The following is a 119,447-nucleotide window of genomic DNA, read 5'->3' on the forward strand; positions in this document are numbered from 1 at the left end:
ATTGGAATGACCCGTGTTTAACGTGGTGCAGGCCTTGTGATATAAGAGCTATTTGCATGCTTTGAACTGGTAGAATTTATGGGGTAGACAACATGTTCAATGAGTCTCAATCTGTGATGTGCAGATTTTGAAAGTGCATGTTTGTTGACTTTCGTCTTTGAAGACGATAATGTTCGTGCGCAACGTGCATTTACATCGTACCTGATTACATCAGCAGCGAGACGTCGCCATCATGCATTGCCAAGGGCCCTGAGCGTTCCCTCATACAGCATGTGGGAAACATTATCAGAAGACGTGGCGTGACGTGACGTCAAAGGTTGTCCGTTACGTTAACCAAAGGACCAGGCGGTAAAAAAGGTCAAGACTCCATAGAAAGACCATTTGGAGAAAGATTCGGACCATGCCACACCGTATTACGAAATGGTGGTGAGCCATGATTGTCTTTCGTGGTCGCTTGCTCTCTTATGACACACGGCCTTTTTGTTCTGATGATTGTCATGTTACACCTCGGACTCTTTTTCACTGATCGATCCAACACCACTACTCGGTGCCTCTTTATCTGATATTTTTTAAAAATTCATGGTTTTAGAATATAATCCGGACACGTTATATCATTGTTTCCAAATTATGGTCGTTCAACTGAAAACCAGTCATCCTACAAACAAGGTCTTTAAATGAGTGAATTTGGTTTAAACGCCACTTTTAACATTATTCCAGTTACATCGTGTCTGCTTAATGTGGGAGGTGAGATAAAAGTGATGCAGGTCTAGAGGGTTATCTTGGCGGAGCCAAATCACGGATATGGTGCCGACCAACCTAGAAACATAATTCGATTCAATTCCGTGATTCGAACCGACAATCATATATGTCTGATGTGCCCGAAGTACGCACCTGTTCACACGCCCCCGTGCCCCTGACCATAAATAACCTTGAAAACATGAGAGGCAGGGTAGCCTAGTGGTTAAGGCGTTCGGTCGTCACGCTGAAGACCCGGGTTCGATTCCCCACATGAGTACAATGTTTGAAGCCCATTCCTGGTGTTCCTGATGAGATATTGCTGAAATATTGCTAGAGGTGGCGTAAAACTAAACTCACTCACCCACTGAGTAAACTGTTGATAATTGCATTTAGATTTATAGAACCTTTCCTATACAGTCATATGTGTACAATGTATTGAATGTGTGACATGTTACATTCATTCAACAGTGTTGAACACATTGTAACGTGTTGATCCTAACTTGAAACTAATGCAGTAGTTAGCTGGGAACCAGTCTATAAAGGACTCTGTGTTAAACACACAAATAAAAACGTGATGGGATGTAATTAACAATAATAAAAATAAATTTTATTCCAAAATTCATTCAAATAACTATAAAGATATTACAGTGAAAGTACAAAATAGAGTGGAAGTACAGATTCAAAGGCATTAAATGCAAAAATAGTGACTATAGCAATAAAAACAGAGATGGTAACATTCACCTCACTGCAACAATTGTCAATACTCCTAAAACAGGCTTATGCTGAGAATATAGTGGAAAAGCCCGTGATGTTATAGTACCCTGTAGTACCTTCCAGAACTGTGTCTAAATATAGCACAGCACCTTCCCTCTCGGACTATCCACATATACAATGTATTACATTTGGAGCCACGATATGGATGAGATATTGCCGATTTGACTTAAAATCGTAACTCACTCCCGATTACATTATTACACAATGAATTACACAGCAACATAACAACAGTGTGTGTCATAAAGAAACAATAGCTAATGTAATATTTAGAAATTCTGTTCGATTAAACCTGCATGTTCCCATTGTTTCGTAATTAAAAAGATCAATTTATTTCTCCCCAAAAACGTCAACCAATCACATAAAAATACAAGGCAAAAAGACGCCGTCTCTAAGCGCCCCTGTGTAGTTTCTGTCAATCAATTATCATTGTTACACAATTGCGCCAACAAGGGCGTTACATGAACATACAATCTAAATGATTAATCACGATGACAGGAACACCCTTGGTTCCAGTGTTCATAAATTATTCTTTGAAAATTCAGTAAACCGTGAACATTTCTTTACTGATTAAGGGGGTGGTTTTAAATATACTGAGTCAAAAAAGAAACTTCACATTCTTTCTTCAGGGCACTTTAAAAAAACAAGAGATGGTAAGATGGTTAAATTGTTATTATTTCATTGCTGGGATCTGTGTGATGTACTCGATACACTGACAGTGCCATAATCAGTTCCATTAGGCTACACCGCCGTTCCAAAACATGGGTATACAGAATGTCAAGTCACAAAAATAAAAATGCGAAATTTCTCAGTTCAATATCGTGTATGACCGCCCCGCGCATTCACCACTGCCAAACACCGTCTCCTCATCGACTGCCTGATGCTTGTGAACACGTGGTTGGGGATTCTGCGCCATTGCTCTTGCAAGGCAGCGCCTAGTTCCTGCAAATTCTGAGGTTGGTTCCTAAGACCACGAAGCCTTCTCCCAAGTGCATCCCAAACGTGCTCTATTGGATTAAGGTCAGGGGACCTCGATGGCCAGTCCATGACGTTGATTCCAGCGTTTTGAAGGAAATTTCGTGTCAACATAGCGGTATGCGGCCGAGCATTATCATGCTGGAACTGTAGACCTGGGCCATGAGCCGCCATGAAAGGAACGAGTTCAGGGGTGAGCACCTGGTCGGGGTAAGCAGCAGCTGTGAGGTTTCCACGGATGACCAGAAGTCGGGAACGGTTGTTGCCACAGAAAGCACCCCACACCATGCAACTTCCGCCCCCGAATCTGTCGACTTCCTGTACACAACATGGGGCATACCGTTCACGACGTCGTCTCCAGACTCTATGCCTGCCGTCCGCGAATCTGAGGGTAAACCTGGATTCATCGCTAAAGACGACTCGATTCCAGTCTCCCTGGGTCCATCGGAGGTGACGTTGGGCCCACAGCAGACGTTGACGTTGATGAAACGGCGTCAATATTGGCCCACGATATGGACGTCGAGAATGGAGATTGGCAGCCCGCAACCGATTTCGAATGGTCTGTGAGGACAGTCGACCTCTAAACATCTCAGCCCTGGTTCGTGTAGCCGGCAGAAATCTGTCACGTAGGTGACGTAGGACAATTTGACGGTCTTCTGCTCGTGACGTCACACGTGGACGACCCGACCTTGGGCGATCAGAAGTGGTGCCAGTTTGTTGTAGACGACCTCGCAAGTCATACACAGTACAACGGCTGCATCCCATTGCTCTTGCGACGTCAATAACTGATCTTCCCGCTTGCAACATGCCAACGGCACGTTCACGTTGCGCATTTGACAATCGTGGCATTTCAAGTTCCATTTAGAACTGTGGTTTAAAAGTGTTTTTTCAATTCTAGAGGCCAATGCAAACACGTGCATATGACGAAAACTTCGATGCGAAGATCACGTGATCGACTGCACGTGCAAAACCTGATTTGGCACTAACGTCATTTGCACGACGAATGGATGGGTTTGAGTGGGTTTTGCTAACGTTTTTCTAGAGTCGAAAGATAGGGATCCCATTTCGGATACATAGATGTATCAACAGAGAATAATTATTCATTTTTTTTCAAATTACATTTTGTGAAGTTTCTTTTTTGACTCAGTATAGATCAGACATATTTGCCAAGTCTGTTATTCTATGGTATATATGTTAATCTCTATCTCTGATGCCCCACATCCACATGAATAATGGAAACCGTATGCAGGATGGCATGCAACAGCAATTGATCTACATAAATTACTTCTGTTTATTGTCAACACAGCTTCCTGTTGCGGGGACTTCATTGTAAAACAGTCTTACCCGTTATGGCCCGGGAAAGCTAAACCTGAACAAAAACTACCTGCCACAACCAGACGTTGAGCTCTCCTGGGAATAGGGAAAATTGAAATTTAGCTTTACTGGGAAGACAACCGTCTTACCTATGAGAGGAATACACAAAGGCTGGCAGTCCTATCCGCCACCCGATATCCACTGTGGCTAGGCTGAAATGTAATTGCCATTTTGCCGGGAGTGATTCATACTTGGTAGTCATTTCTACATTTATTTCTTTAGAGTGATGTTCTTGGGCGTTGTTCTCGACCATGTGACGTGGGTTTGAGCAATGTGTCTGTGATCGTAGTATATGCCTGCATAAAAAGAGAATGGTCTGTCAGTTCATGATGCACAGGCAGGATAAACCATGATATAGATGTAGAATATATGTAGTCCGAACTTGACCCTTGGACAGCACCTAAGCACCTGGACCAATAGACTAACGCTTAGTCCAAGAATATATATAATTTTGATAGCAACAAATAAACTCATTTACATTAAAAAGGAGCCCCAGTGAGTTCGGAGAATCCTGGGGAAATATTGAAACTGGGAAAAATCTAGACTTGCTTCATTTAGGGCTTTAGCATTGCAGGGAGGGCTTGGGAGTAGGGAAAATAATGTGGTTCAGGGACTGTGAGACAGACTACTGGACCGACTCACGTGTCTGAGATGACATCGGGAACATGTTAACCTGTTGTTACCTGTTATCTCCTAGATGCCGTTCTATGTTCTACTCCATATATTTACGCAATTTAAGTCTTGTGGGCCATGGGATGGGTCATGACAATGAAATCAACATATATCGGAAACCTATTTAACCCTGAGATAAATGCCATGGTAAATAATAATATATTTTATTGTCCAGTGGTCTTATCCGGAGTTGCGTCCCTTAGAGGTACAGGGATAGGCTAGTTCTAAAATATGAATCCCTTATTTGCTCTGATGTTATGTTGAATAATATTTTATTTTCTGGTCCAGTGGTCTATGGCCCTATATTCTGATTGTGAAGTTGCGCCACTTAGCCAGGACAGGATAGTGTTAGAAGTTGAATCCATTATTTGATCTGATCATGATCCATTCCGACAACACCACATAAATACCAGTAACAGTAATTTCAACTGCGAGAAATGCGCTTCTTCAGGTCTCCCTTCCACACAAACCTAACACACTGGGTAACATCTGAAAAATAAGCTTCCAGACTCACTCTCTTGTTGGTTTACACCTCATTATATTTGTGACGAAAATTCGAAATATGTGAAGAAGACGTCATTCGTCATGATACAAAGGCATTTTATATTACTAAAGTATCGTACTTTAAATCTGTTGGTTCCTGAACCATATTAAAGCCATTCGTTACATTCAGAGTTCAATAAACCAGTGAAGACGCCTTTTGTGCATGATATCGCAAGTCTAGACTTTGCAAAGATGATGCACCATTTGTGTTCAAGTTGCTTGTAAGGGAGATAACTCGATTATATACTGGCTTGAAAGGGCAGTAGACCGAGCGTACATGTAGCGCCCTCAACGAAAACGAAAGAAGAACAGAATGGTCATGATGTACCACAGACTTATACAAACAGAGGGTTGATTTTCAATAACTCAAAGGACAAAATCAAATTGTGAGGGTAGCGTCCTGTTTAAAAGAACACTCGAAACAGCTGACAGTTTATTCATACTGGTTGTGTTGAGTTGGGTGCAGTCGAGTGTAGGATACCCTCATCCCTGACTAACATCGCCAATGTCAAATGATAAATGAACAATCCCGCGTTATAACAGACAGGTTTCAGTGAGGGTTCAGTTGTGATCACTGAGGCATGCAGTCAACCTTAGAGGTATTTTCTGTGGAGTTAAGTAGACAATACAACAAGTACAAGTACAGACATTCCGGGTCACGTATCCCTCCGCCATTATGTCAGCTTTACAGGTTATACAACTCCGTGACGAACCACACCGACAGTTGACCTTTCACCTGTCACCCCTGACCTCACATATCAACACCGACGACGGAAGAAGCCTTTCCTTGCATTCTTCACCCACCAAACTGGATCTCACCTGGGCGAGTCTACTTGTGTCATCTTCACAGGAGGACAGTCTCAAATATAAACGTTACTCACATTAAATAAACACTATTTTAGCAGTACTTGTTGTCCTATACAAACATGAAGCATTAGAATAAGCCACAGATTACGTAAATGTGTTCTCAATACATGTGGTTGAACAAATACAAATATCTTTCACAGGTTTTAAACACCTGACACCCCTTTACTCAGAATACCATTGACCTGCTTGTAAAGATAACAACGTTTGTGGAGTATTTGATCTGTGTACGCTGCACGAGATTTGTTAACAGAGGTATGTGTCAACCTAATTTGTATTTTTTTTAAACCTGTGACAGCTTCTGTTTACTTTTTATCGTCTTCATCTACGACTCAAGTGCGGGGCACATGTCGAGCTGACTCGCCTGCAGTGGGCACGGAGTTATCAGTGGCTTGACAATGCACTTGAAATTTGTGTTATAGGTTAACAGTGCTCAACATAAAACTCTCTTTAAAGTGTCGTAATGCATTTTTCTCAGGTGCCCTCTTTATCCCTTCGGTTTTACCCGAGTATGAATTATGAACTATGAATATGAGATATATATGCATATCCTTCGTGTTTGAACGAGGCTGAGTTGCGGGTGCGGTCCAGACAGACATTCATGTATTTGGGTCATATATTTACGTAGCTACAAAGAACTTTTGGCTGTTGTGAGTCTTAACTGCGCACAGAACAGCCGCCCGGGACCATCCTTCACCACCTTGACTAACGCTTAGTCTCTGAATATATTTAATTTTGTAACATATGTAATATTTGGGATTACACTTTCTTAGTGAACCCACACCCTCGACCCCACACCCTCAGAGTCAATCACCTAATCGCCAGCACGCAAAGTCGGCCGGGAGGGGGGCGGGAGGTTCTTAGAAAGTTGTTGAGGGCCAGGCATTATTTCATCTGAACACTAAAGATTATAGAATCTGCACGTTTCAAAACACACCATACAAGCCGATAGAGGAGATATATTTCAAAAGTAATTACAGTAATGAATGCAAAAATGAACAAACATATATACAAAACTACATATGATGATGGGAAATAATCATAGTACAATTTAAAGCTGCTAAAACATCTACTACTGATGATGGTAATTGCAACAACTATATCAGTGATGTTTATGATCGGATCCTGGTAGCCAACATACATGTGCTTAGTAACACATAATATTGTAATATTTATCGAAATGGTGATAACGATGGTGCTGGTGGTGGTGCTGGTGGTGGTATGGTAATGATAATGATGATGATGATGATGATGATGAAGATGGTGATAACGATGACGACGACGATGATGGTGGTGACGATGATGATGATGACGATGGTGGTGGTGGTGATGATGATGATGATGCAGAGCTCCAGATAACGTTTTGGGTCATTGAGTTATGTGTTAATCTCAATTGGGTATCCTAATTTTCCTTTGCTTGAGGATGATGATGGTGGTGGTGATGATGATGATGATGTGATGATGATGATGCAGAGCTCCAGATAACCTTTGGGTCATTAAGTGAATCTCAATGATCCTATGCTTGAGGATGCTGATGATGGTGGTGATAACGTTTTGGGTCATAACGTTTTGGGTCATTGAGTTATGTGTTAATCTCAATTGGGTATCCTAATTTTCCTTTGAGAGATGATGATGATGATGATGATGATGATGCAGAGCTGATAACGTTTTGGTCATGAGTTATGTGTTGATGATGTATCCTAATTTTCCTTTGATGATGATGATGATGATGATGATGATGATGAAGATGATGATGATGATGATGATGATGATGATGATGATGATGAAGAAGAAGTTGTGGAAACAATCTCACGAACATTGTGATCGAATGTGTATGACCTTCAGACCATTGTCATTGCTCCGTTCTCTGTGAAATGTGAAGAAGTTGTCATTGAGCACAACTCCGTAGCTGATGTACACAACATCAACCACAGCTTCCAGGCAGGGTTCCATACCGTTTCCGTGATTGCGGCGGCCCCCTGTAGTGAAAGCAGTGGTTTCCATTGAGTCCCAGTTGGTTAATCCGCGATATGTGACTGGCTCGACACTGATTAACACAAACTACAGCATAAGCCGCAGGCGTACCTGACAATCACGTCGAGCTAACAATACAAGAAATGCTGTAAAGAATTCTAATAATTGTTGAAATCGCGTTTCATAGGTCATTATCGCTGAAAAACATTGTCCGCATAGGGAGTTTACGAGTCCGTTGGTAGTTAACATGGGATCAACGATGCCAGCGGTGAGTTGTTTACACGAAATTACAGTGGATGTCATTTTTATTCCATTGAACATGGATGTACTGTTGAATGAACGTAGTGAACATCCCAAGGGACCTACTCTAACCTCTTAATGGATTCAATAGAATATGTTGCTAGGGAAGTAATACCTGACAGACAGACAGACAGACAGGTTTATTTCATAAAAGTGGCCATGAGGCCAATAGTACAAAATGACAACTTAGATTAAACTTTTTCAGAGCGCATGGACATGATTTATTTCACAAAAATTGCTAGACGGAGTATTATATTATGGTTTTTAGTATTTAGAAGATGTATAAATTTTGTTTATTTGGGCTTATAATATAGGTACTTGGTATGTAGTGAGTTCTTACTGCTGCATATAAAGGACATTTCATTAACACATGATACTCATCTTCTGGTACACATCTACAATAATCGCACATAGCTACACTAATGTCATTGTCTTTAGATCTTCTATACGAAACTATTTTCAAATTGGTGGAGCCGCATCTGAATTTTGTTAAGACTCTGCGCAGATGTAACGAAGAGAGTGCAATCAAATACAATTCCGGAACAATATCGGATTTAAAGGCAGAAAACATATATAATGATTTTGAGTTTCTTATATCTTGTGTCCATTCTTGGTAGTACATGTCTTTACAACGTTGTTTGAAAAGATTTAAAAACAATTGCCAGTTTCCAACATTTTGATATATCCATACATAAGCAAAGCCATGTTGAAATAATATTGATCGTACTGCCGAAGCCCAGTTAATATCTCCATTGTCGTCTAGACGCTTCAACATATCATACGAGCGACGTGAGTAACGTGTGTCTGGTTGCCGAAGCAGACGTATCCAGAACGAAACAACTCGTGTCATATAATTCACATGTAAAGGATACCTCCCACATTCGGCTAAAACTGCCTTGTTCGGTGTGCGATAGCCAACGGTTAGAACGTTTTTACAAATTTTGAATGTACTTTTTCTATTCCATGACGGATAACAGTTCTCCAAATTTCTGCTCCATATAATAACATTGGTTGGACTTTACAGTCAAAAATTTTGAAAAATATATCGGGCGGAATTGTTTTATGAATCTGTACATGAATTGCTTTGCTTACACAAAACACCACAAGCTATTGTGAATACATTTCTACAGGATAACGTTAATCATAGTTTCTAGTTTCTCTGTTTTCCATTTTTCTCTTCTGCTATTCTACCACCTTTTTAAAAACTATGACCTTTGTCTTATTTGTATTATTTGACAATCCCCATTTCGTACAATACTGTTCCAAGATATCAATCTTTTCTTTAACAAAAAAGCGACATCATCCGCAAACAGAAGAATTGATTTTATAGTCCACGTTTTTCCTTATGTACTTGTGGATAATCAAATTTAGAACAAATATTTGGTCAATAGTACTGTAGTCTTCTCTAAACCCTGCTTGCGAGCTCGGAGATGATATCCTGTGTTTTTTCCTTATGAAGCCCAAATAGTTTTATACCTGTATCTTCTCTAAATACTTGTGAATGATATCCTTGTTGAAGCCCAAAGTTTTATACGTGTATCCAAAATACTTGTGAATACTTTGCTAATTATGTCAAGTAGAACAATACCCCTGTAGTTATTGGGATCCTCTCTATCCCCAGCTTTATGTAACGGAACGATAAGACCAAGGTTCCAAGAGTCTGGAAAATTACCAGTGTTGAGAATCTCGTTGAAAAGACGTTTGTAGAAAGGTAATAGTATCAAACAAGTTTCCTTAATGGCCTCCGTCGGAATACCATCAGCCCCATCACCATTTTTCAGATTCTGAACTGCATTCAAGATTTCATCATTTGAGATCTCGTCACCCAAGAAATCGTCACAGTCTCTACACTGTTCACAATTAACAACATCATGGTTTTTAAGAAATGTTCGTACATGTATAATATCAAACTGTGTGCAATCTGTTTGAGGGTCAAAGAGGTTATTAAAGTGTTTGTACCAGTTATCTGGGGTGATGTTTGTATGTATACCAATGGTGTTACAATACATCTTGATTGACTTCCAGAACTCTTTGCATGATTTACCTTTTGCTGCGTTTACAATTTCCTCCGCTATATTGTTTTCAAAAGTAGTGTGTTTCTGTTTACATAGGGCTTTAAATTCTTTTTTAGCATCGAGGTATTGCTTGCAATGTGCGGGGTCGTTTGTAACTCTAAATGTATCAAGGAGTGCATATTTATGTCGTTTCGATCTCTCACAGTCTTCATCAAACCATCTGGGCTGGTTGTTACTTCTGTTTGGTGTTGATTGTAAATGCTGTGTAATAACATTTTTGTCGGCATGTGTAAAACAATATCTAACAAAGTCTGAATGGATTCTACACTATCATGTAAACTATCATCAATTGTTGGGAGAAATAAGTAAGGGATTGCTTTAATATATCGGAGAACTTACCCCTACGTTCTGTTCGCCACGTGTACCTGTGTATCTGATGAGCGGTGTGACGCTGAGTGCATGCTGCACGCGCTAGTGTAGGGTCACGTGGTCTTGTCATGTCAACAGCCAGTGGGAGGTGATCCGAGTCCATTTTGGTTAGTATTTTGAAATTAATAAAATGATGATATATTTCTGTAGGTACAATACAGTAGTCAACCACGCTATTTCCTTGACTGCCTATGAACGTATAATGACCTTGTTTATAGCAAAACCTGATCTCCCATTTAGAACATGTATTTTCATATTTCTACACATATCTAGAAGTTGTTCCCCCTGAGTGTTAACAACATCGTCTCGTGAATTTCGTAATATATCAAAACTGTCAGAGTCATAATCCTGTGCATCAATTGGAAGATAAGAAACATTATCATTTTCGATAAAGCACTTCTCAGTACCAATACGAGAGTTCATATCACCGAAAAGTGTAAATATAGCTGTAGGGTATCTCTAATAAGACAAAGTAACTTGTCCTCTAAATGTTCAATACCCGTACAATCACAAGGGTTAGCTGCTGTATCTTGCACGTACACAAAGCCAAGGATGTTACGCTGGGTGGGTACATCAGTCAGGAAGAAGACGCAGTAATACCGTACTGTTATGTTGTGATGCATTTTAGAGATCTTGGCCTAGATTTTCGAAGCTCTCTTAGCGCTAAGATAGTCGTAAGTGCCATACATTAACACTAACTTACGACTATCTTAGCGCTAAGAGAGCTTCGAAAATCTAGGCCCTGGTAAACTAGAGCAATATATACTCATGCCAATCATGGTTGTCATCCCCTACCCACCCCAACCACCCACACACCTCACACCCCACCCCACACCCTCTCAATTAAAAAATTGAAGGGGGTGACAACCATTATTGGCATGAGTATATTTGAATTTCAATTATCGACTTTGCGGTTCCTCACAAGAAACATCGGTTCCTATGAAACACATACATATGGTTAGGAAAACATCTGCCTTTTCTATGTTGTGAAAAATGCTTATTGTGCTGTACGGGGTCAACACCGTTTTACTTTTAATTGTGATAATTTGGTAGCATTAATGTTAAGAGAGAAAGACTCCCAGGCAAAAGGTAGTATACTCCAATGTTGACGTTTTTATTTTCATTTGTGCAATTGTACATTATGTTTAGCACTATCTATGTGTACTAACCAGCCGTTTCAACACATTACCTGGAGAGGTATTTACATAAGCAAGTTTGAACCAAATTTGATGGTGCCTGAGAATGAGACAAGCGCGATATAGTTGTTTCATGGCGATGTATTTAATACGAGTGACATGGCTGTGTTTGGCTCTTCAGTTTTCTGTCTAGTAACGTTTTTGTAAAATGAGTTGTGCTTATCTTACCCAACAGCCAAGTGCACAGTTTATTTGCCCAGGAATTCACAAGTAAAATATATAATCACCATAAACGTCCTGTCACACATTCTTTTCGCACTGTTATAGCCAACTCCTTCATGGCCGGCTATGGTGTATAATGGAATAGCTATAGCTAATCTATAAATGGTGCCCGCGTGGTGTATGACCTCCGCCCGGAGAGCGGAAGGTCGTGTCGTTACAACCTCGTGTGTCGTTACAGTCAGTGTCCTGGTATCACGTGGATTATCTATGTGCACTAACATTACTGTACATGAACACAGGACAACACAGCAGCTATAACCGCAGGGCCTTTCCACAAATATTTCAAACAGCGTCATACGCCTCCCTTACTGATGCTTCAGACGGTTGTATGGCAATCGCGCCGAGAATTTTCAAAATTTCACACATCAGTGATAAAATGATTCTTAAGATAAATTCAGCATGCATGTACATGCACGTACTAAATATAACATGCATTAATCAGTATTCTATTTACGTATACGCCCATGCATTAAATTAGCGTGTTACACGATTACAATTATTATTATAATTATGTGTGACACGAATTGACATGAACGTACATCGCAGTAGGCAATAAAGTAAATTTGTTTACATGCATTTATCCACCTTTACGTAATATGTGTTTAGGAGCTCAATTTAGGCACCCTTACACTGATGCAAAGGTATATACACTTTACATATAGTACACATTATTGTATACGTAATTCAATGCAAATAAGCCGATTCGGTTCGTATATGTAGCAGAGTATGTATCCATGTGTATGACCTCCGCGCGCATGTTTACACAATGAGAGTACAAATCACACACAGTGAGATATGTCAGGACGGGGATACAAAACATGAGGGACAAGGGGGTAGATAAAGGTTTAGATCACGTGGGGTAGATTTGGGTAGGGTGTTTGAGGTCAGTTGTTGTGGGACGCACACCAGCCTGGGACGAGACAGACACCATGTCGACTTTAGAGTCAGCGAATGAGGTTAGTTCACTGTGGCAATATGCAGAGTCTGTTTCAGACCAGAGGCTGATTGTCATGTAGATGCAGTTTTGACACATATAATGGTAGTTTAACGAATACTTGCACTCTGATTGTCTCATATCTGTCATGATCAATTGGGCTTAACGTCAACGAGTTAGGACAATAGATATTCTGAAGGACAAAACATTCTTACCAAAAATAATTGATCAGTACCATGCTTTTGTAAAGGGCAACCCGTGAAGATCCGGGATAGATATGTACTTCTGTAACCTATGCTTGTCGTAAGATGCGACTAACGGGATCGGGTGGTCAGACTCGCTGACTTGGTTGACACATGTCATCGGTTCCCAGTTGCGTAGAATGATGCTCATGCTGTTGATCACTGGATTATCTGGTCCAAACTCGTTTATTTACAGACCGACGCCATATAGCTTGAATATTGCCAAGTGCAGCGTTAAATAACAAACCAATCTTAAAGGGCAGGACAACACCTTTCAGTGATCCATTCGTGTACCTTTCACGCCGTTGGCCAAATGGTATCTTTTTAGCAGATAATCGAGTCTGGCGTTAAGGTTTGAAATTAACATCCATACTCGACATGGTATAATGTTATAGAGTATCAGAGAGTCCATTCCACAGCATCAATGTACTAATATTTTAGGAATGTTACTATTCACAAATGCACCGGTGGATCGCTGGCAAGCTTTGCACTATACGATACACGATTCATTTGTTTTAGTATCGATTCATATTTGACATATTATCTTGATGTCGCACCGATATTTCATATAAACCATTTTTGTTAAAACAAACAGAGCATTATTAAAAGCGAACTTAACACATTTTTCTCTTGTAATTTTGTTATGCAGAACATCAAATGTGACTAGACTTGGTGACTTGTTGATGGATACTTGACTGACACTCAATTTCCCTTTAATGGCAATCTCTACCAAAATATTTGGTGACTGGTGAGCTATGGTATGAGCTTGCCAAGCAGGCACTGGCTGCTCGTTACGCTCAAAATGTCGGAAATGTAGTGACCTCAGTTTCGAGGTACGTATCGTGACCACAGTTTGGACATACGTATCGTGACCTCAGTTTGGACATACGTATCGTGACCTCAGTTTCGAGATACGTGTCGTGACCACAGTTTCGACATACGTATCGTGACCACAGTTTCGACATACGTATCGTGACCTCAGTTTCGAGATACGTATCGTGACCACAGTTTCGACATACGTATCGTGACCACAGTTTCGACATACGTATCGTGACCTCAGTTTGGACATACGTATCGTGACCTCAGTTTGGACATACATATCGTGACCTCAGTTTCGAGATACGTATCGTGGCCACGGTTTCGACATACGTATCGTGACCTCAGTTTCGAAATACGTATAGTGACCACTGCTTCGACATACCTATCGTGACCACAGTTTCGACATACGTATCGTGACCTCAGTTTCGACATACGTATCGTGACCTCAGTTTCGACATACGTATCGTGACCTCAGTTTCGACATACGTATCATGACCACAGTTTCGACATACGTATCGTGACTTCAGTTTCGACATACGTATCGTGACCTCAGTTTCGACATACGTATCGTATCGTGAGGCACCTGTATCGTCACACCCCTATAATATTTACAAGAGTCCGCTATAGCTGAATCAGCTATAATGCGTGCTACACGTGCAATATAGGCATTTTCTAAAGGAGAATAAGTAGAAGCAATACTGTTAATTGAAACAAAAATACCGTAATGAACGATTAGTACAGGGACTTCACGCGGCGTGGTCGTTCAGGTTGATGCTGTGATCACCATGCTATTTGTCGTCGTTTCGCGGATGTAAGTTTCTTTACCGTGCATGCAGAAATACTTCACAGGTGATGTCATCGAGACAAAGCGATTTAAACGATGTGCTTTAATACTACACCCCAGAAATATGCGACAAAACAAGCACATTAGGTTTGTTTTCTTTACCGACCAACTGTGACTCAATTTGCCGTATATATTGAAGCTCTGGACTAGGCGACCAAACGGAGTAATGAAATTAATCACATGAACAAGTATATGTTAAAGCCAGCTGCAGATGGCTGACTTTGTGTGCTGACGATTAGGTGCCAGACTATGAGAGTGTGGGTTCGAATCCCGCATGGTACTCAATCCATCAAAAGTACTAGAATCTGTACTTTATTGAGAAAGTGTAATCCCAAGCATAACATATATTTCGTTTATTACAAAGTTAAACCATGTAAGTATACACTCTCTAACTTTCACGATTGTATGCCCAATAAAATGACCGCACAAGATCTTGGTCGCTTACATATTAAGTATATGTACGAGCGTATTTAACCCGTGAAGATCCGGGTTAGAATTGGTCTTCAGCAACCCATGCTTGTCGTTAGAGGCGACTGACGGGATCGGCTGGTCAGACTCGCTGACTTGGTTGACACATGTTATTGTATTCCATTTGCGTAGATCGATGCTCATGATGTTGATCACTTTATTGTCTGGTCAAGACTCGTTTATTTACAAACCGCCGCCATATAGCTAGAATGCTGCTGAGTGCGGCGTTAAACAACAATCAAACAAGAACGTATTTTTATGGATGGACAAGTTATTTTTGCAATGGATGCGACGTTTTTTTTTGATTTGCCTACACCGAAACGTAACAACCATTGCAATAAATTAAGAACTTGTCTATCCATAAAAAAAAATCATCTGGGGCGGTGGAGTAGCCTAATGGTTAAAGCGTACGCTCGTCACGCCGAAGATCCGGGTTCGATTCCCCACATGGGTACAATGTGTGAAACCCGTTTCTGGTGTCCCCCGTCGTGATATTGCTGGAATATTGCTAAAAGCGGCGTAAAACTAAACTCACTCACTCACTCATACCACCTTCTAAACAATCACGCCAAATAAACAAAATAGGCGATCAAATGCAGTAATGAAATTAATCAAATGAATACGTATTTAATTTTTTTTAAAAGTCAGTCGCAGCTGCAAAACATCAAACAATTTCAAAGTCAGACCATGTAAATTTACAGTCTCTGATCTTCAGGACTGTATGCCGCACAAGCTCCTGGTCGCTTATAATTACATATTCCAGTGTATGTATAATACAAGCGGAATACAAACCCGTGTCCTAGATACATCTTTTAAAAGCTTGTCAAACACGACCTGCGGTAGACAGTTGTATGTCTTATCAATACGCTCACACTAAGATGTTTTCAGCGTTGCAAGTAACACGCTAAGCTTGTTTGACAAGCCGTGTTGACTTAAGCTGTTATACCTACACAACACAAACAATACATTGAGGCGACTGTGTTTTGAAGACAGGGCGTTGTGATGTTTACCGGGTATATCGACATATATCCAGCTTAAGTCGATATACCGCAGTTCACACCATAACCAGTGTATAGCTGACTGTGAAGATTTCCAGAACGTATTCTACGTTGAGGCCAGTGTTATGTGAAACAGCGTGGTATCGACTAGTGTGTAAATACGTGTTTCTCCGTTGTTGTTTATATGATTCCCACTGGCACTCACACGGAGTGCTTTTGTCACAATGACCATTGTCTTGCCACATAGAACTATAAGATAAAACAATTGAACGAAATGCAATCGACGTATATGAGAAATTATACATAAGCTTTCGGTTCATTCACGCCACGCTGTAAGAAGATCTATATTATCAATATCAATCTGCAATTCCTATATCAACAGGACCTTAACCTTCTTTACGAAATATGTTGCAAACATCTTAACTTTAGGTAACTGGTTAAATAAATTGGGTCACTTTCTTTTTCAAGCAGGGACGGTGGCGTAGCCTAGTTGTTAAAGCGTTCGCTCGTCACGCTGAAGGCCCGGGTTCGATTCCCCACATGCGGGTATAAGCCCATTTCTGGTGTCCCCCGCCATGATAGTGCTGGAATGCTGCTAAAAGCGGCGTAAAACCCAATTCACTTACTCGCTTTTTGTAACAAAACTGATTAATCCTTAGGCCTCAAATGCAAATAAAACTTGTCACTTGTCACTTGATTAATCCTTAATCTGTTTTAATGTGATTCTGCCAGCGACAGGGTAACAAGTTCGCTAAAGATGTACTTTACAGATATGAAACACCAAGCTGTATACGGGTACAATTACTGAAATCTTCTGGAACATGTAAAAGGATAAAACGAAAAAATGTATTCACTCACTCATTCTCTAACCACGATGATATATCATTCCTGTTGCCACTGTACTGACTCGGTTATAGTCCAGGCTCGCTTTGATTACGTTACGGGGCGGTGGGGGTAGCCTAGTGGTTGAAGCGTCCGCTCGTCACGCTGAAGACCCGGGTCCGATTCCTCACAGAGGTACAATGTGTGAAGCCCATTTCTGGTGTCCCCAGCGGTGATATTGCTGGAATATTGCTAAAACCGGCGTAAAACCATACTCACTCGTCACTTTGATTAGGTTACAATATTCCAGGCCTCATCTACATTTAAAAGGTGGTATGTAGGGCACATCATTGTGGTTAAGCTGTTTGTTTATTCTCAGAAAACCCCTCCAACGGTGGTACATGAGATGACAGTTTCAAATTAGACCCATAAGTAAATGGTACCCGGTGCAATTCCGTTGTATGTTTCCATGGATATCAAACAATTGACTTGCCGTTGCGTGTGTTTATGACACGAATGAAACAGTTTTTATCGCTTTGGCTTTGCTTTTATTACATGTCAGCCCGACGCTAAAGCTGACGCAGTTTGCCAACGCTATGCGTCTCATTGGGCTGCCATCACACACACAAGCGTATCTTACGTCAATTTGGACTTTCGTAAGAAATCTTACGAGCGGTAATTAACTGAATCACTATTCAAAGCAGCGTCAAAACTCCCTCACGACTCTGACGGCTAGTATGGATAATAATAATAGTAATAATGAGAATATTTATAACGCGCCTTTTCCAGGCTAGATATCCTGCTCAAAGCGCACAATCTGATCATTATTACTCTGGATAACCCAAGCTGCCTGTTAGGCGCTAGAAGGCTAATAGTCTCACGACTTATTTCACCGGGTACCCATTTTCTGCTGGGTGAACAGAGAATGGTGGATCTCAGGTGTTATCGACAGGGCACTACGTGATTAACCTTTTCGCGAACACCTAGGTCCAATTACACCAAGCAATCTTAGTGCTAAGACTATTCTAAGTTAATGCTAAATTGTTGTAGTCCTTAGTTCTCCTAGTGCTAAGATTCCCTTTGCACGTAATGGGGTATTCGGGACTGGTTATCTCTGTCATTGACGTTTTTGACGATTTGACCTAAAGAATTTCTTTGTGTTTCTCCAGGTAGAGATGGACAAAACAGGGATCTATATCGTCTCCCATAAACCCCTTGAATCCGACACCGGAATCAGGAAGAGGGACGACCCAGTGAGCTACGACAATCCAGGCTTTAATTCAGACAACGGTCTCAAACTTAAGAATGAACACATCTATGACCGACCGACCGGCGTTTCGGACGCCCCCTACCGGGGGATGGGTAAAGAAGATCTTCTACGCCATTCATCCAAGCCTCTATGGCGCCGTCTGAGGTACGTCTGCATGTCAATCATTCTGATTGGGTGGCTGGCCCTCATCATCACCGTTGTCGCCCTCGTCCTCATCTACCCACGGTGTCGCGCACCACGACAGCATGAATGGTGGCAGAAGACCGTGGTATACAGGATCTACGTCCGCAGCTTCCAGGACTCCGACGCCGACGGTATTGGAGACCTCAAGGGTAGGCGTTCATGTTTCAAATGTTTTGTTATGTTTCTTTTTCTGTCTCTCCACTCTTTCAACTCTCGCTTCTCTCTTGAGCTTCACTCTCTCTCTCACGCTTTTGTCCCCCTCTTTTTCGTGTCTCCAATTCACTATCAAAGTATGCGTGTACTTATAACGTATATTATTAACTACATAAATACGCAAAGAAATACTATTACTGCTAACCCGTGAAGATCCGGGTTAGAATTGATCTTCAGTAACCCTTGCTTGTCGTTAGACGCGACTAACGGGATCGGGTGGTCAGGCTCACTGACTTGGTTGACACATGTCATCGGTTCCCAATTGCTTAGATCGATGCTCATGATATTGTCCATAGGATTGTCTGGTCCAGACTCGATTATTCACGCTATATAACTGGAATCCTGCCGAGTGCGGCGATAAACAACATCCAAACAACCATCTATGACTGCTTCAGTATGTTGTCAACTGATCTGCGCGTATTTCATTAAGCGTCATGAGAATAATATTCTTTTTTGAAAAAGATATATTTAGCTATTTCTTAAGTAAGTAAATCTGAAAATTTCGACACTTTCTCTCACTAATGATTTTTTAACATAATAAAATATTTTAAAATAAACCTATAGACTAAAGATACATCTACTGACTGACACGTAACAATCCTTCTGTTGTACCCACAGGGATCACCCAGCGCCTCGACTACCTGTCAGAACTGGGGGTCGGGACCATCTCCTTGTCTCCCGTCTTCAAAACAGTGCCTAACGCAAACACCGATTTTGACGTCACAGACCACAAAGCCATTGCTAGTGAATATGGCACACTAACCGACTTCGAGAGTCTCCTAAACGAGACACACAGCAGGGGTATGCCTACTTGTCCTCACTACTTACTAAACATTCCACACAAATGTTCTAGATCTTTCGCGGATCATCCTCTAAAATTTTGTAAACCCGATGTCCTCTTAAAGTGACGTACAAAAGAAAGTGCACGCCAGTTGTTTTAGTATTATGTTAAAAAAGAAACAATTGTTTTGATTTCGACTTACAGGTCACAAACATTGTGTACATGTTTGAACTTTCTTTAGTACGTCAGGTTAATGCAAACATATTGGACGAATGTTTTATTATGTAAAATACTATCATGTATGTATACTACCCAACAAAAGTTTAGACTCACCTAAAGCACTCACTATATGTTATGTATGTATGTGTGTGTGTATATGTAAGGGTATATATATATATATATATATATATATATTGTACTTTTTCATTGTATAAATACAAACAGAATGTTTATTTGTTGTTTGTGGACTCCAACATGTTTCGTTCTTTACTCTTCAGGGAGATCTCCTGAAGAGTAAAGAACGAAACATGCAGCATTGGAGAAAAACAAAAAAGATCGTCTCTATTAAGGCATTTTGATATTCTGTTTTTATTTATCTATGCAATATTTAAATATTGTTTCTTGTATGACTAACACCTGTACTACTTTGGACATTTTGAGCGTATATATATATATATATATATATATATGTGTGTGTGTGTGTGTGTGTATGTGTATGTATATATGTGTGTATATATATATATGCGTGCGTGTGTGCGTGTGTGTGTGTGTGTGTGTGTGTGTGTGTGTGGTTACATCGGAGATGAATTTCTGCACTAACTTTGGGGAACCAACAGCAAACTTTATGCAGATGAATTGTACGAGGTTCATGCGTCAACTTGCTAAAACGCATGTGCAAATATCGTTCATGTGAACAGCTTTTTTGTTTGTATGTATAAAATGTATTACCATCCTATTATACAGGGAAAGTCCCTCTGCGTTTAAAAGCCAGTTCCCTCCCTCCCTTACTTTACGAGGTTGTGGTAATCAGGCCCACCCGATATCCTTATATACCACAAGTCAGTGTGCATTGGTCTAACCCTTCAACTGTAACCTTTGACCGCAGGGATGCAACTTATCCTGGACTTCATCCCCAACCTGACCAGCGACCAACACCCGTGGTTCCAGGAGAGTACAACGCCTCCAGCGCCAAGCGGAACTTCTATGTGTGGGAGAGTGACAAGCCCAACAACTGGGTAAGGATAATAGGCCTCGGAAATATAAGTAAACTATGGTTACACCGAACTCAAAGGGACGACTAATTTCAGTTCGTATTAACAGTAGTTCGTTATATGCATGTCGAATATACAGCAACTGACCGGAAATATCGTTATATCTGCCAGTGGATTATAATAGTAATTTACTGTACTTCCAAGTGAGTAAGTTTGGTTTTACGCCGCTTTTAGCAATATTCCAGCAATATCACGGCTTGGGACACCAGAAATGTGCACTGTACTTCAATATTGTATCGCTATTTATGAGTATCGTAAATGATGAGAGCTCCTTCTGCTCCATTGACTCATCATATGCATTAAAGATGCGGAAAATCTACCAATGTCAAACACCCGACTTGTTCAACTGATGACAAATGTTCTTAGACTATTTTATCCAGTATCCTCGCTAATGCAAAATGAGTTACCCCAAACATTCGCACAATACACCCAAGTCCTGTTTTCGATCCCTCTTCTTAGTTTCTTTTGAGTAGTATATGGGTTATGGTGTCCCTGGCCGCCGTGGTGTTGCTGTAGTTGTCGAAACGAATGAGTGAGTGAGTTAAGTTTTACGCCGCACTCAACAATATTCCACCTATGTAGCGGCGGTCTGTAAATATTCGAGTCTAGACCAGACAATCCAGTGATCCACACCATGAGCATCGATCTACGCAACTGGAATACAATAACATGTGTCAACCAAGTCAGCGAGCCTGACCACCCGATCCCATTAGTCGCCTTTTAAGACAAGCATGGGTTGCTGAAGACCAATTTTAACCCGGATCTTCACGTGTCAGTTATCGCTACGAACACCCTTGTGTTTTGTGAGACGAGTCTGACGGGATTGGATGGTCAGAGTGAATTTGTGTGTTGGTGCCACTGTATGACAGTACATACATAGATGCTCATGATGTCAATCACTGGAATATGTAGTCCAAAGTTGGTTATTCATAGAGCGCCGCCATAATATGGCAACAAGCGGCATTAAACAAAACAAATAATTTCTTATCAATTTTTAGTAAAAAATGGCTTTGATAATGACATTTTGTATCAATGTTCTGTTTTTGTTGCAGGTATCTGTGTATGGTAATTCGGCTTGGACAAATGATTCAACTCGAGGGGAGTACTACCTGCATCAGCTTCGTCCAGATCAACCTGACCTTAACCTTAGAAGTTCAGAGGTCAAGGACGAACTACAGGTGAGGCAATGTTGCCGTTTCCCGATAACATTGTAAATGTATAAAATACACCTACCACATATAGTGTATCTATGGCATATTTCTCAGTTGTCAGAAAAGATAAACGATTAAGTCGACCCAGACCGATAAGCAAGTGCGAAGCTGAGTAAGCAGATTTGTGAAGATTGCGCAAAACATAATATTATTTTACGGCCGCTTCAGGCAATCTTGCAATTTTGGCTCGAGAAGGGAGTTGATGGTTTCTACATCCGGGACAGTGGATACTTGTTTGAGGATTATGATCTGAGGAATGAAATGCCCTCTTCCGCCAACCTAACACAGAACCCGGTAAGTCTGACATCATTCGATGCTGTGTGGAACGAGTTGTCTCCCTTTGAGAAATACCTCCACAACATCAATATTAAAGGCACTATATCATACCACAGTTCTCTAAAAGTAATGCATTTCTCTCAATAATACCAACTATCAACCCTCAGAGAAGCTACCGTATATTGTATTCCCAAAACAATTACGTATTTAGATTACAGTATTAAATTAAAAAGATTGAATGAATTAATGCAACGTTGCGTTAAGTCGACTATCGCACCCTCTAACGGCCGAACATTATTTCAAGCGAACCCCACACAGTTATGTCCCTTGGAGCGCTCTTTATGAATAACTTGTGATTGAAACCAGTTCGGCAAACACAGACAACACCGCGTGCGACAGTTTTCGATGTACGCAGCAGTTGTTTATATTCCATATATGGCAATTGCAAGTGTTCTCTGTTCGTCTTTTCCTATAAGACTGTTTGTACTATTTGTACGAGCGTTCAGTGGCTCTGAAAACATACAATGTGACATCCATGCAAAGTTGAAACCTATTATTATTCTTCGCCTCTCGCTCAGTGTTCCCGAATGCATTTGTTCTCTGTCCAGGACGACTACAATTACTACAACCACACCTACACATACGGCCTGCGGGAAATCAACGACATGCTCGCCAGGTGGCGCTACTTCCTGGATGACTTTGGGAACAAAACTAACAAATACAGGTACCTTTATACGATTTGCTTCAAGGGGACAGAACATGCGTCCATGGATAAACTCTGTAATTGCCACTTCATCACCCCTGTGGGTAGAGTAGTGTTACATATTCGAGTTCAAAAGAAATCATAAAAACGTCCCAGTTAATAAATTTTCATTGTACTCAACTCCCGACGCGGTGAACGTATTGATCATATATTATAATGAACAACCCATAAGGCAAGGTGAGGTGAGATTGGGTTTAACGTCGTGATTGAGAATATTTCGCTCATATGACGACGTGCATGCGCGTGTATGTGTATGTGCCCAGACTGAAGTTGGTTTTATAGTGCTAGCCCACTGAGATACCATGCCGCAGTGAAGCATGAATACCCAACTCAGACACATTATACTGACTCCGAGCCGACCAGTCCTTGTTGTACCCATTAATGCCGAGCGCCAGGCAGGGACCAACAAGTACCATATTTTAACGTCTTTTGGTATGACGCGGTCGGGGATCGAACCCGCGACCTCCCGCTCTCCGGGCGGACGCTCTAACCACTACACCACAGAGGCGGTCCCCATAAGGCAAACTTACATTAACATCACAAGGGACAACGGTTCTCAGTGACAGCTGTATCCACCACTGTTATTTTTCCCAGAATGCTGTTTGCGGATATTATGGGCGGAACTGAGTTGACGATGAGTTACTATGGTTACTTCAACCGTGACGGTGTCGACTTCCCTCTTAACCGGTTCTGTCTGGATCTGAAACAAGGCGACAATGGAAACGTGGTGTCCGGAGTGGTCAGTCGTTGGATGGACAACCTTCCGGCCGGACGCTGGGCCAACTGGATGGTAGGTTCCGATTGTTGTGACGTTAACATGACGTTACCTGCGACGAAGTGTCATAATGACGCATGTGGCAAGGTAGTTATCATCATTATAGCTTTCCAAAAATGTTAAGGGGCGGTTCGCTCGTCACGCTGAAGACCCGGTTTGCGTTTAACATTAAAACCCATTCATACCCGAAACTCACGCATATGGAATATAGTAACGTCAATACAAATCCCATTTCCCTTTTGAAAATAACTAAAGGCAACTTTGAAGTTAATGTTTTGCCTTGGCGGAGTCAGAGGGTGGGGTGGGATGTACAGGGCTTCGGGCCTTTGACGTGACGAGCGAACGCTTAAGTACAAGGCTACCCCACCGCCCCGATAACCAAGATATTCGCGTTATTCCTACACAGTTATTGTTACCTGCGTTAAAAAGGACGCATATCAGTCACAAATGGTGGTCATCTTGACATTACACAATCATATTTCGTTTCTTTCAGGGTGGAGATGAAAATTCGAATCGTATTGCAGGCCGACTTGGCGGGAACATGACACGAGCTTTCCTCATGCTGTCCATGCTATTGCCAGGGACGCCATTCTATTACTATGGCGACGAGATCGGTATGGTGAATTCAGATGAAGCTCCAGACAATGCTTGGGGCATGAAGCAGCCAATGAGAGCTCCGATGAGGTGGGATAACTCGACCAACGGAGGATTCGCATCTAACTGTACAGGAGGATGCAATCCGTGGATGAAGGTCAACGACTTCACAGGCCAAAATGCAGTCGAGGTGAGTGATAGAGTTGGGATTAACACTGCTATATTCACTACTATAATCTCATTATAATCATATCTTTGACTTCATTCGATACCTCTTTGTGAAATTCTGAACAGATGAATCAGCCACTCTCGAATATGAGTGAGTGAAGCATTCAGGAAAGTTAATCATTTTTGGGTATCTTGAAAACGATTATAGCCGATGACCGAATGCAAAATGGTAACTTGTACTGTTGTGGCCCTACACCTGTCGTTTCTGAACGCCATTGCATTTACGTACTATCAAGGGTATGTTTATGTTCTGTTGACTTGTTTTAAAACTGAGATTAAAATGGTGACGTATGAGTTTAGAAAGCTGGTATCTAATTGGCTCAGCTCATCTTTTACAGGGGCGTAGCTACCATTATAAATAAATCCCGGGTTTACACATGATTGTTGCTAAAAATGTTGAGCAAGCCCTCAATACTATCTAAATATAAAACTTTGTTACCTATCAGGCTTACACGAGATAATATGGCTTGCTACGCACCTGTTTTAGGTTAAATTAGGTTGCGAGGGCTCATTTTGTTCAGATCTTGAACAGGGCTGACTTGCACAAAGCGATCTTAGTGCTATAATGATTGTAACTCCCTTTCTCCAACATAGGCTTAAGATAGGCGTAGCGCTAAAATCGCTTTGTGCAAGTGGGCCCTGGGTTGCCGTATTGTAGATAGATGATTTTAGTGAAATTGGTGTGGTAGAATGAATATGTGATTGTAGGTACAAGGGACGCAACTCTGCAAACACAATATTAAGCTACAGGTGGCTTGAGCAGGTTGGGACGGGTATACATGAGATGTTCAGAATTTGTTTTGGCACCATACATCTGTGATTATATTGCTCTTCATAGATCCAAAAGACGAGCAAGTCGTCGTTGATGCACCTGTTCAAGAATCTCACGAAGCTGCGAGACCAGGCGTCATTCGAATACGGAGACTACTTCCGCTCAGTCGTTGACAGCAGTGTGGTGTCATTCGTCAGAGAATACGACGGAGAGAAAGGGTAATGGCGTATAACCGATGCAGCGTTGATATCTAAATGTCATTAACTGTTCATGAACACGCACTAGAGGCCAATACTGGGTATCAAGTGTTCAACGACACGTAAGATTTATCAACATGTGTTACTTGTTCATTAACCTATAAGGTCCAAGAATAGGCACTATACTGACGGCCAAAAGAAAATATACACAAAAATCGGATTTGATGAAAACATTTGAAACCTTATCAGTGCGACGAAACACTGCGTACGTATAGTAAAAAAGCAGTTTTGTTCGTATTAAATACATCACCGTAACATAACTATATCTTCTTTGTTCCACTTTCTGACACATTGAAATATAGGTAAATGCTTTCTCTTGCCAGGGGTCATTTTGGTCGATGAATTTTCCAGAGTAACAACATCACCCATATGGACTGGCCTGCAAGGTCTCCTGACCTGAATCCTATTGAACATGCTTGGGACATCCTCGGAAGGCGTGTGTACGGCCTCCACGTTCGTCCTCAGACTCTGGATCAGCTTGAACAGGCATTGCGGAGAGATAGAACATCCACAAAGACTAGAAACTGTTGGTCGATGAATGTATATCATAGGTCCATGAGTTATTAAACTTTGATCAGTGCTCAAAACTACAGTAAAAGTGTTTTCAGATATACCCTGATGCAACACATTTTGCACGTTTTTCAGTAAATGATTTGACTTTATATCTGGTACCTTTGAATTGAAATAATAATATAAATGCACCCTTAAATACACCCTTTCGGCAGAATTGCAAATAGTAGTTTCCATTTTAATAAAAGCCATGATCAGTGCAACAACAGAGGGGGTTAGGGATAATTTTCAGCTTCTTGATTATTCAGCTTCTTAACTGTCATTTTACAATACTTTGAATAATTTCAGATTCCTCGTCGCCATTAACTTCGGCAGTGGAACGGAAACACGGAAATACACGGACACCCACGACACAATTCCGGAGGAAGCCGACGTTGAATTGACGACCGAAAACGGTGTTAAACTGCAAGTTGGGGGGACTGCCGAATGTGCCAGTCTCGAACTCGGTCCATATCAGGGCGTTGTCCTGTCTTGGGAGTACGTCGCAAAGGAACTTTAGTTCCGCGAAGTCCCACGAAGATCTACGAAGTTCAATACGACAGAATGCATAATGTGTGTTTACCAGAGGACAACTGTATCCCTCCATATGCATTCATGATTATATCATATTAGCAATATTCAGAGCAATATGCAATATATGTAAACAGATTGACAAACAGTATTTTAAGGTATTTCTTTTCACACTATTTTACGAAGAACTATATACTTTGTTCACATTGCAATAAATCCTGAGATTAAAACGTTTCAACATTTTAACACAAGGCTACACATGAAGCTAAATACTTTAAATAGACGAAGTAATGAGATTATACCTATATTTTTGACTGAATTTAAAAGCCTTCCCGAAAGAAAGATAAAGGTTCCTGTTTCACTTCAGTTGTCTAAGCATTACACTGTTAAAAACGTTGCACTTCGAAATTTATAGGAAATTAGATATTCTTGTCTCGAGCGAAATCCTTTGATATGATGATATTAATGGCTATTTGATAAAACTGTACAATTATATTTTGGTAAATAAAGAATGGCATTTTGACACAGAATACAAACTTTGTTTTATTATAGTCTTAAAAAAAATGTCATCGGCGTTTGGATCCTAAGACTGTTACATGTAACACCTTGGGGTTTTTCGAGAAATGTCCAATTTATCTATTTTTATTCTATCACATTGGGGGCGGTGGGGTAGCCTAATGGTTACAGAGTCCGCTCGTCACGCCGAAGACCGGGGTTCGATTCGCCACATAGGTACAATGTGTGAAGCCGATGTCTGGTGTCCCTCGCGTTGATAATTGCTGGAATATTGCTAAAAGCGGCGTAAAACAACTCACTCACTCAACCCTGTCACATTGTCGTGATTATGATCCTCAGCGATATTAACAACGACAATACCAACTGTCATTTCTGAACTGACAAAAACAAAACGAAACAGATGAAATAAGAAACTTTTATCGCAAAAGATTAACAGATACCTTTCAAGTGTGTAAAAGTCCTGTACAAACAAAATGAAAAACATCATTCACTTCAGCACATAAGCATCAATAGAACACTTAAAACACTCAGGACATGAATGAACACTCTGAGCATGAGGCTACATGAGTACTACTCGTTGTGTTTATCGTCATAGGAAAGCTCATTTTCACGGATGACAGTGCGAATATGGCCATATAGTATAAGGATATATGTACAAGTACGCGAAACATTGATTACTTCAAGGCAAAAACGTTCATATATGTAATGATAGTCGGATTGGAACTGTACATAGCTTTATCGGAAAGTTAACGAATGTTAAATTCAACGCCATAAATATAGTATATGTATAGTATTTGGTTAGTATTTCAAATTCAACGTCTATGTATACGGGAATTAAAGTTACTTTAAATAAATTCAAAATAAGCATTATATGAACACTATATAACGCAATTTGAACAAGATTTTGCAAATGCTGTTGCGGCAAATGCAAATATATGCAAATTAGGACATAGATAAGCGTATGTATGCACCACGAGAATTGTCTTGTATAACATGCATGATTGTACAAATTTATGTATTTTGCAGGTAAACTGACGGGCAAAAGAAAGTATACACCCATGTTTGATTGTTCGATGGTAGCCAAGAATATGAAACAAACAACTGATATTCAATGTTGATTTTTATATACCGGCATCATGGTTGTTTTACTCTCCTCGAGTGCCATTTAGAAGTTGGTATGGTGGACAGGAACGATTTTGTATCACATGCTTGATAACGGTGTTGGCATCTACACCGAACGTCTACACCGCTGCAATAAATGAGTTATCTATCTATAACAAGCCGTTCCTGTTCATCATACTTGTGTGGTACACCTTGCAGTTTAACGGTGACTGAATTTTGTTTGTAACGCTGTGATATCGTTTGTTAAATTTTTAGTTAAATGTAGTTTGAAGTATATACTTTCTTTTGCTGGTAGAAATACTGATTTGTCGGCAACTACAAAGACACGGCTTGTTTCGAAATGACCAACAAAGTGTTCACAGGTCATTGCCTGTTACCCTTTTTTCTAAGATATAAATATCCCCCAGTGGGTTTTCAAACGAGAGCGGAGATTCACACATCACGTATATATATTCGAACTTAAGAAATTAAAAATACAATCAAATCCGAAACCTGTATATACTGAAACCTCATTAACCCGAACGCTGCGTTATATGGAAGCCGCGTTAATTTGATCCCTGTATATATGGAAACCTCGTTAACCTGAACCCTGTTATATGGAACCTTTTTTTTTCTGAATCCTGTATATATGGAAGCCTCATTAATCTGAACCCTGTTCTATGGAACCTTGTTTTTTCTGAATCATGTATATATGGAAACTTCGTTAATCTGAACCCCGCATTATTAGCCGTACGAGGTCTGTTCTGGACAGCAGTATACACAAAAGGATACACCTCAATACCAGCGATTGGTTAATTTTGAAATCAAGTTTACTTCACTCGAAACGAGGTTTTCCAGGTTACTAGATTATAACAAAAACAACTGTAAGAGAATAACAATTTTTAATCCTGCCATTATGGCATTTCTGAAATTAAGTTTATGTTATAAGTTGGAATACATTTTTTCGAAACAAAGAGGAACACCCTCAACTTGTCTACTTTTTAAAATAAATAATACTTCCCAAATCCCCAAACTGGGTATGTCACTTTTTCAGGATTGAAGATATTTAGCAAACTCGTCGCTTTGAACTGAAACACCTAAACTAATGCCAACATACGCTAAATCCGTCTAAAAGTGTCGCTGACAGACCTAAGAGAAATCAAATAAGTACATGCGCAAAAAGGAACCATGCCGGCACACTGGAACGTTTAAACCTTACAGAGTTACATCCCTTGAACTGACAACGGCTCAGCAGTTTTCAGCATGAAGGTAGATGCGTATATGGCGACCATTCGACACAGCCTTGAAAATAAATATATTTTAAAATAGATCACAGTTTAAGTACACAGGTACACAAATACATTGTTGGTTATGTTGAAAGTTTTCATGGTGTAATATAATTTATATGAAAACACGCTCTGACACGCGCGAAGCAAGCCATTGTTTCGTGTAAGCCCGATAGGTTACAAAGCTTCATATTTAGATAGTATTGCGGGCTTGCCCAGCCTTTTTAGAAACAACCATGTGTAAACCCGGGCTTTTGTTTATTATGGTGGCTACGCGACTGTCTGTGATAGAATACAAGAGCTTGCTGATTATCGATATATGAGTATTATGAGAAATGAAATGATGAGAGGGTGTATTTTTAATTTATTTTTCTGTCCCCAAAATAATTCCCTGCACACGAAGGTTATACCACATAATACCGAGTTCGAAATTTATTTCTACTTTACCATAAATTTTTTTGTGATGTAGCCAGAAAAAATGTTTAGCCCTTCAGTTCATTTGATTCAACTGTTACGTCAGATATAAATACTTCGTGTTCCTTTTAATCGAGGACATACCCTGCCACGATGTGTGGCAGATAATCGAAAAAGAAATAACAAGCTTGAGTTCACAAATACGTCTGACACAAGAAATACACGTCATTTTAACTTATACGATTTACCGAAAACTGTTTTCCAGGTTATTATGCGTTAATTTACCACTATCCAATAAAAATATATTACCAATATTTGTAATTAATAATCAGTTCAATGTCTGATGTTACCATAGTACTCATGTTACATATATGTTTGAGAAGTGGTTAAGTCTGTTAGGTTCATTGAGTGAGTGAGTGGGGAGTTTAGTTTTACGCCACACTCTGCAATATTCCAGCTATATGGCGGCGATCTGTAATTAATCGAATCTGGACCAGACAATCCAGTGATCAACACCATGAGCATCGATCTACGCAATTGGGAACCGATGACATATGTCAACCAAGTCAGCGAGCCTGACCACCCAATCCTGTTAGTCGCCTTTTACGACAAGCATGGCTTACTGAAGATCAATTCTAACCCGGATATTCACGGGTCAGGTTCATTGAGGGATGCATTAAAAATAATTAGATGTGCATAGTAAATGCAATTGACAGCTCAACAGCAGTTTCTGCTCCACATCAATTACAGCTTGCCAAAAACAAAATAAAAACTGCAAATAAAAACTGCAAATTAATGGCTGCGTTACAACTGCGTGTTTGGCAAACGTTGTAATGAACAAAATCAATATCTCAAGACAATGTCCATCTGCCTACAAATGATACAGCGCAAAGGCATCCGTTGCCAGGGTAACCAAGGTCTTGCATGTTTGTGGACTCAGCAATATTTACAGCTAAATGGTGGCGGTCGGTAAATGATAGAGTTTGGACCAGACAACCCAGTGATCAGCGTCAGACATGACCAAGGTAACCGCAGTGATAATGAGATGAGGATTGATGCTGACATAATGTCTATCATCTTATGTATGTATCTATTTTACCCTTTTCGTGAACACCCGGTGTCATTATTCATTTTCAGTGGTCCATTCATACCATTTTCACAGTTATTTTGCCCTTTACAGTAAAGTCAATGTAAGTTATGGCTAAGCATTACCTTTGCATTGACGTTTTATACTCAAGACCGATGCCAGTGAAGCTCTCATAAAATCAGTTTCATCACCCATAAACCGTCTGTCCTTTGATCGACATTGTTGGTGATAAAGTTGTATTTCTAAGTCCTAATGTCTGCAAGACTGATCATTCGAGCTGTGAAATCCGCTACGTATCGACATGCCACTCCAGTGAACACGGGGTGTCAATGTGAATATATGATTAAAATGGTTGAGAAAACAGTTAAGCAATATCACCACTCCACCTTTCAAACATATTTGACAGGAGACATATCACATGTCTAGCTACGAATGAAAAAGAAGGCCTGAGATAGCTGTGACGTTGTACAGCTTTTACATATCAATGCTTGTGCAAGGTCAAACACCATCATCGGCTCTCCGAGAGCCTTGTCTGATTAATGACAGGCAGGTAAATCAAACACATGTTTGACAATGAAATAATGACGTAATGATATTGACAATATGTTCTTTCAAGCCATACCGACTATTTGCTATGATTTGGTATATGCTATGTTGAACATTTTAGTATCTACATGTAGAGTTATTTAACAAACACATATATATGTATATGCTTTGATAGAAAGGCATGATAGTATTCACATAACACACATCCATACTTTTGAAAAAGAAATATGTATATTCAATACAGTCGAACTCCCTTGTCTCGAACATCTAGAGTTCGAGACAACCGGTATATTCGACACATCCGGGTTAAATTAGTAACAATTTTTGTAAGTTTGTCGGGACCAGGCTCTTAGTTCGAGACAATCGGTATATTCGACACATCCGGGATAAAATAGTAACAATATTTGTAAGTTTGTCGGGACCAGGCTCTTAGTTCAAGACAGCCGGAGATTCGACACATCCGAGACAACGAGGTTCGACCACGTGTCTATTTGAAACAAACCAATGACCTCACAGTCATCGTCAACAATAATCAGAACAAACTTGTATGGCACATTCTTCAGTATAATGTCTATACACAGCTAGTATTCCACTACTCTAAGCAACACTACTCTACTTTAACAAGCATTAAATAGAAATAGCATAGTATACTAATGTATTCAAAGGTTTGTAATCCTCAACATTGTACCTATAAATGCACATTTCATGCCGGTCGTCAAAGTTTGACTGGGTCACAACGACTCGGCCCAGGGGAGAGAACGTAACACATTTTGGTGACGAAAGTCCGTCTTTTGGAGTGAATATCTCCCATAGCCGTCCATTCTTGGTCAGGATGTACACTGTACTGTTGCATATGACAATAGTATTTCCATCGGTGTCTGTGCATAGGCCTTGAAGTGACACAAACGTTTCTTCCGCCGGTAACCGGAACTCGTTCAGAGAAAACGTGCGCAGCAGTTTCCCTTCGAAATGGAAGATTTTAATTGCGCTGTTACCAGCATCGGAGACGATTATCTGTTTGTTTTTGTTCACAGCAACGAAATAAGGATGGTCGAATTCTCTGACATGGTCGCCATAGCAACCGAACGTATGGCTAACACCCCCACTTGGGTAGAGGACGACGACACAGTGTTTACATATATCCGTCACTATCATGTAGTTGTCGGGGCTGATGGCTATTCCGTAGGGAAACTCGAACACATCGTTCCCCCCGAACTTTTCTTTGAATACCCCAGTCACCGAGAAAACCTTGACACACGCGTTAACACTGTCAGTCAATGCTATGCACTCATCCGTCGTCATGGCAATGCACATTGGGTAACTCATTTGTTCTGGTTTGCTTCCCTTAACTCCGAATTTATACTTGAACACGCCCTCCGGGGAGAAGATCTGTATCCGGTGATTCTCTGTGTCGGCCACCACGATGTCGCCTGAAAAACAAAACGCAGTCAGAATTAATAATGTCGTTTTGCCAAGAACATGAAGCATTCACAATGATTGTAGCCTGGTCGTTTATTAAGTTAAGATGCAGACGCAGAAGAATAATCTGAAAAAGACTGAATGAGTGATTGTAGTTTAACGCCGCCCTCAGCAATATTCCAGCTATATGGCGAAGTAGAAGAAGACGAAGAGTGAGTTTAGTTTTACGCAGCTTTTAGCAACATTCCAGCAATATCACGGCGGGGGACACCAGGAATGGGCTTCACACATTGTACCCATGTGGGGAATTGAAACCGGGCCTTCGGCGTGACGCTTTAATCACCAGGTTACCCCACCGCCCCAGAAGAAGAAGAAGAAGAAGAAGAAGAAGAAGAAGAAGAAGAAGATGATGATGATGATGATGATGATGATGATGATGATGATGATGATGATGATGATGAGGAGGAGGAGGAGGAGGAGGAGGAGGAGGAGGAGGAGGAGGAGGATGCAAGAACATTTAGCAAGAACATTTAATGTAGCCGACTTTGCCATCGGGATGAATTATTTGAGTGAGCTGTTTTAGGTTGGTAAGTAGTGCTGGGTGGGTCGACAGAGACTGGCTTTGTTGGTGTAGGCGGATGATGTTTGTTTAGGGAGGCATGTGTGACTGACCTTATTCACAGTTAGTGAGTGAGTGAGCTGGGGTTTACGCTGCTTTTAGCAATATTCCAGCAATATGACGGCGGGGGACACCAGAAATAGGCTCCATTCCACCCATGAGGGGACTCGAACCCGGGTGTTCGGCGTGACCAGTAAACCAGTAAACCACAAGCCTACCCTCATCGTCCATATACACAATACGTCCTCTGCGGAGAATAACCACCTTAATCATTTTTATTTATATGTGTACACCACTACCTCAAATACCAGTTAAATGAAGAATAAATAAATAATCTAATTATTATTTAAAATTATCCGTAAACAATCGAACCTAAGGTGGGTGAGGTGAGGTGAAAGGGGGTTTAACGTCGTACTTGAGAATAGTTCGCTCATATGCCGACGTGCATGGGTGTGTATATGTGGCTGCTTGTACAAGCCATGATTTTGGTATGACGCGGTCGGGGATCGAACCCGTTCTGCAGTGAAAACGCTACCACTATGGTCCGAATTGCACTTTCGTCTAAACAAAAGCATGTAAATCGACCATAGCCCGATATCCCCTCAGAAACACCTTCGTGTTGTATTTACGAACTCAGCTTCACGGTAATAACATTTGATACTAACTGTTAGCCAAAAACGTACCGAACATTTAAATCTGTAGATTTTATTCAACTTATGAAATTTAAATCTTGTTTTTATTCACAAAAAAAGTTGGTTAACAAACGATCATAGTTTCAAATCGCTTATATTGGTTTGTATTACAAGGGGGTAAGCGCAGGAGTTGGAACAGTGAAACAAATGCACGTGCGGTACGTGATGAGCGTTAACTTAGACCAACCCTACTTGATCTCGGTGTTTCATTTTATGTGCATACCCCTTGTAATACAAACCAATAATACCGATTTGAAACTATGATCGTTTGTTAAACAACTTTCATCCCAAGTTGAATAAAATTCTGAGATTTAAATTTTCAAATGGCAAGGTAAAATTATGAGGATTCGCAATCTTAATTTCACTTTATTTGATTTACTTTTTTGTTTAAAGTGAAATTCATCGGTACGTTTTCACCGCAAACAGACTATAGTTGACTTGGTAGTAGTGTTGTATTGTTTGTTGACGACATGAACCTTGCTGGAGTGTTAAACTGAATGAATGGCGAGTTTGATGGAGGCTTCACTGTAAAACACATACACACGAAACAGCTGAACGCCACTCCTTATCTTAGCTGAGTGAGTGAGTGAGTGAGTGAGGTTTTCGCCGCACTCTGTAAATATTCGAGTCTGGACCAGACAATCCAGTGCATGTGCACTCAACAGCATGTGCATCGATCTACGCAATTGGGATACGAAGTCAGCGAGCCTGACCCCGGCCCCCGATCCCGTTAGTCACCTCTTACGTCAAGCATGGGTTGCTGAAGATCAATTCTAACTCGGTTTGGCTTAAAAACTCAACGTTCCTCCAGAATGTCTCAAGGATTGAGTTAAATCATATTTCAGTTTCCACAGACACAAGTGCTTGGTCTGAACAACATGCAGAATACGATTTAAAGACCTTGTTCTTTAACATGGAAACATATAGTTTGTGCTACTTAATTATTTTCCGGGTGGAAAAACAAACAATTATGACGTGTCATGGTACGCCGAATAATGAGGAATCACCTACTCTGAAAAGGTGGAGTGGGTTTGTCTAATTAAAGATTGATTACGGATCAAACGTATACTCGTTGACTTGACGGTGGATCACGTGACCCCACTCTGCGATGCATGAAGCGCTTTATGGTGATTGCGTGTGTTGTGGACCTTGAGTGTCAACCGGTACGTATATAATCCCCACAGTGACAGTTCACTTATATCACAAACACAGAAGATTTTGGGAATCAGTAAATACTGTTTTACATGGCGAGGACATGGTACCACAAGAGGCCGTGAATCAACATTTCACTAACGGCACGTGCTTGTAATTTCATACAGAGTTACGCCCCTTTGGCAAATTGACGCATACCTGTTGGTCAATGTGGTTGTAATTTGTTTAAATGTTTACAGGGTCTTTCCCCCAGCCTGGATGACCACATGGACACATGTCATAATTACACCGTCTTTTTGCACACTTGATAAAAAGTATCTCGTAAAACAGTAAATGTATGGGGTAAAAATTTCACAACCTATTCCACACTTATCTTCAGTTACCAAAAGGCATATTTACCCATTAGCGAGTGAAAAACAATAAAATTGAAACTGTAATGAAACCATCATATATAAATTGGAAAACGTACAACACCGTAAGACTGTGGGCGAAGTTTTCCGAGCGAACTTCTTAGACAAGCCAGTCAATTAAATACGTTCATGTACCAAGCAATAGGCATTAATTAGATGTTAGATACTGACCATTTCTTTTACGTGTTACGTGTTATGTTACAATGGCAAGGTCATTGTGAAAGGGGCGCATGTAAAGGCACTATTTCACACCACACTTCTCTAAAAATACATAATGCATTTCTCTCAATAATACTAACTATCAGCCCTCAGGGAAGCTACCATATAATTAATTTTTTTTTTAAATGCGTTTTTAGATTACAATATTAAATTAAAAAGTTCGAACGGATTAATGCAACGTTGCACTAAATCGACTCTCTCGTCCGAACCATTCGTAACTACTCGTCTCTTTCCGTGACCTACAAGAAGACTCGTACCCCTATCGTACGCCATTATTGCCAAGAATCGTGGCAAACCAATCAAATCGCGCGTAGTAAAATGCATTTCGAAGCATGAAATTGGCGGCACCGTTGAAGCTAGAAACTTCGCTAAACTATGCATAGCACAATTTAAACATAAACTTTTGAGCTAAGGGACCGTTCATAATTTATGGCTAGGGGGGCGATGATGATTTTTATGGAGAAGCATATACAATGTGCATGACCCCCCAAACTTTATGTACAAAATAAGTGACCCCCCCTGCATGTCATGTACAAAATCAATGACCCCCCTCCCCTTCCCATAATTTTAAAGCTATAATTTTAAACATATTTTTATGTACAAAATTGCTGAACCACCCCACCCCACCCCTAGTACGTGTGTACAAAATTGCTGACTCCGCCTAGTTCACGAGAACAAAATGGGTGACCCCCTTAAAATCATCATCAATCATCATCAACCCCTAGCCATAAATTATGAACGGTCCCTAAAGGATCAGAAACTATAAACACTGAAACATATGTACAAAGGGAATGACTGTATTGCCTTTTTGCCCACGGGATATAGGATATTCTAGGAGCCATATTTGGAAATTCAGAGTTATCTCTCCTTGGCAATAGTACTAGACTATTTTCATCTTCATGCCCGTTTGCGCTTAGACTGGGCCCAGTCGTAAACATGACCACGAGAGGGGTACGAGACGCCATCCGGCTTGCCGGAATGACAAGAGTAATTACGAATGTCGTCCGAACATTATTTCAAGCGAACCCCACAGAGTTATGTCCCTTGGAGCACTCTTACTACTATCCAAGGCACAACTTGTGATTGAAACCAGTTCGGCAAACACGGACAACACCGCGTGCGACAGTTTTCGATGTACGGAGCAATTGTTTAAATTCCCTGTATGGCAAGTGTTATCTGCTTGAAATCTGTTCCCCTCGAAGTTTCAGTTATCGATTTCAGGCAATTCGTAAGGAATAATAAGTCTTTTATTGCATCAATAGGGAGCTAAAGTGAGTGCATATGCCCCAGTGTATATAATATAGCCCAAAATTTTGTCGAAAATATGACATAGCGCCTTTAAGGGTTGTAAGAATATGACGCAGAATTTGAATGAACGAAGTCTGTTGTTTAAAGCCGCACATAGTAATATTCCAGCGGTCCGTAATATTCGTGTCTGGACCAGACAAACCAGTGATTAACATCATGAGGATTGATCTACGAAACTGGGATTCGGTAACCTGTGCCAACCAAGTCAGTTAGCCTTGCATGATGCATGACATCTTTTCCCAAATGCGTAGATCGATGCTCATGATGTCACTCACTAGGTTGTCATATATTTGAGTTCGGCGTTAAGCAACAAACAAAACATATCCAATTGGGTCATCCCGACCAAGAACGGTCCTTGGGCTGGACAAATGACCCAGGACTTACCAGCCTTGGTGACCGCCACTCCGCACGGCATGTTGAAATTCCCCTTTCCTTTCCCTTTCCTGCCGACTTTCCGAACCAGCTTACTCTGGTCCAGTTCGGCTTTTGTGCTCGCCTGCTCCGTCCTGAAGAGACGCTTGAGTACGTACATGGCCCTGACGATGATGAGGCTCACGCAGGACATTGCATTCTGGGCTCCGGAACACCGGGTATCGAGGGGGCTGGATTTCAATATCTGATGTCTGGTAGAATCACTGCAAGATCGCGCCTCACATTGCTGAAATACAAAAAGATGGAATATTTAGATCAAAACACAAACGACTCGAACAGGTCAGAATCGGATTCGAACACACAGTCTGTGTCTTCAGTGAGTGAGTGAGTTTGGTTCTACGAGGCTTTTAGCAATATTCCAAAAATAGCACGGCGGTGGACACCAGCAATGGTTTTCACATATTGTACCCTGCGTCTTCAGAGAAACAGCACATTGGTATCTTTCACGGAAGTGACGCACAAAAGCGTGAGACATGCCAAGTCTCGATGTTAACGAGATGTCTTATGCATGGATTACTTCCGTACGACCTTGGGATGATTGACGTCATGAAGCGCCGAGCCGACGTAACACTGGAGTACAAATGCCTAATTATACTTGGACACATTACGTTATCAGTGTAAGCGTCTACATCTGACAAGTAGAGATAGTACCGGATAGGGGGATAGAAGGTGAAGTGACACTGCCACACGGAACCCACTGACAGACCGGAACCTGCTGCAATGTACAGATGTCCACGAAGTATAGACTCTTGTCTACGTCAGGCTTATCAGTCGTGAAAAGTAATATTTTGCAAAATTCATTTTCTTGATCCCTTCTTGTTGGAGTTGGGTTTGCCGCTTCAGAAAGTATTTCAGTTACATCAGAGCATGTTAGCTTACTGTAAGAAGGAACCCCCAAAGTGACGCAAGTCGTCCGTGTTTACCATTTTGGTGACACTGATAAGCACCGGTATGACACTGATAGTGGTGTTCCGAAAAATTGAAATAATCGAAGATTGGTCGAAGTGACCAAACGACCAAGCAATCGATCACATTTTCTCATAATCGAACACATACGATTTTGGAACTGCTGTTTTATTATTTGAAACACTTGACGATGGAACATACCATAAAAGTTGTCAGGGCCTGAAAACTTGTTTTATTCTTAGAAAACTCACTTCACTAGAAGACTCCAGGAAGTTTATGTTCATGATATATTAGTCATCACTTTAGATTATCAAGCTGCATCATGTTAAACATATATCTGCAATAGCAACCAGGATAGGAAAATCTGAAAAATGACGCTGACCAAATTTTTTCGATGATTGTTCGTTGGTAATCAAGCAATTATCAATTGTGAGATTTCAACCACTTCCTAACACTATGACAGGGACTATTTTGGAGTTTTGTATGCCACTCCTGTATAAAGCAATCTTTGCTTCTTCTTACAAGTAAATTTAAGAAATGATGTTTATTTCCAACTCGCTGCCATATCCACGCAGACCCTGTCATGGTCCCAGTTATGTCATTGGAAGGGAAAGACCAGGGCGATGACGTTCGGAAATGCCGAGAACCTTCGTGACCCGAGAGAGTTAATGGTTATGGAAACAAACGGCCTTAAGCAGGACAAGGGTAAAAGAATTAGCATCAGTTGATGTATTGGAACAGGACAACAGAAGAAATAACCCCACAGTCAGAGAAACAATAAAGGCTATATTGGTTAAAAGTAGGTAGTGACATATTGGTTGGCTTCAGGATATACGAGTCGTTGAGAAAAAAATGAGAAATTGTGAAATCGATTTAACAGAAGCTTAGCAAGGAATGTGGGTCAGGGTGATGTCGGTTGTTCAGGCTGGTAGTCATGTTTGGGTTCAGGAAGATCCTCTTAAAGTGACAGCCAAGTAGGCATTCTACAAACCCATATTAACGTGCCAGATGCCACGCTAATATAATGCAGAGTTGGTAGCTTATGAAGTAGATACAAATACACCACAGTAGGGCAATGTGCACGTGGGTTGGGCAGGACACATGGGTTGGTAGAGCAGAATCCGGTTTCGCATTACTTTTCATAACTACACATCTGACTTCTGTGTGGTGAGATGGGCGGCACCTTTCGATATTATTTCATACATTTCACAATACGTCCAATATTACAAGAATACTAACAAAAGGGACAGCTATATTTAAAATGAACAATTGCCATGAAAACACTATTTCAAAATATAAACACCCATTAACAGAACAAATATGAGATCTACATACAAACGAATACCATGTCTCAACTGTCCTCTGAAATAGATTCCATGTGGTGTAAAAGGTAATCAAAATCACAGCATATGTACTAAGATATAGCATTATTTTATGAAAGGATCAAAATAACATGATATAAAAGAAATCCACAAAAGACAAAACAGATTATTCACAAAATTGTCCACTTATTTGAGATTATTTGCTCTTATGTTCTTTTCCAGACGAAAGGAGCTTTGACAGGCTTAAATGCAATAACTGGGAGCTGCATCCCAGGAAACCGTCTTTGGCATCCATAGCTTGACCATGGCTGCATCTAAATTCCTTTCTGTATTTCATGTATTGATCCACGTGACACATCAAGATGTAGGTTGTCCCAAGTAGATTAGACGTTCCTCAAAGGTTTCATTTACTGAAGCCAAACACTTCAAACACCGTTGCTTGATTAAAGCCAGAGGATGCAATCTAGAAGAACCGCTAAAAGGATGTTGCCAACATCTCCATCCAAATCTTAATTGATGTCAGCCGGTTTAAATGGGAGGAATTGTTGATCTCATGACGAGGTCATTTCTAATTTGTCATCTAATCCAAGGTGTGGCCATGGCTCCTGATTCCCCAATCATCCTGATGATATCTACAGTTCTCATCTCTTCCTGGAAAGGCGCCGGAATTGGGATCGATACCAAAGTCTTGGAACATAGCGTTATCGGTCTGTTCTCATACATAGTTAAGCATCCCGACTCCTACACACAAATCTAGGGGCAACATTTCTGACATCCCTGAATGACCCAGATGGATGTGTGGGGCCTCAGTCCTGATCAAGATGTCACAAAGCCAGCATAACGAGATTTGAACGTGACCGGAACAAATGGTTTGTCACAGAACCATTTGGGCATACAAGGACATATAGACATTGTGGCGATGCGGCTTGGACCTTTGAAGAGTATTTGACATTAACGAGAAGATCACGCGGCCATTTTCTCCCCAGTGGTCTTAATTAAATCTACGTAGATTGTAAGTGGAATTAGCCCTTTTTCTAATGGTGTGAATGGACTAGGTAACCTTTGACCGTCATCACGTCTCTGCCACCTGATGCAACTACCCATAAAATCAATCACCACATATGTCAATCACACTGTTTACATTTATTAGCTCAAATGGATGACTTATTGATTAGCTAATCTGATGGGATTAAACACTACTTTGTCCCGTCTGCTAACCTTTCACTCAGTGCCCCGGGCACATCGACGTTGTGTGTGCCATGGGCACGGCGTCAAGTAGGATGAACGTTGATTTACCTAAGACTTATGTCTAGCTGCCTGTGTCTACACCACGGGAGTAAAACAACGTCTTTTCTTTATAGGAATTTGAATAAAATATTCACTGAGCAAAATTTTAACTGAGCAAAATTTCAACAAAGGGCAACGTAAGGCATGCAGCTATATGAGACACCAGCAAATAAACCAGTGTGAGTGAGTGAGTTGGGTTTTACGCCGCTTTTAGCAATATTCCAGCAAAGTCACGGCGGGGGACACCAGAAATGGGCTTAACACATTGGGGAATCGAACCTGGGCCTTCGGCGTGACGAGCGAAAGCTTTAACCACTACGCTACCCGCCGCCCCCGTAAATAAACGAGAACAGATAAGCCGAATATACTAGCAACGTGTAAATAACGAGCAATATGAACAGAATGGGTGAGTGAGCAAATATTTGACACTATCAAAGTCATATGGCTAGATTATTACTTGACTGTATTCGGCTTGATTATTCTCGCTTATTTACAGCCGGTGACATACAGCTGGGTTATTACTGTCACCGCCTGTAAATAAACGAGAATGTACACGCCGAATAAACAAAAATATGTTAAACGTGAGGAAGCGGGCGAATACTGGACGGAGTCATGTTCCATCTATATCAAAGCGGCCAGTAAATAATTGAGTCTGCACCAGACCCAGTGAAAGCATGATGATCGATCCACTCGATTTGGGCTCGATGACTCGCAATCAGCCGAGTGACCAAACCTCTTAAGTTGCTGTTGCGGCAAGCATGTTGGGAAATTGTTGATCCTCGGAAAATCCACAGGGTACAGTGAGAAGCATGGTTGTTGTACAAAGGCATTAGCACAATCTGGACCTTATTTCAAAGAAATTATATAGGACAGATCACAGTTCCATGCGCAATGAGAGCCAGTAGGCCTATATCACTGCATACGAGACACAACTATGACTTTAATCAGAAGATTTACACCTATAGTCCTTTTCACAATATAAACCATTCAGACGTGGCTAGAGATCAGTCCATCAGCATTATTGTTTCAACTATAAAACTTTCTAAAACGTTTGAATCCGTAAACTTTAAACTGAATTCGTATCTTTTTTCGAGAAGGATACCACTTGTATGAGGCAGTCACTTGGGTGAGGAAACTTTGCAACTACTACTTGTACTATAAATTCATCATCATCAGCAGCATCAGCATCAGCATAAAAAAACATCAACATTATCATCATCGTCATCTTCATCCTTATTGCAAACAAGTATGACATCATGACTGCCCGTAAAATAACTAATACATATTCAAATTAAACGAAATTTTACCAGAATATGCAAAATAACGCAGCAGCAGCAAATGATAGCCCACTGACTTCGTTTCTTCTATTACTCGATCTCTCTGATCCAGAGAGTTTTTTTTCTTACTTTAAAGACTCATATCAACGAAATGGAGCCTGGAAGAAATGTACTGCATTTGATTGGTGCAATTGGCACCTGTTTGTGTATTGTTCGCAGGGAACATCAGGTAAATTTCAAACTGGAACCAGCTTTTATAGCTTAAAAATAAGTTAAATGATGCCATGATGTTTGGGTTCAACGGTCAATACTGAACTCACGCTATGCTGATGTGTGAACCACCTGCCACGCTGACCCAAGCACATAACAGATTCAGTGTAGACACGTGGTAAACATTGGCAAGAGGGTAAACCAATCGACGTTCATAGCCGAAATGTCAAATTTATGAATAAACAATGCCATGTCATATTTTAAAGTTTCTTTTCAACGCATCTTTTCATTACTATTTTGACAACCAGGGTCAATTACACAAAAATAAGTAATGCCAATGAAGAAGGCAAAATCATATACATACCAGCACTGGTATTTAGTGTTTTCAAGAGGCAACATTTACACAAAAGAATAATAATATTTTCCGATTCCTGATTAGTTTTTTTAAGTTTATTAAACGCGTACGAGTTCATCAATGTAACTGAGCTGAGCTGAGTATGGTTTTACGCCGTTTTTAGCAATATTCCAGCAATATCACGGCGGGGGACACCAGAAATGGGCTTCGCAAGTTGTACCCATGTGGGGAATCGAACCCGGGCCTTCGGCGTGACGAGCGAACGCTTTAACCACTTGGCTACCCCACCGCCCCCATCAATGTAACTGCCGGACAGTGTAAATCAATGTGTTCACACTGAATCGAACGCGTGTCTTTGGACTTACCAGGAAACACTTGTACCGTTGTACTATCGAGCTCTCCCATTAGCAAGACAGATACCTTATAACCTTAAGAGTCTCGAAAGTTGATTGTAAAAAGGCAACGTTTCGTAAGACACGATTAACTATGGAAATGGAAAATGTATGCTGCAACCAGCATTGTATTCACATACAATACAAAAATACCGAACTGACAAGTGGAAGTTCCTCAATCTGACATCCTGAAGATTGCGCAAGATCTTATCTGTTTGACTTGAATATAGAATCAGCGAGTATAAAGTTTCCGTATCGTTCAGACCTGCAAATCATGTTCTGCCATGTCTGTTCTGATGCTTACAAACAGTAAAACATATTCGTCTATCTTAATGACATTTATACTATCTCGTTGTTTGACTTGAATATACAATCAGCGAGTATAAAGTTTCCTTATCGTTCAGGCCTGCAAATCATGTTCTGCCATGTATATTATGCTTACAAACAGTAAAACATATTCGTGTATCTTAATGGCATTTACGCTTTTTCGTTGATTTTTTGCGTCCAGAAATAGAAGAAATTGCCAGGAATATTTTATTGACTGCCATTATACCGAAATCAGCATGGAAGTGAGAGATGTTGTGCTCACAACCAATCTGGGCAGCAGCGTTATTGTTTTTTGACTCACTTTAAGACAAAGTAGTCGTAGGAATGACAAGGCAATCAATAGAGCCAAGGACGTCATTCACAGTCTTGAGAAGTATCAGAACAATGGGGGAGGGAGGGGGCCTGTTGGTATGGGAACTCTGAGAATAAGACGAGCAAAGATGGAGATGGTTTTAGTTCAAGCGAACGGAAATGATTAATGTGCATGGAGATCTCTCAGATTTTCCTTCTGGAGAAAATATATTGGTATTTATTCCACAAATGCCCATTTTTTATCAGCAGGAACTGAGTTTTGGTCAATACTGGTACATTTTCTTGCATTCAAATTTTTGTTGCGTTCTCGAAAGGAAACGACTCAGAATATTTCCAGTTTGAGGCGCTTTTCAATAAATATTTAAAAACAAGATTGCAAGTTAAATAAAGTGTGACCTGGATATATAAATAACACATATAAACTGGATCTAGGGTTCGAAGTATGTTTTTCATATGAAAAGATCAAATCGTTGCCCTTACGAAAAACATTCAGGATCGACATAATCAGGTGCAAAGAAATTGTTAGAGGCAGACTAATTTTATCAGATTAGATATATCAAGCATTAGTGACACCAGTACATTTCCCTATACATGTATATAAGATAAACATAGACACATTGGCTATGAATAAGCGGCATCACGCTATCACCTACTATTCAGTAAACTCAAGACTGCTATTTTCGATGCCAACATTGACGGTATCTTCATATCCAATGTTTTTGCAAGAATTCTACAAGATTGATCCTCCCTGGGGATTGCAATCGATTCCGAGCTGAACAAACAAAGGAGCTGTGATCATAGTCATTGAGAAAAGATAACTGTGTTACCATAAGACCATCAGTCCAATATAAGCTGCTCAGACAGACACACACGTCTTAGCGTGAGGACAGAAACTGCGGAAGGAAAGTATTTTAGACAATTCCCGGTGACAAAATAGGACAAAGTCACAATTTCTTATCATACTCTGACATGGGTTCTGGAAATGAGACCTCCGTCTCCACTTGGAACGATATCCTTGGCATGTTCTTGACGAAGTGACGTTAGAGGATACACATCCATAATTCTCCTTGGTGATGCGGAACAAAGCGCTAACATACATCATTGTAAACACATGTGTTTTATGAAAACGTTAAAAGAGCAGGAATTTCAATGCCCTATCACTTGCAAATGGGGCTCTATGGCCCAAAGCTCTCACATTTGCCGTTCAGTAGTACTTACTCCATGAAGACACGAGGATTCTTGCTGTCATAATTTTGTGGAGTTCTTATATTTAATGATTTCAAAGTTTCTACCGACACGACAGGGAAGGCGTACTTATGTATGTTTATGGGCTACGAAAACCATCATCACAATGTATGTCGCAATACGTTTCGGGCAGTTCTCAACATCGAAATCAATACAGAGAATGAATTTCAAGCTTTATGGCCACCAGACCAAGTATGACGTCATATATCTGCATCATGAAAAACATACCGTTTCCGATTAGTTCAAACTTCAAATTAAACGCTGTTAAATCTTCAGGTACGTTAGCTTTTGCTTTGCCTGCAATCTCACGTCAACAACCACAGTTCATAACGCCATCGAGTAGGTGCATCTCATATTCCTCAACGATATACTGTTTGTCTCGACATGGGCGCGACCCTTGAAGATCCGGGTTAGAATTGATCTTCAGTAACCCATGCTTGTCGTAAGAGGCGACTAACGAGATCGGGTGGTCAGGCTCGCTGACTTGGTAGACACATGTCATCGTATCCCGATTGCGTAGATAGATGTTCACTGTTGATCACTATCTGGTCCAGACTCGATTATTTACAGACCGCCGCAATATAGCTGGAATATCGCTGAGTGCGGCGTATAACTAAACTCAATCACTCACTCACTCGACATGGCGCCGGGGGTAGCCTGGAGTTTGAATCGTACGCTGCCGTTCATGCTGAAGACTTGGGTTCGATTCCCCACATGTGTACAGTGTGTGAAGCCCATATTGCCAAAAGCGGAGTGTATACCATACTCACTCAGTGTCTCGACATATGCATGCATATAAGAAGCTATGAAGAATGAATGGACGAAGAAATGGACTATTTTTAACAAGCATACTGAAAAATATATTTTTACCATCCATAACAAGCCCAAATCGTGAAAAGCAAATTGTATTCTCCTGACATTCATTAACCCAAATATGATGATTGATTATGTTGTAAATGAGGCACATTCTCTGACCTTGATCTGACCAGTAATATGACAGAGTGATGTCATGACAGTACAATGCTTCCGTATCGATAAATGACAATCACTAATAACTTCTCTGTCTCACATCGCTTCAGGGTTAAAGAGAGGAATCAATCAACAACTTGGAGTTTTTTCGGACAATGTAAAACACGCCAGCACGACAATTCGAAGGATAAATCACTCGGTCTATTTTCTTTCCAAAGCGTTCTCGATAAATGAAAGGTTGCAGCAGGAGCATGGAAGCCGAAGTGCCAACTCAAAGATATGTGATTGAATTGAGATCTGACAAAAACAGACCTGGGTAAAGTCACTCACTGTTGACCATGCAGATGACATTACTAATCCTTTCCATTATTTTCTTACGACTGCAAAACAATTCATCACATATATTTATCCTTTATTTCAAGAGTTTGTGACAACGGTGTGGCAGGACACCGTCGCCTTCTAGCGAACACCTGGTGTCATCACTATTTGGCACTGATTCATGTGTCCACAAGCACACGCTTCTGCTACTGTAAGAATTGTAAAATGGCTCTGCTGGACGGGATTTTCTTATGACCTAAGTCCTTAATCCTTGTAATATTTGGGGACGTGTATCATTAATATTGATATAATTTGATAACTTTCAAGATACTATCACTATCTGGTGAAATAAGGTCACTGTATATTCTTCTAGACAAACACATTATTGGCACACGTATTGGTATGGTATAGAGAAACAGACAAAAACAGCAATTGAAAGGATACTCAAATACCTCACAATCGCAAAACATTTTAATGGATAATCGATATTAGTATTCCTATGTATGAGTATAAGCATAAGAAATCTCAACGATTCTGTTGTCTTATATGAAAATATATAATAAATTTTGCTTACCCTTTCCTAGGTACAAATACAGTCAACAACGGTTATAACGAACCAAAGGGATCACTAATTTTAGTTCGTTATAACCGTAGGTAATGGACGAGGGGACCTAACACCATGGCCAATAACGTTGCTTGGCGTTTTGAATCAACTCCATCATAAAAAGGGTCTGCCATACCTGAGAAACACAGATAAGACAGGCTTTAGATCCATTAAACAAAACTGTTGATCTAACACAGTGTTTGTAGCCAAAGCCGTCTTCTGAAAATCAATATAGTACAAAACACCAAGCAACAATAGAAATTACGTTTATGGATAATTACGGTACAAGCACAACTCGATAATCAGCCTCGGTAGCACGCCAGAAATGCACAATCGGTTCGTTTGACTGTCTGAGATACAGTTTTGTTTGATATTAATGGGATGCGGGAACCAGCATATAAGTCCGGAAGGGATGTTGCTGACAGACCAAGCTTGGAACCTGAATGGGCAAACCAGTTCTGATTTAATGGAATAACGAATACACCTACGCAGACATTATATTTTTAATGTCATATTGACAGCCATTGATTAGTTTATGACACACTATTACACATCAGGCAGGCTGAGTGCGATGAGAGGCAAGGTAGAGCATGACTAAACACGTTGTTGATCACTATTGAACGGCGGTAACACAGCACAGACAGTTTCAAACATGCTTACTGTATTATGAGACACTTTTGAACGGCAGTAACACAGCACAGACATTTTCAAGTATGCGTACTTTATTGAACGGCGGTAACACAGCACAGACATTTTCAAATATGCTTACTGTATTATGAGACACTTTTGAACGTCAGTAACACAGCACAGACATTTTCAAGTATGCGTACTTTACTGAACGGCAGTAACACAGTACAGGCATTTTCAAATATGCTTACTGTCTTATGACACACATTTGAACGGCAGCAACACAGCACAGACATTTTCAATCCGCTTACTGTATTATGAGACACATTTGAACGGCAGTAACACAGCACAGGCATTTTCAATCCGCTTACTGTATTATGAGACACATTTGAACGGCAGTAACACAGCACAGACATTTTCAAATATGCTTACTGTATTATGAGACACATTTGAACGGCATTAACACAGCACAGACATTTTCAAATATGCATACTGTATTGTGAGACATTTGAACGGCACTGCCAGTAACACAGCACAGACATTTTCAAATATGCTTACTGTATTATGAGACACATTTGAACATAGGAGTAGGCACTGTTAAATATCCTCAGTATAGTATTGGACACCATACGGAATACTTCAACAGTATTCAGCGTAAACATTGCAAAATGACTGAACACAGAATGAGACTATACTGAATAACTCAAACGTATTCCAACTATACACTACTTAATGACTGAACACAGTATGACAGACAGACAGACATATTTATTTGTATATGTGGCCCTGAGGCCAATAGTACATGTGTACAATAATAGCAGTGCATTTATGCGCAACCTGTAAATACGCGAGTTATAGGAACATCAATAAATCCATAAACACCCATTCACAATTTACATTTTTTCTCTCAACATAAGTATGTGGTACAACACAAGGGCTAGCTTAAACAACAAGTCAATGTTTTCTGTGCGAAGTAGCATACAGAATTTATGTCTCGACGGTTGGTTATAGAAAAAATAAGGCAAATATGTTTCTCTTATTTCTAAATATTTCGGGCATACAAGTAATACATGGTACTCATCTTCTTGCGATAAATTGCAGAATCGACATTGGATATCTATTGCATTTGAAGTTTTGGCAAATCGCGCCGCTTGGACTTTGAAGTTGTAAGCGTTACATCTAAATTTAGTAAGCGTACGCTTAAGTTGTGGTGATTTAATCTTTGAAAGGTAAATTTCTGTATTAATACAATATTTATATTCTGAATAAAAGTTGACACAGGTTGATGACGTTATACCAGTCCTGTTGATAAATGTCTTTGCATCTCTGCTTGAATAATTTGATGAAATATTGTGTATTACTTACATTTTGGGCGATCCATACATTTCCAAAGCCATGACTAAAAAGAATAGTTCTAATGACTGAACACAGTATGAGACTATACTGATTACTTTAACAGTATTCAAGGTAAGCACTACTTAATGACTGAACACAGTATGAGACTATACTGATTACTTTAACAGTATTCAAGGTAAGCACTACTTAATGACTGAACACAGTATCAGACTATACTGATTACTTTAACAGTATTCAAGGTAAGCACTACTTAATGACTGAACACAGTATCAGACTATACTGATTACTTTAACAGTATTCAAGGTAAAAACACTACTTAATGACTGAACACAGTATGAGACTATACTGATTACTTTAACAGTATTCAAGGTAAGCACTACTCAAGGTAAGCACTACGTAATGACTGAACACAGTATGAGACTATACTGATTACTTTAACAGTATTCAAGGTAAGCACTACTTAATGACTGAACACAGTATCAGACTATACTGATTACTTTAACAGTATTCAAGGTAAGCACTACTTAATGACTGAACACAGTATCAGACTATACTGATTACTTTAACAGTATTCAAGGTAAAAACACTACTTAATGACTGAACACAGTATAAAACTATACTGATTACTTTAACAGTATTCAGCGTAAACACTACTTAATGACTGAACACAGTATGAAACTATACTGATTACTTTAACAGTATTCAAGGTAAGCACTACTTAATGACTGAACACAGTATGAGACTATACTGATTACCTCAACAGTATTCAAGGTAAGCACTACTTAATGACTGAACACAGTATGAGACTATACTGATTACTTCAACACAGTATTCAGACTATACTGGTAACAGTACTAGGTAAGCACTATGACTGAACACAGTATCAGACTATACTGATTACTTTAACAGTATTCAAGGTTCACTACTAATGACTGAACTACAGTATCAGACTATACTGATTACTTTAACTGTATTCAGCGTAAACACTACTTAATGACTGAACACAGTATGAGACTATACTGATTACTTTAACAGTATTCAAGGTAAACACTACTTAATGACTGAACACAGTATGAGACTATACTGATTACTTTAACAGTATTCAAGGTAAACACTGCTTAATGACTGAACACAGTATCAGACTATACTGATTACTTTAACAGTATTCAAGGTTAGCACTACTTAATGACTGAACACAGTATCAGACTATACTGATTACTTTAACAGTATTCAGCGTAAACACTACTTAATGACTGAACACAGTATGAGACTTTACTGATTACTTTAACAGTATTCAAGGTAAACACTACTTAATGACTGAACACAGTATCAGACTATACTGATTACTTTAACAGTATTCAAGGTAAGAACTACTTAATGACTGAACACAGTATCAGACTTTACTGATTACTTTAACAGTATTCAAGGTAAAAACACTACTTAATGACTGAACACAGTATGAAACTATACTGATTACTTTAACAGTTTTCAAGGTAAGCACTACTTAATGACTGAACACAGTATGAGACTATACTGATTACTTTAACAGTATTAAAGGTAAGCACTACTCAAGGTAAGCACTACTTAATGACTGAACACAGTATGAGACTATGCTGATTACTTTAACAGTATTCAAGGTTAACACTACTTAATGACTGAACACAGCATGAGACTATACTGATTACTTCAACCGTATTCAAGCTAATCATTGCCGAAAGCCCATGGTAGTACGCTCAAATAGTTATGACGTACTGTAGACCATTTCGGAATATAAGCAACTATATGTCATCGGTAAAATAGCCTGCGGTCGTTCTGGGTAGTATAGATCCATAGTACTGTATGACTAGTAATGTTGGGATCGAGATGTCAATGTCTCTGACATCCACGTGTGTAGGCCACTTGATGTAGCTGGCTTACTCTATCACAAACTTCCTCACTCACCCAGCAACCCATCTACAACTATTCAAAGAACGTAGGTCTATACTAGAATATAAAGCATCAACGCCAGCGTGTCTATTGTCCGCCTAAACAGATTCTATCGGACTTCAAAGCCAACTCAGCAGTGACCACAAATTGATCACTGACAGTCAGCCATGACACCAGGTGCTCGCTAAATCATATCCCCAAACCCTAACCAGATGTATGCACGATGTAAACTTATGTCACATTGTGGGAGACTGAAATCCAACTTGGCTCAATCTATTTTAATCACACTGCGTGACTATAATTGCAAAACATATCAGTTATGTATCCTCAAGACTTACCCATTTCTGGTGATATTGCTGGAATATTGCTAAAAGCGGCGTAAAACCACACTCAATCACTCACTCCTCAAGACTTAGACATGAAAGACTGACGATCCCAAATTCACGGAAATTCAACGGAATGTTTGTCAATCAAACTTTAGAGGCATACACATTTTACGATTATTTTCGCCCGCAAATGATTTTGGGGGGGATACAAGCTTTTCCTACAGTTGGAATCGTACAATGGAGCTATCTTACAATTCTACGTATGGTATTCTCGATTCTGTTTGACACTAGGAAGACTGTGACCAAGTCCTTCTAGAATAACTATGAAATATTGATACCATACCTGGCAGTTGTGATACAAATACATGCAAAGCAAAGAAAGACTGAAGCCTTTCTCAAAATCGCACTCGCAGGGGAACGGCCATGTTGAGTATATTCTTTTAACGTATTTGTACCTTCCATATATTGTTTCTATTTGTTTATCAGACCTTGAGACTAACGGAATCAACGTTTACCACACACGCAGTGGGAACGCATCCATTAATTTGCAGTTTTTATTCTGTTTTGGCAAGCTGTGATTGCTGGAGCAGAAACTGCTGTTGAGCTGTCAATTGCATTTACTATGCACATCTATTTATTTTTAATGCATCCCTCAATGAACCTGACCCGTGAATATCCGGGTAAGAATTGATCTTCAGTATCCCATGTTTGTCGTAAAAGGCTACTAGTGTTTTAGTGTCCAACAAACTGCCTTGCATAGTCGAAGTCTTCCTCCCATATATCTTAACATTAGGATTTTAATTGAAAGCAGTCCTAATAGGTAACTTTATTTGCATATTAATTGAATCACAATTCCAAATTTCTTGGATTAGTGTATCACATTCATACTGCTATCTAACTTGTCATTTTTCCTTTATACAGTCTAGCTATGTCATTGGGTGGTCACCAGTGAAGATCTGGGTTAGACTTGATCTTCAGTATCCCATGTTTGTCGTAAAAGGCGACTAACGGGATGTGTAGGTCAGGCTCGCTGACTTGGTAGACACATGTCATCGTATCCCAATTGCGTAGATCGGTGGTCATGCTGCTGATCACTGGATTGTCTGGTCCAGACCGCCATATAGCGGGAATATTGCTGAGTGCAGCGTAAAACTAAACTCACTCACTCACAGGCCTCGAACAGGACCAAAGCTGAGATTGTATCCACATTATAGGCCATAGACATTACCTTATGGCCGAGACTGGCAACAACCTTCCACTGTCAATCAACCATAACCTGCACGGCAACAGGAAATCTGTTGTAGCACATGGCCAAATTTAAGTCGCACATTGATCTAATTTCGTTCAGAACATGTCCCAAACTGATAAAACTGCCACTCGCTACAACTGAGCACATTGGAGATAACAACAAAATAAATGTGATAAACGGTCTAACAAAGACGTAATGCTCGCCGGTTCTACTAGTCTTTGAAACGAGGTGCTATGTTCAAATAATGCGTTTGGGGAACAAGCTGATGGCAAGGTTACCATTATTTGGAGATACCATAAAAAATTGAAAGATATCTTCGTTTCTCGTGTATCAGCTCCTGTCAAAGATAAGCTTATCTATATTCCATTCACAGACCCTGCACAGCTGGGAGGATTTCACTTTTTAGTTACAAAAAAAACACTCAGGGAAAGAAAAATGGGGAGTGTGTTTTTTCTGGTCAGCTCTCTGGAACTGTGATTGGATTTATTTTACAAGATAAGTTGGAAGGTGGAATTAGCTATGTTTAGTCAACACGCCTTTTCCCTCGCTCGGATGTAGTTAGTGCTTGAAATAGATCTGACTACCCCGTGGATGATATGGATTTCGGACATTATTTCCAACGTTAACGTCAATTTGGACACATGAACAGCAATTGAATTTTTAGTCGTGACGTCTTCCTGTTATAAACACCCCAGTGCCGCTAGATGTGACAGCCAGTTGTCGATTAAAAGTATCAGATAACCAGCTGCAACTCAATATCTCGTGGGCGTAGTACAGATCTGACATAAATCACGTCAGTATTGGTACTCGTGATTTGTAATATTTCATTTGCAAGCGTTGGTGAAATAGCCTTTGGAATATGTTGACATTACCAGGAGTCTGTGGTGTAAAGCCTAGGCGTCACAAAGTCCGGGCGTGTTCACATTTCAACATAATCCAGACGAGAAGGATGTGCGTTATTTTCAGCTGTACATGTCATGGTTTGGTCGAGCCTCTCTTCTACCACTTTCTCTTTGAAATAAGGGGCGGTGGGGTAGCCTAGTGGTTAAAGCGTTATCTCGTCACGCCGAAGACCCGGGTTCGATTCCCCACATGGGTACAATGCGTGAAGCCCATTTCTGGTCTCCCCCGTCGTGATATTGCTGGAATATTGCTAAAAGCTGCGTAAAACCAAACTCACTCACTCTCTTTGAAATATACCAAAGTGTATAATAGCAGCTTAGTTTCTACTGATTTGGGTACACTATTGTATTGCGTGTGTAAAACAGTATCCTTTCCATGACGTTTCCGCGAATGAGCGTGTAAAATACCTCCCAAACCATGTGTAGCTCTTCAAACAATTACAATCCGCCGAACGATTAATGGTGAATAGGTTCTTCATGGCACAGTTTTAGCTGGGAAGAAATAAATACCAATTCAATGTAATTATCGAAATCAGTGAATTAAAATTTCAGACGTCCCATATATTCGACTGTGATATGATACATTTACTCTGTGCTCACGAACTGTGAGTCACTGAAGCAATGTTCCCTAGAATAACAGTTTTATCTCGCGTCTTACAGTGAGGTTTGAGGAGCGAAGGGGGGCGCAAGTCCTAAACTTGTACCTCTCCGGTCAAACAAACATGGATATGATACCAACCAACCATGATGAACAAATCTAGGATTCGAACGCAGAACAAGCGGATGCGTCTATGATGCTTGTGGATTCATGACTGACTGACTGAGTTTGGTTTTACGCCGCTTTTAGCAATATTCCAGCAACATCACGGCGGGGAACATCAGAAATGGGCTTCACACATTGTACCCTTGTGGGGATTCGAACCCGGATCTTCGGCGTGACGAGCCAACGCTTTAACCACTAGGCTACCCCACCGCCCCTGTGGATGCATGAACTTTGTAAGTGTCATAAGGTGATCGAGGTATAGAATTGACATATATGAATTATTCCTATGATTTGATCACTTTGAATTTTGTGCTCCGCGAACCTGGATTTACTTTTTACCCGGAACAGAAATCCTAATCATGGAAGTGCCAGAATGTAACCTATTGGGACACTCAGTTTCAGAAGCTGCCAACAGGGTTAACAGCATCCTTTGATCACATTAATGCTTCTCTTAAAACTGTGCAGGATCAACACAGACGCTTAACGTATGACCCAGTAATGAGATGGACAGCACGAGATCGTTTACCAACATTAATTTTTTTCAAAAGAATTCAGTAGCACTCGTTGACGTCATGGTATTAAAAAATGTAAAAGCAGTTCTCCGAGCACGACCTTCCTTCCACATCCCAGACGCGATCTTGATAAGTTTAGATTGAATAAAACAACATCCCCTTTTTTGCTTCTTCCCTTCACTTGTCATACCAATGCAAGCATAAATCTGAATTCACGTTTCACGAGGGAAAAATAAAGTTGAATAATTGAATTGACTTTCAAAATTCGTTGCAATGACTTGAATTCTTCATTGATCAATATTTGAAAACTAAAATATTGATGAACGATTTAAACTGGACTGCTTGTCGGATTGTGCCAATCACAATCTCGAAATTCTAGAAATCGTTTTGACGATAAGTCTAACCATTTCCACTTTAGATGTCCAACTAGCGTCATTAATTGCTCCTATAGTCCAGAGAAGCGGACTTCTTGGGTAACAGAACATGATGTTGACGTAGTGAGTTATTCACCAGCATGGTATCATTTGAGTGACCTCATAAATAAATAAATAAAGAAAGAAAGAAAGAAATGAATAGATAAATAAACCACTTATTCATTCAGTCAACCAACCAACCATTCAACAATCCATCCATCCACCCATCCATCCATCCATCCATCGCATAATGCGCTGCTTGTCATCAGCCATTGTCAATACATGCACAAATATAACGCATTGCAATGGTTGAAGTTTACGACCCGATCCTTCCATGGTCTGTTGGGGGTTTCTTTGTAGGAGAAAGATTCATTAGGTAACAAGAACATTTCTTCGAAATAGCTGCAACGTTTCTACAGCTACACATTATTGATTATGTAAGCAGATAAAAGGGACGACTCATTCTAAACACTATTAATACAGTTTTACTAAACGATGTATAATATATTTATTGTGTTTCCGGCGGATTTGTAACTTGTGTTTAAGAAACAATTAAGCTATCCTTCAAAGACTGAAGATATTTATGCAACGTTTATGTAACACTTTATATTTGATCCATTCCATCTGGATCGTGTAGACACTTTATCAAAATTTGATGCGCAAAACATTAAAAGTAGTAGTTTGGCTGTGAAACGTACCCATACCGGAAAATAAATGTAATTATCCAAAATAAAACGCTTTGTGTGTGTGCGTGCGTGCGTGCGTGCGTGTACACATTTAACTATTGGTCGGGCCGCCTTAAACTTCATTTCACAGAACCAGATTTGCTATCAATATCAAATAACAACAAAATACAATCGAAGCAAATTTGTTGAATTTGAATTTGAAATTATTCGACTACAATGGACACACTTGCTGACTGGACTTTTTAAATCAGTTTCAAAATTAAATCTTATAAAACCGACAACAATAAAATCTAACAATGTCTATATATATAATGTAAGATATACTATGCCACTATGTATGTATGGATCACTACACCAAAATCGAACTTGATCCTCTTTAAAGTGATGACATATTTAGCAAAACTGGAACTTGCATGTGAGTAGTCAAGCTGTACAATATCATTACACAGCTGAGAAGCATGCCTCAAGAGAACCACCAGTAAAAGACAGGGTCTGGAGTAGACTCCTTGTCTCGACATTTCCTCCACATAATGGCGGTAACGACCCCTACAGACCCAGTTTTCAGTATTTCAAGGGTTATTAACGCAGTCTGCGTGTCGAGCAGTGTGACCTTATCAGGCGGATAATCCCTGGTATCTTGTACATCGTAATATCAATATTACAGCACTTTAGAAATAGCGATTCAATTGTCCTGCAACAGAAAGGATGACCACTTAGTATTAGAAGATATGGAGCAAGACTGATATGACTGAACGTTATTACTGTTACAACGTCCCTTCCACTTAGTTTTGGGAATACAATAAGGTCGCCCGTTAACGCGAGCTGTACATCAACCGGTGTTTCAGTGGTCAAAGCCTTTGCAAATTGTTTAAAAGCCCAACATTGTTACATTAATTTGACTATGTCATTGGGATATGTAGGCGAGAAATACAAAGCGATTTCTATGATTAGGACTGAAATATATGTCACGCAATATAACAATAAGAGTTAGATTTTACTGTTTTCTCGTTAAAGCACCGCTTTAGGCCCTGGTCTTTGCGAGAACTAAAGATTTAAAAAAAAATATGAAAAATTTTGAGTGGGTGAGTGAGATTAGTTTTATGCCGCTTTTAGCAATATTACAGCAATATCACGGCGGGGGACACCAGAAATGGGCTTCACGCATTGTACCCATGTGGGGAATCGAACCCGGGTCTTCGCATGAAGAACGAAAGCTTTAACCTCTTGGCTACCTCACCGCCTAGAACCCAATTTAACTTAATGATTTGTGGCACCTTAAGCGACAGAGCCATACGTACACCCAAATAAGTAGTGTGTGTAAACCCGGGTCTTCGGCGTGACGAGCGAACACTTTAACCACAAGGCTACCCCACCGCCCCGAAAAAAATTGAGATGACCCCCGACTCGAAATGCTTCCCAGTATAATAAATCATGATAAAGTTTTGTCCAACGACGAATATATACTTAGTTAATCAACCAGAAAACGTGGGGAACATACATCAGGAATTGCAGATGAGAAAACTCATTAAACAGGGAATAACAGTGAGGAATAGTAACATGCAACATGTACATGTAATAAGGAATACGTAGCAGGGAATACATGACAGAATACGTAGCAGTGAGTGAGAATGGTTGTATGCCACTTTTAGCAATACAATATGGCAGTATCCTGACGGGGAACATGATATAGGCTTCACACATTGTACTCACGTTGGAAATCAAACCCGGCGTGGGGAGCGAACGCTTTAACCAACAGGCTACCCCGTTGCTCTGAAATAATTAGCAAATAATATATAGAACAGGATACGTATTGAGAAATACGTAGCAGGGATTACAGAGGAGATAATAACGCACCAAGACAAAAGTCACATTGTGTATGAAATACTAACGCGTCGGGTCTAGACCTTTCAGAAGGTCCCGTTCTTGTTACGGCAATGTTCATCCTTTGCAGGAAGATCTCCAACCTTTTTCCAAACACCTGTTCCAAAATCCATTCAGTCTCACTGCCCCTTCCTGTGGGTAAAACCAACGAATGGAAACCGACACACGTTTCTCCGTATCTCTAATCTACATTACGTCCTAACAATGATCGTTTTGACTGCGACGAAGGTGCTCTGGTGTCGGTTAAACCTGATCCTTATGTGCACGGTCTCCAAATATGTTTCTCATTAAACTCAGCTCCTCGACATTTACGTAAGGAACGATCTAAGCCCCTTTTCCAGGCGATAGGCCGTATACCACTAAATTAATGTCGGATTTTCCGGATGGGATGACAGTCACTCGCTAAAACGTGTTTTCCTTGAAAATTACCCATGCCGAGTCAATTAAGGTCGAAAGCCTGTGTTGCCTCTGTCTCCCCGTAAAGCAGGGATCGTATGGCAATTTGCAGCTACGGTAACGAGAACAGGGTGTAAAGTAGGATTGAAACAGAGATTGACGGTGTTGAAACGACGGTAGAGACTTGATGAAGAAGGACTATTGTTTTGGTAGAGACCAACACTGATTAGGAATTTGTCATTATCCATGTACAACTATCAACCTTCCTGTAAAACAGTAATCGGTTTTAGGTCACCATGAAGTGGGTTGGCGGAGGGATATTTGATCTGTGTCCAGGGGCTGGAAGATGGAATGGTGAGGATCCTGTCACGGATTTCCCTGAGGAGGTAACCTAAAGCCGGTTCCGATGTGACGCAGAATATAGTTCCATTGAGTGAAGTTTAGTGTTGAAATTGGATGAGGGTATACAAGAAGAAGAGCGACAAGAAACATACATTAATGCTCCATTTGAGATACGAGCTGACATGTTGATAAAGAGTTATGAACAAAATAGAATAAAGAAATAACTCCAAATGCGTTTGGTGTATTGGAAACATAAAGCGTGGACATATTGGTGAAGTCAGGTGAAATGGGGCTAAATATCCAGACCAATATTATTTCATTTATGGATTCTGTCTGTGAATGGATGTCTGTGTGTGAGTGAGTGAGTGAGTGAGTGAGTGAGTGAGAGAGAGAGGGAGCATGTAATTTAAGATATACAAATGACATTATTTACAGCTCCTACATAAGTGTTGGTTTTATTGTGCGAGCCCGCTGAGACACAATACCGCAGGTTAAAATGGATACCCAACTCAGACAATACCAACACCGATTTGCATCGTAAGCCCGAGCATCAGGCAGGGAAACAACAAGTACCATAATTAATATATTTTGGTATAATGTGGTCAGCGGATTGAACCAGCAACCTTCCGCTCAGTGGGAAATTGATCCATCATCTCGGTTAAAAGCATTAGTAATGCAAGTGATGAAGTGATCTCCTGCCAAACGTCATACACCATTTTGTCAGAATCAGAACAAAGAGATGGCACCACTATGATGAACATGAAGACTGTCATAGATGCCAGGTACAAACAGAAACAGTTGAATTATTTACATCGATTCAGTGCTCAACATATCTTGGTAGGCGTGATCAACCCGTCAAGATCCGGGTTAGAGGTGGTCTTCAGCAACACATGCTTGTAGGAGGCGACTAACGGGATCGGTTGGTCAGGTTCGCTGACTTGGTTGACATACGTCATCGTATCCAATTGCGTAGATTGATCCTCGTGATGTCAATCACTAGATTGCTGGTACAGACACAATTATTCACAGACCTCCGTCATATAGCTGGTAGATTACGGCGTAAAACAAACAAACAAACAAACAAACAAACAAACAAAGCTCGGATAAAACCAAGTACCATCTTGACAGTTGGATTCAGATCTCTACAAATGGTTCATGTTTCATCTTGGCAGTTGTGTTCTCATCAAAATACATCCGCTATCAACAAGTGTTATGATGCAAGAAAAAGAGACAATGCCCTCTGTGGTATCATAAATATTCGTAACTGAAAGCAGAGGTATTTGAACTTATTCCGAATTTATCGTGAGCATGGCTCCGTTTAAGAATCCCTATCAATTAAAAATAGAAACGTTTTGTGATACAAGTCAACAACATAGCTAGTGCGTACATACGATCTTGTCATACGAGTCAAACCAGGTTGTTTTTGTCAATTATCACGTATACGTTTCTAGCAACAGCACGCCTCTTCGGCGCCAATAAAATGGTTTCAACGAAAGTAAAACTGGTTTGTACAAGTCGCTTTGAAAATCGATTGCGATAAACAGATCACTCTGGATTGGTTACAGACTGCTCTAATAGTAGTCCTAACAAGCTTGTAACTTACAAAATGACAAGTAATGTGTTTTGGGCCAAAACCGAAATTTGATCGGACACCGAAAGCTGAATCAAGGCCCAATTTCGGCCATTGACCTCTCTAAAAGGACGTACAGTAAATAATGATGTCAAGATTACAATAATCTAGTTAATGAGATAAATTAAACAGTATTGTCCGACTGGAATTAGATTTTCAGTAAATTGTTTTTGACAAGAAAGAACGATCAGACTTGAGACGAATTGATTTGTACATTATTAGATCAACCCGGTGCTGCTTTCCCTACGCAAATAGTAGAATAACCTAATCCTGCTCGGTGTCCGAAGAGTATTTGATTTAAAAGTTCTACAATATAACGCAGGAAGGACATAACGTGTTTTAGTCAGCATCGTTCAATTATAGACGTTCTTTCTATAGTCATTAATGAAACACCATTACGAAATTGCTGATTCTATAAAAAGGTTGTCATGCAAGTATGTTTAGTCTATAACATCACGAGTATGGTGTTTTTCCATTACGGTTTCCTTTGAAGATTACTGAAAGCAGCGGACTGCTTTTCGTCATGTCATTGTGGACATAACAAGCAGTCCTTTCAGTACAGCGAAATTGTTATTGTTAAAACGTAATTGTTTGCTGAAAATAATATATGTACTACCATATGTAGGAAATGTTTTGGAAATGAGTATGTGTAAAATATGAAGATGAAACTATACATAGATCAAGTTAAATATGAAATGGGAGAAAACGACCAATTTCCAAGTCGGCGTAAAAGGCAACGTGGTCATGAAAATTATATAAATGTATCAATGAAACGAGTGAATACACCCGGTGTTCGCTTACAGTGTAAGCATGTTCCGTCCTACTGGTAGAACACTCCCCTCCCACAATTTGCATCAGTGAGTGAGTGAGTTTAGTTTTACGCCGCACTCAGCAATATTCCAGCTATATGGCGGCGGTCTGTAAATAAACGAGTCTGGACCAGACAATCCAGTGATCAACAGCATGAGCATCGATCTGCGCAGTTGGGAACCAAGCCAGCGAGCCTGACAAGCAGTGCTCCATGTAACGATAATCGTAAAAAAAGACAATTAAGTGATGAACCCAAACTCCAGTGACACAATCGTGCATTCACCGATTGAAAACATTTATTTTTAATAAAGCCTACCAGTGCGACGTAAAGTTAATGACACTAATAAAGACTACCGCGTCATGTGCATAGATTCTGCAACTCTAAGTAAAGGAAACTGATTAAGAAATATGTTCGTTTGCAACACAGAGGAGCAGCTTTAATGCCTCAGTCCAAACTACGTCCATGGTGTCTTAGTAGCATGGCCCAAACAACCCACGCTTTGGTGTCCATTTCAAAGTTCTTTCTTGATATATTGCGAACGTCGGTGTACCGTGTCGTTAAAAATGAGATCCCTTGTCCCTTTTATGTCTGTGAAGCACACCATATATCATACAATCCATTATCGTAATGCGTTTGGCGGCAGTGGAACACATCTACTTAGCCTTTGAAACACATAAAACGAAGAACTCATTTGAAACGAGACATATTAAAGACAACCTTGGTGGCCTATATCTTTCCTATAACATATGCATTGGCGACGTCAATGGACTGGATAGCTATTGACTTTAAAGCCGAGATCTATTCTATTTATGTGCACGGTGAGTCATCAGCATCTTCTTTGTGTACATCTAAACAGGTACAGTATTATTCATGAGACGATTATAGGTTAAATTCCTCTGGTAGCATGAGACCCGTGAAGATCCGGGTTAGAATTGATCTTCAGTAACCCATGCTTGTCGTAAGAGTCGACTAACGGGATCGGGTGGTCAGGCTCGCTGACTTGGTTGATACATGTCATCGGTTCCCAATGGCGCAGATCGATGCTCATGATGTTGATTACTGGATTGTCTGGTCCAGACTCGTTTATTTACAGACCGCCACCATATAGCTGGAATATTGCTGAGTGTGGCGTAAAACTAAACTCACTCACTCACTCTGGTAACATGGTTTGGAGTCCTCTATCGATGAGGTACGTCTTTACGGCAGATATGTGCTTACACAACGTCTTGTCTGTTGTCAGCACTGCCATGGTGTTCATAGTGCATTGAATGCGTGCCTGGCGAGGATTAAATTTGAACGAATGTCATGTAATGAACATAACAACAATAGGAAAGACACAATATAGCTTTTTGTCATTGGGTTCTTTGACGTCTTGGCGTAATGGCGTCAGCATAATGCTGCATGACTTGCGACTGACGATCATAACAGAACCTGCACGTAAAAATGATCATCTAATCACCCTCATAACTTTACCGGGCTAAAAGTACGCGAAACCTTTAAGCTTTAATGTCCCTATCTAATTTATCATGTATGAAATATGAACAATGCGTTGTTATTTGGAATGATGGGTGATTAACAGGATGACACTGTAAATATATCAAAATATCGACATTTCGCCTTGCAGTCGGTTTCATTTTAGAAGAAGGATCGGATCGTGACCAGCTGAATGGTGGAGGAAACCCCGAAATTATATATAGCCTAGATGTTTACCACTTTGGTGAAATCATGAACAGGATTAAAATATTAAGAGGCAGAATCGAACGAATTATCATCGGATTCTCGACAAAGGGACCTAACGCCACTTTGAGATACCCTTTGTGGTACCGGAGGCGACTAGGTCACCGTGAATTCTCGTGTTGTAAAGGCTGCAGCAAACCGTGAACAAAGGATTCGATCTGGGAAACACTAAAGAAAGCAATCAATACCAATGCGTATTTGAAATTAATAGAACAAGACATAGCTACCTGGAACTTTGGAGAATGACAAGAAATGAATGGGGACACAACAAGAACTGAACTTGAGACACATGAAATATATGGATGGAGGTTTTGAATATGTCAGAAATTATTTGAAACACCAAGACCACAAGATACGTGAAATGTGTTTAGGACGTTTGGAACATTATCAGGAATGTATGGAAACAACAAAACCTAAAGGCAAATATTTGAAAGAATGTTTGGAAAATTATCTGAAATGAATGAAAAGACCAAAATCTAAAGACACAAGAACTATTTGAATGAATGTTTGGAAGCATATCAGAAATGAATGGATAGCCTAGATCTGAAGACAAAAGGAATATTTGAAAGAATGTTTGGAACCTATTGAATATTTGAAAGAATGTTTGGAACCTTATCAGAAATGAATGGAAAACCAAGATCTGAAGATACAAGAACCATTTAAAATGATATTTAGAACCGTATCAGGATTAATGGAAATCCAAGACCTACAGACGCAAGAAATATTTAAATATTTAAAAGAATGTTTGGAACAATATCAGTAATGAATGAAAAGACCAAGACCTAAACACACACGAAATATGACAGTGGAGATTCAGCTGAACTGAAATACCAAGGCTTAAAGACACAAGAAATATCTGAATGAATGTTTGGAAATCATCAGAAAAAATGAGAAGAGCATAGGCACGGCAGAAAAATCAAACAGTGAGCAAATATCTTGGTCTAGGAAACACGACTATCATGAATTTCTCAGTACATGTGATCTAGTCCCCGCATATATTATTCTATGAATAAAGAACGTTGAGAGACACTTCCCACGATCAATATTCAATTAGAAATATTCCCTGCATCAACTGACAATAGCTTCAAATACTTGTTGTTGGGTAATTTGACATGTATTCGATATTCTATTGTACTTACTAGACTGTATGCTTATGAAGTATTCAAGTGATGTAAGATAGGTGGGTTATAGTTGGATGATGGTATTGAAATATCGATCACGACGAGAGTTCGCGAGATACTGACTTTGTCCCATGGTGGCAATGCAATTATGATACGAAATAATGAGAGTCAGTGTTATTTGAAATATGGTCCATGCTAGTGACTCCAAAGTAATTCACGAGGTCGTGGTGCTAATGCCAGTGCTTCCAGTACATTGATATAACACGGTCGTTGCTTCAAGAGCGCCAAGTGCAATAACATGTCATGACCTTATGTTTAACATTATCCGTTATTCATTCACACGTTTATGTTGATTGTTATTCTAGTATTTGTCTTAAAATGTATCGGGGAGTTGTTCTCCAGAACAAATGTGAATTAGGAGAATCATTTTGGCAAAGATACGGAATCCAATATATGTACGCAACATGGGTATATGGTTCATTGGAGATGTTTCTCAATGATTCGAGATTGTTGTATGAATAGTATTTACAATCACAAAGAGACAAAATGTCGACAAAAATATTTCCTTAATCACAGGGTATTTCATATATTAGTATCACTTTGGTTCTACATTTCATTCCAAATCATGTTAGGCAGAGATAGATGAACGACATTTCATTGGCTAGCTTGCACTTGCAACCATATATGGAAGTACACTGAGAACTGGAATGAAATCATCATAGCGGGAATACGAACGACGTCATGGACATCATGTCGACGTCAAATTTCCGACAGGAACGTCGAAAACACTCTTGTTACTGATGGCTCACAAGGTTTACCGTCAGGGGTAATGAACTAATTTAAAGACAATACATTTAGTGACCCCGGTGACCTTTCTGAAACCACATCACATGTGAAGCCTACTGAGGCACACTGTGTTGCTGAAGTGTTTTTTCCCTTCGAGAAGACCCATGCGCATGACTTTGACCTACAATATGCACCTCTACATGTCTGACACTGAAATTGAAATTGATCGCGTCTCTGTCGAGCTGTCAAACGTCCAGCACCAACCAGTACGTGACATTTCACTACGTCAAGCAAAGTGATAGAGTTCAACCTTGCATCAATGGCTGTCTACAGCTTACCGAGCCTCACCATTCTCCATTCTCACAAAATCCATCACATTCCTGTCACTACCAGTTTCAAACTCTCTGTATCTATGACTAATGACAACAACAAAATTAATAACGGTAAAGAGTATTTCAGTACGAAAGTGGCACGACCGTTCTCAGGATTAGTCATGCAACTACGTCATTGCCAAACAATTCCAGAATCAGCCGTGGACATAAATCAAAGAGAATGTCCAGGAGATACGTCAATTACAAACAGTCTACTGTAACAATACAACAATGGAAATGAAGACTGGTATCGAAGCGTGGAGACATTACCAGAATCGCTTAGCTATGCCTTTGGGCATGATCAAGATATTAGCTCTGCTCTTTTCAGGGGTATCCTATGTCGTCCCACACTGGTCAAATACAACTTGACATTTCTGCACTTCTGATCGAGTAAGACATATTAAACTTGTTCGATAGCTTTCTACATAAAACTGTCATCAGTTTCCATGGAACAGATTCATGGTGGACACTTGGACCTTTGGTGCATCTCAGGCATCAGGATCCATACGTATTATGTAAATAGAAAACGTGAACCTCAGAGAATAATAGCCGGGATTATCCAATGGAACACATTCCATTGGGCCTGTAATGCTCAAAATTGTGTGAAGAATGACTGAAAATCAGCGCAGTCACCGGATATTTGCGAAAAGGGTTAGCATCTCCTGGCTACGTTATTTCCTCGGTATGACTCACTCGTCTTCATTGTAATGTGTCTGTCTTATCAATGGAAGTGGTCATATTCTAAGGCTTTGTACTTTGAAATTGGACTCTTGTATATACATCATACAGATATTAATGTTTGTGCTCATGACGTCATTGAAGCTCTTTAATGACGTACACACATTCATGCTGTTTAAGCTGTACAAACATCAGAATAAAATAAACTATTAGAGATTATTCATTCATCAAGGAGATAATAACTTAACTTATGGGGACGGAGGGGCTTTAACGCCGGTGTGAACAGAAGCTCACATTAACATGGGGTGTCCGAAGTAATGAAGGTCTCATGCCTTTACCACTCACGAGTATGGTGGTGCTGACAATTCTGGACATGGGATTCGAACACGTAATCTTTGCAGTTTGCATGCAAACTGACCCAGACATACGGTAACTTAAATTTACAGGGAGAAACACAATATCCACTCAGATTTAATATCATATTTAAGAAATACATCTTATTCAAAAAGAGCAAATATATTTTCATCACTCAGTCATTATACACGAGATGCTCGATACTATTTATCGCAGTCTGTGTCGTGTGCTTTAAATACCGGGCACAAGACAGGGAAATATCAAGTAACCTTTGAAAATGTTTGTTCCAACACTGATCGAACCACAGACCTTCAATTCTTGGACAGAACTCTATCCAATTGAGCACAGAGGCATGAATGACTCAGTATGATTAAGTAATACGTTTGTTAACTTATGAACATGGAGCACAATCCTTAACTGGTCTTCACACACTGTATTCTCTAATTAAAACTCACAATCAAAATGGTAAGCGGACGCTGTACCAGTTGAGCCTAACATCAACCCCAATAACTATCACAGTTTAAAAACATAACATAAATTAGTATAAATCTTTAGTACACATTGCTTCAGTACAGACTATCACTAAGACAAAATTCTGTCATCTATATGTATGAACCCTTTCTGTGAACACATGTTGATAGGGTACTCACCGCGCAATACACATAGAAACGGAAAGATGTACATTCCATGATAACAGGTAAATGATTTGTGCCTTGTATCGACTGAAACACACTTCAGCCTCCGCTGATAGTTAACACTGACTATAGCTCGTTTGATTCATTGAGAGTTGGGGCCTGTAGGAAATCAATGGCCGATGTCTCACGGGATAGCCTGCGATGCCAACGGCAGCAAGGCCGTCATTTATTAGTCACTGTGTGCAGAAAGTAGTGGCAGGAATTAAGGTTCATGACAGATAACTGATTTAGTCAGTGTGGAGGCATGGGATATGCCACGGTATGTGGTTCGACACACGTAGCTTGTAAAATGCAAGCGCCAAAACCCTTTCTACAATAAGAACACTCTGGTAAATCTCACACTATGACAACATCGGTTGGAAGGGGAACGAGAGACGCGTGCATCATAAATGTCAACATGGTGACAGAGTAGTGGATGACATTAACTTAGTTCATAACTAGATATCATTTAAGTAACAAGAGCTACGCTCCTCTCGGAAATATGACGTCGCCATGATGTCCAAGACGTCGCTCCTATCCTCGCTATGATGCTGGTTCAATTTTCCTATAAGCTTCCATATATAGTTATAACTGTATATGCGCCAGTCGCATGTCGTTCGTTGATCTATGTCTGACATGCCTTGGAGTGGAATAACGTGCATCTACGTGTTGTTGTGTTTCGGTAACGTCAAAGATAATAATATAACGTTATTGCGCAGAATCATTCGATTTTAGTACTCAGTTTCGCCAAGTGGGCGGTGCGTTAGCTGCGAGGTCATTATGTGTCTCGGTTAGAATCCGGCTTGAAATGCTTGCGTGAACACCTGGTGTCCACACTGATTTTCAGTGACGCATGCATACATGTCACCGCTAGTGGACAGACGCTCTGCTGTGATGACTAATATCTCTCTGTAAAAACTGTAACATGGGCAGATGCTTACTCTGTCTGCGAGCACCTGGTGTCAACATGATTCTCAAGTGATTCATGCGATCTTCTCACCGCTAGTGGACAGGTGCACTACTGTAAAAGCATGTAACAAGAATGTAACATGGCCAGGAGATGCTTACTCTTTCCTCGAACACCTGGTGTCAAACATTTTTTCGTGATTCATTCATGCCCTTTCACCGCCAGTAGACAGACGCACTACTGTGAAAGCTAGTATATCCATGTTAAGAATGTAACATGGGCAGTATATGCTTACTCTGTGAACACCTGTTAACACCTCAACATTGATTTCAGGGATTCATACATACTTTTCACAGCTGGTGGATATCCGCACTACAGTGAAGTTTAGTATATCCATGTCAAGAATGTAACATGGGCAGTATATGCTTACTCTGTGAACACCTGTTCTCAACATTGATTTCAGGGATTCATACATACTTTTCACAGCTGGTGGATATCCGCACTACAGTGAAGTTTAGTATATCCATGTCAAGAATGTAACATGGGCAGGAGATGCTTACTCTGTGAACACCTGGTGTCAACATTGATTTCAGTGATTCACACACTTTTCACAGCTAGTGGATATCCGCACTGCTGTGAAGGCTGGTATATCATGTAAAGAATGTAACATGGGCAGGAGATGCTTACTCTGTGAACACCTGGTGTCAACATTGATTTCAGGGATTCACACACTTTTCACAGCTAGTGGATATCCGCACTGCTGTGAAGACTGGTATATCATGTAAAGAATGTAACATGGGCAGGAGATGCTTACTCTGTGAACACCTGGGGTCAACATTGACTTCAGGGATTCACACACTTCCACAGCTGGTGGATATCCGCACTGCTGTGAAGACTGGTATATCATGTAAAGAATGTAACATGGGCAGGAGATGCTTACTCTGTGAACACCTGGTGTCAACATTGATTTCAGGGATTCACACACTTTTCACAGCTAGTGGATATCCGCACTGCTGTGAAGACTGGTATATCATGTCAAGAATGTAACATGGGCAGGAGATGCTTACTCTGTGAACACCTGGTGTCAACATTGATTTCAGGGATTCACACACTTTTCACAGCTAGTGGATATCCGCACTGCTGTGAAGACTGGTATATCATGTAAAGAATGTAACATGGGCAGGAGATGCTTACTCTGTGAACACCTGGTGTCAACATTGATTTTCAGTGATTCACACACTTTTCACAGCTAGTGGATATCCGCACTGCTGTGAAGACTGGTATATCATGTAAAGAATGTAACATGGGCAGGAGATGCTTACTCTGTGAACACCTGGTGTCAACATTGATTTCAGGGATTCACACACTTTTCACAGCTAGTGGATATCCGCACTGCTGTGAAGACTGGTATATCATGTAAAGAATGTAACATGGGCAGGAGATGCTTACTCTGTGAACACCTGGTGTCAACATTGATTTCAGGGATTCACACACTTTTCACAGCTAGTGGATATCCGCACTGCTGTGAAGACTGGTATATCATGTTAAGAATGTAACATGGGCAGGAGATGCTTACTCTGTGAACACCTGGTGTCAACATTGATTTTCAATGATTCATTCACGCAATATTTTTTACCCAGTGAAATCTGTTTCGCCAGATAATCTATAGTTGTTATTTATGTTATATATATATATCTATATTTACCTGCATTCAAAGTCACGTACCTAAAACACTTGCTCCTATTGATATACAGATATTGATTCCAGCACGGAATGAATAATTTTCCACAACAATTTCGCTGTTTTTAAGCACCGTTTGTTATGTAACTGGCTTAAGTTCACAATGACATCAAGATAAGCGGTCTTCTGCTTTAAATCCTTTACGCGTTTCTGAATGGACAGACATTTTCCACCTAATGAACCATCAAACGTTACTTCAGAACGAGGATATCTTCTATCATCAAATAAGAGCAGTGCTGTGGGCGCTAGCTTCACATAAAATGCCCGATAAGTTGCAACAATAATGCATCTTTCAGAGATAAGAGCTGCAATCAATGGGGGTTATTTTGAAAGCTGCATTGAGTGGAGACGTGATTTCCTCCCAACGATGGCATTACAAGTTCTTGCACAAAAAGAAGATTTAAGAGAAACTATCTGAGAAACCTTCTCCATTCGTATTTTGGGGACGCTGAAAGCTGCTAATCGATGAGAAGACGGCGGGAGTTATGATTCGTTATGATAATGGACAAATAAGAGTTTTCATAACGGTTAACGTTGGGTTTATTGAGTGGGTATGTTTGAAGCAGTGTCACTTGCATGTGTGACGTCCAAGTGCACGGGGCTGCTCACGCAGATATTTCTAAGACTGCAGATTGCAAGTGTGATATCCAGGCGCGTTGGGCTTCTTTCACGAAGATATTTCTAGAAATGATTCCTTTCTAACGCTGATTGAGCTTATTCCCGATTAATAATCGATCAGCGTATTTTGAGGATTCCTATCTTCTTATCATGCAAGTTGGGAGGGCGAATTCAGTATATACTTTGGTGCTAGTTGAAGTTTGACAACAAAAAACGTTAGGTTAGCTTAACCCTTTCTCGGGCACCCGGTGTCATTACTGTTTTCAGTAATCCAGTCATAAAATATCTACCGCTACTTCGCTCTTTACGCCTAAGAGACAGGTCATTGACGTTAAGGTGACTTGTAACATACGCGTATTTCTGAGGAACTTATTTGTAGATATGAGAGAGCGATGTCATATACACGAGTTCAATCTATTAGTAAGTATTTTGAGGTGTAGTTCGAGTAGTGTTGCTTCCAGACATTCCATTAATAGGTCCAGGGCGTGCGTGAGTGAGTGAGTGAGTCTGTACTAATTCGTTTGCATAGTGCTAGAGGGGCGGTGGGGTAGCCTGCTGGTTAAATCCTTCGCTCTTCACGCCGAAAACCCGGATTCGATTCTCTAGATGGGTACAATGTGTGAAGCCAATTTCTATATTGCTGGAATATTGCTAAAATATATTGCTCGCATAGTGCTAGCCCACTGTGAGGGCATGTCGCAGATGTCTTTGATTAGGCCGTGGCCGAATATGGAACCAGTACCCTTCTGCTTCCTGAGCAGACTCTCTATCCTCTAAACCACAGGCTACCCAGAGAGGTCACCTAGTGCCGGTAACATCGAGACTCTGAACACTCTTGTCTGGGTGCATGTCGTACTTAGCTATCTCCGGTCAATGTCATGATTTATTCAGTAGAGAACATTCTCCATGCACAACGTTCAGGAAGCCATGTATGCTGGCAGTGTGAGACACGCCTTGGTTGTGGATGGTTCTTCGGTTGACTGGGCGACCACAGTTGGCGTCTTGCCAGACTGTATAAATCCACTAAGGACATGCGGCACCTGACGCAATTTTTCCGAGATAAAATAACCATCATAATCACATAACTCGCAAAGATGATGGTGATAATGATGATGATGATGACGACGACGACGATGATGATAGTGTCGATGATGATGATGATGATGATGATGATGATATATATTTTTAAAATTCCTTTCCATAATCAAAAGGGTTCTCGACCCAAAATGTAAATGCTTTATAATACATTCTACAATGAATACATGATGTAGTGTCAGATTTTCTAATACTTTTAACTGGATCGTAAACTTCCTTTGGCGTCATCAACCGTTTGCATTTAGGATTGAGAACATAAAAAGGTCCTAAAACGAAAATGAAAAACTTCCTGCTTGAAATTGTTGTTATGCCACTGTCGGCCATTGATTCCGCTAATATATACTAATGTATATCGACCAGAACGACAGCTTACATAACTAGAACATGCCACCCTAGGTCGTAACTGCAGCAATAGCCGTTCAGGAGAGTCGGTTTTCTGAGTACACTTGCACTCGGTGGCAAAATGACAGTCAAGAACATCTCGACGGTTCTGATTTATGGATTCTTCTTCATCAACTCAGCTTCCTCATCACGCCATTTGAACCCTGACGCGTTTTTCCAAGTTATTTTAAGCTTTGACTCTTATGTTCTAGAAACACTGGGAATTAGAACACGGACAACTCAGACTTGATCACCTAATGATCATCAAGTCACGAAGTCAAGTCTAATGATTGCGTTACTTATCTGGAAACCTCATTTCAGCACATTACCAGATCTTATTAGGCCTTTATTTGAAATACTAGTAGGTGAGTTTGAGCGGGATAAGGAACGTGTTCACACTGCGATCATTACCTGTGACAAAGCTCTGAAAGCTTAGTGTCTGGCTGTGACGTGTGTCGAAGCTCGGTTGGAGTCAAAGGACGGATTTGGTCTGCCTTCACGCGTGTTGGGATGGGGAAGGTAATTACCTGATGTTTATATCTAAAAGAAGCATTCCCTTTCTGAAATCACATTTACTTTAGTATATATCGAGTATCAGGGGCAATGTCGTTAATTGAGGATAAGTAAGTGAGTATGGTTTTACGCCGTTTTTAGCAATATTCCAGCTATATCACAGTGGGGACACCAGAAATGGGTACACATTGTACCCATCTGGGGAATCGAACACGGGTCTTCAGCGTGACGAGCAAACGCTTTAAGCACTAGGCCACCCCACGCCCATCACAATGAGGATGAAGTATAAGAGTTGTTCTTTCAGATACAAATGAGTGAGTGAGTGAGTGAGTTTAGTTTTACGCCGCACTCAGCAATATTCCAGCTATATGGCGGCGGTCTGTAAATAGATTCTGGACCAGACAATCCTATGATCAACAGCACGGGCATCGATCTACGCAATTGGGATTCGAAGACATGTGTCAACCAAGCCAGCGAGCCTGACCACCCGATCCCGTTAGTCACCTCTCACGACAAGTATGGGTTACTGAAGATCAATTCTAACCCGGATCTTCACGGGTAGTCGGATACAAAGGTTACATTTACTGGATTGTTCAAGTGACTAATGCAGCAGAAAGTCTTATAACACCAGCTTCATCAACCACCACGTCATTGGTTATATAGGAACTAAATTAACATGTCCATGCTTATTGGATCTAGTTGTCAGGCCTGTGCTAAATGAGAATCGATAGTGAAAATTAAACGAATACAAGTCTTGTATCCTCAGGAAAAACATGATGGTAACATACTAAAATGGCATCGTTTCGTAGACATACGTGAAATGTCAGTGCAATAAAACATCCAGTCTTGCCTATCCTCCGACACAGATGCCATATTGGGTTTCGGCTGTAAAATATATGAATGGACCACTCGCAATCGGTGACGGTAATAGGCTCCGTAAGTTCGGATTTTTTTCAAAAGGTACGCTGTTTTCTTGCATTATATTTTCAGGTCGAGAAACACCAAAAGTGCATACCATGTTGATTCATCAAACACGGAATGCAGTGTCCTAATTTCCTAGTTAGAGCCACCATTACATGTAGGTACATGTAGATAAAGCCCCTATCAACGAGAATATTGGACACAATAGGTGACATAAAAATATGCCAGATGTACAACGAACACTTGTCTATTTCACTGCTTTGTAACATATATCTAAAATCTGCTGTAATGTCATTACATTGTTTCCTGTAAACGTGAATATGTGACACATTATGTGACATACAGATATGCAGGTATACTACGAACACTTGTCTATTTCATGACTTAGTAATTTATTTCTAAAATCTGCTGTAATTATATTCCATTGTTTCCCATCAACGTGAATATTCAACACAATATGCGTCATACAGCTATGCCAAATGTACAGCGAACACTTGTCTATTTCATGGCTTTTGCATGACCTCAGCCATGCCCAACAACGAAGCAAATGTGATACATGTGGTCTCACCTCAGGCAAGTGAGTTTGTTCAAAATTGCCTCTCTTCACCCAGCAGAAAATGGGTACCCGGTGGACTCATGTGACTATAACCTTCTAGCGCCTAACAGGCAGCTTGGGTTATCCGGGGTAACACTGTGTTGTGCTATTGATTATTAGGGCCATGAGCATACCTTGTGTGGAATTTGGCGTTATATAAATGGACACATTACACATTTTTATATCTAAAACCTGCTGTAATTTCTGTAATTGTTTCCTAGCAACGTGTATATGGGATACACTATGTGTCATATAGATGTGCCAAATGTACAACGAACACTTGTCTATTTCATGGCTTTGTAATTTATTGCTAAAGTTAGAAACTGCGGTAATTGCATGACAATGTTTCTGTAAAAGTTCAGTTCATAACATTATGCTTTGAAAGTAAATGTTGGACAGGAATGCATTACAATCTAATGTCAGCAGTTGTGAAAGTTTGTATATTTTGAATGATTTTGGAGTCAAGTTTAATCTGAAATCTTCTTGAACAGTTACAGACGGATCTAGTATGGCATATAACTTTCTGGAATGTATGCAGACAATACAAATGGACAAGCTCATGTTTCGTTCATCTCTCTGCACTGCCTGTGACGCTTGTACAATCACTTTATTGTATATGATAGTTGTCCTTCCTTCTGAGTAATTTGTGTTGATTTATAAACCTAGTCGATTTTAAAAACAATATGTAACTTATAAAACGTATGTTATTTGTACGTTTCACACTACATTCTTTGGGTATAGATTTCTCGGTTACCGTATTATTTCAGTTTTGAAATTGACTCGTAAAATGCCATTCTCTGTTCGTTCCATTTGCATAAGATATGTTGAACGATACAGTGCCTTAGAGGACTGCTGTAACTAAATGGCTGTCTTACTTCATTATCGGATAGAGAAACCACATATTACAGACCCGGGGTCGAAGAAATCAATAATGGTGCCCCGTCTGGAAGTCTAGCAGCAGGGGCCTTCCACGTATTTTATATAAGGAACTACGGCATTGAAGACCATTCACTTAAAGAAATGTCGTCATGTTTCAAAAGTACAGTTGCCTTGTGAAATAAATGACAATGTGAAAAAGAATAATATCATGATAATTTTTTTATATTTCAGTCTGTGTTACGCAAATTCCCAATAAAGGAAATGGGTATTTTATGGCGGATGTTGTTTTCGTTTTATGCATTGCGTTGGCACCACGATTCCTTACATCTGCCGCCCTCGCATTGTCCCGTCACTCACACGTGTGGATGGGACATTGATTAGGAATGGTAATAAGGTTTCACGCCATAACTCACTTTTTAATGCATCTGGGGCTTCTTTGCTTCGGTCTTTGGCAACAAGATGGAGCCCTCTGAAAAACAAGAACATTTATCAAATATTGTTTATTAAAGTATTATGTTACGAAGCTGTAGAATGGTCCATTTTCCTGGCAGTTTAATGGGAACGCTAGAATTGATAAACACTCTGAAATAGACAACTGTTAATTTGTAAATTCAAATTGGCCAATCCGGTGAGTGCTGCAATAAATAACCGGCTTAACGATCAGTTAAATCAACAAATAGACCCTATAATAGAATTAAACAAAAATTAACCAGACATTCATGATTATTGATCAGGTTTAAAATGTTAACGTGACCTGGAACTAGTGTGACCTCATGCCTTTTTAATAGTTATTCAATTTCTGTTAATCTCATTTGATATTCCATCGATGCATATACGCATGGTAATATTAATGTAAGTGTGACATATAACCTAAGCATTATAAACCGTTTTGTGGTCTTTGTATCGATGGTGGTTTCCCAAGTTTCTGTGAAAGGAAACTTGTCTCAAACCATTTTTTTCTCACGGTCATGGTTGCAAATCTCACAAAGTCGTTATCATCATTTGAGGTTTCCAAATATTTAAATAACATTTGTGACGTCATTCCATTGTCTGCTCGCTCCATTACTTTTCAGGAATGGAGCGATGTGTACCAGCTTCAAATTAAAGACTTCATTTTGTCATTTTGACATATAACTTTGATAAAGAAATATTCCCAATACTTTGAGTGTAATTTAAGTAGGGTAATATCCTCGTAACTCTCCATTCCTTAAAATCAATGTGCCTCGACCCCTCCGGGGCCTCGGCTCCATTATTTTTAAGGAATGGAGAGTTACTCGGACATTACCCTCTACATAATGTCTGGTCGTCAAACAAATTTTGGTTCCAGTCGAATCTGTCACAGATATCAGGATACCGTTAAGTATCAGGATAGCCTGGTTTTGTAAGTTGCATCGCTAACCTGTCTGATAACAATTTTGGTTTTGGTTCAAAATTGATTCAAACAACAGACAGTGTTCCAGTCCGAGCCAGTTTTAGAGTCACGTGACATGTTCCCTTGATGGTCTGTCGATAACGCAATATTGGTAAAATCCATAAACATTCGGTTTATAGATGTGTGTAGAATATTTGATGTCCTACAGGCTTTGGATTTGGAAACACGTTATACCATGACGTCAGCAACATTTGGAGAACTACGTTTTCCTTCACCGCCTCAGACAGTAACATTAATACAACATATCTCTTTACCACAAACATACCCGTCATTTTCTGTTCCAGACAAGGTGGGATGAAATGGGGTTTAACGTCGTACTTGAGAATATTTCTCTTACACGAGACCCGTGAAGGTCCGGGTTAGAATATTGGCCTTCAGTAACCCATGCTTGTCGTAAGAGGCGACAAACGGGATGGGGTGGTCAGGCTCCCTGACTTGGTTGACACTTGTTATCGGTTCCCAATTGTGTAGATCGATGCTCATGTTGTTGATCAATGGATTGTCTGGTCCAGACGGGATTATATTCAGACCGCTGCCTATATACCTGGAATATTGCCGAGGACCCGAGTTCGATTCTCCACATGGGTACAATTCTGGTGTCCCCTGTCGTGATATTGCTGGAATATTGCTAAAAGCTGACTCGCATGGTGCTAGCCCGCTGTGAGGACAGTTGTATTTTAGTTATGCCGTGGCCGAATATGGAACCAGTACTCTTCTGCTTTCTGAGCAGACTCTCTATCCTCTAAACCACAGGCTGCCCAGAGAGGTCACCTAGTGCCGGTGAACATTGAGACTCTGAACACTCTTGTCTGGGTGCATGTCGTACTTAGCTATCTCCGGTGATTTATTCAGTAGAGAACATTCTCCATGCACAACGTTCAGGAAGCCATGTATGCTGGCAGCGGTGGGGTAGCCTAGTGGTTACAACGTTCGCTCGTCTCGCCGATGACCCGAGTTCGATTCTCCACATGGGTACAATGTGTGAAGCCCATTTCTGGTGTCCACCGCCGGCATATTGCTGGAATATTGCTGAAAGCGGCGTAAAACTAAACTCACTCACTTCAGACAACAATAATGGTCACTCTACATTCAGAATCATTCACTCACCTACATATAGCTGCAGCTAGTGGTATATACCAGGTCACGTCCCAGACAGTGAGGATGCAACCTCTTAGCATCCAACATGTCACGCTACATCCAGACCAACAAAACAATACCCTGCGCACTTCCAGACGACAATAATGGATACTCCGGTACATCCAGAATCAGGTCTGAGGACACTCTCGTTATTACGTTCCTTATATCCAAAGATTATCATATACAGCTACCTTCAGACAACTATAATTCTACACCATAGCAATTCCACACAAAGCTCATGTACCATGCTACCTTGAAGTCAGGACAGCTTATTACCATGCTTGCCTCAGACATCAATGATTATATACCATTCTACCTTCCAGACAGGAACATCCGGTGTTATCGCTGATTTGCAGGAATCTATTTATAGACCTTTCATCACTATTTTGCCTTTCACGCCCTTTGCAATATATCTAGACAGATTTTCGGTACGGATGTTTTTGCCTTTCACGTTCAAATGTTTTGCCCTATATTCAGTTTTATCCACATGTTAACATTTTTCCAGACACTACAATTTTCATGTCATGTTGCTGACAGACATCACGAATTACACACCATGCTACCAACAGCCAGCAAGCTGAATGTTGGTACACCGCCTCCAAGACAGCAAAACATATGTCATGTTGCCAACATAAAAAACACAACTTATTGATCATGCTTCCTCCTAGAAGGTAATAGTATGTGGTACCCTTCCAGCAGAAACTAGAATTGGTCTTCAGCAACCCATGCTTGGCGTAAGCGGCAACTAACGGGATTCGGTGATCAGGCTCGCTGAATTGGTTCACACATTTCACTGATGCTCATGATATTAATCACTGGATTATTTGGTCCAGGGTTCATTATGCACAGGCCGCCAGCATTAGAATATTGCTGAATGCACTGTTAAACAACTAAAATAAAGAGAGTTAATGCCTTGATAGCCACAGGCAACACTAGTTACGTCAGAGTCTTGACAGAAGCACAGATAACGTGTCATACATAATATAAGACCTATCCACTTCCAAAATAGTTCAGGGCGGTGGGGTAGCCTAGTGGTTAAAGCGTTCGCTCGTCACGCCAAAGACCCGGGTACATGGGTACAATGTGTGAAGGCCATTTCTGGTGTCCCCCGCCGTGATATTGCTGGAATAAAAGCGGCGTAAAACTAAACTCACTCACTCCAAAATAGTTATGACAGTAGTATGGGCAAACACAATCTGCGTGTATTAACAAAAACTCGTCACATGTATAAATGTTCTTCACCTCTTCCTTCAAATGTTTTGACACCAGAACCGAAGCCTCGACTATTAAAAATTAAGGCTACAAAATCCTTTTCACATCCATAAAAGCATCACTGCTAAAAGAATCGATTGCACACTTCCAATAATATTATGATCATAAGCATGTTTGTTTAACGCCTTACAAACGAATATGAGTGAGTGAGTTGGGTTTTACGCCGCTTTTAGTAATATTCCAGAAATATCAGGGCGGGGGACACCAGAAATGGGCTTGACACATTGTACCCATGCGAGGATTCGAACCCGGGCCTTCGGCGTGACGAGCGAACGCTTTAACCACTAGGCTACCCCACCGCCTCTCAAACGAATATGATGTATGACGTGTACATTGTGGCTAATACCGACAGGCGGATTCTTGACGAATCACAGACACTTTCAAATAGGCTCCGAAAACTATTCGGAAAAGCATTGATGTCATATTCACAAGACAAAATTTGATACACAGTGTACTTTGTCTCCGCCGTGACCATACTTTAACACGCATAAGTCAGTCCCGACAGTGTGTCTGAACACTGCTAACTGTCAACTCTCGGTCTAATTGTGAAAGTGGTTTCAGAGATGACAAAAATAGGCATACACGAATAATCTTAGGAAATAGGATGACGCCCTGAACTAGATTAATCCAATATTGATACCATTTCACGCAAATGTATCAATATGAGGTCGTTCAAGTGGTTTAAATACCCGTATTTACGTACATTCCACCAAACGACATTAGAGCAATTTCCAGAATTAAAACCATAAAAAGATAACGTGACACACTGACGAGAACATCACACAGGAAGTATTATAGTATAGTTAATTCAATCAATATCGTCATTGTACGTCATCGATATAATATATGTAATATGTTCTGCATATTACATTAGCTGGCCAAGAAAGGAAGAAATCCTTGCAGTGATTTCAGTCATTCCCCTTTGATTATGACGTCAAACTTTGATGTCACAGTGACATTTACCAAATGTCTATGATATGATACGTTGCCAAACAATATCGGAGCACATAGGTGAACAATTATTTTCTAAATGAATCGTCTGTTTACATAACATAACTTGTTTTCAACTTAGCACAAATGATCAGCAAGACTGAGTGAGTATGGTTTTACGCCGCGTTTTTCCAGGAATATCACGGCGGGGGGCACCTGAGATGGGCTTCACACATGTGGGGAATCGAACCCGGGTCTTCTGCATGACGAGCGGACACTTTAACCATTAGGCTACCCACAACAAGAACATACACACAAACTCCTTATCAATAAATATAAGACCGACCTACCTGACGGAGTATACAAACTAGTCGCCCGTGTTCTACAAGACTTGACTAGGCAAAAGTATATACTGCTTATTTTACTGACAACTACGCCCACTATACATTCATTACACACACTCACTCTCCAACTTTATTATATTCTGTCACGATAATGTTACGTGGGGGCGTAATTTAGTCTTTCCAATCATGGTTTATAAATCGTAATATAGTTCTGGCAGTTAGAGCGATTCGGCAGGCCGTAAAAGAGATCAGCAATATCGGGTGACTATCTGAAGCGACGGGCTTGCAAATTTGTCTGGGACAAATCGTGGCATGAAATTAGAGGTTAATCGACATGACCTACATGTACATTGTGAATCGTAGAGCATACTAGTCGATTGTAAATATATGCAGGCAGTTTGACAATGAAACTGTTGAAGTATATCGGAAATACATGGATAATTAACAGGTAACCAGGCACAGCGCCCAGGTAATGAAGAAATATGTCCTTTAACATAATGGTGTGTCTTATCATGTGTTTCTTAATATGTAAATGTCTGACTTCCAGAACAGACACAGAAACATAGAAAAGAGTGCCGTGGTGTATGTTTGGTTTGGTTGTTGTTTAACGCCGTACTCAGCAATATTCCAGCTATATGTAGCTGTCTGTAAATACTCCAGTCCAGACCAGACAATCCTGTGATCAACAGCATGAACATTGTTGGATACGCAATTGGGATACGATGACATGTGTCAACCAAGTCAGCGAACCTGACCACCGAATCCTGTTTTTCGTCTCTTACGACAAGCATGGGTTACTGAAGATCAATTCTAATCCGGATCTTCACGGGTCGTGGTATACGTACAATTCGATTAGACATATTTACTTTAATATGACGTGACTACAGCATAATCAGCACCAGAAACCAACGCTATATTATTTCTATTTTTATTTTCGTATCTCAACATACTAAGACGACATCAGATCCTTTAGCAACAAAGCTACATAGATTTACTGTTGCTAAAATAACACATTTAATTTATGCTCTTATGCTGACAGGAGATAGCTTTTGAATTTTTTTAGGATTTAATAACGCGAGGCGTTTTCATTGTCGAGTGTTGAGTCAGGTGGCGTTATTTATGTGTTATTTAACGTTTGACGTAAATCTCATTTTTTCCAAGTTGGACACGAAGTTCCAGCGTCACGTGACATTGCTGAAGTTTTAACAGCACCGTTAGGCACCATGAACTAAATACACACACAAAAAACAGTGAGTACTCATACCCAAGGAAGCATAAACCTATGTACACGCAGGGCGCCTTGTGGAACTTGGATGATAACATTTTGAACAAAACATCATCGAATTTGAATAACGATTTCGTATTTTATTAAAAATCTTATCAGGCTTTTGCCGGTAGCCATCTGCGCTTGAACGAAAAAAAGGTCCGAACCCAGCGTGAGTTACTTATGATGGATCAGGCAAAAACGTAACATACAAGGGTTGTCAACATGAAACTCGACTTCCATTACAACGCGCTAAATCACACGTTGGAATCCAATGCCGATATTCGGAAGGCTACAAAATACTTAGCGTCGCAGAAGTTCACATTCTGACGTAAATTGGCTCAAAGGAAAATAGCACGTGAATGCATCTCCTGGAACAAACCTGTTCAATGACTTAAGTGATAGTTCGCAGGAACTGCTGCAGTAAATGAATAGTGAATTATTTATCCTGGGGAATGACACAGTGAAAGAAAAGTTTAAAAATCACTTGATCTCTTTGATTAGAATGCGTCTTCTCTAAACTGCGACGTATTTTGTGTTTCTTCAACCAGAATGATGAACACTTTTTGCACTTGGGAACATCAATCTGAGGAAACCGTCTTTGTACGAGGCTTATTCTGGCATATTTATCTTGACACGAGTACTAGAGTGGAAGATTCGTTCCCATTTATTTATCTTGATACAAGAAGTACAGTATGGGACTCGTTCTCACTCTTACATATTCATGTTCATACAAGGCATAGAGCATACTATTCATGCTCATATAATTACCTTGATACAAAGAGCAGAGTGTAACCACATTTTCATATGATGTCACTGTTACAAAAAGCAAAGTATAGAAGTTCAACACATTTTCATATAATTTCCCTAGTACAAAGAGCAGTGTAAGGAACACATTCTGACATGATGTCCTTGTAACAAAGAGAAGAGTATGGAACACATTCTCATATGATGTCCTTGTAACAAAGAGAAGAGTATGGAACACATTCTAACATGATGTCCTTGTAACAAAGAGAAGAGTATGGAACACATTCTAACATGATGTCCTTGTTACAAAGAGAAGAGTATGGAACACATTCTCACATGTCCCTGTTACAAACAGAAAAGTATGGAACTCATTCTCACATGATGTCCTTGTTACAAAAGAGCAGTATGGAACACATTCTCACATGATGTCCCTGATACAAAGAGTAGAGTATAGAACACATTCTCACATGATGTCCTTGTTACAAAGAGTTAAGTATGGAACACTTTCTAACATCATGTCCTTGTTACAAATAGAAGAGTATGGAACACATTCTCATATGTCCCTGTTACAAAGAGTAGAGTAAAGAACACATTCTAACATGATGTCCTTGTTACAAAGAGTAGAGTATGGAACACATTCTCATATGATGTCCTTGTTACAAAGAGAAGAGTATGGAACACATTCTCACATGATGTCCTTGTTACAAAGAGCAGAGTATGGAACACATTCTCATATGATGTCCTTGTTACAAAGAACAGAGTATGGAACACATTCTCATATGATGTCCTTGTTACAAAGAGAAGAGTATGGAACTCATTCTCACATGATGTCCTTGTTACAAAGAGAAGAGTATGGAACACATTCTAACATGATGTCCTTGTTACAAAGAGTAGAGTATGGAACACATTCTCACATGATGTCCTTGTTACAAAGAGAAGAGTATGGAACACATTCTCACATGATGTCCTTGTTACAAAGAGCAGAGTATGGAACACATTCTAACATGATGTCCTTGTTACAAAGAGAAGAGTATGGAACACATTCTAACATGATGTCCTTGTTACAAAGAGTAGAGTATGGAACACATTCTCATATGATGTCCTTGTTACAAAGAGAAGAGTATGGAACACAAACATGATGTCCAGAGCAGAGTATGGAACACATTCTAACATGATGTCCTTGTTACAAAGAGCAGAGTATGGAACACATTCTCATATGATGTCCTTGTTACAAAGAGAGAGTATGGAACACATTCTAATATGATGTCCTTGTTACAAAGAGAAGGAGTATGGAACACATTCTCATATGATGTCCTTGTTACAAAGAGCAGAGTATGGAACACATTCTCACATGATGTCCTTGTTACAAAGAGCAGAGTATGGAACACATTCTAACATGATGTCCTTGTTACAAAGAGTAGAGTATGGAACACATTCTAACATGATGTCCTTGTTACAAAGAGAAGAGTATGGAACACATACACATTCTCACATGATAGAGTATGGAACACTTTCTCACATGATGTCCTTGTTACAAAGAGCAGAGTATAGAACACATTCTAACATGATGTCCTTGTTACAAAGAGAAGAGTATGGAACACTTTCTAACATGATGTCCTTGTTACAAAGAGCAGTATATAGAACACATTCTAACATGATGTCCTTGTTACAAAGAGTAGAGTATGGAACACATTCTCACATAATGTCCCTGATACGAAAGAAGAGCACAGAACTCAATCGCAGATAGTGTTCTTGGTTAAAGGAATAGAGAGAGTTTTCATTCTCACAAATATAGTTTGATACATGGAATAGCGCATAGAACTCACCGTTACAAATTCATCTTGTTACAAGACGTACAGCAGAGACCACACTGTTACATATATATATTTTTACAAGATGTGGACAACAGAACTCACTGTGACATATTTATCTTGCTACAAGTAGAGTAGAAGACTTATTCTCACATAGTTATCTTGACACGAAAATAGAGCACACAAAAAGGTCAAGGAGAGAACTCATTCTCACATTATCTCGATACAAAGGGAAGGGCACAGAACTCATTCTCACATATCTCGATACAAAGGGAAGGGCTCAGAGCTCATTGTCACATAATTATCTTGCTGCAAGGGGAATTATCAGTAATTATCCCGAGAATGGTCGTTGGCAGAATTGGAATTTCTGGAGGTTGACACTGATGCAAGTTAGCAAAATGTAAAAAAGAATCTCCAAACTATTTTAACTCGTATGTAGTTAAATTTCTCAACATGTTCGAATGGCTCTGTTTTTAAACGCTTAGTCACTAAAAGGACAAGGTATGCTATGAACCCTTTTGGTCCACGAAGCTCTTTACTCATCAGTATTAAGGCTGTCAAATGTCTTCGCACAAATGATGCATTAGACTCAGCTCTTATCACCTAGAGCACGTTTGTGACAGCAAACATATAGGTTTGGCTCCATGTCAAGAAGATTTAAGATGTTTTCAGAAAGTGATTCTAATATTTTAACATGGACAGGTCTTTTCTTGGATGTAAATATACTACTCACACTTTGATAAGGATCACAAAAAATCACAACTTTACTTAAACGTAGATTTATAATTTGAAATTGTATCCGTTTAAAACTGGATAAATAATGATATGGTAACCCCTCTTTAGGCAAACAGCCACTTTAATCTAACCTTATGCACTTGATACATGAGTAACCATAAAAATGGATTTCATGGCACAAATCAACCATCATGGAACAACTCACAACGGTTCACAACACATGTCAATAGCAGGTATGGGATCAACAAGATGCAGTGACATACTGGAAAACTTGGATCCATGCTTCCAATAAGCTTAGATATTTAAACCAAATTAGACCTCACATCATAGTTTTCTGTTGAATCCATGATTTGATCCTTAGCAAAGTGTGAATAGTATATAGAAAAGGTACAAATGTATTGTTAAAACGTCTTTGGTTCAACTTGTTTAAACTTAAATTTTCGAAACGAAACGTGACTATTTCCTCTTGTTGTAACCGTACTTTAGCATTTGTTCATGTCAAAATTCGAACTCTTTTACAGTTGAGAAAGGACAATAACGATTAGTTGTCATCCATTTGTCTTGTGTGATAATGTCAAAGCTTTCTGTACCTATAACATTTGAAATCTCCAGTGGGTTAAATAGAGCCAAATCCTACCTAAGTAATTGTCAAAGACGTAATGGTCAGCATTTAGATGGAATAAATATCCTTACTGTGTGTCAATGTAATCATTCTAAATGCTGAATATATCACTCCCAATAGATTACATGTACTTTTTCCGTAATATTTGTATATCAAGAATTCTTGGCCAAAAGTATCAGTTTTGCTCTGCCTTCTATCGCGTATTTGTTACAAATGATATTAGACAAGCGGGAATATTTCCATACATCTGAATATAAATTGGTGTTTTTCATATAGGCGCCACCATCTATCAGGCTGTTATATTTATATGTTTATATGTGGCAATGTCAATTTTCATAATCACAAGCGTAACAAATAAACGTAGATTGGTTTGAGCACATATTTATCTGTTATTATGCTGTACATATTTATCTGTTATTATGTTGTACATATTTATCTGTTATTATGTTGTACATATTTATCTGATATTATGTTGTACATATTTATCTGGTCTTATGTTGTACATATTTATCTGGTATTATGTTGTACATATTTATCTGGTATTATGTTGTACTTGGCCAATTGTAATGACATAGACAATAACAATACGTTAAATTACAAACGAAACTGCATTTAGCTACAGTAGCCAGTCATGAAACAACGAGCACATCTTGTACTTTCTATACTGAGATACCCATGAAGATCCGGCTTAGAATTGATATTCAGTAACCCATGCTTGTCGTAAGAAGCGACTAACGGGATCGGGTGGTCAGGCTTGCTGACTTGGTTGACACGTTATCGTATCTCAACTGCGTAGTTCGATGCTCATGGTGTTGATCACTGGATTTTATGGTCCAGAATCGATTATATGCCGCCGCCATATAGCTGGAATATTGCTCAGTGAGGTGTAAACCTAAACTTACTCACTCACTATACTGAGATAGTGAGACATTCGGACAATGCACAATTGGGATTCTAGTTATTCATTGTTCATGTAAATACCGAGATTATTATTCATTGATCTTGAATCGAACAACGCATTTAGTGGCCTTTATATGAAATGTTAATAACTTATTTCTGTTTTCCCGAGACTTTCTTTATGAGCACAACGAAGAAATGAAACTTTATGAATAATATAGTCCATATACTTCTCTACTTCCCCGAAGGGCAAGTTCTTATTCTTTCACTCGCCGATTTATCAGATAATTTGAATACCAATTCGTAAAAATATTAAAGTCTTCACTTTTGAAAGATTTTATAATGAAACTAGTTCGTTAAATTCAGGAAAACACTAATCTGCATTTCAACATGACACTAACAAAAAGGTTCGTTTTGGGAAACGAGTTCATTATGTCAGTTTGGTTTTATGGCAGGCAGAGGTAGAGGGTGGTGGGTGGCGTTCTTGCAGTTAGTAGACGGCGGTTGGGGTTTGGAGCTGCAGCAGTAAGTAGAGGATGGTGGATGATGCTACAGCAGCAGACTTTGCTTAGGTTGCTGCTCCAGCAATAAGCAGAGGGTTGTTTGAGTTAGTGCTCCAACAGCAAGGAGAAGATGGTTGGGTGGGTGCTCTGGCGGTAAGAAGAAGACGGTTGGGTGGGTGCTCTGGCGGTAAGGAGAAGACGGTTGTGTGGGTGCTCTGGCGGTAAGGAGAAGGTGGTTGGGTGTGCTCTGGCGGTAAGGAGAAGGTGGTTGGGTGGGTGCTCTTACGGTAAGGAGAAAGTGGTTGGGTGGGTGCTCTGGCGGAAAGGAGAAAGTGGTTGGGTGGGTGCTCTGGCGGTAAGCAGAAAGTGGTTGGGTGGGTGCTCTGGCGGTAAGGAGAAAGTGGTTGGGTGGGTGCTCTGGCGGTAAGGAGAAGGGTGGTTGGGTGGGTGCTCTGGCGGTAAGGAAAAAGGTGGTTGGGCGGGTGCTCTGATGGTAAGGAGAAGGGGGTTGGGTGGGTGCTCTAGCAGTAAGGAGAAGGTGGTTGGGTGTTTGCTCCAGCGGTAAGAGTATTTCAATCGAGTGAGCGAATTTAGTTTTACGCTGCCTTTAGCAATATTCCAGCAATATCACGGCGGGGGACACCAGAAATAGGCTTCACATATTGTACCCATGTGGGGACTCGAACCCGGACTCCGGCGTGACGAGCGAACGCTTTAACCACCAGACTACCCCACCGTCCCTGTATGAACATGAATATGTAAGAGTGATGCAGGTGTACATGGCACTTGTATGATTATATGATCTCGTAAACAGCGTCTAACCTCCTCAATACACTCTGGATCAAGCATCTAGATTGACCGCTATTTGTAAAAAAAACCTAACAAATTGACGATGCTGAGTTTATATACTTACATAAGTGCACATAATTATTGTTTTAGGTAAAATGTGTGATTGGTAGGTGCTACTGATATTCAGTGATGCATTCAGCTATTTTCCCCTTCACAACAAAACACATCACCCTTTCCCGAGGATAGTCAAGACTAGGTACTCTTTTGCACTGACGGTTTATACGCTTAGGTTACACATCTATGCATGTTAATAACTAAACTATTAATATATTTCATGAAACGGTTTAGTTTTAAAAATGCGGTAGTGTTTTTGCAATAAGATTTCGTATGCGTATGCCTTTTCCCAAAAGGCGGCTTCAACTGAAAATGCTTGTGACAGCCAGTGCGCCGAAATTGCAAAAGTTCTCAATCATAAAATCAATGCTATAAAGCATCCCTTGGCATAAAAAGTAAGTTGAAACCTAATGATTCATGTATTTTTTAACCTGCCTATGAATATAGAAGTGACTAAAGAAGACAGGGTACTAATGAAGACATTCATGACTTAGGAAGGTTGCACGACGATAATCATTGCTTCCTTCTGGTGTAGTACCACGTTACACACCCTCCGACCTATTGCCAATCAGGGCCCAGTCGATGAAACAAGGAGGAAATTCCTCAGTCAACCAACTTTCAATTTGAGAGAGAACCTGAAGTAAAAGGTGGCGTCAAAATATTGATCTGGTCCATGCGCTTTCTATCTGGTTTGTGACCTACACCGCAAACTGCTGAACTCTTTTGATGAAATATTCATTGGAAACAGTTTGCCAGCCTTAGCCGTCAGCGACGTAAGTTGTTGATAGGAGTTTACTAAGGCGTGAGATGTTGGAAATTTTCTTTGCCATTGGGTAATAAAATTTTCCTTGTGTATTAGCATTCAAAGCAATCTGTTAAATATGTGTGTGTTTTCTTAAATTAAAGAAAAATGCAAGTATAATAGTTTGGAAATGAAAAATTAGCATTGACATTTTGTCTTTAATAACGCCAAAGGATCGACGTTGGCCCTTGGGGAGAGATATATAATCTAGTATTCAGACAGTAATCTCCATGTGTAAATATAAGGGCGATAAAGCCTTATCCTGGACACCATATTTGCATTTTAAGATAGGTATATAATCAACAAGGGCTTTGCATTGATGTGCTTTGAATAATAAAGAATGCCTATGTCCTGACATACCAACGCTACCGGTGCCAAAAATTGGCTAATTGCAAAACTCATCACCTCGGGCGGTAATATCTTGGGAAAATGGATCCATATTGATCAGATTTCAACGTCCATATTTTCAAATAGCCTACTTGGGGGACGTCATCACTACTTTCGGTTTCATATCAACCTCATCTGCTGATACCATCACAAGAGTCCCACCCAATCTCTGTAGAAGCTCGCCCAGCCACGGAAATCATCTATCAGACTGAAAGAGTTAGTTTGCACGGGGAATTGGACATCCAGCTATCAGGAAACCCAGAAAGGAATAACGGGAATTAAAAGGTGTTTAATGACATCTGCAAAATGAATAACTCGAACTCCAAGTAGTGCATGAAAATAGGAGATAGCGCTCAATATAACCGTCTGAAGATGGCCGGCGGATGGAGGACTCGGCAAGAACTGGCAGCATCACTGATGGTTATAGAGGAAATAATTCGAAATGGGAAGGTAGTCTGTCTCGAGATATCATTGGAAATATTGCAGTCTCTGATTCTTATAATATGCGTGTAGTAGGATCGATTCATCTGAAAGTCAAACAGTGTTCCGAAAATATCTGAAAGTGCTATTGATGCAGTCTGAATAGATGACTCAAGAACACATACAGTGTGTTTATAGAGCAACATGAAGCAGTTCAATGTCTTCAACGGTTGTACAGCAATATGATGAGTTCAATAATGCAAGTCTTTTGGTCTACAAGAGCTCTTCGTCAACCGCCGTGAAAGCCAGGGTTGGGACTGGTCTCATGCTTGTCATAAGACATGCTCACGGGGAGGGCTGGTCCTTGGTTTGGTTGATGCAGTGTTATATTTCAAGTGCGCAGATCGGTGCTCATAAGGGCAGTGTGTGGCTTGTCTGTCCAGACTCGATACTTTGAAAACCACCGTCAAAATGCTGGATTATTGTTGAGGATGAAAAACTGATTTCTGTATTCAAGGAGGTCGCGATTCGAAGGAATAATCTCTTATACCGAACCCATTTCCAAGCAATGTATCCTTAAGGCGGTTCCCTAGTTGTGAGACTATTGGAACTATCGTGATGTAAATTAACGTCAGAGAGTGTGTGCATGCGTGCCTCTGTGTGTGTGCCTCTGCGTGTGTGTGTGTGTGTGTGTGTGTGTGTGTGTTTTGGGCGGAGTAATGACCGTTTCTTAAGTCAATATTTTTTAAGGGGGTGGAGGGAGAGAGCCGACCGAACAGTTCCCTCGTTATTTTCATTACATTTTTATCAAGTCGATCAACTAGATATTTTAATGATAATATTACCTGAGGAATATTACAGTTCGCAGTGCATGATGCTTTCACTGACTGACTGACTGAGTTTGGTTTTACGCCGCTTTTAGCAATATTCCAGCAACATCACGGCGGGGGACACCAGAAATGGGCTTCACACATTGTGCCCATGTGGGGATTCGAACCCGGGTCTTCGGCGTGAGCATGATGCTTACACTCGTGGTATGGTAACCAAACCCTACTCTCTCAATCCTCCGGACCCGTGAGGATCCGGGTTAGAATTGGTCTCCAGCAACCCATGCTTGTCGTAAAAGACGAGTAGCGGGATCGGGTGGTCAGGCTCGCTGACTTGGTTGACTTGTCATCGTATCCCAATTGTGTAGATGAATGCTCATGTTGTTGATCACTGGATTGTCTGGTCCAGACTCGATTATTTACAGACCGCCGCCATATAGCTGGAATATTGCTGAGTGTGGCATTAAACAACAAGCAGCCAACACAATCCTCCGTGCAAATTTGAGGTGGTCATTGTCTTGATACAAAATCGATGTACACCCCCATCCCTCTCCCTTCCACAGTAAACACTATGCAAATGTCAGAGCACCCCAGGTTGAACTATGTCACGCTCACTGTATCCCATTACTTCCAGAACGCCGGAGACATGGATACCGCCGAGCCAAATAGAGCAGACCAAATGTTCCTTTGCATACACACAATAGCTCTCAAGTCTCCAGTGATATAACAGATGCCCTTCCTGCTAGAATGCAAAGGAATTCTATACAGTAAATGTAGGTCTGGTGAATAATGCATGATGGGAACAGGGCTCCAGCACTCTTGGGACACAGCTGCACGTTGGAAAGAACACTCTGTTATAAACAATACATCACAAAACAATACCCGAGTTGCGGTTTCATCTAACAACAATTTGTTGTTTGGAATCAACACAAACTGTTGTTGTCAGCGTGCAATGTATGCTTTCAATGCGCATCATTACTTATACAAGATCTACGTCTCATCTCAAAGCGAAGTCAATAACGATATTATAATCACAAAGTTAATGAAGTATAATACACTTAAGAGGACTGAGAAGCAGGAGTGACTGTCAGAGGACCAACTATCGACTCGTGTTAATGATGTATGAATCGGAATCGCTTCGTGTTTTTGTATAAGGAGATTTTAAGAGTAGGCTAAGATGATTACATTTGGTTACAAACGGTCCATGACAGTTAACCAATATACATCAATGAGCTGAGAGACGTAGGTAATATTATCATCTTGAAGAACTTCTTGTCAAAAACGTACACGACTTCCAGTAACAAACATAATACTAAAATATCAAGAGAATAACTAATACATTGGTAATTATATGACACAATAATATGGATCTCAACTTCTTCATTGTATACACAAAGTTTCAGTGGTTTTCCTTGCCCTTTCACCTGACGAAGGGGCAAAGAAAAGCTCTGAAAAGCTGTGTATACAATAAAGAAGAAAATGTTTTCTCTTCATCTTTCAAATGGTGGGGACGTACAAGCATAGTGAAATTCATCACCTATGTCTCACAATTAACAAATTTGGCGTTTTCTTCCAGAAGCAAATGACATCCATAATATTTTGTCTTATTCCTGAATACCAACTTCTATATGCCTCTCAAGAACCTACATTGGTAATGTTCTAAAACCAATTACTGGCACACACATGGTGTGTTGGATACTAATTGTAAAATACAAAGTAGTCTTTACTTCCATAGATCAACCAAGATACGTTCCTTGTTACATATAAAACACTGAAGCTTTGCAGAAAGGAGTTTCAAAGTCTACATCGAAATCTGCTCAGCAGATCCAGACAATTTACATTTCATACTGTTCCTTGAAATGGCGACATTAACGTTTAGAACAGCAAAGGGACATATATATAATTCATGAATAGCAAATATCAATAATTTATTATACGTTTACAAATATATTGCAAATGATATGTCAAATTTCTGAAACCAAAAGCGCTGCTTTTAGAAACTGTATATTAATGATATCGTGATATCGTCCGTGTCGTGCAATAAGGCTTATTGTTGATTCTCTAAATACCAAAAGCTTTTAGCGTTGTTACTTCCTCTGTATCACGATAGTCTCTGTATAACAAAGCGATAGCGTATGACATGAAACGACGATGGCCAAATTACAGCAATGATATGAAGGATTAATAGATACCTAGCTCTGGTAAATGGACCCAGCTGCAGCAGACAGTAGCCATCATCCCTGCATGACGTACCCAGTAACATACAAACACGTCGGAATCAACGTCTACGAAGACGACGTGAATATCACCACAAAATGGACATGTCTTTCTCTGAAAACAGTACCTCCAGACTAAAGTGGAACTCAAGTATCAATGATCTGCATATGAATTATACATTTCTGTTTGTGAAAATCGATGTGTTTTGCGTATTCACATGATTACTATGCACGATTTGACGTTGATGAGAAAAACAGATTGGGAAAATAAGAAAGGGAATTCTTGTAGCGTTTTGTTATGCAAGGCTTCGGTGCAGATAAAGAGCACTGTGACTTTCCCCGGCTGATTCGTCCCGCTATCGGGCCTGTGTAATGTGATGTTGTCAAGCGATGTTGCATGTATGAGTTATGGACTTCGATAATGGTCTAAGCATTTAGATCAGCCGTTACGTGATTTCTTACAAGATAATGACCATCCACGTACTGAATAAAATCATTCAAATGGAATACGTATAATTTACATTGTGCTGGAATTGTAGCAAAAAGGATGTAAGTTATCTTTACTAGTAGGGGGAAATCGAAAATGGCTGTTTGATAACACGGTTTGGTGATGTACCTCTCATGCATAAATATATTTTAAACAAATATACTACTCAAGGTATGTTAAGGATCACTGCAATACGTCCAGGGGTGTTCGTCTGTTGAAATAGTCAATATTGCGTGGATACTCAACAAAAGTCCGTTGTCAAGTGCCACACCATGCCAATAAACATGTGATCCAGAGCATTGACTAAAGCTGGAACATAAAAGAATCACGAAAACAAATAATTTACTCCATTAATAAGGCAAAAAGCAAATCTCAGTAGCGCGTATGCCATCCTCGTGATGCGATCACATCCTGTCTCCGTTCACTCAAACCTCAAGTAAGCGCATCAAAGGTTCCAAGGGAAGATTATTCCACTCTTCAGTAACAACGTTGCCGGGTTCCTGGAGGTATGACGAAAGAAAACGGCGTCGTGAGAGGGTGATCTGCAAATCGTTCCACATGTGTTCCATAAGTTTGAGGTCTGGTGACCGGGCTGACTGCTCCCTGCGGAAACTGGTCTCCTGTTCTTGATGGACATCGCCAACATTCGCACGATGAGGCCCCATCACGGGGTCCAGTCCGATTGCACCTACACATTCAGAATGTCATCCACGTAGCACACACCTATCATCATGTGCCGACATCGAGATCGGGTTTTCCATTTCACATTGAGACCCCTCCACGGCAGTCATGTTCGGCTAAGTTGGAACCCTGAAATCGTTCTCTTTGTCATACTCGGGCAAGACGATCTGTGAAGTCTTGATTCATCAGTGAAAAAGTATTTGAGCCAAGTCCTGGGTCAGGCCAATATTACGTGAACCTCAGCTCATTCCAAACATGCCTGCCTGTTACGTCGGGTAAGTAGGATGTGAACATGTCTTCCCTGACCAGCCTCAGAGATAGGATTACGCACTGTCTGAGAAGAAACGTTAAAGTCGCATTCCGCAGGTCATTTCTGAGCATATTAGCAATCTTGCACAATGGTCTTCCCGATGGGTGGGGGATCGCTGTCGCCCACCTTCATGTCGCTGAGCAGCTGATCCAAACGTTTTTCATCGAGTGCTTATTGCACTTTGACTAACATGAACGACATTTGCATTGTATCCTTGTGCTGACCCAGCCTCGCGTATACAAACCAATCTGTCTAATTCTCCTGGTGTCAAACGACGCCTTTGACGTTGAGAGAGTACTTGTGCGTTCCGTTGTTTCAACCCTCAGTTGCAAATGTTGTTACACTCTCAGATAATGGTGTGCAACGATTCTGTCAAGATAATCCAAACACCGGTTTGCAATCCATGTGAAGTATGTAAAGACATGCGTCTGCGCGTTCTTAATTACGTCGAAGTCCTGAAATTATTCGCAATCATTTTGTAATGGGCTGTTTAAATTTGTATCACCAAAAACTGCTCCTTAGCAAACTTTGAGCAGGATATACACAACTGATTGGACATTAAACAAACTTTGATTTGTACTAAAGTAGTTAGGACAGTCATTATTTTGGGTAGTCTGGTCAACAAATGTCTGCGAGCAGTTCATTCGTAATCATAAAGGCGAATTTACAGTGATTGCTTTTTGTAAGAACACCAGCATTCACCACAAGATATTTAACACAGGCGTAAGGTAATACACTTGTTTGATTAAGGTTCCCATGTGCCACGGTTGCACTTTGTGCACCGACTGGGCTGTTAGAAGAGCCGTTCCATCAAGTCTATGTGTCAAGACCATCAGTTTCAAGTGTGGAAGGATCACTGGGTGTACATTTGATTGTGTTTGAGGTAGTGCCTGTAACTGTGTGACTGGGAGACTGGGAGATGGCTGCTTTGGGGATCTCTTTACAGCAAGGTTCCAACTGACATGGATTCTAATCTGATACTGGCCTAGATTATGACCCTTGGTTTCTGTGCCCTGGGTTTGGAGTATGAGTCTGGAACAGGGAAACTTTGGACGCACCCAAGGAATAAAAGCAGACACGCAGCTATATTCCATAATGAGATGCTACAGAGATGCCTAAACGTAGCACTAGACGTAGATATCAATATGGATGAGCATGTAAATGTGGCTATAGGGGATGGAGGCTGATGTAAGTACGTGAATATTTGATCGTGTGGATCTTGGTGCTAAGATGGGTGATTCGGCAATGGTGAGATGAGTCATTAAGTGATGGAAGTTGTTGCCGGGTGAACCAACGACGTTAAATGTGGGATGGGTGGTTCAGTGATGTTGAAGTTTGTTCGTGAGATGGCAGATGCAATAATTGCAAGTTTTGATGCTGTGTAGGTGATTAAGCGAGGCTGCATTTTGCAAGTGGGGTGGGTGATGGTTGGCGATGAGTGACACCCAAAAAAATGTCATTTACCACGATCGTAACACATATGAAAATCTACTGATCCAACAATTTAAGATTGGGTTATTTGTGGGACTTCTAACCAAAAATGCGCGCATGTTAAATACATCCATATGTCATGGTATGTCATTGTATATCAAGGTATGCAAAATCAAGATTGAGCGATATTGAAATAGTCGCCTACATTCTACATCAGCAAGCGAAATCATTACTGGGTATGGCGCAGTTTCATCAGCATCAAATGTACCAATTAAAGCCAGGAGGTTTTGTACTACTGCATCTGCAACGTCGTAGTCCATGTGTAATACTGGGGATGGTTAATTACAACGATGCAACAACAGCATTGTCCACAACACGCAAACATCCCAAGGGACTAATTGACCTTCTCCTATAAGTCATTCTACGATCTCTGATTAATATACTATTTCCATTCACGTTTTTTTCCTGAGTGGTGTGCACCTATTCATCCTGTTATCTAACAATACTCAATTCCAATCGGATTGCGTGAGTTGGGAGCGTAATTTACGATCCCTAGTCAGGAAATGATTCAATGAATAAAAGACGTGTTTACTTTTATATCGGCGTGTTTGGTGGATGTGCGGTTGTCTTCTCTGACGTCCGCGCATCCATTCATCTTATCATTACACATCCATAAAACCCAATCAATACTCGCTCCTCACTGCAAATACCGATGCTACTTGCTCGCCGAGTGCCAAACCGAAATTATGTCAGAGAATGATTAATTAATTATGATTCTTTGCAGTGTGCAAAATCGATGTCAGAGCGCTGATGGGGGCCAAACAATGTAGTCTCGCTGCATGTGTAGACGGTGCTCGTATTTCAGACAACTGGTTGTAAATTCATCCAATGAATAGGTCAGATGGTTCACGTGAGCATGCGCAGTGGGATGCCGGCTTTGGCTGTAATGGCGAAGATGTGGCGATAGTGTTATGCAAATATTAGAGTTGTTTACTGAGCGATGAGGGATGAACGTGACAGGGTAGCATTGAGCAACAATTTTGTGTGTACACAACACATTGTGTATCGACCAAGCTTACAAGACTCTAAATACACACGCATTTACGAAGGAAACGACGAAACAAAGTGAACTACTACTACTACTCAAGCTTAAATCAGTCTCGCGTTCATCATTGGTATTTACAAAGAACGTTTTCGTTCTTGTACTAATACGCTTCAATGTAGCTTTCACATCTGCTTTCAGAAATTACAGCATCGATTACACAACAGTAATCTGTAGAAAATATGCACTTTATCCTTATGCAAACCTTAACATAACGGTATGAATACGAGCCTATTTTTCCTGTTAATGAAACTCAACATATGCTGAATAAAGATTCTCTCGAACAAAGCAGGAACCTTTTTTTCACTTTCTGAGAATTAGGTCAATAAAAAAATCGAAACGACACACGAACTGACTTCTAAGGCCCCTCCCACAGCGAGAAAAAAACACGAGTGTCAGAAGATGGATTTAACTCCCATCCAAGGTGACGTGCTGTAGCCATCGCTGTTGAGTTACAACGCCAGCTCAATGAGAAACACATCGGTTCTTGCGGCAGTCTAGCCCACGTTTACCTCAAGGGAAGCTGGGAAAAGTCAATTTTTCTATCTCGTCATTTTTTTCATTATATTAAATTTTAAAAATGTATGTCAATGATTGATTGATTAATGGATACTGACTTTGGGGCACATCAAAAGCTGTTTTTTAAAGTCTCTTGGTGTTTTTTCACACGGGACGTTATATCTGTTACGTCCGAAACAAAATATGCAATTTCATTTCTTTTCCTTTTAGGCATGACTGACTGACTGAGTTTAGTTTTACGCCGCTTTTAGCAATATTCCAGCAATATCACGGCGGGGACACCAGAAATGGGCTTAACACATTGTGCCCATGTGGGGAATCGAACCCGGGTCTTCGGCGTGACGAGCCAACGCTTTAACCACTAGGCTACCCCACCGCCCCTTTTAGGCATGACACTGTCGGCAGATCTAATTAAGGCTTTGTAAGGACCTATATGACAACTTGCTCGTTCATTCATCTCAAAATATATTTCCAAATGTATTTGTTTGCTTTCGAAACAAAAATCGTAAACAATCAAAACGGGTCTCCATACTCATTTAACGAAGATCCCGATGGCAATGTATTTTATTGTATTTTATTGTATTTTATTGTATTATAAACTGTCACACATGCACCTATTTACCAACATAATATTGACACTTGCTTCTAATGCCAATCAAAGGTTAACGATTAGGTATTCTGTACGAGGCCCAGAACAAGACTCGACGGCCAGGATTCCCTAATGAGAACTCCTCAGACAACCAAGACCAGTTGTTTGTATGGGACATCACAAGATGGACGACATAGGAGTTTACTGTGCAACATTACAAAAATCGGTTCCTGATCGAATTGCTGATCAAAGGAACACTGTAAAGCTCTGTAAGCACCGCCAGACAGTGTTTCAACCATCAGATTTAATTAAGGAATTACATTACTGATGGCGGCCATAAGAAAACGGTACAACAATACGCGGTTTTTAAGAGATGGGAGTTTACAATGGTATGAAGATCTCACGTGGAATAGGGACGGTGGGGTAGCCTAGTGGTTAAAGCGTTTGCTCGTCATGTCGATGACCCGGGTTCGATTCCCCACATGGGCACAATGTGTGAAGCCCATTTCTGGTGTCTCCCGCCATGATATTGCTGGAATATAGCTAAAATCGGCGTAAAACCAAACTCACTCACTCACTCATGTGGAATCGAACCCGGGTCTTCGGCGTGACGGGTGAACGCTTTAACCACTGGGCCAAACCCCACTGGACTACACACTGTCCCCGATATGATAGATGGAATAGCATGACTGAAATTGTTGTTTTAACATGTGTTCTTCTATTTGTTTTCATGCGTATAACGCATTGATTGACACCAAGGTCATACTTCAGCCAGTACTTTGCATGTGGATTTGATTTGCTGAGTCTAAGCTGGTGTCTGATGCATTTTCCTGTTTTCACTTGCACCACGAGTTCTTGCTTTTTTACAGAAAAACAGGGGACTTTATTTGCTTGCATTTATCAAAGCACGACCGGAACCGGTTGAGCAGGATACGGTCTGGGTCCCTTTTCGCGAACATTTGGCTATTTGATTCCTAACCGCATGCCCGTCCTTAAGTCGGAATCTTACAATCGTTTTAGCACATTTGTGGTATTTTTGCTTTTATTTAACTGTGAATTAAACACATGCACTCTTTTTAAAAAGTCTGAAAAACAATCATGTTTCGTCACAGAAGGTATGTAGCATAATTCAACTCGTTACATCACTACCAATGACTTTTCGAAGTTACTTTTATATATAAAGAGGCCACATTTATAACGGTCCTATTCTATTTACAGAAGCAATGAAAGCACCTTTTAGTATTTCGGAAGCAAGGGGCTTTGATCTTGAACGCCGGAATGTCGCCATTGACTCTATCGTATATCCGCCTGAGACGTCGACCTCCGGCTCTGAAATTGACCTCAACCTTTATCCTACTCTGCCTAAGGGAGTCTTCAGCAACTCGGTGTCAAAAAAAGAAGTTCAAAGTCAGAACCGTACATGTTCTCAGATTGATCTGTTTGCGACTTCAAGACAAACATACGTGCAAACAGAATCGAATGTGATCAAGAGCAGACCGGAAGTAGAAAGCATCGATTGTGCAAACGGAAGTGCATGTTTTCCGTGCCTCACAGCTGAAGAGCTACATTGATACACATCAAGGTGTAATTGCAGCGTATTTAAGGGCTAGTCAAACAGAAGGAAACTGATTAGCATTATTGTGTCCTTCTGATGAAACGTACGCATTGAGAGCGGTCATTCTATGGTTTGCACTTTCCACAAGAACGAGATCCATGGGAAGCCATGGTCAAAGGGAAGCTCTGCGTGTTGTCACGAGAATCTTCCACATCCAGGATAAGTATCATGATGAAATATTCATATAACGCCAATGGTCGTGCTATAATAAGAACAACCAATTATCTCCTTCGCGTTTGAATAGCAACCAAGGAAAACGCGTTGCAGAAATTGCCTCCACGGTAAGCGGTTGTGGTCAACGAACTGATACAATGCCATGTGGTGTTATTAGATAATAAAAACAATAAATACATAATTATCAACAATGCGTTCTTTGATGTGTTCATGAATGTGTACTGCTTCTATCGGAAGGGTTACTGTTGATGATTTTCACCTTCAGAGGTATAAAAGTCAGATTATGTGGTTACCATAGCAACCCATGTTTACGGAAACATGTGCCTTGTAAGACATCTGCATTTCTTGGAAAGCAATCAATCCTATTTCAGTTTTTTTGGCACATACTTCATACTGTCAGAGCTGTCAAGGGAGCGATTGTTCAATCGCTTGCTCTTTGGAAACCTAAAGTAAGCTTACAGCCGTTTGTCACAACCGTACTCCCCACGTGAAGATCCAGGTTTTCAGCAACCCTTGCTTGTCGTAAGAGGCGACCAACGGAATCGGAATGGTTGACACATGTCACCGTATCCCAATTGCGCCGATCGATGTACTTTATGTTGACCACTGGATTGTTTGGTCCAGACTCGATTATTTACAGACAGTCACCACATAGCTGGAACATTGTTGAGTGCGGCGTTAATTCAACAACAAGCACACCCACCGTCACTTCTCATCTTCTACAACATGACGTGATGGTTAGAATTGATTTTGATGCAACTGAGATTTAACATTGACTAAGTCAGCCCTATTTTGAAGTCGACATAATGCATTTAATCACGTTCTGATGCATTTCAAAAGGATCAAAACGTAATCTAAACTGTTTTGGCTTAATCACATCATATTCCTAATGATCGTTGATTTACCAGGTGTTAGCGTTCCTTCAGATGTAATGCGATCGTTACAATGAAACCAAACGGACTCTGTCTCTCCGCGTTTTGGTGTCTTTTGAGAGGTCAGTAGGTACGGGAAAATAAAAAGCACAGCAAACTTTCTCAATCAAAATTTTGATATAAAAATGTTTATAACTGCGTTGCCAATGACGTGCGTACCGTTAAAAAGCACCCAGCAATCAACTGCTTCAATTCACATTCGCTCCCTTGCGCAATGAAAGTATTTCAGACGAAAAAACATGGTACAAGTGCGCATGCTCGTTTCAGATGTGATTTTCCAGAAGACAAGATCATCACTGTTAAACCCGCCTTTACGTCTTTGAGCACCACAAAAGCGATGAATAAAAGATAAGAGAAAAGTTCTTTTTCACATTGTTGAATGTGTCATGTGCACGTGTACTCATGCCTAGAGATCAGAACAGGTAAATTCAATATCCGGATGTAGGAGATGCGCTACTATGACCAGATACCTGCCCGAAACAAATATTGATAGATCCGTTACCATAACAACCTTCACGCAACGTTACAGAATAAAGTAAAATTTTAAATTTTGAATCGAAACATTTCTATTCGTCTCCCTTTTCATAACTTAAAATGGCAAATGATACCAAATGTTTCTGTTGGAAATATCAGTAATGGAGCGTTAGTTTTCTTGGAAGGTTTGAGAACTGCTTACGAAGAGAAGGTTAAATAATTGAAACCTATTGACAAAATTGCGTTACGGCTTATCGCTTGTCTCACAGGGGGTCTCGACTTAACACAGTCCTTTAATTGAAATGTCATGCAAGTGGAATTACGAGTTTGTGTTTCGGAAAACTCGCGCCTGGTGAGAATTAAAAGCAATTTTTGTTTTATTCGTTTGGATACCATAAAAATAGAATCGCTATACTTTGTTTCTAATCAAAAGTCCAAGAATGGAACCGAACACCCTTTTGGCCACCATTCTGTATCGAACAACTGAAACAAAAGTCATTTACTTCTTTTAAGAGGTGTACGTTCGCTTTATTGGTCTCATTTCCCACAAATGGATCCCGAAATAGGGTCACACTGTTGTAAACAAGCTTTCCGGCTTATGCGCTGGCGCTCGATCGGTCAAATACGGATTGGCACTTGTCCAGCCAGAACTGTGAGAAATGTTCGACTAAAGGCATCAATGCGATCCAATGTTCCTATGATCAGTGTTGTTAATTAACATATTACCATACATGTACGACTTTGCCGACAGATGAATCGTCTTAATGTCAAGAACAATGCCAGTCATGTATTATGTATTAGATAACCATTTTCCACAGTGCCATTTGTGCATTTTAAACTACAGAATAGCATTTTAATCACTCGTTTTATGTGCGCGCATGCAGTAACTGATATTAGCAGAATTGCTCGGAGCTGAAATGACTGCTGAATCGTAAAATTTAACTTCAGTAACACAGGCTTGGCAATAATCAAATAAGATAAGAAAACCCTCCGATGCTTAGGATGTAATGTGCAACGAAGTCGTAAGGTCTGAAACGCGCGGAGTGCGTGCGTGCGTACATGCGACCTTCCCATGTCACTTGCGGCGCCCATTGAGCTAAAATACACAACTTTATAGTAACAGTCAACTTCAATCATGCAATTATCAAATATTAAGATTAGTAAAATGCTAGTGATTTCGGTACTATATACGATATAGAATATCGTCTGACGAACTTAATATTGCTGTGCGCAAGCATCGCACTTGCTTTCGCCGATGGATTTTTGAGTGAGTGAGTATAGTTCTACGCCGAATTTTGCAATATTCCAGCAATATCACGGCAGGGGACACCATAAATGGGTTTAACACATTGTGCCCATGTTGGGAATCGAACCCGGGTCTTAAAACGCTTTAACCACTAGGCTACCCAACCGCCCCGATGGACTTTTAGACTTAAATCATTTCATCGTAAAGTTCATACGACGGAACAGCACTGTAAAAACACATCCAAGTATTCAGGTAACCAGTACAATAATCTAATTGACGTTTCCCTGTATTTGTATTTCATACGACTATACGGTGAACGTATTAGGCACTGTCAATAACTCTCTAGTTGCATCAGTAAACAAGCAGTCAAAATGTCACAAGGGATTACATTCAAACAATGTTGTATCGAACTTTGATGTGTTTTAGCTACGGTTATGTCGAAGTAACTGCTTGGTCCCTTCGTATACAACTTTATTATTACATGTTTCGGTTGTGTTGAACTGTTACATATAAATACCCGTTGTGGTTCCGGGTAAGACTAGAGGTTCTCTGCCCATACGAGTTTTGTACACGGAAATGAAATTTCAGCTTTCAGTTCACAATGCAAAAGAAAATGTCTATACTTTAATCAGACAGTCGTTTGTGAACGATTTGCCGTCTACGCCAAAATAAGGAGTACCGCTGAAAGAAAATGTGCATGTTTTCTTTTGTTAAAACTGCAATTTCCGAATCGATGAGGTAAAGAAGAAAAGCCAAATCCTTTTGCAAAGCTGAGTGGCTAAAGCATCCACACATCCTTCATTTAGATTGGGTGGTCAGGTTTTGTTAGGGGTCTTCATGACTTGACTTTCTGTGGAGGGGTTGTCAGATATTAACGCAGAAGGGTATTGTATCGATTGTATCTATTGTATCGATTGTATTGATGTAAAAATCTTACTTTTATTAGATTATGGGAGGCATCAAACTGCTGTTTTACTCCGAAACAAGCAGTACCACGACGACCTGTTGAAATTCGAAACACAAGACATGGTGTTTAGAGAATGAGCCACGACCTATAGCGCAGCGGCTTAGGTTGTCCTTGGCATTACAAACGAGCCCTACCTTAAGCGGTAGCTTTTATTACAAACAGGCGCTGGTGTGGTGCAGACGGAACAGAAACACGGGGGAAAAGGGCTAACGTTGACCTTGACATACGAGTCCTACTTTAAGCGGTAGCTTCCCTTCCAAACATGCGGTAATGTGAGTGCATCGCTTACCGGAAAAACAGGGCTCACGTTGACCTTGACATTATCAACCGGCGGTACGTTTCATGGTGGCGTTTATGGTGGTGATGTGGATGTGTCCGGTACCGGGACCACAGTGAACAGAAGCCGCGAAACTAATCGATTAAAATAGATACAATTCATGATTAATAATGTAAAAGAGCTTTACAAAATCCAACTTTAAAATAAAACCAAAAAAACCTTACATTTCAGAAATTGTACGTCATTGCTACCAAAAGACTCGATTGTACGATTCCGGCTATATCACAACTACGTGCTCTTAAATCACCTAAAATAGTGACGAACCTACTGTAAAGAAAAGATACACTTTACACTCTTAAAATACGAGTTGTGCACTTTTCTTATTTCTGTTTTAATCAAAAACACTGAAACATTCTGGAAAAACAGTCAAAACATCAAAAGCTATTACACAAACGATCTGTTGATATTTAAATGTCTCAGCAATAAGTGCGGAATATCTGAAACGATGTCATAAAGTAGGTGGCGTTATTTGCTGTTTCCAACACAAAGCCAATAAAGAACGCAGTAATGTCACATGATACAGCGACGGCGGCGATAACGGTCAAGGATAACGCTTCCAGTTAGTACGTTCTCCATACAACTACGTTAATAATTAATACAGGTAACCCACGCGAGCTACTATCAGGGGTTGGTACACGTGGTAACACGAGAAATACCACGGCCTTGAACTAAATGACATACAGACATGAGTACTGGAATTGATGGATGGATGGGATGATTGATGCTGTAGTCTTCACCATTATCTGTGTTGTAAGAGCTGATGAATATTCTCTATGATGGCCGATGGGGCTGTTTTCTCTGTATGGCTGTTAGTAACTATTACGGTTGGCATCAACCTGGGGTGTGGGATTCGCGTGGGTGTATTGGGATTGAATGACAGTGTGTGTTGGGCAATAACTGTTATTGATATTAATGGATGTGATCAGTATCTTTTGTATTGTGATAGTTTTAAACACATAATATAAACATCATTCCAGTTATATGACGGTGTGTCAGTTTGATGTGTGTGTGTGTGTGTGTGTGTGTGTGGGTGGGGTGCAGTGAAATGAATTGGGGAGTGAGTGAGTGAGTTTAGTTTTACGCCGCACTCAGCAATATTCCAACTATATGGCGGCGGTCTGTATATATTAGAGTCTGGACCAGACAATCCAGTGATCAACAGCATGAGCAATTGGGATATGATGACACGTGTCAACCAAGCCAGCGATCCTGGCCACCCGATCCCGTTAGTCGCCTCTTACGACAAGCATGGGTTACTGAAGGTTCATTCTAACCCTGACCTTCACGGGTGAATTGGGGATTGACTTCGCGTTCAAGATGATTGAGGTTATATATTGACGTGCATGCGGGCTTTCATGCGTGCGTATGTGTGTGGCTCATTGTACTTGTTCGGATTAATGTAGGTTGTGTAGTGCTATCCAATGGAGATACCAAGATCGATTTTAACCTTGATAACTCAGGCTCAGACAGTATCCTGTCTCCGAGTCGATCATTCCTTGTTTTATCCCTTAATGCCGAGGCCAGGCACGGTAACAACAAGTACCACCTTATAACGATTTGTGGTAGGACGCAGCCAAGGATCGAACTGCCCACTTTCCCTTTCCGGGAAGAGATCTATCCTCTACACCACGGAGACGTTCTTGAAGTTACCAGCAGAGTGCTAGTGACTGTTTGAGTTTGGTTCAACCCAGCTTCGACCGCTGAGTCAGCTGGACCTACGGGCACGGTAACGAGGAGGAGAAACTTGGACAAATATTCCGAGCGAATCTGGTATAGATTATGCTTAAGGCACACAACTCATACAACGAAATGAGTCGCCTTAGACGATTGTGACAGCTCTGCCCCGAGGTATGTTGCTGACAAACCAGTGGCCTTAGTCAGTAGTAGAGATCGATTCGAACTCAATATCGGTGGAGCCTGACACGACTAAGGGAGGGAACTCTGCGCGGACAAATATGACCTCAGATGACTCGTCATCAGAGTGAGTGAGTGAGCATGGTTTTAGGCCTCTTTTAACAATATTCCAGCAATATCACGGCGGCGGACACCAGAAATGGGCTTCACACATTGTACCCTTGTGGGGAATCGAACCCGGGATTTCGGCGTGACAAGCCAACGCTTTAACCACTAGGCAACCTCGCCGCCCCCTCGTCATCAGAGCCCGTTCAACGCTTACAATATATACATATATATTTACTAACACTGAAAATATCCACGTCAGGAGAGAAATAGTATATACAATTTTATTTTGAACATCCTTATGAAAATTGAATGGACATAAAATCAATTTAATCATTTACACACACTACTTATTTGGGTGTACGTATGGCTCTGTCGCTTAAGGTGCCACAAATCATTAAGTTAAATTGGGTTCTAGGCGGTGAGGTAGCCAATAGGATAAAGCGTTCGTTCTTCATGCGAAGAGCCGGGATCGATTCCCCAAATAGGTACAATGTGTGAAGCCCATTTCTGGTGTCCCCCTAGGTGATAACGCTGGAATATTATAAACATTTACTCACGCACTGAATTGGATTCGATTGCTCAAATCTATTAATCGTTTTCGCATATTTTTGGTGTGTATTGGTGAGGCGAAACACACTTACTCATAGTCCGATCTATCACTGGAATAGAAATTATTTGAATTGGTAAACTGTAGCGATTGGACATTACTTCCTTCAATGAAACAATGGATATCATTTATTTCACCGATTATTCTGACTGGCAGAGAAAGAGTTACGCTCAAGGAACTAGGGACGTTGGGTATCCTAGTGGTTAAAACGTTCGCTCGTCAAGCTGAAGACCCAGGTACGAGTCCCCTGGGTACAATGTGTGAAGCCCATTTCTGTTAATCAGTATCATGGTACTATGTATTTTGCAAATATTAGATTGAAAGCAATGTACGCATAGCGTACATTACCGTGGATTAAAATACTTGCTCGCCATACCGGGAACAAAACCCCATATGGAGCAAATTAACATATCTCCAGAGACCAACCGCATGTTGGCATGTTCTTCACAAAAGACACCCACACCATCAGTACACATGCAAATGAAATAGCGCACAAGAGAATAAATATTTCATAGCTGCTTTGTTCCGACGAAATAATATCTGAATCGAATCCATAGATGGCGCAGACGTTTCAGGACTTATTTCTTGCAGAAATTCTGCTTGTGGAATAGCAGCATGGTTCCACGTTGTCTTCCCTTTGCGAAGACGGGTATGAGTTTAGACTAATGCCGTTCAGAAAAATATCAGTATCACAACCCTTGAAAAATCTTTCGGGGACACTTGGGGACATAATATTAGCTACCCCTTGCACTTGATCCTATCGTGCAACTGTTGACTCTGGAGGGTGCACCAAGGGCACCTCAATGTCTCATTATGTCCTTAAACCAGATTCATCCACAAGCAACACACTTTGTTCTATATGGGTATGTTTGGGACATAAGGTAACACATGTTTCTTGTTTTGCTTAGTACAGTAGGTATTGCAGTACATGAACAGTCGAGTTTCCATATTCTCTATGCGACAATTAGAATTATAAAGATGAATTTAAATAATTGGATTTAAATATACATATGGATCTTGATTGATGTTAAAAAATAACAAAGAGTGTGATTAGTCTCGATGATCCTCCAAACATAAGTGATGTAACGGGTTAGTATTTTCCTCTACATGTAGGGCCGACCATCAATATTAATTGTGCAATAGAGTATAATTGTTTGTTGAATTACTTATGTGTGGTATTCTGCTTCTTAAATTTCTCAGACACCAAGGTCCGTGACAGAGGTTGTCTGTGTCACCGTGTCTCCTCTAACTCCCAACGAGCCGCTGGTATGATCGATTGCACGTGGTGCTGTGTACTGCATACTGGTCACAAATCAGCCGATTTCATTAAAGAAGGGTGGTTGGATGGATGACCGCGACCGGCAGCTCGACTCCTTGGAGTTTCTAGGCTTTCCGTTGTGCTCCATACTTCAAGGGTGAGAACTGGCGTGTCAGGGTAATGTGTTCCGGTAACGACGACTGGTTGGGTTGTGTGTCTTGTACATTTTGTGCATTTATAAATCATGTGTAGATGCAGAGGTCATTGGTTTGTACAAAGGTTGTGTGGCTGTTGACATCTTTGATTGGAACAAGTACGTGTCATGGTATTGTGTGGTTGTTGAGATCTTTGATAGGAACAAGTACCATGGTATTGTGTGGTTGTTGAGATCTTTGATTGGAACAAGTACCATGGTATTATGTGGTTGTTGAGATCTTTGATTGGAACATGTGTCATGGTATTGTGTGGCTGTTAGGATCTTTGACTGGAACACGTGTCATGGTATTGTGTGATTGTTGAGGTCATTTGCTGGAACAAATGTCATGGTATTGTGTGACTGTTGAAATTTTTGACTGGAACAAGTGCCATGGTATTGTGTGGCTGTTAGGATCTTTGACTGGAACAAGTGTCATGGTATTGTGTGATTGTTGAGGTCATTGGCTGGAACACGTTTCATTGTGTTGTGTAGCTGTAGAGGTGGTGTTTATAACATGTCCTGTGGTGTTGTGTGGCTGTGGAGGTCATAAGTCGGACGTGTGTCATAATACCGGGTTTCATTGGAGGTCAGAGGCCAACATTTATGTTGTGTGGCTGTGGGGGTCATAAGTCGGACATGTGTCATAATACCGTGTTTCTGTGGAGGTCAGAGGCCAACATTTATCATAAAATTGTATGGGCGTATAGGCCATTGCTTTGAACATGTGAAATTGTATTGCGTTCCTGCACATCATGGTGATTTGGTTGTCAGATGTGCAATTCTGTACCCAACTAACCCAGTAATCAGTATGTATACAACACTGGGTGTGATCAATGGCCAGAATACGTCATATCCGTCAGTTTCTGTGTTGTATTGTTTCCGCGCTCCTACTCAGCATGTACTTCACGATAGTATGTGTAGTTTTACTGATCATTTTACTCTGCCGCTTGATATTTGTAGCTGTAATTACACATTATTAATTATATATAAATACAAACAAATCGAACAGATGGGAATTAATCTATATGTGATTAGATATTCCGTCCATCGCTATATTCTAGATGGCACGTTCTCAGTGGTCTTTGATATTTACATGTTGTGGTCCCTCATGAATAGCCTCTCCACCTACTCCCACTGGAAGCAGTTAGACGCAACCTCATCATGTATTTTATCGTTTTAACTGTGGCCTTGCATACACGTCTCAAGCCTCAGACGGGTTCAGGTTTGAAGCAATCTAGCGCTAAGTTCACGTCGATTCTGGTGTGTAACAGAAGTATTAGGTTACAAAGCTAAAATAAAGAAAACATTATGAAGAAGGAATTCTCCAAACGGCTGGAAACACCATTTAGCATTTACTTGCGGATTATACAATTCTCTGTGGGTCTCTCTTTAATATTACAATACGAGGCCTAGTAAGGCCGGATGTGTAACACGAGAAGACCCGACCAATGGTAGGAAATTAAAGGTATTGATCGGATGTCGCGTGTGGTATGCACGAGGACTCGTGGGTGTGGAGTATGCACTAGACATGATTGATGGTGTGATTAAGGTGCAGTACCGGATGAAGCTGGCTGGAGGTTAGACTGCATCTCGCTCGGCGTAGACCGTGACCTACTGCAGGAGCCATTGCCCCGCAACTGGGTCGTCTCAGTATGGGGCTTCTGGAACCTATTTCTATTACAAAAGCATCTCCATCTGCGATACAGTTGGGTTTCCAAGGTCATCCTTTGTGATGGGAGTATGCTTTTGAATTCAAATCATTCAAGAAATAGACTCACAGTCCATATTTACTAACGAAAATCATCTTCCGTTGTCAGCAAGCCACACGGGAACGTCTTTTGTACGTGCTCCGTTGTAGTTTCCAAGGTCATGGGTGTACGATAGCAGTATTCAATTATGCACGGCGTATTGCTCTGTACTCGCAAGCAGCGAGGTTCATGTCGACTTGGTGGTAAGGGATAAATAAGGTTATGTTTGGTAAGATATCATGCCTTCACACGCAGTTACAGGAAGGAACTAAGAATGGATGCTGGGATCGGTAGCCCAAAACCAATTTGTGGACCCTCCACGTAGATACGCTGGGTTTGATTCTGTTTGGGAGTGAAGATGGGAAGAGGACAAAGGTTTATGTAGTCTTCACATGCATTCAAACAACAAATCAGTGATGTAGTATCTCAACTGATGATTGTTTTTTAAGCTGTGAAACGTCATAAACGCCATCATTTGGACTACTGCTGGTGGGAACGTTTCTACATATATAGATATATATAACAACACCCTTTCCACACGCATAAGTGAGTGAGTATGGTTTTACGCCGCTTTTAGCAATATTCCAGGATTATCACGGCGGGGGAAACCAGAAATTGGCTTCACACATTGTACCCATGTGGGGCATCGAACCCGGGTCTTCGGCAAGACGAACGAACGCTTTAACCACTTGGCTACCACGGTCCTCACACGTATTAGAAATCTCTCCAAGAAAGGCACATCAAATTGTAAGATTCCAGCAATATCAGTCACGTATTTATAAATCACTATCAAAAAGTTAAGGTTGTTGTTCGCCAAAAAGGTGAACGTATTCTTCCCTACTGGTACCAACTGTCCAACAAGTCCCGGACGGATTCATCGTAAAAATACTGCCGAAGTGAACAGGCTCTCAAAAAACTATCACATGAAACACAGACCAAACATCCTAGTTTTAACGTTACTCTTAAGCGTTGAACAATATCTGTCCGTGGCATGCAATACCCCAAAAATACGTAAATATACGTATTATCACGGTTGGTATCTAGGGATGCATATATCGTGACAAAAAGGAAGACACTGAGAAACTAAGACATTTGACGCTTACGCCGAGATAGAACTTGGACGTGGGTGGTGATAGAAGAAGACAGTAATTGAAGCCACGAAGTACGCGGATAAAACGTAACGGTACATTTAAGTTCAGAATGCTCGATCATTTACACTCGCACAGCCTGGGGAGCGACTGACAGGAAAGACAATAAAAATCGTTTCAGAAAACAATTGGACATAACGGTTGTCATGAGAAACATCTTTTGTTAAAAAACTGTTCGATCACGTGTTTTACTGACAAAAAATGCATGTCTTGGGATTTGATTATAATCTGTCTTAAACTAAAAAATTGTAACTGGAAACATTACACTCGAGGGTATATTTTGTTTATCGTGAGCAAAACAGCGATATTTCGACATTTTTAGTGAGTGAGTGAGTTTAGTTTTACACCGATTTTAGCAATATTCCAGCAATATCACGGCGGAGGACACCAGAACTGGGCTTCTCAGAGAGTATGCATGTGGGTAATAGAACCCAGGTCTTCAGCGTGACGAGCGAACGCTTTAACCACTAGGCTACCCCACCGCCCCACATTTCTAGTGAAGTATATATAGATAGGGGTTTTCACCATACAGTGAAATGCAATCGTGATATTGTCACTGAATGGAAAATATTTAGGTAGTGACATTGGAACTTTTTCACTTGACATGAGTTCGGTTTCCACGCATCCCTGAAAGGAACCATTTTGGCTAATTTTAAGGTTTGCTTAAAATTCAATGATTAAAAATAACTTTGTGTTTAATAAAATACCTGGCAGGGGTCGAATTTTACATCTTATGTTGTAAAAGGCTGATGAATCATTGTTAGCTTTGACCAGAGACCAGCTAACCAATCATATTGCACTTCTGTTTGACTAAGGATAAACATATTGATGCTACAACCAAGACCATTAGTTCAACAGGACATCATTCATTATATATATCAGACGGAATAATAGCGAAAAAAAATGAATGTACGAAAGGCTTTCATCTGAAGGTCCTATTTCAGGAAACATAGGTGGGCAGTGGCACAGTATTTGTACGAAGAACGACGCGTTTTTATGTCGGACTGAATGAAGACTCGGTTGTCATCCAAGCTCCATTCCGGCAATTTTGGAGTAGACAGCAAACTTTGCTGCGAATAATGGCTTCTTTAGAAACTCTCCGGATGTTGTTAATGAAGTACAACAGTACACCACACATGGCCCACGGGTTAATGGAGCCGTTGTGACACTGTCGTTGTGGCACAAAGCTATTCATCTATCAGCAGAGGCACCGCCACCAGCCATTGATCCCCTAAACACACACGTTGCAAGTTGTGGGTGGATGAAGACATTAGCAAATCCGGTTGACGTAACACGGTGACCTATTTCTTCATTTTGGGGTCCTTGTCCTTTGAGAATATGGGCTCAGTTACAAATCGATGCCAACCTTAATGCATAACTTTCATTAGCTGTTGAATTCTGTCTGCGAATTGAACCTGTATCTGTATCGTTACCTTGTGGTGAAGTAATTCTTGCCTCATCAGCATTTTCTTAGAATGTCGCAACATTTAAACGTATGAGCTTTAGACATGTAGGTGAAATTTTAAAAACAGTGTGCAAATACAGGGAGGAGACGTTTCAAAGACTAAGGTGTTTTTTGTGTTACTGATTGTTCATTTTAACTTCACCCTTACACTGCTGTATATGTCTATAAACAAACACAAAATTATTATTTATCAAATGACCTCAATCAGAAAAATAGGTGTCATGCCTATTCACATTTTGCTGCATATTTGGAGTTACTTTATCATGGACAATTAAATACAAGGCAGAAGTGTATGGTTACCAATACATGTCATTACTCATTTGACACCGACTATCTCGGGTTCTGAAGCAGACACAGGTCAGCTGATGGTCACTGAAATCATTAAGCATTACAATATGCATGTACCTGGGCATCAAGGTTTACGAAGACAAGTGCCAACACATCCGACCCGCAATGTAATGCTTATTTGATGCAGTGGGTACAACAGATGACTATGACAGAGCGTAATGCACTTTATCGACATGTTCCCGGCGCATTCACCCAGGATTCCAGGTTTCCTGACGCCGCATCTGCAAGGCTACAAAAGCATAACTCACCTATCACGGGTAGCAGACGATAGTTGAATCAGCCAACACTCGAAGCAGACGATCAATGGGTAAACTTCTCGTCTGTTAGGTATCTGAGGAGAAGAAATCCCAATAAACATGTCAATGGATCCCCTTCGACTACTGTTCTGTCGATTTAAAACAATGGGATGCACAGATTAAAGTATGTACTGACCCAACGAGACAGACGATGCTCCCATAGGATCGATATCTTGAATTGCCGGTTGTGCGTGAGCCTCAACGGAGCAGTCGATGTTAGAGAGTTACATTTTGTGATTTGGACAGTGTCTTGTGAGCTAGCTTGTAATGGAAAAGCAAACGTTTTTCGTTTTAATTTTAATGTTGTTCCAAGAAAGAAGCGGGTTGGGTTTAAAAGGAGTGTGGCTTCCATTAGAAAAGTACACTTAGCATTTGACGCGGGGTTGAATCAATATTTTCATAAGGAATGAATCCTGTTTCCTAGACCGAGACGTCCTATATTTGGTGCATTTTGAAGATTCAGGCTATATGATGCAATTTAAAAACTGTAATATTTTAAGTACCCATAAATATCATGTCATTACGAAGCAATTATTCAGGAATGTGCATTGAGCGTTTAAGTAGGATGCACTTACAGCTACCGAGCAAGACAATCAAAGAAATTACTACAGGCGTTTCAGGTTTGTTTTACTAGTATATCTCCCTTAAATCAATCTCTCAGTTTCCCATAGAACCACGGGAAACGCAACTTGAGAGTATTGATGGGCGCCCTAATGGGGAGTATCTACCTCAAGTCCTGTTATCCTATGTAAATGAGATCTGCCTGGAGCTGGTAAAGAGACAATGTCAACTCCAATTCTGATGCCAGACGATGCGTCCAGTGGCCCTCAGTCTCCCGTTAGGAACACACACAACCGTATCAGTCGCCGGCTTCTTGCACTGTGCCGAGTTCAGTTCCACATCCGGTGCATCGAGCTTCTAGAACAGAAATCCCACCAGGATCCAATATTGATGTCCAGTTGCACAAGACATAATCTAACGATTATTTGGCTAATAGGGCGATATTTTCTATACATAAAACACGGGTTATTCCCAGTGAAACTGCACAAGATCCGCACTGAAAATGTCGTCTGCCCGCATTGACAAATCTGTCTCCTGATGAAAGCCGGCAGTAACAAGGTGAATATTTCAGTACTTCCAATACAATCATTCAGCTCTTGGCTGCAAAGTCTCGCGTATCTTCCCCACTTGCCAGAATATTGAATGAAAGAAGCAGCATACCCCGCGCAGACGAGCGGCTATCGTCTGCTGATGTTGGTGACGCCGCGAGTTTTCGTTCCACAACACATGCAGAGCTTGATCACGTTGCACTGGACAGCAACTGGCAGCGATGGGATCATGGGCTCGTGCCGCGCACGTGTGATACGTGACTTTCGCCCCACAGAATCCGGATTAACTTGTCAAAATTTAGATGTACCCTGTGTTTGTATCACCAGTCCATCAAACGCTCCCTTCCAGCCAAAGTATATGCTGCTGGTATCGTACATGGCTGTGGCTGCATTCGGCCTGGTATTGATTTGTTTCGGTTTTCCTTGAGATCAGAATTGATTCTGTAAAATACAGTCTCTTTATTCAGCCTCTAAAGACTCTGCTCTAGGTTATATGAACATGATCAGGAAACGTCAACTGAGATCTCGCTAAATTATATCACCCCTTCTTAATCGTATTCCAAGCCGAGACGTGTATCAATTGTGGTCAAAAGACTAATCGATGGCTGTGGATTAAACCTGAACTAGCACACACACAGGCACCATTTTAACAAATTACAGTATATTTATGACAATTTGAACAGTTTACAATTTCTACATGAGATGTGCACCTAGATGATACATATTTTGGGTAATTTGTTTAAATGTCATGATGGTAATTAATATAGTGAAGCGTATTTCAGTAATAATAAATAAAGATATTCTGTGTAGTCCGATATAGTTTCATAATTTAAGTACTGCACACGGCACGCCTGAAGCTGAGGGTGCGGTAAGGGGGAAGGTGGCTACGGCCCACTGAAGGGGGTGGTGGTCTGCGGGTGGTCACCATATTTTCAGACAACATACCTTTAGGGGTCGGGATCTTCAGGTATCCATGTTTATCGTAAGAGGCAAGGAACGAGATCGGACAGCTGGTTGATACGTGTATGTCATTGTGTCCCAGTTGCATAGACCGATGCTCGTGATGTCAACCACTGGTTTGCCTGGGCCCTCATATATTGCGACACTGCTGGATGCAGCAATAAACCACAAACAAACTTGTTGATTGCCGTTTCGTCCAAGTCCCCCACACACACACACAGACAGACAGACACTCCTCACCCCACCTGTCCCCCCGCCCAGCCGCCTCAGCGCAAGCACAAGTACAGGCATGATCATGTTTGTGTCCTGTAATTAATTCAACATTTAGAGCTGAAAGAGTTACCTCCCTTTGATGCTATTTTCGTTGGATCTGACTAATTTAACACCATGAACTTGCAGGAGTGCATTCGTTTTATTTGGTGGTGATATTTTGAAGATCTATTGTCAAGACAAAGTGCATTTCATTCAGAAGAGGCTGCGGTAAGAGCGTGAGCACATGACATAGGAAGCTTACGTAAAATCATAAATAGCTTTCCGTTTAAACACCATGCAATCGTTGTGTCGTCTTCAGACAATGCTTGAGCGAAACCTGCACATCGACACAGTAAGTTTCCAGTTACACCTTAATAAATTAGTCTGGACCAGACAAACCAGTGACCGAGATTACAAACAACAAACAACTCCATCGAGAAGAGATCACACACCCAATTCCCATCAGATTTCACCTGATGCGTTTAGATCGCACTCCGCTTTATTCCAGCTATGTGGCTGAGGTCTGTAAATAATCGAGTCTGGACCAGACAATCCAGTGATTGACATCATGAGCATCTATGCAATTCGGATACGATAAGGGACCGTTATGGCTTGGGAGGGTGATGACGATTTTTGGAGAGAAGCATGTACAATGTCAATGACACCCACCTCCCACCCCCAATTTTTTTGTACAAAGTGCCCCCCCATGTTATGTACAAAATCAATGACACACCCTTCCCATAATTTTTAAGCATAAATTGTAATATTTTAGGAACAAACACCCACCCCTAGTTATTGGGTAATAAGTTAACAACCCCCCAAAAACCACACACACACACACACACACACACACACACACACACACACACACACACACACACACACACACACACACACACACACACACACACACACACACACACACACACACACACACACACACACACACACACACACACACACACACACACACACACACACACACACACACACACACACACACACACACACACACACACACACACACCTCCCCAGAACATCCCATTTTAACTTCATCACCCCTGTAGCCATGAGTTATGAACGGACCCTAACTGGTGTCAACCAAGCCAGCGAGCCTGACCACCCGATCCCGTTACTGTAGATCAATCTTTACCCGGATATTAACGGGTCTTATGTTATGCGTCACCGTTGGAACAGGATATGTTGCCTTTCTACGCAGTTAGGATACGATGACATGCCTGACCACTCGGTTCCGTTAGTCACCTCTTACGACAAGTATGGGATGCTAATGGCCAATTCTAACCCGGATTTTCGTGATCAAATTTGCTAAAATAATGATCCTAACTATATTCAATGAATGTGGTCGTTCAGATCCATGTTTTATGTGTACGATTTCGTGACAAAAGGGAGCTGACACGAAATTTGAACACATATGTCGGTGTTGAACATAGGGTGTGTGTCGTTGTTTACAGTTCGCCCATGTAACGACGATTTTCGTGTCTCGAAACTGCTTAAATAACGTTTTCGTACACTGAAAGTAACGATGGGCGTGGTTCTGGTGACGTATATATGCCATAGTATCGATGAAAATGCTATGAAACATGTCTCGGATTTTTCTATAGTAAATGTATGGCGAGTCGCCCAGCTGTGATGGCCGCCATTCGGCAGTGGCATTCGTGACCAACTCGTGTTATTCCGGGACAAGCCGAATACCATTCGTGACCATCTCGTGTTATTCCGGGACAAGCCGAATACCATTCGTGCCCAACTCGTGTTATTCCGGGACAAGCCGAATACCATTCGTGACCAACTCGTGTTATTCCGGGACAAGCCGAATACCATTCGTGACCAACTCGTGTTATTCCGGGACAAGCCGAATAGCGACTCGTGCCCCTCTGGAAGGGTTTCATATTGGCGCATGAACATCAGAACCATTCGTGACCAACTCGTGTTATTCCGGGACAAGCCGAATAGCGACTCGTGCCCCCTCTGGAATGATTTCACATTGGTGCATGAACATCAGAACTACTTTAAACAGGAACGATAACTCTATTCCTGATTCATTCCAATGGTACTTAACATCACCGAAGAACTCATACATACAGATATGATATTATTGTTTTTATTTGAAACTCGTTGCGATGTATAATTACATTTCTTAAAACTGTTCACGTACACTCACCACAAGAAGCCCGCAAGATCGTCAGAGGTGAGGTGAAATTGGGTTTTACGTCGTGCTTGAGAATATTTCGCTCATATGACGACGTGCATGCGTGTGTATGTGTATGTGCGGCTGCTTGTACTAGCCCAGACTTAAGCTGGTTTTATAGTGCTAGCCCACTGAGATACCATGACGCAGTGAAGCATGAATACCCCACTCAGACACATTATACTGACTCCGAGCCGACCAGTCCTTGTTGTACCCATTAATGCCGAGCGCCAGACAGGGAACAACAAGTACCATATTTTAACGTCTTTTGGTATGACGCGGTCGGGGATCGAACCCACGACCTTCCGCTCTCCGGGCGAACGCTCTAACCACTACACCACGGAGGCGGTCGCAAGATCGTCAGAAATACACTCAGTTGGACCAGTGCGAGCCGTTATGTCAACAAACGCTCGTTCGTGTATTTGAATCTCTCACCGTCAATCGCATGATTCTAAATCAAAAACCGTCCGTTGACGTTTAAGGGCAGCCGGACCCCGCTGTAGGCGACCTGCAGTTCGTCCACCACTAACACCACGCGACAGGCAGGCGCGTTTGAGATGGAGCGGCCATCATGGCCGCTGGAATCAACGTCAATGGTGTCGTGTGCTCTTCACAGATGAAAGCAGATTCAGTTTGTCCTTCCATGATGGTCGGAAAAGGATTTATTATTTAGCGAATCACAGATGCAACTGTGGCCACGCATAACCGATTTGGCGGGGGTAGGTCATGGTGTGGGCAGGGATAACTCCTACTGGACGTTATTGGGACGAAATTCTGGCTCCTATAGCAGTACCACTACTGCAAGCTATGCATGGCTTTTATGGTCGACACTCTGCTGCAAGACGGCAACGCTAGGCCTTAAAGGGCAAGGATTGTCACGGAATTCCTTAGGCAGCAGGGTGTAAAGCAGATGGAGAGGTCAGCAGTCTCGCCAGACTTCAACCCAATTGAGCATGCATGGAATGAACTCGGTCGACGTGTGTACACACGTCACCCAACACTGGTGGATCTCCAAGGACTCCGCAGAGCTCTAGCAGAGGAATGGAATGCGATGCCGCAAACTATATTTATGCTAGTGCTGATTCTAAAATGCCCAACAAAGAAGTTATAATTTATTAACTTGATAAGGAGCATGAGAACAAAGCGTACCTGTGTCTTGGACGCGCGAGGAGGGTACACAAGATATTGAATAACCGAGTGCTTCATGTTTGTCATATTCATTTTGGGGGGATTGGTCTATAAACTTATGTTTGCTTGTGCTTTTTTAACCTTTTTTCTGTATGTCACGATGTGTCACGTTTGTCACATTAAACATTATGACGACCCTTCTATTATTTCTGTGAAACGTTTCTTTACATCTGGTATATATCATTTGACTCTTTATTAATGACGCTTAGTATTTAACAACAAAAAACAGCAATAACAGCGGATTTGTGAGTGTATTTTTTGTTTGGCATGTGTTTTAACAATTGGGTATGGTTATTATTATTGTGTAAATTCTCGGGGAAAAGAGTTGATGGTCGTTAAGAGCGAAACCTTCAGGATGTTGGGGGTTTTTTTAAAAAAATTACGGATCACAGATGTGTTTTGTCCTCACCTTTTCAACGTTTCAGTGACTGTTTTCAGCCAGGTACCGTATTTATAACGGTTGGACAAACTATTTTCTAAAACACATGTGCGTATGTGCTTCAATCTGATTGGATGAGAAACGAGAATTCGGTGTCAAAGCCCAGAATACTTCTTGGTGGATTTTCATCAATCCCAAACCTGAAAATAATATCTCATTCGGCTTTGCGAAATGGATATAAAAAACATGAAAAATAACGATTAATATCTGAAATTATCTATCACGAAATTCATACTCGAAAACAAACCGACTGCCGCATGTTTAGATAGAACAAATAGATCACATCACACTATTCAGCATTCATTCAGCACTCACACAACATACCTGAGATCTAACAATCCACTTATTTTTTGTATTGATCGATTGTGGAGTGTGCTTTACCCCAAGCACATGGACTTTGTTATGGCGGGCTGCCATGTGACCTGCCTCGACAGCAATTGCAGGGATTGCACGTGCCGCAGCCAATGATGGACCTGGCAGACTGCAGGTAAGGTGGGTTGTACGTGCCAACTTTATATAGCGTGCTGGAAAGATATGGTGAAAGGTTAGTGACATAAATCACAATCAATAAACTGACATTCGTGACAGAACCAGCCTTTGACGGAGTCGACCAAACAAACCGCCGCTTCCAACGATTGTTCTTGCCAATGTTCGGTCTCTTAGAAACAAGATGAACGAACTTGATTCATGTGTCGAATACCTGTTTGCGAAAAGGAAAGGTGTCTTCTGTGTTGTACGGAGACCTGGTTAAATTCTTCAATTTTAACTGCCTTGAACTCTCCGCTTGTGGATATACTTCATCATAGACGAACATCGTAGTGGCTCCCGTTCCGCAAAGTTATCGTAGCGCAAAGTATGTGTTAAACCGGGGCGGTGGGGTAGCCTAGTGGTTAAAGCGTTCGCTCGTCGTGCCGAAAACCCGGGTTCGATTCCCCACATGGGTGCAATGTGTGAAGCCTATTTTGGTGTCCCCCGCCGTGATATTGCTGGAATATTGCTAAAAGCGGCGTAAAACTCAACTCACTCACACTGTGTTAAACCATGGGAGTTACGCCAGTCGTGTGTTACGATGGCAAACATCCTAGTTTGTCATAACATTAGAGCTGTGACGATATATCGTAGTATCGATTTACACTATCAAAATTTACACTGTTACTTGCTTTCAAAATATACATTTTGAAGGAAAATAACTAAAGATAGCATATCGTGATATGCATCGAATCGTATCGTTTCAAGATATCGCAATACGTATCGTATCGTGAAATTTCTGTATAGTCACACCTCTACATAACATGACAACAGATATTTCAACATTAAGAACATAGTTTGGAACCGAGCGCTTCTTAACATGAAGGAAATG

The 119,447-nt window shown here is 40.6% G+C and overlaps 2 protein-coding genes and 1 long non-coding RNA gene across 9 annotated transcripts; 1 reads left to right on the forward strand and 2 right to left on the reverse strand.

The window, feature by feature from the left end:
• The first annotated feature begins 12,914 nt into the window (after nt 1–12,914).
• On the forward strand, nt 12,915–27,404 carry LOC124291484 (alpha-glucosidase-like). The gene is given in 12 exon segments (XM_046728474.1): nt 12,915–13,029; nt 18,370–18,802; nt 19,485–19,667; nt 20,753–20,818; nt 20,821–20,882; nt 21,971–22,096; nt 22,298–22,423; nt 23,014–23,129; nt 23,763–23,958; nt 24,437–24,727; nt 25,604–25,755; nt 26,653–27,404. Coding segments are annotated over 12 exon segments (1,989 nt in total). The 5' UTR covers nt 12,915–13,002; the 3' UTR covers nt 26,864–27,404.
• A 1,539-nt stretch (nt 27,405–28,943) lies between these two features.
• LOC124291492 lies at nt 28,944–29,241 on the reverse strand. Its single transcript, XR_006902227.1, has 2 exons — nt 29,212–29,241; nt 28,944–29,085 (listed from the first exon to the last, which is right to left on the reverse strand). It is a non-coding gene; the product is annotated as an uncharacterized LOC124291492 (long non-coding RNA).
• A 2,052-nt stretch (nt 29,242–31,293) lies between these two features.
• On the reverse strand, nt 31,294–118,548 carry LOC124291501 (tripartite motif-containing protein 2-like). Of its 7 annotated transcripts, none has more exons than XM_046728517.1 (6): nt 118,412–118,548; nt 112,659–112,848; nt 111,883–111,965; nt 75,203–75,258; nt 38,028–38,301; nt 31,294–33,254 (listed from the first exon to the last, which is right to left on the reverse strand). In XM_046728517.1, the coding sequence occupies exons 5-6, from the start codon at nt 38,206–38,208 to the stop codon at nt 32,452–32,454; spliced, it is 984 nt and encodes a 327-aa protein (XP_046584473.1). In that variant the 5' UTR covers nt 38,209–38,301; nt 75,203–75,258; nt 111,883–111,965; nt 112,659–112,848; nt 118,412–118,548; the 3' UTR covers nt 31,294–32,451. The 7 variants fall into 7 exon arrangements, with proteins under 7 accessions (XP_046584473.1, XP_046584465.1, XP_046584487.1 ...); XM_046728509.1 differs by lacking the exon at nt 118,412–118,548 and adding an exon at nt 112,067–112,191 and having other exon boundaries at nt 112,659–113,439; XM_046728531.1 differs by lacking the exon at nt 112,659–112,848.
• Nucleotides 118,549–119,447: the final 899 nt, after the last annotated feature.

The sequence above is a fragment of the Haliotis rubra genome, unplaced genomic scaffold, assembly GCF_003918875.1.
Source record: "Haliotis rubra isolate DU_JTF1 unplaced genomic scaffold, ASM391887v1 Scf113, whole genome shotgun sequence".
NCBI lineage: Eukaryota > Metazoa > Mollusca > Gastropoda > Lepetellida > Haliotidae > Haliotis > Haliotis rubra.

Excerpts from the sequence above, each read along its gene's own strand:
- LOC124291501 (XM_046728489.1), bottom strand. The coding sequence starts at position 67,155 with ATGGAATGTACATCTTTCCGTTTCTATGTGTATTGCGCG. Across the intron at positions 38,302-67,116 it reads GTTTCTATGTGTATTGCGCG|CAATGTGAGGCGCGATCTTG; the intron begins GTGAGTACCCTA and ends TTTGTATTTCAG. Across the intron at positions 33,255-38,027 it reads AGTGGCGGTCACCAAGGCTG|GCGACATCGTGGTGGCCGAC; the intron begins GTAAGTCCTGGG and ends TTTGTTTTTCAG.